The following is a 143,721-nucleotide window of genomic DNA, read 5'->3' as shown; positions in this document are numbered from 1 at the left end:
TGCGATTAATTAAAAAACTTGGAACTGAAGATATTGCAAGGAAGATTCACATTCACAGCAATCACAAAATTTCCGACATGCCAGCATGATTCTACAGTGCTGCTCAAGGGAATCCAACCATGTGGTTCAAGTACGCGGCGGGCGCTTTGCAGCCCCAGACCTGCAAGAACTGGGATTTCACTCATACGAGTTCCAAACTGCTGACATGTTTGATCAGATTTGATTGAGCAGTACTGTTGATCTGTCTTCATGCTTTATATACTACACATATGGCCAAGTCTGTGGCTGTGTCAGGGGAGATAGACTTTGGCCAAAGTTACATGCATTCTCTGAAAGATTTAAAGGAAGAATTCCTTGAAAGTTGGGAAACGGACATTCTGATTGACGTTTACTAAGATCTATTCCAAAGTCTTACTTTAGCATAGAAGACCTAGCAAGGAGTATGCATTGACCAACAGGAAAGAAGAACTGCCTAATAATTACCGCTTCTTCCGGCATACGCCGATTGGTAAGAATCGAGCAACACGGGGTCAAATTGTTTTGAGCTGTGGCCTTTTTAAAAGTTCTTTATGCTTTATGTCACATTTGCTTGTCAGAGGTGGTCAAAATATGACCAGTCTGGAGTGGACTTAAAACCTGCTCCATCACTTCACATGCTTTTTGATGGGATCAAGTGTGAGTTTATCATCGTTAACAAGATGGCCAACTACCTCTTATCTTCATTTCTTAACAGGCATTTCTTTTTAATCCAGCATTTCTTAGGGGCCGTCCGTAAATATCGAACATTTTTCACCAAACGAATTATTTTAGTTTAGACCCAACCCCTCCCCCCTCCCCCTCAGAACGTAAAAAATGTTGACATACATGCATAGACATATACAACAGAAGTTGCAAGTGTGTCATTGCTCCAACGGCTATGTACATGCATCAATGTTTTCTGAAACGAAATTGGTCAACCCCCTCCCACCCCATAACGAAATTATTTCGTTTTGTGAAAAAAGTTCGATAATTATGGACGACCCCTTATAAAGACATCATAGTTTTCAGTAAAAAAAGTCCCATCGTGCACACCATTGTTGTATCATCTGTATCATGCCTGTCATGATTGTCTGAAGCTATTGTCTGTGTTGTGGTTGACTTCACTCTTTAGTACTATTGACTGGCCTTTCGTACAATACCTATTGATGTCTAGAGACATACTGTCTAGCCTTCCCCTCGTGCGCTTATTGATACACTATCCAGCTGTCCAGTGGCTCTCCTTCTACCGCTCTTTATCTCGCTATACTCTTCTTCACACTCTATAAGTTCGTGTCTTCTTTACAATAAAATCAGTTCAGTGACTGACGAGTTCGAGATCACAACATGGTGTCAGAAGCGGCTTGATTACGAATCCAGCCGAGTAGCTTGCAATGTAGTCCTCAAACTGTACTCCTCTTTACCCGTTTTAGCCCTCTCACTCAGGCTCTCTCTAGCAATTCTGGCTCATTGCAGAAACCGTCCGTCTGCCTCATTGCAGAAACCGTCCGTCTGCCTCATTGCAGAAACCGTCCGTCTGCCTCTAAGCAGAATCCGTCCGTCTGCCATCCGTCCGTCTGCCTCTAAGCAGCCTCCCTGCCTCCGCGTTCCTACCGGTCGCAGCTCCTCGTGTAAGTCTCATTGCAGCTCCTGCATAGTCCTCAGACGACGTCGATGACCTCCTCGTTCGAGAACAACTGATCGTGGCCCTCCCGGCCGATGCCCAAGTCTTCCTCCTCCGTCAAGCGCCTCAGACCGCTACCACAACTGTCGAGCAGGCCGAAACTTACCTGCGAACGGAGAGGACAGAGATGGCGCTCCGCAAGTCTCTCCCGGGTTCACCGCCCCTCGCAAACGCGGCGGAAACCTCAGACAACACGTCGTACTGCTCGACCTCCGACACCGTTCCCTCAGTGTAGTAACGATCCATCGAGTCTGTGGTGGTGCAGCTCACCCTCGGTGTGATTGCCCAGCTACAGACAAAGACTCGCAAGAAACTTGGTCACTTCCGCGTGTGTCAACGTGCAACAGCGCCAACGTGACACAGGTCAGAAATCCGTGGGATGTGTTACTGTAAGTACCACCACAGCACCAAACAGTCATGCTGTCCGTGAGTGCGATGCTGACATGGACTCTCCATGTAACTCCATGTACTTTCTACATGTGCTTGTATTCTGTACTCGTAGAGTCGCACTGTGATCTCTGCGTCTTACTCTTTGTGCTCACACTCCTTCCACATAACGCATGGTTGTGCTCTTTCTCTGCTGGCTCTAGTATCAAAATACTCCAGTTCTATTTGGCCTCTTTGCCCTCTGTTTTCACTCTTTGCTCGAAAGGGGAGATGTTGTATCATCTGTATCATGCCTGTCATGATTGTCTGAAGCTATTGTCTGTGTTGTGGTTGACTTCACTCTTTAGTACTATTGACTGGCCTTTCGTACAATACCTATTGATGTCTAGAGACATACTGTCTAGCCTTCCCCTCGTGCGCTTATTGATACACTATCCAGAAGTCCAGTGGCTCTCCTTCTACCGCTCTCTATCTCGCTATACTCTTCTTCACACTCTATAAGTTCGTGTCTTCTTTACAATAAAATCAGTTCAGTGACTGACGAGTTCGAGATCACAACAACCATAACGGTATGAAGAAGGCATGCTAATCCAGAAAAATGTCTACCACACTAATGGTGCCAGATTAGAAAAGAACAATTGTACTATGAATTTCGCAGGTCACCACTCCAAAATCAATAACACCATTTTATACGCTTCAAAGTACTTTCATTATTTCCGTTGAATTCTGGTCTAGCAAGAACTGATAAACTATGCCCCTGGCCGGCAAAGAAAGTTAGGAAATTTCTTTTCACAACGAGGGCTGATTCCAGATTCCCCAATTTGACAAGAAGGGTAGCATTTGTTTGTCCAAGATATGGTTCAATGAGAACAGTGAAATGCTACATGGTTGGATATCCTGCTTTGCTAACTGCAAATCCCAAATTGACACCCACACAGTCAAACAAGCACATGTTACCACACTCTTCTCAAGAAGATTCATTTCTTAGAGGCATTCAATCTTGATGGCCAGGTTCTTGACTGGAGGATGCTTTCACTAGAAGAACCTCTCCCGGATTGCATGTAGCTGAACAAACAGAACGCACATGCTCAAAGAACCATAACAAACACGCGTGCACGCAATGAAAATGACAACTGAAGATAGATCTCTCGTTCAGGCACGGTATCACATGGTGTATGGATTTGTATTGAGCTGCACAGGAACCTGCTGAGAAAGAGGCAACAGTTCCATGGGGAGGGGGCAATGTGCTACTTGTCCTATTCTGCAAAGCGATGTGTGAACATCCTGGGAGAGGTTTGTCAATTCAGCTTGTTGCCTCAAATCGACTTGGGGAATTTACAGCCAGACTTTCGGCATTGCAATGGCATGGTAGAAATGTCTTCACGCGCACACGGAAACAGAAGAAAAGTGAACAAAAGAGAAGCAACTGATGAAAAGAAATCAAATCATAAAATTATAAAGGGTCATAAGCACACTCGTGAAGACAAGTCTACCACAGCCAGGATACGCACGTTTTTGAGAAGGAAGATGTGGTATGTCACCTGGGAATACTAGATATGCGGTTCACTGATCCAGAAAGTCAAGCGTTGGATAACATCATGCGTCCGACATTCAAAATGCAACTCGCTCCTCCCCCAAGGACTGTTTTCATTCCAAGCGAAGAATGTGTCTTTCCAGGGTGCAGCTATGATGGAGTATGAAGCATTTCAATTTTGATGCGAATCAACTGTCAAAAGTCAAACTTACCGGAGCGCTTTGTGGTGAAAGCCGCTGATAGGGTTTTGATGAAGTGGGCAAAGTGCAGCAGTTGTCTTCTCAACCGTGGCCGGTTTCGGCATGTAGATCTACAGGGCCTGCAATGTAAACATAAATAGGCAACCGACACAGTGAGTATTGCACCGTGAACGAGATGGCAAGCAACACATCATGCCAGTGCCAGAGGTACAGCCTACATGACTGTACACGACTGCATGTTTACTTTATTCTGAAGTTAGGCCACCCTTTCTTTTTTCGTTGTTTAACGTCCGCGCCCGCGTACCTTTTTGCCTCCGACCGGAAAAAAAAACAAGAAAGTAGTAGTACCAATAATATGCGAAGTTGTAAATACATGATTGTGTAGTTTCACAGTGTGCCGATCATGACCTTAAACTTTTATAATCTTGCCTCCCGGGCATGCCTTTGTCTTGTGTTCTTTTTCTTTTTTTGTTGGCTTTTAAATATCGTACGGTGTGTGTCCTAGTAAAAATCCAGATGTAATGAATTCATGACATGCTAACTCCATGCTATGTACCTGTTTTGTTGGATTCATCAGGCATGTGCTCCAATGTACCATCAAAGAGTGTTGTTCTATGCCTGCAAGTGCCGTTAGACCCAGAAATATTGTATATATCACATGCTTTACTGGTCAAAATGTTTGATTGGGGTTTCCAGTTTTTGGAATGGGCTTTTGTTTTTTTTCCGCCCTCCCGCGTACCTTTTCGCGAAAAAAAGGACGTTAAACAATGAATTAACAAAGGGTGGCCTTAGTTCAGAAAGGAAGGTCCGAATAGACTGCATATGGCATTCAAGACTTACGGACAATATTCGTCATGCTCATGTTGTCGTCGGCCTTCGGCCTTGTCGTAACTAGGACCCGACGCAACCAGGCTCTGGTAACTTGGTAAGCCAACCACTATGCATGCAAGACACTGGTAGCGGAAGGCGTACTTGGCCAGTTTATGTGGCGCATGCGCATGTTAGTCGACGATGGACTGATTTCAACTGCAAAGGTCTTCGAACGTGCAAGTTCAAGTCTACATGTAGCATCTGGAAGGGTAGATCTTCATGAAGCATCTGGAAGGAATATTGAAATGAACAGGACAAACCGAAACAACGCTGCGTTACAGCGAACAGCAGAAAACCGAAAATGTTCACCGCTGCATTTGGGCAGGCCAGAAAACGCAATGTACATTTGAAACAACAGCTGAACCACCGGTAGACCATTGCAAAAGAGAACATGCGCGCTATAAGCAAAACGTGTTGACCACAAATGAACAACTTCAAGCAGAAACCAACTTGTAATTGAGTGAAGGGCTTGCACGCACAAATTGTCCGATGTTGAAACAATACCATTCGCATAGCACAATCACCAGTTACAGCGATGAACTTCCGACCACATGGGCTCACCTTGCAGCTTGCTTGAGCGTTCGTCGCTGGACCTTTGCGGCCAATACTCAGCCAGCTATAGCTAGTAGTACTGCTCTTCCAACATACATGTACATGACTGTACATGGCTATTCACGGTTGTCACATACACAAACTAAGATACTGCCATGGCTGCCTGGAAAGAAAACAGCCAGGAAAGACAACACTTCTGTTCTGGAAGGAAAGACGAGGCTGTGTGAACACTGAACAGTGAAGAAAGAAGCGGGAGGAACGCTGCTTTGTTATATCGGAGCATGCGCACCAGGTCCGATTCCGAGCAGGTGCTCTACGTTGATTGGTTGGAAACAAGTAGCCATGGTCATGTGCGGCTGCTTGATCATCAGTGACCCAAATGTGTTGGTGACCTTTGAACTCCTGACCCCTTGATCATCAATAATAATAATTATTATTCTTGATTTGATGTCTACTAGACAGCCCCCCCCCCCCCTTCCCCGGGCCCTCCTAGAATGCTAGATCCTGCCGCCCCGGTGCGGATTATGATCATTCTGGTTTTCACAACTCCCTGGCCTGGTTTGGACTTTCATGTAGACTCTACACGTGTAGTCGTTTCCAACTCCAAGACTGCATGCAAGAGACGACCATCGTACTTCAGAGATGTAGATCTGCTACTACACAGACCGACTACAAAATGTAATGTACAATACAGTCATGTCATAAAAATTAATCTGCATTCCACTCAACGACAATCACAGCCATCGGTATCACCAAGATAGCTAGCGGGCTTACTGTGCTTTAGCTGTGGAGTGATTATGGCTTACTTGCCACAACTCTTTATCGTGTCTTCATGATAATGATTGCCAAGACACGATAAAGAGTTGTTAGGACGAACACCATGAGTCACAGAGCCTGAGCCAAGCGGCCTGAGGTGTGAGACCGAGGACTTGTGAAGTACGAAGAAAAAGCGGTGGAACTGGAAGATAACAAAAACGACAAAAAACTAGTATAATGCATCATGCATGGACAGAAGCTGAGGTCCAGTGAGAGGAGGTGTCAGACAGGTCACTCAAGATGCTGTCTGTCTGTCTGTCTCACTCACACTACGTATACACTACACTGTAGTCTGGCCGAGTCTCCACTCAGACTTCGGTCTCCATGCATGGTCTCAAGCCAGCATGACGATCCTCAGATCGATCCTGGGTACAGTAGTTACATGATGGTAGTAAGTAATAGTTAGTTGATCCCGAGCCCGTCTTTAGCTTTGACTAGTTTGAGACTTTGTAGGGTGTCAACAACCGACTACACTACATCGTCAGTACGACAGTAGATCTACATGACATGATTGTACCATTTCAATCATTTCAGCTGCTTCAGTGCTTGTACGGAGTCTCTGGCCTGAGCTGCTGTAGCTCTTTGTCGACACCGTCACCTAAGTCCTTTGTAGAGCCATCCGAGCGGACATGACAGATTAAAAAAATCGTTGTACTTGCTGAAGCCTCGTTAGCGGTGCCGTCGTATTAGCGGCACTCTAATTGACATTCAGTTATGGAGGTGGAAGTATTGCAGTTATTATAATAGTGATGATGTGTATTAGAAGTAGTGATTCGTTAGTTTTACGCGTTCTGTCGCACTAGCTAGAAGCCGTGTTGTGGTAAGGGCCGTGGCTAGCTCTTGTCTTGGTGGGTTCAGCCGAAAGCAGTGAGATAAAGACTTCATGTACCGAAACGGCACAACCTTGCGTTGAAATAAGGAAGGTGAGCGAACTAAAAATGTGTGACTGTAATATTAGCTCTACGAGGCTAAAAACTCATGAGCTGTTCAAGCTGCGTGAGTAACTGGAATTAGAATCTGCCTTGTCTGGGGCTCGCAGGAATGCAACAACACTCTGTTCTTCACTGATGCAGATATTATGAGCCAAGTCTCTCTTCTGCAAAAAAGAAGTGCATGTCAGTGACCCATGAAAGTGCACTTGCTGTGCCTGACAGTGACATGGATATGGCTGAGCTGATCACTCTAACCTACACTGAGCCTACAGGCCACACCTTGTAGCTATGTGACATGATTGTACTGTACTGTACTCATCTTTTGAGCACACCTACACCATGTACACTGTACGCTCTGTCTCTTTGAAACAAAATAAATGCACAGGTACTACTCAGTCCATGTATCACAAACACAATTTAGGCACTACATGCGCACACGTACGCCTTATACACACGTACACCTTATACACACCACACACACACACCTACACGCACACACACAACACACACACACACACACACACACACACACACACACACACACACACACACACACACACCACACACACACGAGGTGTGTGTGGTGTGCAAGGATACAGAACCCTCCAGTAGGCAGACTGTCGGTTCACAATGCCCCACCTACACAGCTGTGTTACTTGATCATCAATGGTTGTTGTACTGTCAATCCTCAATTTATGTGTCATATCTTCAAGTTTGTCCAATTGCAAAATATTGGTATTGGTCTTGAACTTGATTTGTGTTCTTTTCAATTTGTAAAAGGGACATATTTGCACACATGCACATGCGCACATGTATACCTGCACCCGCATGTACACTGTGCATACACATACCTAGTAGTGCATACTTGCCCTCCTACACTGGACATACGTACACATCTGAGTAAACCTACATACACTCAGACCATCTCACCTGAACCTTGGGGCTTGACTGCTTCTGTGCAAGTGCACATGCCATGGTGATGATAGTTGCTTGTCCGTCATTGAAAAATGCAAGAAGGTATGTGGCACTGAAAGTCACCAGGGCGGCCTTTGGACAATGAAGATGAGAAATGCGCTTGCATGATGGATCTTCCAATTCTCCTGAAACACTGCCATGGGCGTCAATTTCATGCAGTGTAATACCATTCAGATTGAGGGAGGGAGAGAGAGAGAGAGAGAGAGAGAGAGAGAGAGAGAGAGAGAGAGAGAGAGAGAGAGAGAGAGAGAGAGAGAGAGACGGACAGACAGACAGACAGAGACAGGCGAGCAGAGGCAGTCGGAGAGAGAGAGAGGGGCAGAGGCAGGGGGGGGGGGGGGGGGCTGGTCTGGATGCACCCTAATCCACCACTTTCTGGTATTATGTCGGGGTCTTGTGGCCAGCAGCACTCCACAAAGAATACATGTGTACAATAAAAAAATCATTAGAGGAAGACTAATCAGCCCTCATAACACTGAAACCACTAAAAAAACCGATGAGGCTGTTTGCACCAGTTTTATTCTTCTGTTGCAATGGTGATATCAGCGAATGAGAAAAAAATGTCATTTTACGACTTTATAGGCGGCAAGAACAGTGACAAAGTGACAGCGAAGAGAGCGCGAGTGGCGCTAACTGCAGAGCAGCTTATTGCCTGCAACAAGAAGCACACAGAAATGGTGATACAGCAATGAGGTATAAATACAAGGTCACACCAGTGGCGACATTCATTTTGCACGTGCACTGGCAACTTTGCAAGCAACGACCCTGGATGGTGCATGGAAAAGTGTCGTTATTCACGAGTTGTCGCTCTTTGTGACTCTGAAAGTGTGCTGTCAAATGGTCACTAGGTCTGATGATAATGTCGTTATTCACGAGTTGTCAATGTACTGAAGACCCCAGTGTAGTGCTGCGTGATTCTTGTTCCCTGAGACAATAAGCTGCTCTTTAGTTGTCGCCTCTTGCACTCTTTTTGGCGTTGATTTGTCACTTCCCTTGCCGCCTTCAAAGATGTATAAATGACATTGTTTCCTCACTTACTGACATCAGCATAAAGTGACATGATTTTGAAGGGGTAATTGTTTGAAAGGCCTCACTTCCAGTGGCTTTTATATGGCGTGTGCGGACACACAATAACACAGTCACATAGACTTTAATAGTGATACAAATACGGTGGAGCAAGTTGATAGGTATGTAGTTACTGGTCTGTTGATTTTGTTGAGTGGTGAAGGTTGTTGACATTTACTAGAAGGACATGCAGATATTCGCGGTTACACAATGCACAAGAAATATTGTGCTTCCTTTATGCTGGAAGTTAAGCAGTAGTATAGTATAGTACTTATTATTGGTATCATTTACACCATGGTATTTGTGGCCAAGTCATATTCATTGCTAGTGGTGTGCCTTCTCGTGCTTGTGTTGGCAGGAGCTAGAGCGGGTGCTGGTCTTGTGTCGATACAATGGCGAGCTCCTCATCTGGCAGTGGTGGGCACGCTGCAAAGCCATTTCAGAGTCTGAGCACTAGCGCTGGCCAGTCGCTGACATTGTTGGAGAAGTTTTGCAGTCAACAGGAACCGGCAAGTGCTGGAAGCTCCGCTCCTGGCGCAGGGGCCGGCCGGTCTAAGAAACGCAAAGCCAGCAGCTTTGATGCACCCGATGGTGGTGTGATCAGTCGCACAATCGTGGATCTTACTGAACATGAAGAAGACGAGCGTAGATTGGCGGAGAAGAGCAGGATGGATGCCAGTCTAATGAAGACTTTGGTTCGGACGAAAGAAGATGCCCATGTAAGTTATACTGGTGTGGCTATCTGAAACTGATCAAGACTAGGGCATGCATGTGGTGGATTTGACAGTAACATCCAGCATGGCGTATTCACTGCTTGTACAGTGCTATCCAGTGTCTCCAATAACATTTAGCCGGTCCAGCCGCCTTAGCCGGTTCCTGCAGGCATGAAGGGAAAGAGGGACTTGCTTATATGGCTTTATGGGCATAGTGTACCCCTGACAATGCAGCTTTGGTTACCATAGCAACTGTGAATACACCCCAGACTATGCCCTTGTATTTGCCATAACGTTATCGCATGAATTTGCCTACCTTGGTTACACAGCAACTCCCAACATTCTAGTGATCTTTTCAGTGATCATCTATATGCTTCCCTCTACTTCCTGTATGCTCTCAGTTCTTAGTTGAAACTGCTCTGTACTGTCAGCTGTTGCAAGGCGAGAATGAGAAACTCAAGGCCCAGGTAATGTTATGAAGTCAATAGGACAGCATTGTGGGATTCATAAGTTTGGTCTAGTTGAAAAATGTGAACTGTCGGGAAGAACATTGACTGTCTGAACAAGACCAGAACCAGGGACCTCCGCTCGGAAAGCAGCATTGTTACATAGATAATGCATACATTGATGATGCTTATGAAACTGCATACATAGATATTATTGAGGCTAGTGACTCTGACCATCTACTGAGTATTTCATCCATATCTCTTCTGGCGAATATTGAATGTACCTGAACAAGCATGCACTTGAATATGTCACCAGGGTAATGTTATTGAAGGGATCACGCTAGACATTTTATTCCAACTGAATCGCTCCACCGGGTTGCTTATTTCATTGTTACATCAGAGTATAATGCGTGAGGAACGATGATCATATGTATTGTCACTCTGTATCAGGTTGGACGAATAAGCGATGAGAATCGCTGGCTCAGAGATGAAGTCAACCAATTCCAAGACAAGCTGCGGACATGTGAGATATCTTTGGTGCAGGTCACAGAGGAGAGAGATCACTTCAAGCACATGGCAACGGTGTTGCAGGATGATACTGGTGGTGATTCTCTGATGACTGACGAAGACAAGGTCAGCTTGCAGTTAGTAGACTCTAGGTGATGCAATGCAGCCTGTGCAGTGCCGTTGACGCTTTATTGTTTTTTTTTCTTCTTTTTTTTCTACAAAATCCACATATCTCCAGACACTGGGGTGAATGATGGGGTGTGGTGGTGGGGACCATTGAGCTCCGCCGACCAGAGGTCTCGGCTTCATAGCTCCATGTATCGAGGAAGTTCTTTTCCATTTGTATGTGTGTGATGTTCGTATATGAAGGGTATTGCTTGGTCATTTTAGGGTCGGTTTGGTTACACTAGGCATGACAAATTGACAATACAACGTTACATGCATGGTTGATTTAATTGAAACTGTCACATGGTTATGTACTACAGACATGTGTCAAGTGTCATTCCTCACATAAATTGTGCATGTAGCATGAAATAGTCTATACAGGACTCCCAATTAACTTGCTAGAAATAATGTTTTCAAGTGCGAGTGAGTTCAATTTAGGAGGCCTGTTTTGAGGTTTGGGTTGACCTCTACAATGGGTACACCCGCTGAGTGGGTGAAGCTAATCCAAGATTGTGCGTATGAGCTCGATGCGCTGGTCATTATGACTGGCGAGTGAACCGCATGTCTACCCATCATTGAGTCACGTGATATTTACAGTTCGGCAACACACATTGTTACCTCAGGCAGGGGAAACCAGCATGTGGCTTCTGTTTTCTGTCTATCTCCACCATCTTGCCAGCAGCAGCAGGCACAGTCTTTACCATCGCCAGTCGGTGTTTCAATGGAGGATAGTGCACCGGAAGATGAACAAGATGGAGGCATTGAAGCAAGTAAGTTGCAAAAGGAGCTCCATTTTATCCTGCATACATCTGCTGATCATGATGGTACATGTTTTCAGGGCCTATGCAAGAGAGGAGCGGACAAAAACCGAAAGTATTGTTTCTCTGAATTTCATGCACATGGTGTTGTCTAGACAAGATACATAACCTCTATTTTGTGTGCCTTCAGACACCTTTGGGTAAACTGACTTTCAATTCAGTTCAAATGTAGTTTGAATATGTTCAAGATTTTGAAAGGGATTGTGGATCTCCTTCTTTCTTCGACAGTTGCCCCATGTACCTCATCCAGTGCCTTTGTATATAATTATTTTGATGTTCTTCAGTTGAGGAAAGTACAATGTCTCCAAGCAATCGGTCCAGCGTTGCATCATCCGCGTCCGATGCCATGCAAGTACCGCAACGACTGCGTACTCTACACAACCTGGTTATCCAGTATGCATCTCAGGTGAGGGTCTCAGACTCTTATCCTTTGCCAAGGTTTGAAACCTAGGCATTACATCTCATTGTGTGGTTACCTGTAGTTATTCAGGTTCTAGGGACTATGGAAGGGAGAGAAACTCACCATGGCTATGGAAGGGAGAGAAACTTGTTGGAGAACATGCACTCCACGCCGGCTTACGGCCAGTTCACTCACAACACCACAGAGCTTCCAAGGAAATTAGTTATTCTTCTAGATGGAAAATGAGAAACGTCTGTTATCACCACAAGTTGGAACTAACTCCACGCCAAGATCAAACGGAAGCTAAGCCAGAAAAAGAACCATGGCCAGCTTGCCAAAAGTAACGCGTAGCAAGCGTGCACGCAAGCACACTCCATACATAAGTCAGGATGCACACAAAAGCTACAAACTCGGAATAAGGGCAGCGCAGACCACGCCGAAACCGCAACTAGAAGATTGACCGCTGACAGGTCAATCAGTGAATGGAAAAGCATGCACCACCGCGCAGACGCGCACTCACTAACCTACAATCAATACACGGAAAATGGCATCACGCAGAAGGTATACCAAGCAGAGCATGCACAAGTAACAATACAGTTCCAGCCAGTGGCTGCCACGTTACCATAAACTACAACATCTCCCTCCCTGGTAACATCACCTTAAAAAGACAATAATAGGCAAGCACATCGAAAGAAGCAAAGAGAAACGAAAGGACATGAAAGTTCTGCGAACCATCACCAGCTACTAGTTCTCAGTCGTATCTCACTGGAGCCCTGATACCAGCTCTGTTCCGGAGCACATATCTTGGCTCTTCAGCTCTAGGCACACCTGCGACTAGCTCACCGGGCTCTAGCCGCATCGGGTAACCACCGTCATCCTCGCTCGCATCATCTGGCTGAGGCGGCTCAGGCAGGTCTACAGTAGGATTGGCTGCGGCACGCTTCAGCAGCTCTACGTTGACGATCTTCTCCACCCTGGGGTCTTCCACTTTCTGAACGACTACAGTCGACTCCGACAACACCTTCTTGACTCTCCAGCCAAGCTGAAACTTCGGGAGGCGTTTCTGCGCGCGGCTGGTCATCTTCATCATCACCACGTCACCAGGCCCGTAACAGCAACTTGCTTTGTCGGCGTCTTCTTGGGAATCAGCTGACGCCATTTCTTCATCGATCAAATCACGAATGGCAGCTGCTTGACGCTGCAGCTCAGCCGTCCATGCTGGCAAGGTGTACAGGGGCTGTTGGGCCTCTACAACAAGACCACGGGGCTGCCAACCAGTCATCGCTAGCTGAGGCGAAACTCCCGTTGCTCCATGCGGTCGGACACGATAGAAGTACAGCAGCATTGACAGGTCGGTCTTCCAGTCGTTGGACTGCGAGTGTACTTTGCGAATCAGAGTCAACAGGGTCCGGTTGAATCTCTCCACGCTTCCTTGTGACTGAGGGTGTCGCACTGCACCGTGCTTGACTTCCACTCCAAACGCCAAGTACAAGGCGTCCATGACAGCATTGACGAACTCTGTTCCGTTGTCTGATCTGACCACCTCCGGCGGACCCCATCGGCAGCACACAGACACAAACGCCTCGGCAACTGACTTAGCGTCATGGTGCTTCAAAGGTATCACCTCCACATAGCGCGTGAACATATCCGTACACACCAAGACGCAATGGAACCCAGCTCGGCTCGGTCCTAGCTCCAAGGTATCAATCGCCACAACTTGCCATGGGCGCGCCGGCACTTCGGGACGTGTCGGCGAAGCATGACCACCAGCAGCAGGGTTTGCAGCGGCACAACTGTCGCAAAGACCGACGAACTCCTGGCACTTCCTTGCCATCCCAGGAAGGTAGCACTGCTGACGCATCATCTCATGGACCACCTCCCATGATCCGTGGCCAGTGTTCTCATGGGCGATTCGGAGGGCATCTTGCTCTAGCAAGCTCGGAATCACGGGCACCTCGCATGCTTCATTGGCAGGCGGCAACTTGATTGACCGATACAGCACGCCATCCCGCACTCTCAGCTGTGGTGCCACCTTCTGAAACTGCTTCGCCCTAACTGTCTGCATACCGTTGACATCCTCCACCGTCTGCTGGATGGCAGTATCTGCTCCCTGCTGGTCCCGGATGATGTCGAAGGCAAGTGGGGCAGAACTGTGGACACCTGCACACGCACTGCTCTGGGTCGCCGCCGCAACCACCGGTGACTCGGGCATCTTGAGCCAGGATGCCGGCACACGGGTCAGACGGTCAGCCAGGTTTTTCTGTGAAGGCACCCACTCGACAGATATCTTCAACTTGTAAACCTCGACCAAGTCGTCAATCAGCTGCAATCTACGCTCTACAAGAGCTCTGTAGAGGCCATTCACCTTCACTCGCTGGATGTTGCCCAAGAGAGACTTTAGCCATCCATGCACCGTCTTCGAATCGGTCATGACTCGAACGTTGGCCACTCTGTGATCCACGACAGCAGACAAGCCACGAAGGACGGCGTCTAACTCGGCAACGTTGATGTGCCGCTTGTCTGACTTAGGCCTGAGCCAACAGTGATCCTCAATCACGGAGCCATCTTCGCTGATGACAACACCTAGCGCCAGGTTGGATGCATCGCACCATAGGGACACGCCACCAGTCGACTTGACTGTCCACTTGCCGTTGACGGGATCCTCTCGTGAAACTTGATCCTCCACCGCACGACACAACTTCTCGAGCGCAGCTGAGACAGGCTTATCCCAAACCGCAGCATCTTCACAGCTCACTCGCTTGATGTAGCTACAGCACGGTCGCAGCCACGATGCAACAGGGTAATGACTCGTCAATCGACCGCACCAGGAGAACACTTCTCGCTTCGTCGGCTGCTCTGGCAACGTCAGATCCATGCCATCACGGCGACGCCACATCACGTCTTCACTCGACGTAGCAACCGATAGTTGCATGCCAAGCACCCTTGCGCCGGCAAGTACCTCTGGTGGCTTCGTCGGTAATCCGTACCGACTCAGCGCCGCAGTCACCTCCGGAAGTTGTTCGGACGGAGCAACGACATCGTCGACATAGTTGTCTGCATCAGGAAAGTCGCACAGCGCAAACTTCACGATGGCGTCCATGACTTTCGGAGCTATGCTGAGACCAAATGCCATTCGTTCCATGACATACGTGACTCCATTGAATACCACGGTCTGATACCGAACGAGGCTGGGGTCGACGTGAACTTGTAAAAACGCCTTCTTGATATCGACGACTACCTGGTCACCGCCACGGCGTCTCCACTCCCTGATCTTCTGGTCGCATGCAGGCGCGTCGCCTCCAGGATGGGAAAGAATCGCCTCATTCAAACGACGGTAGTCTAAGCAGGGACGTACAGGCGTAGACGCCTTGTGTCCTTGACACACAGCCATTAGAGGGAGGATCGCACCTGACTTGCCGTGTCGATCTGGATCATGGGGCACCATCCAACCATGGTCGATCCACGACTGCACCTCCTTCTGGTACTGTTGCTCCTGCTCTGCAGAGAGCTTCTTCCGTGAGTACTGTGTCACTCCGGAGCCAATGCTATCAGTCGGCTCTACACCACCTCCCCAGACCCAGGCGACGGTCCACGACTTTGCACTATTGTCCCAGCGCACCTTGAAATCGGCTGAACTGAGGGTGACACCATCCGAATCTCGCTCAACAGAGATGTGCCTCGAGAGCTTCTGCTTCGGCGCTCGTTCAGCATGGCCAGCTGCGGCAGCCGCTACATCGGGCCCTTTTCCGAACCGAATAGCACTCGCCGAGCCATTCTGGTAGCGTATCTCAAGACCACCAGCCGCGCTGGCAACGTCATTGCCAAGAATCAGGTCAGCATCCACTCCCTCATGCTTTGAAACTACCAGGAAGTCCACGCACAGTTCCAGAAGCTGAACTATATCATCATGTTGCTGGACAGTCGCAGCAACAGATCCAACTGACTCCAGGGACGTGCCGTCGATGCCGACCACCCAGTCAGTTGTCGATTCCACCTGATCAGCCAGGCCCACGGCAGTTACTACACTCTCTTTCATCAGAGATCGCGTGCATCCAGTATCCACAACCGCTGCGACTGATATCCAAGAGTCATCATGGCCCTTAACACACACATCAACTTTCAGCAGCTTAGAGCTCTGCCCACCAGTTGATATTGGGATTCCGTCAGCATCAGTAGACACTCCAGCCTGACAATGCCCAGCACTCACAGCCACTGAAGCAGACTCAGTCTTGGCCTTTGGACAATTTCGCCTGATGTGGCCATACTCTTTGCAAGAGTAACACTGTGGCCCTCGTGACTTGCCAGTGGTGTGGCTGTTGCCCTTGGCCTTAGGGCAATTCCTTCTTACATGACCAGGCTCCTTACATGAATAGCACTTGACAGCTGCAGCCACGGACTTCCCTCCACTGACACTTATAGTATCATCGACGGACATAGCCCTGACACGTTTGATCATATCGGTAAGAGTCATGCTACCGCTAGAGCACTGGATTCTCACCTCTCTGGCGAAGTCTCTGGGCAAGCCCCCAACAAACTGTTCTAACAGCATCGGATCTTTGTCGTCCGCAATGTTGTGACCAGAGCTCTTCAACAGCCTCTTTAGCTCCGCCGCATACTCGTCTACTGACTCTGTGGATCCCATGGAACGCGCTTTGAACAAGCGGTAACACTCCGCAGCAGAAGGAGCAAAGGCTTCAGTCAACACCTTCTTCACCTCGTCAGGTTTCTCCTTGTCCCCGTCGGGCATGGCGTTGAATACAGTATACGCAGCCTTATCCAAGAGCAACGGCAAGTTTGCCATCTGCTCTTTGCCCGTATCCCACTTGTGGGATTTCGCCAGGATCATAAACTTTGACCAGAATACATCTAGGTCGTCACCTCGCCCTCGGTACGGACGCATAAATCCATCCAACTTCACAGACATTTTATTCTCATGAACAAACACTAAGACTTTCTATTTCCTTCCGACTCCACAAAAGTCCTACTCTGCAACACGTTGTCCCGGGTTTCGGCACCAAAAGCTGTTGGAGAACATGCACTCCACGCCGGCTTACGGCCAGTTCACTCACAACACCACAGAGCTTCCAAGGAAATTAGTTATTCTTCTAGATGGAAAATGAGAAACGTCTGTTATCACCACAAGTTGGAACTAACTCCACGCCAAGATCAAACGGAAGCTAAGCCAGAAAAAGAACCATGGCCAGCTTGCCAAAAGTAACGCGTAGCAAGCGTGCACGCAAGCACACTCCATACATAAGTCAGGATGCACACAAAAGCTACAAACTCGGAATAAGGGCAGCGCAGACCACGCCGAAACCGCAACTAGAAGATTGACCGCTGACAGGTCAATCAGTGAATGGAAAAGCATGCACCACCGCGCAGACGCGCACTCACTAACCTACAATCAATACACGGAAAATGGCATCACGCAGAAGGTATACCAAGCAGAGCATGCACAAGTAACAATACAGTTCCAGCCAGTGGCTGCCACGTTACCATAAACTACAACAAACTCACCATGGCTATGGAAGGGAGAGAAACTCACCAGGGCTATGGAAGGGAGAGAAACTCACCATGGCTATGGAAGGGAGAGAAACTCACCATGGCTATGGAAGGGAGAGAAACTCACCATGGCTATGGAAGGGAGAGAAACTCACCATGGCTATGGAAGGGAGAGAAACTCACCAGGGCTATGGAAGGGAGAGAAACTCACCAGGGCTATGGACAATGCGGTACACTGTAATACAGTGGTCGTATGCATGTTGTCTGGTATTGTTACTTAAAGTCTGTCCGCACTTTAGGATGGTGTATTTCTATTTCTGACACATTCTCTCATCTCTCTATCTCTCTCTCTCTCTCTCTCTCTCTCTCTCCTTCTCTCTCTCTCTCTCTCTCCCTCTCTCTCTCTCTCTCTCTCTCTCTCTCTCTCTCTCTCTCTCTCTCTCCCTCTCTCTCTCCCTCTCTCTCTCTCCCTCTCTCTCTCTCTCTCTCTCTCTCTCTCTCTCTCTCTCTCTCTCTCTCTCTCTCTCTCTCTCTCTCTCTCTCTCTCTCTCTCTTCTCCCTCTCTCTCTCTCACTCTCTCTCTCTCTCTCTCTCTCTCTCTCTCTCTCCCTCTTTGACTAACCCGGTCGTTCTTGTTTTGCACAGGGACGCTATGAAGTAGCTGTACCGCTCTGCAAACAAGCATTAGATGACATAGAGCGCACACAGGGCAAAGATCATCCGGACTGTGCAACTATGCTGAACATACTGGCAATGGTCTATAGGTATGTAACACATGTGCAGATTTCATGAATCGTCTGTACCTGCACCAACACCTTTCTCCAGTATATTAACCCGACTGCTGCATGGACGATAAGTGCTGCGAATAGTGATCATGCGCCCTGGCCTGAGTAGCTCGCTTGGCTAATTGAAAGTCTGCCGACCTGGGCCACATTATGTTGCTAAGGCATGCACAACCCCAGTCACAGCGCGCAAGTTGGTTGAGTTTGGCCGTCAGGAGGCCAGCGCAAGGTATCCGGGGCGCGGGTCTGATTCCAGCGAGGGGCAATGTGGTACCCCGCAGCGCAAGGGTAGCGTGATACCCTAAGCCAGCGTGCGTGCTGCATGAGTAGCGTGATACTCGCTGAGCGCTTTTGCTGTTGCCTAGCAACGCGTTTCTGTCTTTCCTGGGCCCCCAACGCATGTTGGGTGGCCCTGCGCATGACTGCACGTTGTCATAGCAACCTTGGAAACCTCAAGCCGGTTACCAACAAGCTAGGAATCAGACCAAGCCGCCGAATGCCCCCGCCGGCCCCCGGCGCTTCATTGCAATTGAATTAATATTTGTCCAGAATAGTGAGCTAGGACAGATCAAGAGGCGTGGGTGGGAGGGAGAAATTGCAAAACAGTTGGATGCACGCAGCAGCACAGCTAGCAAGAGAAAGAGCCGTGGATGGGTTTGTTCCTGTTTTTGATGGCTGTGGCCATCCGTTGGCCCAGCGGTCTCGTGTGAGTACGGTGTTTGTTCGTGCTGCCAGCTCGCGCCCGGCATTTGTTTGCGCTGGCAGCTCGGGCCCGGTGCGCGAGTGAAACCGAACCGTGACAAAAGGCTTTCGCTCTTTAGTGCTATTGACTGGCTTTTCATACGATGCCTATTGATGTCTAGAGACATGCTGTCTAGCCTTCCCCTAGTACGCTGTTGTAGTTTATGGTAACGTGGCAGCCACTGGCTGGAACTGTATTGTTACTTGTGCATGCTCTGCTTGGTATACCTTCTGCGTGATGCCATTTTCCGTGTATTGATTGTAGGTTAGTGAGTGCGCGTCTGCGCGGTGGTGCATGCTTTTCCATTCACTGATTGACCTGTCAGCGGTCAATCTTCTAGTTGCGGTTTCGGCGTGGTCTGCGCTGCCCTTATTCCGAGTTTGTAGCTTTTGTGTGCATCCTGACTTATGTATGGAGTGTGCTTGCGTGCACGCTTGCTACGCGTTACTTTTGGCAAGCTGGCCATGGTTCTTTTTCTGGCGTAGCTTCCGTTTGATCTTGGCGTGGAGTTAGTTCCAACTTGTGGTGATAACAGACGTTTCTCATTTTCCATCTAGAAGAATAACTAATTTCCTTGGAAGCTCTGTGGTGTTGTGAGTGAACTGGCCGTAAGCCGGCGTGGAGTGCATGTTCTCCAACAGCTTTTGGTGCCGAAACCCGGGACAACGTGTTGCAGAGTAGGACTTTTGTGGAGTCGGAAGGAAATAGAAAGTCTTAGTGTTTGTTCATGAGAATAAAATGTCTGTGAAGTTGGATGGATTTATGCGTCCGTACCGAGGGCGAGGTGACGACCTAGATGTATTCTGGTCAAAGTTTATGATCCTGGCGAAATCCCACAAGTGGGATACGGGCAAAGAGCAGATGGCAAACTTGCCGTTGCTCTTGGATAAGGCTGCGTATACTGTATTCAACGCCATGCCCGACTCGGACAAGGAGAAACCTGACGAGGTGAAGAAGGTGTTGACTGAAGCCTTTGCTCCTTCTGCTGCGGAGTGTTACCGCTTGTTCAAAGCGCGTTCCATGGGATCCACAGAGTCAGTAGACGAGTATGCGGCGGAGCTAAAGAGGCTGTTGAAGAGCTCTGGTCACAACATTGCGGACGACAAAGATCCGATGCTGTTAGAACAGTTTGTTGGGGGCTTGCCCAGAGACTTCGCCAGAGAGGTGAGAATCCAGTGCTCTAGCGGTAGCATGACTCTTACCGATATGATCAAACGTGTCAGGGCTATGTCCGTCGATGATACTATAAGTGTCAGTGGAGGGAAGTCCGTGGCTGCAGCTGTCAAGTGCTATTCATGTAAGGAGCCTGGTCATGTAAGAAGGAATTGCCCTAAGGCCAAGGGCAACAGCCACACCACTGGCAAGTCACGAGGGCCACAGTGTTACTCTTGCAAAGAGTATGGCCACATCAGGCGAAATTGTCCAAAGGCCAAGACTGAGTCTGCTTCAGTGGCTGTGAGTGCTGGGCATTGTCAGGCTGGAGTGTCTACTGATGCTGACGGAATCCCAATATCAACTGGTGGGCAGAGCTCTAAGCTGCTGAAAGTTGATGTGTGTGTTAAGGGCCATGATGACTCTTGGATATCAGTCGCAGCGGTTGTGGATACTGGATGCACGCGATCTCTGATGAAAGAGAGTGTAGTAACTGCCGTGGGCCTGGCTGATCAGGTGGAATCGACAACTGACTGGGTGGTCGGCATCGACGGCACGTCCCTGGAGTCAGTTGGATCTGTTGCTGCGACTGTCCAGCAACATGATGATATAGTTCAGCTTCCGGAACTGTGCGTGGACTTCCTGGTAGTTTCAAAGCATGAGGGAGTGGATGCTGACCTGATTCTTGGCAATGACGTTGCCAGCGCGGCTGGTGGTCTTGAGATACGCTACCAGAATGGCTCGGCGAGTGCTATTCGGTTCGGAAAAGGGCCCGATGTAGCGGCTGCCGCAGCTGGCCATGCTGAACGAGCGCCGAAGCAGAAGCTCTCGAGGCACATCTCTGTTGAGCGAGATTCGGATGGTGTCACCCTCAGTTCAGCCGATTTCAAGGTGCGCTGGGACAATAGTGCAAAGTCGTGGACCGTCGCCTGGGTCTGGGGAGGTGGTGTAGAGCCGACTGATAGCATTGGCTCCGGAGTGACACAGTACTCACGGAAGAAGCTCTCTGCAGAGCAGGAGCAACAGTACCAGAAGGAGGTGCAGTCGTGGATCGACCATGGTTGGATGGTGCCCCATGATCCAGATCGACACGGCAAGTCAGGTGCGATCCTCCCTCTAATGGCTGTGTGTCAAGGACACAAGGCGTCTACGCCTGTACGTCCCTGCTTAGACTACCGTCGTTTGAATGAGGCGATTCTTTCCCATCCTGGAGGCGACGCGCCTGCATGCGACCAGAAGATCAGGGAGTGGAGACGCCGTGGCGGTGACCAGGTAGTCGTCGATATCAAGAAGGCGTTTTTACAAGTTCACGTCGACCCCAGCCTCGTTCGGTATCAGACCGTGGTATTCAATGGAGTCACGTATGTCATGGAACGAATGGCATTTGGTCTCAGCATAGCTCCGAAAGTCATGGACGCCATCGTGAAGTTTGCGCTGTGCGACTTTCCTGATGCAGACAACTATGTCGACGATGTCGTTGCTCCGTCCGAACAACTTCCGGAGGTGACTGCGGCGCTGAGTCGGTACGGATTACCGACGAAGCCACCAGAGGTACTTGCCGGCGCAAGGGTGCTTGGCATGCAACTATCGGTTGCTACGTCGAGTGAAGACGTGATGTGGCGTCGCCGTGATGGCATGGATCTGACGTTGCCAGAGCAGCCGACGAAGCGAGAAGTGTTCTCCTGGTGCGGTCGATTGACGAGTCATTACCCTGTTGCATCGTGGCTGCGACCGTGCTGTAGCTACATCAAGCGAGTGAGCTGTGAAGATGCTGCGGTTTGGGATAAGCCTGTCTCAGCTGCGCTCGAGAAGTTGTGTCGTGCGGTGGAGGATCAAGTTTCACGAGAGGATCCCGTCAACGGCAAGTGGACAGTCAAGTCGACTGGTGGCGTGTCCCTATGGTGCGATGCATCCAACCTGGCGCTAGGTGTTGTCATCAGCGAAGATGGCTCCGTGATTGAGGATCACTGTTGGCTCAGGCCTAAGTCAGACAAGCGGCACATCAACGTTGCCGAGTTAGACGCCGTCCTTCGTGGCTTGTCTGCTGTCGTGGATCACAGAGTGGCCAACGTTCGAGTCATGACCGATTCGAAGACGGTGCATGGATGGCTAAAGTCTCTCTTGGGCAACATCCAGCGAGTGAAGGTGAATGGCCTCTACAGAGCTCTTGTAGAGCGTAGATTGCAGCTGATTGACGACTTGGTCGAGGTTTACAAGTTGAAGATATCTGTCGAGTGGGTGCCTTCACAGAAAAACCTGGCTGACCGTCTGACCCGTGTGCCGACATCCTGGCTCGAGATGCCCGAGTCACCGGTGGTTGCGGCGGCGACCCAGAGCAGTGCGTGTGCAGGTGTCCACAGTTCTGCCCCACTTGCCTTCGACATCATCCGGGACCAGCAGGGAGCAGATACTGCCATCCAGCAGACGGTGGAGGATGTCAACGGTATGCAGACAGTTAGGGCGAAGCAGTTTCAGAAGGTGGCACCACAGCTGAGAGTGCGGGATGGCGTGCTGTATCGGTCAATCAAGTTGCCGCCTGCCAATGAAGCATGCGAGGTGCCCGTGATTCCGAGCTTGCTAGAGCAAGATGCCCTCCGAATCGCCCATGAGAACACTGGCCACGGATCATGGGAGGTGGTCCATGAGATGATGCGTCAGCAGTGCTACCTTCCTGGGATGGCAAGGAAGTGCCAGGAGTTCGTCGGTCTTTGCGACAGTTGTGCCGCTGCAAACCCTGCTGCTGGTGGTCATGCTTCGCCGACACGTCCCGAAGTGCCGGCGCGCCCATGGCAAGTTGTGGCGATTGATACCTTGGAGCTAGGACCGAGCCGAGCTGGGTTCCATTGCGTCTTGGTGTGTACGGATATGTTCACGCGCTATGTGGAGGTGATACCTTTGAAGCACCATGACGCTAAGTCAGTTGCCGAGGCGTTTGTGTCTGTGTGCTGCCGATGGGGTCCGCCGGAGGTGGTCAGATCAGACAACGGAACAGAGTTCGTCAATGCTGTCATGGACGCCTTGTACTTGGCGTTTGGAGTGGAAGTCAAGCACGGTGCAGTGCGACACCCTCAGTCACAAGGAAGCGTGGAGAGATTCAACCGGACCCTGTTGACTCTGATTCGCAAAGTACACTCGCAGTCCAACGACTGGAAGACCGACCTGTCAATGCTGCTGTACTTCTATCGCGTCCGACCGCATGGAGCAACGGGAGTTTCGCCTCAGCTAGCGATGACTGGTTGGCAGCCCCGTGGTCTTGTTGTAGAGGCCCAACAGCCCCTGTACACCTTGCCAGCATGGACGGCTGAGCTGCAGCGTCAAGCAGCTGCCATTCGTGATTTGATCGATGAAGAAATGGCGTCAGCTGATTCCCAAGAAGACGCCGACAAAGCAAGTTGCTGTTACGGGCCTGGTGACGTGGTGATGATGAAGATGACCAGCCGCGCGCAGAAACGCCTCCCGAAGTTTCAGCTTGGCTGGAGAGTCAAGAAGGTGTTGTCGGAGTCGACTGTAGTCGTTCAGAAAGTGGAAGACCCCAGGGTGGAGAAGATCGTCAACGTAGAGCTGCTGAAGCGTGCCGCAGCCAATCCTACTGTAGACCTGCCTGAGCCGCCTCAGCCAGATGATGCGAGCGAGGATGACGGTGGTTACCCGATGCGGCTAGAGCCCGGTGAGCTAGTCGCAGGTGTGCCTAGAGCTGAAGAGCCAAGATATGTGCTCCGGAACAGAGCTGGTATCAGGGCTCCAGTGAGATACGACTGAGAACTAGTAGCTGGTGATGGTTCGCAGAACTTTCATGTCCTTTCGTTTCTCTTTGCTTCTTTCGATGTGCTTGCCTATTATTGTCTTTTTAAGGTGATGTTACCAGGGAGGGAGATGTTGTAGTTTATGGTAACGTGGCAGCCACTGGCTGGAACTGTATTGTTACTTGTGCATGCTCTGCTTGGTATACCTTCTGCGTGATGCCATTTTCCGTGTATTGATTGTAGGTTAGTGAGTGCGCGTCTGCGCGGTGGTGCATGCTTTTCCATTCACTGATTGACCTGTCAGCGGTCAATCTTCTAGTTGCGGTTTCGGCGTGGTCTGCGCTGCCCTTATTCCGAGTTTGTAGCTTTTGTGTGCATCCTGACTTATGTATGGAGTGTGCTTGCGTGCACGCTTGCTACGCGTTACTTTTGGCAAGCTGGCCATGGTTCTTTTTCTGGCGTAGCTTCCGTTTGATCTTGGCGTGGAGTTAGTTCCAACTTGTGGTGATAACAGACGTTTCTCATTTTCCATCTAGAAGAATAACTAATTTCCTTGGAAGCTCTGTGGTGTTGTGAGTGAACTGGCCGTAAGCCGGCGTGGAGTGCATGTTCTCCAACAACGCATTCACGGGGCTTTGTTGAAGTTCGTGCCGTGAACTGCCAAAGGGAACTGTTTGAATGGTGCTGGGGCGAGTGCGACATTACGGCGTCCCTGCAGCCGGCCTAATCGCGTTTGTCGCCACAACCGATTTTGTGCCTTCAGGGGCCGGAATGTTTTATATTCTTTATTGTACATGGATCATTAGGAGATGCACTTGTCTGTACTTCTTAGCCTAGGCAGTGTATCCAAGGTCACATGACAAATCACTGGTTAAGTACTATGCAGGCTCCTTCAAAATAGTACTTTATACATGTTTCCCATAGCGTATTGCATCCATAGATATGAAGCTGTCTCACTGTGCATAATATTATTTTTGTATGCGGCTTGTGTACATCGTCTCGAGAATTTTACTGCAACATTGGTATTGCCTATCACCATCATACATGTGTTTGTTTGTGTGTGTGTGTGTGCGTGTGTGCGTGCGTGCGTGTATGTGTGTGTGTGTGTGTGTGTGTGTGTGTGTGTGTGTGTGTGTGTGTGTGTGTATGTGTGTGTGTGTGTGTGTGTGTGTGTGTGTGTGGGTGTGTGTGTCCTGTTCTCAGAGATCAAAACAAATTCAAGGAAGCCAGCAACCTATTGCAGGATGCACTTCGTATTCGCGAGAAAGCTCTTGGGGATGAGCATCCAGCAGTAAGCAACCAACCTCTATAGTAATTGTCTGCATTTGTCACGGAAACGAATATGATAATTATCACACTGTGATTTGGCACTATTCCAGCATGTATGGCTAATTCACTGTCCTATAATGTCCCTGGTTTGCGTCCCAATGGTCACAACCAATGCTATCATATCCTTCCATTTTTATGAATTCTCGAAGTGGCAAACATACTACTGTGCATCCCAATTGGTAACAGGGAGTTATAGCATCTAGGGAGATAAACTGTGACAAGCCAATTGGAAAATGAAACAGTGTGGATGTTGGTCCAAGTGTTTCCTGTTACAGTTACCCGCTTCAATGGCTTCATTGAAACTTCATGTTGCATAGATCATAGATTGCAAAGCACTTCATTCTCCAGGGTCGAAACGCATATTGCTTAGGGTACAATGGTCTCCTGGTATCTCCCTATGTGCTACGTCTACGATCTGATTTGTTTGCGTGGCACTTGAGATGAATGGGGAGCATTGAAAAATAAACACCATGTCCTCATTGCAGAACTGCATGTAACATGATAAGCACGTCAGCTTCCTTGGACCCTCGCGTGAGTTTGTTGGAAGAAAGACTGTGCATCACGACCTTGAACATCTCTCTCTCTCTCTCTCTCTCTCTCTCTCTCTCTCTCTCTCTCTCTCTCTCTCTCTCTCTCTCTCTCTCTCTCACACACACACACACACACACTCTCTCTCACTCTCTCTCTCTCTCTCTCTCTCTCTCTCTCTCTCTCTCTCTCTCTCTCTCTCTTTCTCTTTCTCATCCTGACACAAGGCCTGAAGCCCCGGGCTAGTTAAGTCATCTGTGTATGTACATGTACATGTATGGAATGAGAAACTGAGAGTGTGATTGAATATTTCTGTCCTACAGGTTGCTGCCACTCTTAACAACTTAGCTGTACTATACGGAAAGAGATCAAAGTTTAGTGATGCTGAACCCTTGTGCAAACGTGCTCTGGCGATTCGTGAAAAGGTGAGCACCCTGAGTTTCGAGTGTCCCCCGAGAAAGAAATCAGATTTTTTCGGCACGCACCCTTTAGCGCTCTACAGGTGCTCTGGGCGGACCATCCTGGACGAAAAGTGGCACAACCATGGTCGTACAGGTCGCACCGTGTGTGATACCCCTGAGCTAGAGGGGTTTAATGCAGAACAGCCTGTATCGGAGGTGGTCCCTCGTTGCAGTGGGTTCCTAAAACCAGTTTCACTGTACTAGTATGATCCCTTTGGTGCGTCCATGGAGCTATAAAGCCGAGACCTCTGGCCGGCTGAGCTTAATGGGCCCCACCACCACACTCCATTATTCACCCCAGTGTCTGGAGATATGTGGATTTTGTAGAAAACAATACAGTGCCAGTCAGTCAGGTGTAGTTACATGAACGTCAAGGTGTAGTATAGCATGCAGCTATGCATGGCTTTGAAAATCTTGTCCTGTATCTTACCTTAGCCGGGTGAATGTGAATGTGTTTACTGAAAATAGCTGACTCTCATCTAGGTTATTTGTGTAGGAACCTTCCATTCTCTCATTACTCACTAGCCGCTATATCACTGCTACTCACAAACTGGCGCTACATGTATACTAGGGTAGTCCTCAATTCACCTAATATGGGAATGTGCATTTTATCTTTGCTGCAGGTTCTTGGTTCAAAGCATCCTGATGTAGCAAAGCAACTTAACAATTTAGCATTGATTTGTCAGAACCAGGGCAAGTTTGACGAGGTGAGTGAATGGATAAGCATGTTCCAAAGAATATCTATATTTCACAAACACTTGTTTACAAAGGGTGCCATGGAACTCCCATGCTCTTTAATATTATTAGCTAACATACATTCCGTCCACACACGGCACACACGATGCACACGCACACACACACACACACACACACACACACACACACACACACACACACACACACACACACACACACACACACACACACCACACACACACACCACACACACACACACACACACACACACACACACACACACACACACACACACACGCACACACGCACACATATGCATCCTCCTCTTTGATGGACGTTCCCTTGATATATTACACAGCGCGTGCATGTCAGAGAAAGAGGTGGCTAAGCAGCACTTCTGACGGTGTAGGTGAGACTTCCTGCGACAATGGCACGGAATGTGAGCTTGGTTTTTTCCGACGATGCGTTTGCATGTATCTATGTTCAACCCACGTTTGACTTACACCGTGGGTACTCCTGGATGCACATTGCACTCAAGTTGACTCAACATTAGGTGCAGGTCCGTGCTTATAATAATGAGTAGCCCCTTACACCAATTTTGGGGAAGCCACTTTGGTGACACATACATTGACATGTTCCAGTTTGGTTGACTCTGGCTTCTTCCGTTTTGCCAAGCACTTGCGACATTTCTTATCAGACGGGCGAACGGAATACTGGTCGAGCCATGCACACACAACATACACTCACGTACACACGTGTGCGCACATCCGCATGCACGCGCACATACATGCAGGAAGAGTCAAGGCAGATATCCTGTTCTGTGACATTGCTTTTTGTTTTGTTTTTTTACTTACGGGTTCACTCTTACCGGCATAAACGTGTATTGGATGTTGCTCTGCTGTATGGCTGTATGTACTTGTACTTGCAGGTTGAATCTTACTATGAACGTGCTTTGGATATCTACAAGACTACACTAGGACCTGGTGATGCAAATGTAGCCAAGACAATGAACAATCTGGTAAGTGCGGCTTCACAGCCTTTTTGCTATTCAATTGGGTGCTGCATGTTGCTGAGGATGACCAGATATTGTCGCAGCATTCACTTGCTGCTGCTGCTGCTGCTGCTGCTCCTTCTGTCATATGATCTGAGGCTGATGTGGCTACTGCTGATGTTGTTGGTGCTGCTGCAGCTGCTGCTAGTGTAGCTATGGCTAGTGCAGCTATGGCTAGTGCAGCTATGGCTAGTGTAGCTGTGGCTAGTGTAGCTGCTGCTAGTGTAGCTATGGCTAGTGTAGCTGCTGCTTCTAACGTAGCTGCTGCTGCTAACGTAGCTGCTAGCGTAGCTGCTGCTGCTAGCGTAGCTGCTGTGGCTAGTGTAGCTGCTGTGGCTAGTGCTGATGCTGCCTCTGGTGCCAATTGACGATGTGAGTGCTGCTATTTTTGTTGTCTGGAGCCACTTTGTTATCCCATTAGTGTCATGGACTTTGTTTAGTGGATTATGGATGACTCACTAGGTTTGTGGACTCATATAATTATGTGCAGATGTGTTACTTGGAGATTTATGGTTTGGGGTATTATCATCTTGGTGGATGATCATAATACCAAGGCTAGAGAGAGACCACTTGCTTTGTTGATTGTGTACGATTTTCTGTGTGCTGTTGTGCTCGTTTGTGTGTTACATGTATAATGAACACATTCCATGTATGTATTTATGCGATCATGTAGGCATCTTGCTATGTGAAGCAGGGCAAGTACAAAGCAGCAGAAAACCTCTATCGATCTGTAAGTTCTGTGTCTGGGTTGTGCAGTCTGGTGCTTCGGTGCTATCAAGCCATTTACAAGAGCTCCCGTGCATCGCTTTAGAGGGTACTGGTAACGTTAGGAGACCAAACTTGTGCGTGATACATGTACACTAAAGTATAATGTGAGTTGACTCTTCTAAAAAGTCTGAATAACTGTCCCATGTTGACAAGGCTTGGAGTCACAACAGGGCAGGAAGTCAACCCAGATTTAACAGAAACGTTTTGATCATCAGTGACAGGAATCTGGTGACCATTAGTGATTGGGGATGTGCACTGTCTTCTGGTTTTCTCGGTTCAAGTGGGAAATGGCTAGCTGATCCGGTATTTATGGACAGACATGCCTTTATGAGAGATCCTACTGTTTGTGGGTGTGATCAAACTGTGCGTATCTATTTGTACTGTGACTATACATGCGTGCGTTTCTATGCGGTTAGGTTTTGGAGCAAGCACATACCAAGGAATTTGGGCCGGGGCTAACGGAGGTAGCTCGTAAGTATATCTTGAATTATCTTCACTATGGATATCACTCTTGCATAACATACTAAACACCGTATACACCCATGATCACAAAGGATTCTCGTCTCGGAGCTGCTCGAAATCATGCCGTAATCAGGCTGTAAGTTTGCTGTGCTGTACCTGGTTTCGCTGTTTATTTCTCAGCTTAGTAGTGATAGCAGTGATGGCAGAATGAACCAAATCAAGACACATAAATATGTGTACATGTAGGTGCATGCAATGGTGACATGAGTCTCTACATTGTACAAGTAGCTCTGCAGCAGGCCCTACACTTACACTTATACGCATCTATGTGTATGTTGTCCGATGATTGGCCCACTTGAATGTAATGAAAGTCAGACCTGCAACAGATCAGAGTCTCCTGCCATTGTAAACGCTTGTGTACTTGTACATGCACAGTCACACGGTATCAGACCTGAATGGTAGAACTTACCTGAATGGTAGAACTTACCTGAATGGTAGAACTTACCTGAATGGTAGAACTTACCTGAGTGGTAGTACAATGTACAGTGTGTTGCACCTGCATGCTAAAACACTGTGCTGTGGTAAGTCCTGTCGGCAACCCTGCAGCTTTGCATGCCGGTACGGAAAATGTGTAGAGGAAGAAGTTTTCCGAAGAAAATGGATCCTTGAAAGAGATCAGGAGCGTAATTAATACTTGGCAGAAAATACCTCATGTCGTCTATGACTGTCCCCACGAATGTCCCCAAATAATGATTATATCCTGCATGATTGTCCCCTGACTAGGACTTCCATTGTCACGTTTCCTCGCCCTGTGATCATGCACAGATAATTCAGCTGTATCAAGAGCAAAAGCATCTCGCTTGACTGGTCAAAATAACATAGAAATACAGGTAAGCTGCAGGAAAACGTGAACTGTTTGACTATGACTCTTCCTTGGAACATGCACTTTCACCCAGGAGTGCATGACCCAGTAGTGTTGGTCCATTGGAGGAAGTCAGTAAAGTCGATTAAGTGATGCTAGTTTCACATACTGGCCTATGGTAGGTCGAAGGATTCTTTAATTCTTAAATGGTATGTGCATGTGGTAAGGGAGACGGCCCACATGCTGGTGTATCAGGTGGGTTCTATTGATATCAAACACTTCTAAAACAAGGCAAAGGTGGCAATTTCTCTGGTTTGTAGATAGCCAGCACACAGCAGTACATCACGGTGATGCTTATCTGTGGACTTGCTAGTCAGTTAGTTGATGTGTGCATGCGTGCGACTGATCATGTTTTTTTGGTGTTGATGTTTTTGGCTTCTGCAGAGTCAGACGTCTTCTCTTGCATCAGCGTATGCAGAGTATGGTGGCTGGCACAGAGCTATGGGCAGCACAGATAGGTATGTGTAGCTTGTTGATGATAGGTCTCTGCCGGGCTCAACTGCGTCATTGGTTAAAAGGATATCAGAGCTGCCAGCCGTTTGTGTTCTTTCGTCTTTGTGTGGAGAAGTGGCCCTAGGTGCTCTGTATGTACTTGCCATTTTGGTGAAGTTTGCGGAAATCTTTGACACGTCCCAGGTAGTCTGGACTAAGCCCTTGCCAGTCTAGTCACGCCGTTCTGCATGTTAGAGTGGCTCTGTTGACGGATCACTGCCAGCGATGAGACAAATAATGGATTGTCTACTCACTGGAGCTTGGCATTGGTTACCGGTACAGCAACACCTGGTTTAAGCGACCACCGCACGGTGCAAGCAAAAGCGGTCGTTAAAGTCAGGTGGTCTTTAGAACCAGGTCCCATACATTCGTGGCATATGGGATAGTGTATGTACATATGCATGAGTGTACTTCCATGTACTCCGGCATATTGACAGGTGTGGAGCATAGAATACTTTCGTGCAGGCAAAGCACACCTCACTGGAGTGCATGCAGCGCATCCTGCACTGTCACTTGTCACTTCTGTTGACTACATGCCTTGCTTCAGAGCGCACTTCTACCCTGTTGCAGTCAAACGTGCCAGCCAAGATGGCACTTTTGGTCGCTGTATCCGGTGCAGTTTCTGTGTAGAACTGTCCGTGCATGGAAAAACGGTCGTTAACAGCAGGTGGTCGCTAAAGCCCGGCAGAGGTCGCTTACACCATGTTTTACTGTAGTTGGATCATAGCATACAGCACTATGTTCATATGGGTGACGCTCTAAGATATTACCACTTAGCATATAGCCTGTCCGTTTATGCTTTGGTCACTCTATCCTCTCTATCTGCAGCCCAACAGTGCAAACGACCCTGAAGAACCTTGGAGCATTGTATCGTAGGCAAGGAAAGATGGATGTTGCTGACACGTTTGACGATATATCCGTCAGGTCGCGCAAAAAGGTAAACACAAGCGGCTGTATCACTAACATGGCTTCCATGGTAGCTGGGGAATCTGGTACAGAGTTTGCTGATCATGACTGTATGGTGCCTTGTGTACATGTATGTCACATTCCGTATTTGCTGTCTCAGCAATGTGGACTGGATTTTCACATTCAGAGGACATTTTAATCCCTTTTGCCAGTGGAATTTACTTTTTGCCATCAATTTGCCCGGAGGAAGGAAGTCCTCACAAGAACTGCTATATCCGTTTTTGCTGCTCCACCTTCTCTATTGTTTACTTCAGGCATTGGAAGTAGTAAAGAAATCTAAGGTCGTTGAAGTTCTGGGTAGCGAAGCAGTGACTGGCAATGGCGTGGGTGCAGCAGATGCTGAAAGTGCTCATCGTGCACGGTCCAACTCTTCTACTCCCGTTGACCATGCTGCAGATACTGAGGTAAGTAGCACACGGGGACGATATTATTGCACAATAATCTGTGAACTGGGTGTGAAGTCTTTAAAAATTCACAAAGTAGCCCGCATACCTTGGTGCATCCGATGATGCGCTCACTGATATGAATGTGACTTGGAATCCCTCTTTCCTATAGAACTGTCCCACATCTATTACATGACCTAGTACAGGACAGACATGTCGCTTCCAGCTCCACTCAGCCTCTGCATCTATACTAGGTAATAATTACGATAAGACATATGATGTCAGCCATGGTGGTTCCACTGTCCAACATACCATGATCACTTTCTACACAACCTTAGTCGCATGGCAAAGATGTGAAACCACTCTACAGTGTGCACAAAAGTCGTATTGTCACGGGTAAAATCAGTATCAATATCACTGGATGTCTGTGAATGCTTGGAATCCACAGAGTATCGGCAAAAGCAGTTTGAAGCGCCGTGGATCATTCTCGAAATTGAAAGGCAGTGTTGGCAAGGCGATCAGTAAAGTCGTCGGCGATGGAAAGTAAGTTCTCTGGATTCCATGACACAACGTTCCGTTCCTGGTCAGTGTTCTTACGTCAGGTCTGCTGATTCATGGTATCACTAGATATCTGGGAATATGTCTGCTGATTCATGGTATTACTAGATTTCTGGGAATATGTCTGCTGATCCATGGCATCACTAGATATCTCGGAATATGTCTGCTGATTCATGGCATCACTAGATATCTGGGAATATGTCTGCTGATTCATGGCATGGCATTTCAGGCTCAGATTGAATGTACATGTATTGCAATGTTTTCTTTCTGTGAAGTGGGGCACCATCGTGTACATGTCAGTGTGTGCACGTTGGAAGAACATGTGTGAAAATAATTACAATGTGTTTTTTATAAGCGGGGACGTTCGTCACGTTTTACAACAGCATGATCCAGTCCACGGAACGTGATTGGGCAAACACAGCACATGGGCATACTATTGACAACTATTTGCACCATGATACGCCAAATTCTCTCCTGAAACATGGTGGGTTGACTTGGACATTTTTCTGACTGGCTGGACTGACTGCTATCAGTTAAACCACTTTTTAATGTGCTTGTACTCGTATTATGAACTACAAAAAGGAGAGAGAGAGAGAGAGAGAGAGAGAGAGAGAGAGAGAGAGAGAGAGAGAGAGAGAGAGAGATCCAGATCCAATTAGAATGTGTTGTGGCAATGCACATGATAACGCTCTGAACACGTCAGTTTGAGCACTTTCCTTGCAGTTGCTGCAACTTTCTGTGAAGTATGCATTATGGGTCTGTGTGTGAATATCACTGATCAGGGCCGTAGAACCCGGTCTAACCAGTTGGGCCATGGCTTGACCTTATTTCGAAACACATTTACCCACCCGTGCAAAACGGGTTCAAGTTTACATTGTTCATTTCCAGTCAAGTATCCCGTTTGGCCAAGCCACCTGCAATCCTGATGCTCCAACCTGCTGATCAGCATGTACATGTACGTTCTGTTCATCAAGGAGATTGTTATTTTCTCTCTGCCTGCTGCCTATCTCATGTGTCATCTAGGGAGAAAAGACGACGTTCGTCTTCTCTACCAAGGTCTCCCTCATCAGCTAGTTCAGAAGAGCTGTTGCATAGGAATCCTGCACAAACACCCGACCAAACCGCTTCTCCTATCCTAGCTGATTCCAATTCACTGATGGTTAGTTCATACTGCATGCTGCTGTGCACGTGTGTGTGCATGGTGTGTATGAATATGCGTGCGCACGCGACTGTAACGGGCAACCCTGGGTCGCAACCCGCATCATTTGCCGGTATTACAGTCACCCATGCGGTCTTCCTAGATGCTACGACTCCTTTCGACTGTACAGCAAGAGTAGGTCTTATTTCTGTGGCAGGCATTGAAGTGTGGGCACTGGCTGTTGATAACGAGAGGTTTTGATCCGCCGTGCTTATAAGAACAACAGAACATGTAGCTCTGTGGTTCATGTAGCTTTGTGTTTTGCAAAATTCCCATGCTCAGAGTGGTGCACCTAGTCATGAATCACGACGACGTGGACGAGGGCCGCTGAAGACACCACACTCTCGAGTGAAATGAACCAGCACCAAATCAACTGATTTTATTCGTTCATGGACACACATTGACTTGTTACAAATTTGGACTTTATCATCGGCTTTGTCAAAAAAAAGAGGAAGTCAGTCTAGCATGAATAACGGAGATGGATTTCTGCAAATGAACCAGTGTTGCTTAGATTTGACCAGTTGAGCATTCAACGTGTTGCCCGATTCTGCTTTTAACAACATACACCCTCTGCTGTTGTGATTTTGAAACATTCTTTTGTGCATTGATTTTTATTGGGTGACCGTATTAGCACATGAACAGAGGGTGCCTGATTTTATATTTAAGAAAATTCTCTCTGTACATATAATACACGTAGCATTCAATTTCATCGTCACGTTTCTGTCACTGACGTTTTGCTGCAAGCAAGTTATGAAAAATGTGATTTCGTTTTCACTTTCGAATTTATAAGAAATTGATTTCTAACGGAGCTACTCAGTGTGTTTGTATTTACTGTCTTTTGATGAAGTTTTTTATTGGCTTTGCCGTAATTTATCCAATCTCAGCATTCCTACTGTAATGGTTGTTTCCTATCTTCTTATCTATTTCAACACTGACTACAGCCACTTTCTACCCTTGACTGATATTATTCATGTTATCATAAATGCCAGCAAGTTGAAAAATGTTTTCCACAGATATGTCCAAGCATATGCTTTAGATTAGTTCCCTGTGTTTGTGTCTATCTGGCACGGTATTTGCCACTGTCTTTACAGGCTACATAATACATTCTGATGACAGGGAGTCAGTACTATACAAGGTTTTACTGTAGGCGTATTTTATTTGTGTGGACACTGGTACAATGGTCTGCCATGATCCTCAATTACCTGGACTGAGGCACACAGGGTATGCTATTTTAATATAAATAAAAAAAATTAGTATTTACCCAAGTGCTAGTCTTTCCGGAGTTCTAAGTTTCCCTATAGTAGGTATATAATAATTATATTCAATGAAGAGCTTGTAAAGAAGTGTAAATGCCCTGGTATGGATCGTGGAAGGCCCCATCTGGAAAGTGAAATGCCTGATCACAATGCTGTTCCTAGCATTGAGATGAATGTCACACTACTACAGTAGATCTACTATACTGTCAGTAGTGCTACTTTTCCGACAGCCACGCGAAGAGTCACTGTACATCGTACATACACACACATACTCGCTCGTAAAACCCCACCTTCTCAGTTATGTCTTGTTGATCACCATGATCACTACTCTAGCTCTAGTCTTTGAGGCAAAGCTCAGCACCAGGCAATGTTCCATGTCGAGAGTGCTTGTGATACTGTACGTAGGCATCTTTGTCGCTTATGTCAGTTATGACCGCTCCATCGTCCAACAGCACGCTGCACAGGACTCCTAGTTACTCACCGTTGACGGGTTGGCCTTCTTTTCAACACTTGTCGCTTGACTCAACTCGTTGAAGTCCTTGGGGGCCCAGGTCGGGCTTTGCTCGAGCAGTAGATCAGCAACGTCAAAATGCGAGCTGCTCGGGTCACGCAGTCCCCACTTTACTGCTTCCTTGCAGCTTGCATGAGCGTGCTGTCTCAGCTGAGTGTCTGAGTGACTCAATACTCTGCATTGGACAAAGCATGTCTGCTACGAGGTGGCTGACCTAAGAAACGTTGGTGCATGCAATGATGCAGTACTACACTGATGACTATACTACTAGTATCTTTGGACAAAGTTTGGTGTTCTTCCTTCTTTCGATGTCGCATTGATTGAATAAACCCGTTTTGACTAGTAGTAGTATAAAGAGTAATGTTTGGGCACAAAACAACGACTTTCTGTAAGCGTGACGGAGTAAAATATTCGTCGTTGCTTCAGTACTGCAGTCGTTACTACATTGTAGCTCGACTACTGGTACGTAGATGTACACCATGGTACCAAACCACTCAGAAACTGACAGGGCTGACTAGTGGTCGACTGTTTTCCTGATTTTTTGCACTTCGGCATCGATAGAGCAGGTGACTTTACTACTGCTACTGCTGCTGCGTCTGTACTACTACTACTAATACTAGTGCCTGCATGGCAGGCAGTGCTAGCGTCCTGAACGAAAGGAAAAATATATCGGTCACGTCCTGTTTTGTATCCGTATACACGCGTAGTCTACCGAAGATCGGGCAGATACCACTGACTGTACCAGTGCTCGACTTGATGATGATAGCGGAAGCAAATCTTGACGAGTTCGGCACTTCGGCGTGACAATCGCCGTCGACCAAACCTGTGCTATGTCTATGATCAGCTGCTTGTGAAAGTCATGATAAACTAGCCTCCAGCAAACCGTGTACCGGTGATACACGGGGTACGGACCGATCGACCACGTTTGCAAGCTGGTTGTCCTAGCTACCGGTTTTCGCTAACGCACCGGGACCATTATCATCGAGCTGTTGTTTGTTGTTGCCGTTGTTCTACAAAAAAAATTCTTGCAATTTCCTTCCTTTGCTCAGTGAATGTGGCCGTGGTGGTGGTTGGTGTTCCACGACCCGATACAGCCTGTGTTGTCCGACCACTAAACTATGGATAGGGTTGTCGGTCCGGAAATGGCTGCTGGAGCTAGTGAAGTCTGAGGTTGCCGAATGTTTTTTAAAAGTCTGTCAGAACTGCACGCAGCGTGGCCTAACTCGCTGTTTGTTAGATTCCCGGAGCGGTTTCGGACTCTGAAGTCGGTGAGCGTAAATTCCCCAGTATCGTAGGAGCTGGAGCGTGATCAGTGATGGCAGAAAGCAAGACGACACTGGGCACGTTGCAAGGCGTGCAGCTACAGGACAATCAGACATCTGCAGCCAGTGTAGGTGCTCCACCACTAGCGGACAGTGTTCTACGAATGACTGCAAGTGGTGGTGACTCCAGACTGATAGGCAGTCTGAGTCCACGTGAGAAAAAATCCCCGTCTAGGTTGCTTGATGCAGATGGAAAAGTATCTACCACTGGTGCTGCTGCTGCTGCTGCTGATCCCCAAATACAGACTGTTGCAATAGCAGGAGTAGTGGAACGTCTTGGTACAATATCAGCGGAAATTAACGAGCTCTATCAACGATTAGCAATGACGTCCGCCGAGACCACCAGATCTGAGAAGACTGTGGATGGCTTGGACTCGAGGATACCTGAAGCACCATCCAACACAACAAATGTGCGGGATCTCTATGAGCAAGCAAAGCAACCGCGGCGCGGTTCCGGCGACCACCAGCGATCGAGATTTGGCAAGTCTGAAACTTTGCGACAGTACTCTCTTGTGTCTCCCCAGAGGTCAGTCGACGGCGTTTTCCGCAGTGAGGATATGGAAGGCATTGTCGAAGACCCAATGCGGCCCGCAGTCTTGCAAAGGCTTTCTTCTCATACCATGATGAACATGCGCAAATACCTCCAGCGGCCTGGAGTTGCAAAGGTATGTGCATTGCCATCATAAGCAGGTGTATCCATAGTGATGGTGGGTTTTAACCCTGACGTGACCCCATCGATTGATTTTGATTGATTGTTAATTTGCTATAGACTGGCACTAAAAGGTTTCTTCGCCGATTTTCATAAACGGGGGGGGGGGGGGGGAGGAGGGAGGGAGGGAGGGTCTGTGTTTTTGAGAAGAACCTTGGCTATCACATGCAGGTTATCAGAAGTCTCTAGGAAGTGCACTCAAACGTCTTTTATCCGGACGCCTCAGATTTGGGCATGTCTCTCTACCGGGCACCTTCAGCTTGAGTTCCTATGGCAAAACTGCTTAGAATTTGGGGTTTTTGAACATTTTTTCGTATGCGCTAGTGCTTATTTGTCACTGCCAACCGGTGTAATCCGAGTCATCAGTGGATTTTTTATCCTGAACATGCGCAATACGTACCACAAAAACTTCTTCAAAAACTGACATGATACATGGCACTTTCGTGGACATGGAAATCCGGTCGCACGTCTAGCAGCCCCTGGGTGCGGCCATGCAGCCGTGAGTAAGCATATGCCGGTTGATCTACACACATTCATTTATGCGCTGCAGCGCGCTGGTCGCATCGGATCAACTTGAGCACTGCATGCAACGTTCTGTACGCCGGCCCCGGTCATTCGACTGGATTTCCATGTCCACGACAGTAGATGAGCTGTCCTAAGATACCGGCAAATCTGAGATACGGGCAGTGCCCGGTCCCAAGGCACGCGGATAAGAGACGTTCGAGTGTACGACACCACCGTGGTGAGCATCAAAGTCGATCAGAGGGAAACTGAAAAAATGCGCTCCAATTGAAAAAATTGAATTTTTCATGATGCACTCGGCGAGGTATTTCCCTGGAATCCCACACCCTACTCCAGCATGCTGTACAGTAATTTGGTGGGCTTGAAACAAGCTTGGTTTTTGTTTGTTTGAATTCGATGTAATGAAGCAGAATGGAATGCCGGTTACTTGAGCTTCGAAGCAGGTCGGGCACAGCTGCTGTTTTGAGCGGCAATCTAGGCCACGCAGAGCAGAGGACATGCAGGTAGCTGGCTTTAGTAGGATATCAGCCGCTTCGTCTTGGAAATACCTTGTATTTTCTGGCAAGACGTTTGCTCCCCCCCCCCCCCCTCTCCTCTCTCTCTCTCTCTCTGTTGTTCCATGCATCTTGCTGATATCAAGGCCACTGACAATTTACAGTGGCACCGGGTGCCGAAGAACCCGGGAATTAGTATACGAGTAGCCTGGGATTATTCCTATTTTGGAACTTGGAGAAGCAAATGCTTTGAGTATGGATACATTGAGTGAAGTTTTACAAGAAAACATCCTGGTGTTCCAAGATGTTAGTTTCCAGCCTGTGCATTCTCTTGCAGCGTCTTCTTTGGTACCCACGATTACTATACTGATGGTAGAGTTGGCGATCACAGCATTACATGTAGTGTGGACAGCTGCAAGAAAGTTGCGCGTCTTTCATGTTGGGCAGAAAGTCTTTGGAAGAGTATGGTATTCCAACTGTGTCACTGTGTGCAAGTTGTAGATTAACATGTGTTCTGTGGAATGTGTGCACTGCTTTAATATGTGGTTGATTTAGTCCTCACTGTAGCCAAGTCCACCTCATTTGTGACAGATTCATGACTGAGTGTGTGTGTGTGTGTATGTGTGTGTGTGTGTGTGTGTGTGTGTGTGTGTGTGCGCGTGTGTGTGTGTCTTCTTCCTCTCTGTATTTGATATAGTGGTCCGTTATCGCCTCACTGCCATCTTCTATAACATTCTGCCACCCAGGAACTCACTGCTACAATAACGCCTTGCTCGTGTCTGGCCGAGGTGTTCGCAAGACAGGTGCTCCAGAAGTAGCACTGCTCTGGGCGGTTTCTTTTTCCGAGTACACTACCTTGAACTGGGAAGAAGTCGGCTTGCCACCTATTCGTGCCACAGACTGTCCGACTACATTTGTGCACAAAGGCGTACTGCATGCCGTCTTGCTGGCTGGTGATGGTAAAGATGAGGAGGCATCAGCTCAACAAGTACTAAGTATATGGAGACGGCACCTTGTCATACGACACAATGCGTCATCGTCCATGGATTCATCAATGACTGCGGAAACTGGCAGACCACTGAGCCGCGGACGCACGTTGCAGAACACCAAGAAACAAGGCTCGTCACCGTCCACTGACAAGCCACGGTACGAGTGGACGAAAGTCTGCGAGCGCAAGTGGAATGTTTACCACTTCTCTACAGTCTGGTGGCAGAGCAAACTGATCTTCGCTGGTGGCCGCAATGGTGCTGGGCGCAGCTCTGCAGTGCGTGTGTATGATCTGGACAAGGATGAATGGCAAGAGTGGCCATCATTACCGGAAGGCATCAGCGGTGCTGTGGCTGTGGTGTGCAAAGACCAGCTATTGCTTGTCGGTGGCCATACTGGCAAGGGACTGGGTCTGGCGCGTAGACAACTCCTAGCATTAGACCTTGAGTCCACGCAGTCACGTATGTGGTATTCGGCAAGTTATGCACCATTAGAACAAGGTGGCTGTGGTGCGATTGTGCTGGAAAAAGAAGTCTTACTTGTGGCTGGATGCAAGGATGCTGCTCACAAAGCCGGAGATGATGTGTTAATGCTGAGCGACGATGGGCGCCTGTGGTGTGCCTTACCGCCTTTGACCCGCCGTCGAAGTTCACCAGTTCTTGCTTTCATTGGGCACCATCTGCTGTGTTTTTGTGGTGAAAGTGGCCCATCACTACGCACTTCGGTGGAATCGTTCGACCTGTCCTATTTTGATGAACCCGTGGGTATTCAGCCTCTCATGTAATGTTGCTGCACGTATCCGGCTTGATTTCATGACAACACTGCTATGCTGATGTATACCGCCTACGGTCCTCGGACAGTACAGTGACCACCGTTGGAATTTTGACACAACCTGCCTGCTGAGCAAACCGTCACAGCTGCCTGCAAGGTCTGAATGCGTCTAGCTATAATAGTAGTGTGCTGTGGGCGGTATAGGGCTGCTTTGAGAGACTGTGCCGTCTACTGCAGCAAAGTCAACGTAGTAGCTAGTGTCAGAGCTGGCACTGCCTCGACTCTGCATCTTATCTGTACCCAACCTCATGATAGCCGTGATAAGCTGGTACGATCAATCGCACATGCGGTTACGAATGCTGTGGTAAGGTCCCATAGCGGTAGCGATACTGGCAACTGCTGTGTAGACTGATTTGTGGCCGGAATTTCTGAACTAGAAAATCGATTCTGGAAACAAACACGTTCCAGCATCTCAGTAACAAATTGTCATGTTGCGTGGTGATATCATGGCTGTGGCATTCAAACTTTTCATACATGTAGCTCCTATTAAAAAAATTGTCTCCACATACATGTAGATTATTTGTAAATGATACTGCGGAACTGCTCATCATATTAGTTCGGTGAGGGATTCCCAGTTGATATTGACCTTTCTACACTTCTATTACTATTTCATTGTCTGGTCCAATTCTACGGAATCCAATCTCAACAAGACTTAGTGTTTCATGATTTTCATTCAACTCGTGCTGCCAAGTTGCTCATAGTCTTGACGTATTCATAATTTCATAGCTTACTGATCATGTGTTTTCGGAGTTCTGTTTCAGGACTTGCCGTGACTTCATGTGTCCTCAACATTGATTAGTCTCACTCAATGCTCAGTTATCTCTCTTTTCTTTCGTCCTCCAGTCTTGTTCCTGGCTAGTGGCTAGGCTATGCTGTAGAACAGCTAATTTAGTGGGTAATTTTTTAACTTTTTCTGAATCTGGACCAATTTGCGGTTTAATATTTTAGCGATCCGAGTTTCAGAGTATAAAAAAAGGATGACCGAAGTACAATTGTGCTGAGTACTGTGCTGTACATGCAAATTTCGATTGGCGTGGCAAAACTTTAGCGAAAACCGTCTCCTTTCGCTAAAATCGCTATAATATCACTGGCGTTAAAATTAGCTGTTTTGCAGCACTTTGTACGTTCCGCGTCGGACTCTGAAGCTGCTGGTTTCAGGTAAAACGGCTGTCCACAGTCAATGTAGAGTTTGCGCCGATTGAGTCATGCTCAAGTTTTCAGTTTCTCCCCCCCCCCCCCCCCCCCCAGCCTCTGGCTAGATAAGACTGGGCCGCCGGGCCTGGCCTGGCAGCGGGGCCGGGAGTCTCCCTCCGGACCCTGGCCTGCACTGCTGGCTGCAGGCCTGGAACGTAGCTGGTCACGTCACGAATCGATCAATCAGCAGCCCTGTATAGGGCTTGAAATTGTTACGTCACAGCATAGCAACAATTTCAAAAATTCAAAAACTGGATCCACTTGGATCCAGTTTTTGTATGGATCCAAGCACATTTCAAGCCGTCTTACTCACAGCAAGGTGATGTAGTCAGTGAAACTGACCGATTTGGCTACTGGGGGCGGGGTTACAACTGGTGGCGAAGTAAAAGTCACCCCTGCATACGACATGAGTGGGTTGCTATGCACCCACATACTGAGGCAATAGCAAAGTCACACCTTAGTGGATCCAAAATAGAAATCTGATGTCAACTTACTACTCCCTGGCCGTTTTGACGTCATCACTTTCAAGTAACAGCCATGTCATCATCAGTATTCATCACCATGGAAAATATGGTCGGAACTTGAAGGAAGCGAAGGGAAAGACTTGAAAAACTTTTTGCTGGTAGATCTACAACTACATACAAGTACAAGGAGCAGCGCAGCTGAGCTGAGCCTGAGCTGATATGATCTACTCCTTGAAAGTCATCGTCCGTCAAGGCTTTTACTGTCAGGGTGAGTCTGTGACTGAGCTGAGCACATAACAATAGTCATTACAAAAACTCAAACTACACACTGTGACAGTAGTCTACATAATATGAGCTGATTGATTCAATGACTTATGTAGATCTACAGAGCAGTCACCAGTCACATCAAGAGTTTTTTTTTTTGCCACTACTGCCAAGCCTCTTATACGGGCAAAATAAACACAATAATTACGAGTGCAAGTCACATCAAGAGTACAAGTCATGTACTCTTGGTCACATGCATCTGCAGATAAGAGCTCTACTTGTACGAGCTACGTACAGCGTAGACTCTACTCAGCTACTAAGTACCGGTCCGCGGTACATGTACATCGACAATGTACCACACGCTGGGTCATGCACATGTCATGATCATGAACCATGTGAACTGACTCTGATCTATCTGATGATGAAGAACAGTACACATTAATTTTTAGTAAATTTTACTGTTTTTTTTTACTGTTGCTGAATGGCTGCTTGATAAACTCTGGAGTCTGCTTTTGTCGAGTGGCAGTCTTCTTTCCAGACCGTTTCGTTGGGTTAATCTGTAGAGCTTGTTGCACTGAAGCTGATACAGACATGGATGAAGAAGAAGATAGAAGCTTTGTCTCACGAGCAGGGTAAGCATCATCAGACTTCCGACTTTCCAAACTAACTTCGTTGTAATTTGGACTCGAGGTACATGTACAACATGGTTATTATTATAGGTATAATAGGCCTTAGAATGTCTCAGTACTCCTTGTCAGTTTTGGGCTAGATTGTGTACGTCTGACTGTTCAAAATCTGATTTAGTTGGTGGACTCGATCGCATAACTGTGCCCACATTTTTCCATGTTACAATTTTAGGTTGGAATACCGTATTATCTCTAATAATAAGCACGGTCCTTTATTTTTTCAATGTACCTCAGCCCCGTGCTATTAATGGAGACGTTCCTTTATTGGAGACTGTTCCATTATTATTTCAACCTCATTTCAGAGGCATGTTGCCATGCCAAATTCATGTCAGACACACACATTTCAGGGTTTTTTTCGCCGGTACCAAGAGTACATGAAAACCAGAGTGTGCAGCTCGGATGGGTTGCTGTCACGGCGGAATTCCGTGATTACATCATTTTAGTGATGTAGTGCGTACAAGCAGGATTCAAGCGGGTCTCTTTCTGCACAACTGCAGCTCGGTTGTACGCACTACGCCATTTCCCGCCTCAGATCTGCGCCAAATATGATGTAATCACGGAATTCCGCCGTGACAGACACCCATAGCAGAAAGGCCCCAAGCTGCACACTCTGGTTTTCATGTACTCTTGCCGGTGCAGATAATGAATTTACACAGTGTGCTTATAATGGAGACTGAGCACTTTATTTTTTGAATGCCGCCCCAAGGTGTTCTATTATTGGAGGCTGTGCTTATATTAGAGACTGTGCTTATATTAGAGACTGTGCTTATATTAGAGATAATACGGTGATTACTTTCCAGTGTGATACAACTGGTAATGAACTCGGATGGAGAGCGAAGAAAAACAATTAGCTACATCTCGGAGCTGAACGTCAGTTCGTTCAATGGCGGTACAATTCGTCGGTATTTTGCTAACAGTTGCACGTTTTGAGACCTGAATCTTCTTCTTCTTATATTATTATTATACGCATTCCCCGAGCAGTGTCAATCAAGCATTCATGCTTGATCCACACATTCCTTTATGCTGGGCAATGAAGCAAAACAGATGTAGAAATCTCCTTGAGAATGGGGCTCTACAAAACAGTAATACATGAAGTATGGAGCGTCTTAAAACCGGTGTCCTTTTGAAAACGCCATCATTATTAGACAGACTTTTCCCGTTTGCGGCTTTCCCTCAAACCAGTGAATACTTTATGACTTGGGGCTCCCCGCGTGCTAGTTTTTACGTGAAGTGTCACGTAGGGGTGAACCAATTATACCGAATATTCGAGTGCTCGCTTGTTTTTTTCGAAAATAATCGTACTCAGAATAATCAGAGTACTCGTTCATACATGCATGGTACATGCATTTACCATAGAAATCTGCAGTTTCAGAGCAGCAGTCAGTAGATATTGATATGCAAACTGTGTGGTGAACATTTGTACATGAGTAGAGAGAGCCCAAACGATCCACCAATCAATATACCTGAGAAAAAAGACTGCCACTTGGTTCAATCAGGATTGTGTCATGTGAATAAGGCCCTTGGTATGGAATTTTTAGGAGATAAAGAATACTCGAATATTCAAATAACCGACGAGGAGACAACAGTCGTAAAATAGCAATAAACTAGAGAGCTTGGAAGCTCAGGGCCCTACACTATACTTTTTTTGCCTAGCTCATCATGCATGTTATTCGAACTGATGGAAATGCTTTTTCCATTGATTGGCTTCATCATTGTATTGCAAAAAACGTTTCAATCAGGTTGAATATGAGTTAGGCGAAAGTAATTGCAGAATTTATTGGGGATTGTTATTTTCTCTCACTTCATCCACTTTTTAGCCCTCTCGCTTAGGATGAGCTTTCTTTTTTATGGTAGCTTAAGCGAATGCTATATACCTGCTTTATGCAGGTTGATGCCAACGCGAACAAGCAAAATAATAATCATCCACTTTTGGTTTGCTCCTTCTTTTCCTTTTTATCTCCTTATAATCGGATTTTCTGGCCTTTTTGTAGTAATACATTGACCTGTTGAGCCAATGAGGTAAATTTATATTCCATACAATAATATACAATACGATACAATACAATAATACAATAATGTCCTTGCCTTGATAGTGTGCTTGTACTTAACTGTTACTGACGGCCGAATGCATGGTTGCCTGTGGAGCACGTAACATAACTTTACAGTCTCCGATAATACGTATCCTGTCCGACGGCAAAAGAGGCTGCGGATTTAGTTTTTCTGCACGTTATCAGCAATGCCTACTGGTCTTCAGCAACTTGGGTCTCCTATAATACGCATCCTTTTGTAATGCTAACGTAATGCTCGGGATAGCACTCGCTACTGATCTTCAGAAACTTGGCCTGACTATCACTCACAATAAGACTGTTTAAATGTTCATCGTTCATGCTATACAACATCGTTATACCGTACAACACCGTACGGTGTTGCTGGTTTCTCCCACAATTTCCACACCGTACGGTACGACAGGTACGGGATAGCGCCAGGCATGCCGATGGCACAAACAAACAATTGTATCGTATTGTATGGAACATAATTTTATCTCATTGGCTCAACAGGTCAATGTATTACTACAAAAAGGCCAGAAAATCCGCTTATAAGGAGATAAAAAGGAAAAGAAGGAGCAAACCGAAAGTGGATGAAGCGAGAGAAAATAACAATCCCCAATAAATTCTGTAATTACTTTTGCCTAACTCGTATTCAAACTGATTGAAACGTTTTTTTTTGCAATACAATGATGAAGCCAATCAATGGAAAAAAACATTTCCATCTGTTCTAATAAAATGCACGATGAGCTAGGCAAAAAAGCATAGCGTAGGGCCCTGAGCTTCCAAGCTCTCTCGTTAAAAATTTTAAATGAAAAATTCCAGAACGTTTTCTCGTGACTATCATCAGTGGAACATCGTCACATAGTAAGAATCACTAAAACAACCAGTTATATAGCTAGAATAATATGATAAGTAGCGTGAGAATGCAGCAAACGTTCTGGAATTTTTCATTTTAATAACAATATTATTGTATTATACATGGTTATGAGTGCACACTTAGTTTTATTCATTGCTATTTTACTCGAATATTCGATCGGAGAAAATTAGAGTACTCGAACTCGGGATCTCAATGCCAACTTTCACCCCTAGAAGTGTGTGGGTCACAGTGAGGGCTGCGTCCCACCCGCCTGTGTGGATTCACAGGAAGTGTGAGTTATGAAGTCTGAGGGAAATGTTGAACGGTCTCTAGGATGACAACTACACCATAGCTCAGTGGTTAGAGCATCGCTAGCCTCAAGCGAGGGTCCCTGGTTCGAGCCCTGGTGGTGACAGTCAATTTTTTCTTCAGACTTTTCCCGTTTTCGTCTTTCCCTCAAACCAGTGAATTATTAGAGAGGTTCTGCAAATCGAGAATGGGCAGGAAGGTTCGCGACGAGCTTTACGAAAATGTGTGCGAATTTTCGCACGAACTTTGTGGTCTGCACATTTTCGTAGTTTGCATGCGCCCAAGTGCACGTACGCGGTGAACCCGTTGACCTGATCTCATGAAACGAACCACGGAAGTTCATTTCACGTTCCCTGCGGGTTTCACGTCCAAAGTTACGAAGTTTCTCACTTCATGACGTAGAACGAAAGTTAGGACGCGTTTTCGTTTTTGCAGAACCTCTCTATTGTCTCCTCATATAACATCATGGCCAACGGGCGGCCAGGTATAATATTACGTGTGAGGTTGAGTTGCCTGATAATTATTAAAAGTTGTGCAGTATTGATTTGGGTATTCGAATAATAATAGTAATAATATTCGTTAGCTTGAGGGAAAGGTGTAAAAGGGAAAAGTCTGAAGAAAAAAATTGACTGTCACCACCAGGACTGGAACCAGGGACCCTCGCTTATGGCCAGCGATGCTCTACCACTAAACTATGGTGTAGTGGTCATCCAAGCAGCGATCGTTCAACATTTTCTTCCAACTTCGAAACTCACGCTTCCTGTGTCTGTGAATCCACACAGGTTGTTTTTTTAAATTTAACTAGGAATTGCACCTGGTTGCTATGACAATGTGTGCTGTGTCAGGTGGCTGTTCCTACTCGTGAAGAGTTTTGTACACGGACACACTTCACCAGTGCTTTCCGTGCTGGACGGTCCGCGGCAATCAGCTTTAGACGGTGTCGGCACTCCACAGCTGCCCATTGCACCACTGGGACAGATCGATATAGAGCTTTATCAGCAGTGTCACCCAGTATCTTCTTGGCTATACTATTCTTATGTGGACGAGTACCGATGACAGTAAACTAGTACTAGTGAGGGCCTCTGTGGATCTATTAATGGTAAGTTATACATAACCTTGTTTGATGTGTCCTTGCATATTGGCTGCACAGCATCGAAGATAGTGACCTGGATAGTGATGAAGCTGACATGATACTAGCTGGCATATATTTCGGAGACGATACTGAGGAAGCTTCGGAAGAAACTGGTACAGCGCTGACTCGTCAACTTCCCACTCCAGTAAGTCAGAGAATGGAGGATTTGAATATATTTTTACTCGGGTGGAGAGCCAAGGATTAATTTACAGTCACAACCTTGTTAGGACAAACTTCAAGGGACCGAACAAGTTTGTTTGTCGTATCGGGAGTTCTTCTTATCCAGATCTGACAAAAAAAATTGATATGCATATCATTAAGAAAGGGTTTGCTCCCCACACCGGAGCTCGCGCTATTCCGCCGACTTTACTTGACACTTGACTGACTCACGACTGCCATCCAGAGCACACGAGAAGTCCATCGAACCTTCGACTCGGCAAACCTGCAAGAAAGCACCACTCCCTGCTCAATACACAGTGTTTCGGGGAATTCACCCCTCATCAGTTGAGCTTGAGTAGGCTGAGGAAGATTGTGCCTGAAGAGCACCACTTATATAGTGCTCTCCAGGCACAAACATCACCAGGGATACAAACTTACAGAGACGCTCCATTTCCAGCGCGACAAACACCTCGTGAACACCAGGTAGCAGCGTGAGTCAGTGTCGCTCCTGGACGGTGAGACCATGCATATCATTATGGATTGTATTTATGTGAAGGTGCATGCTGTGGCAAATGTAAAGCATTTTTTCATAACATAACCCAGCAACAGGTTCTAGTAAGTACAATGTGTAAGGAATTCATGACAACATTGCATCCGCCTTGTAACATGTTTTTCCACTACAAGAGGCCTCGACTCTAGTATCGGGAAAACCTACAGCCAGCGTACCCACGGGGACCAACAGTTCGTACTATACGCTGATTTTGTTCAAATCACGCTTGAAATTAGTTCATCTTCACGAAAGTTTTGCCGTACAGAGTTCGTTGTAAACGAATAATTTTGACTTGATATGATGCCTGGCCAACCATAGGGTTGGCCCTAGTTCGTACTAAAGGGAAGTTCGCCTTGTCAGTGTTCGTCCTAACGAGGTTTGACTGTATAAGAAGAAAAGAGGACCAAAGAGCTACAAGCTACGCTGTAATATCCACTAACACCACCAGCTACTTTACAATCAGCTCATGCGATAACATTGCACGACACTAACCAATGGTTCTGACGTTCTACACCTAACTGGCGATCAGCTCTAGCAAGTCTTGTTGGAGTGTGCATCCAAGACGTGCTAGAGCTGATCGCCAGTTAGGTGTAGAACGTCAGAACCATTGGTTAGTGTCGTGCAATGTCATCGCATGAGCTGGTGGTGTTAGTGGATATTATAGCGTAGCTTGTAGCTCTTTGGTCCTCTCTTCTTCTTATCAATATTTGTATTAGGGGTGAAACGGTTACCCTTTAAGGTTACACCGGGTACCTGGCTTAACGGGCGGGTTATCCGGTACCCTTAAGGGGCCGGTCAGATTGAAATTGATCATTCTTCTCATATACATCTGCCACCACCTTCAAATCTTCCAGTTTGAACTTGAATTTAGCCAGGTGTTTGTTGAGGTACCTCAGATCCAGAATAAGCCTTAGCTTCTTCCCATTATCCACCACTCCCAACGGGCTACACACTGACACTTGGTCTCTGCTAACCTCTTTAACCCTTTGGAGTCCATGGTTCGATTTCGAACCATGGACATTTTGTATGCATGTGGGCGCAGTCAAACTTTCGGTTCTCGGCCAAATCTTGACCAAATTCAACAATCGAAGAGTCTAGGTGGTAGAGAAAACTCTCAGCTATCGCCTTGAACACGTCCGAAGTCTCTCCGATGAAGTTCGAGGGAGCGGCGAGCGATCGAACACTTTGAATTTTCTGCGCTGCGTGCTGCGAGTCAGTAGTGCGTGAAAAAAAGGGATTTTCCCAGCTTCAGGACAGGCGGAACGTGCCAGGACTGGCGCGGCGCGAAGTCACGGCAAAGTAAGCTGCTACTCGAACATTTTTTAACAGTTTCGAGCTAGATTCAGTGAAATGGCTGCAAGAGACCGATTTCGTCTCAGATCTGGAGCTGGACTCCCGTTTGGAGCGCGTTGTGGCCGACAATGAGTAGTACTCTTGGCGAGTTTGGGCTCATTGTATTACTCTCATCAAGAGCTTTCCAACGAGCCCAATATCTTCAAAATCGGTGAAGTAAAACCGAAGTTATGTTGGAAATTGAGTGCGCATTTTCGTGACGGCCACAAATGCTGAGGAAGCAAAAAAGTTATGGACTCCAAAGGGTTAATACAACCGCGAGAAAGCATATCTGAAATGGCCTCCCCGACAAAATCTGGAAACTCATGTGTACTTTTGTGGTTGTCTGACAACCTGGGCCTTGGCAATCTAACAAATGGCAACGTGTATCCATTATTGATTACTTCAAGTACAAACTTTGATGCTCCGATTTCTTCCCAGAACTGCGCGTTTTTCTTTAGCCTGCCAATGACCACCCTGTCCCGGTCCCCTCCTAACTCCCCATCCGCGCTATGCAACATAGAATAGGTTTCAGCATCTAATTCATTGCTTTGAAATGACATATCATAGTCGTCGGCTCCACAGAGTTCAGGCATTTCGCGGCTGGCTAGATGCTTCCCGGCGGGGACACACGCGAATGTAGTGGCCTGTTTCGCCGCAATGGTGGCATGCACCGCTGGTGGGGGGAAATGGCTGCCGGGCTGTTGTGGCGCTTGGGGCCAAGTTTGCATTGTGGGCACCCCACCCCTTGGCCGACTGGGATGGAGTGCGGGGGAGAAAGGGCTGCTTGGCTTTTGGCGCCGGGAGGATTAGATGGCTTCCATTAGCCTCTTCCTTTTCTGCGGGCACCCGACAATCCCCAGCATCTCGCCACCCTCTGCAAACTTTGCGGCTGCCTCGTGCCCGTGAGCATCCACAATAACCAGCCACTCTTGCCTATCCCGCAACAAGTTCTCACCTTGCTTGGTGGCTCGCCTTGCCCTGTCCACCTTCCTCTTCCCTAGAGCAGCACGCACTTCGCCAAGCTCTTCCAGCACAGCAGCGTTTGTCTCGTACTGTCTCTCGTACGAGGGTTTTTTCCACTGCCTCGACGAGGTTGACCGGGGAAACACGGAACGGCTTCTTGACTCTTTTGCCTCTTTTGCCTTTTTTGCGATGGCGAGACTCGGGAGATGACGATGATGACGGAGACGAACAGGGGGAAGATGAGGATGATGACGATGACGATGGGGACCGACGACGACGCCGAAGGCTTGCCCGTTCCTTGGCCAGCGCCGATTCTAGGGCGCCGATCCTCAACTGCTGCTCCTGCAGCTGGGTGTTCAGTTCGGCTCCACTGTCGGAGCTGCTTGCTTCAGGTCTGCTTGCCGAGGCAGGCAAACTACCTCCCCTGGAGGACCTACTCCGGCCTCTTGGGGTGGAGGATCGTCCACGTCCAGGCATGATCAGACAGATTACACTAAAGAAACGAAGAGAAAAACATTCGGCCACGCAGCGAAAATTTGCAACTGTACAGCAGCAGTGCAAGAACAAAAAGAACACTGTCTTCAGACCAGCATGCACCTTCATGTGCATGCTGCAACTCCGCACTGTGCAGCCAGTGTGCACCGCACTCGCAGCACAGTCCGTGAACTCTGGACTGTGCACTCACGTTTCGAAAAGAACAGCATTTCTTGTTTACTTCATTGCTCTCATCCAACAAGAAATGAGGCATTTTTTCGAATTTTCCCTCAGCCAATAGTGACAGTTACTATACATTTCATGCGAGCAGGACATGCAAAGTCATGCAATTCACAGCAAGTACACTACAATGCTACAAGCACAGCATGTGCACTTACCACGCTACATACAAAACAGTCAAAATTGTCATATGTAGCAGGATCGAACAAGCAACACCACATTCAAACTGTACATAGAATTGTGCAACTGTGCAAACCAGCTAATATTACCATACTGTACCGTCGTACACGACAAACGGGTACTCGTTTGCTAACGGGTCAGCAGCTAAACAAACGGGTACCCGAGTATACCCGGATCACCCCTTTCACCCCTAATTTTTACCATATTAGAGGTCGTCCATAAATATCGAACCTTTTTCACAAAACGAAATAATTTCGTTATGGGGTGGGTGGGGGGTTGACCAATTTCGTTTCAGAAAACATTGATTCATGTACATGGCCATAGGACTGGTAGGAGCAGTTACACACTTGCAACTTTTGTTGCATGCATATGTCAAACTTTTTTACGTTCTGAGGGGGAGGGAGGGAGGGGTTGCGTCTAAACTAAAATAATTCGTTTGGTGAAAAATGTTCGATAATTACGGACGGCCCCTTAAATATTTAATTTAATTTTTTTTTTTTTTATGTAGTTGTTTGCTTGTTTTGGTCTGTCAAGGATGATACCACAGTTCAGACTGTTTGATTCTTGAAGTGTTCTCTCAGTCCCTGTTGTCTTTACCCTTGACAATGTTGTTTCTTCATCTTTTCAGGAAACTGACGAGGCAGCCGGGGCAAATTTGGCAAGAGAAGTTGATGGAGATTGTGGTGATTCAAGAGAAGAAGTTGACGATAATGTTTCTATCAATCCCAGCAACAGCACTGGCAGTAGGTCCACGTCCGCGCTCGGAACACCATCAGACTCGGTGTTTCCTTCGGACATTGATGAGTATGAAGTATTGGACGTCGCAAATTCGTCCAGTGATGGGGAGTACACGCGCCTGATGGATGCTGCATGCCGTCAGTCTTCGAGTGAGGACGACGATGATGATAGTGATACTAACTCCTTGTCAGATATTGAGCCTGGTAGTATTGTTAGCAAGGCTGGCCAGAACTCATGTGCTGCTCCACACATTGCCATGGTGCATGCAAACCGTGGCCTAGCCAGTGAAGAGGATAGTAGTGAGGAGGAGCAATCTGATACGGAGCGAACAAAACTAGCCAGGGCGCTGAGCTCACTGCGTGGTCTGGAAGAGCGGCCTGTTTTTCATGACGGTCTTCTCGTGACTACCAACAATACGGATGTAAAGGCTAGAGGTGAGTAGTTGTTAAAAGTGTTGAAACACACAGCATTAGCAATAATAGCGTATTCCATAGTGGAGGGAATGGAAAAATTGCCGCTTTATTAAATGCACGTCCTGGGAATAGGTAGGTGGTAGTGGTGTTGTGGTAGTCTTGTCACATCTCAGGCTGTGTTCACAACTGGCGCGTGTACACGTGAAACCACGCGTTTGTGCATATTTTTGCTGGCTTTTGGGGCGCCATGCGTGCGGAAACGCGCCGAAGTGGAAATTCCAACATGTTGGAATTTTCAGCGAGTATCAGGCGTGTACCAGCGTACATGCCAGTCACTTTCACTGGCGGGGTAAAAAAAAATAGTACTCGAAGGTGTCGAAACCGCTAAATACGAGTCGGATTGCTGTTTTTTTTTTGTGAAAGCCTGAGCACGCATTTGGGCACGCATGAACCGCAAGCGTATCGCGTCCACGCACCAGTTGCATAGGTAGTTAGAGATGATTTCAGAAGGCAAACGCATCTTGAGCAACCAGCCGTGCATAGGCATAGTCTAGACTACTAGTACACCAATCTTCAAAAGCAGGTGTTGTTTAAAAAAACATGTCGGAAATTTGTGCCGTATTGAAAGATGTGCAAGAACCTGGAATGACTGGTCTACGAGGCAGGTGATCTCTTGCAACTGTGACATTCACTCCTAACAGGTATTCCTGTACCTTTTCTCTAAATTACTGTCTTTCAGAACAATTTGGTTTGGTGGAATAAGGTGATTGTGTATTTGTGTTGCTGCTCTTTTGAGTGGTGTAGTTCCTCAACTGCTTTTCGCTATGTATGTGTACCTGTGTGTGGTGTGTGTGTGTGTGTGTGTGTGTGTGTGTGTGTGTGTGTGTGTGTGTGTGTGTGTGTGTGTGTGTGTGTGTGTGTGTGTGTGTGTGTGTGTGTGTGTGTGTGTGTGTGTGTGTGTGTGTGTGTGTGTGTGTGTGTGTGTGTGTGTGTGTGTGTGTGTGTGTGTGTGTGTGTGTGTGTGTGTGTGTGTGTGTGTGTGTGTGTGTGTGTGTGTGTGTGTGTGTGTGTGTGTGTGTGTGTGTGTGTGTGTGTGTGTGTGTGTGTGTGTGTGTGTGTGTGTGTGTGTGTGTGTGTGTGTGTGTGTGTGTGTGTGTGTGTGTGTGATGTGTGGTGTGTGTGTGTGTGTGTGTGTGTGTGTGTGTGTGTGTGTGTGTGTGTGTGTGTGTGTGTGTGTGTGTGGTGTGTGTGTGTGTGTTGTGTGTGTGTGTGTGTGTGTGTGTGTGTGTGTGTGTGGTGTGTGTGTGTGTGTGTGTGTGTGTGTGTGTGTGTGTGTGCCTGGCTGCATTAGATGACTTGTGGTGTATCAACAGCACTGACAGGATGGTGAGTGTTCTGTAGACTCATGGTTGACTTGGTTCCCCGTTGAGTGATTTCTAATACAGTCTCTGAAATTCAAGTAGTTCCTGGTGCTGACAATAGTGCAATGTAGTGTGTGATACATGTATCAGTGACCTCACTTGTACTGTACATATAGTTGCCGGCATAGTGCACATGTTGACACACTCCTTTTGGCTGTAACCAAACCGGGTTGCCCACTCTTCTCAACTTATGAAGATGTAGTGTGTATGAAATGATTGAAATCATCAGTGTACTGTACCTCAGATGGTCTAAGTTTGGTCACCCAAAGAAGTACACATTCATAGAGGTTGTTTTTCCTTCGTCACATGCTTTGATCACATGGCATGATTGGTTTATGCGAGGACAGAGTAGTGGCATGTCACATGTGTAACGAGTGGCAGGTCAATATCTCTGTGAAGTGCATCATACATGCAGCATGTGATGTCAGCGAACAGTATCCTCCAGACAGTCGACGGTGTGTTATACTGTGGTGTGCGCGGTATGTGTACAATTTGATACACATGCCTAATATCCTTGAAGTTATTTTTCTTATTACTTCTCTTCAGCCATGGTAAGTATTTTATAACTTGCTTTCTATCCTGTCCTCTATCCTTATTGCAGCGGTCAACGGCTGGTGGCCGGTCTCGCTACTATACCAAAAAGATGGTCTGCAGCAACTGTGATGGGGAAGGACATGGATGGAAGCAGTGTCCCAAACCTAAGGTAGTCTTGCCACCTGCTCTAGCCAAGTGTACAATCTATACTTTCCAGTACTGGAAAACGGCTGAATTTAGCCGTGGTTTACAATGGTAGTTTTTTTTGTTTTTCGCCTATACTGTAAAACGGATAACTATTGCGACGTAAAAATGTTTGCGAATTTTGCGAGAGGCCCCGAATCGCAAACTTTGAACAACGCAAACTCGCGCCATGTAAAGTTCAGTGCAAGGACTGACTCGACTGTGTAGAACGACTGTAGAACGACTCGCAAACATTTATTGTCGCAAACGTTACCCGTTTTACAGTTTTCTTCTTCTCGCCGGGTGAAAATTGTTTTTCTTGGATCAGTATTCAATAATTTGGACCAGAGACTCCGGTCACCACAATGTATCATCGCAAAGTTTTTTGGAATTGCTGGTGGTTTTCCAAGCTATTGGCTCTTGGTATCATCCATCCAATCTATCTTATTTTGTGCTGCTGCCCCCCCCCCCCCCTCTCTCTCTCTCTCTCTGTCTCTCTGTCTCTCTCTGTCTCTCTCTGTCTCTCTCTCTCTCTCTCTCTGTCTCTCTCTCTCGGTCTGTCTCTCTCTGTCTCTCTCTCTCTCTCTCTCTCTCTCTCTCTCTCTCTCTCTCTCTCTCTCTCTCTCTCTCTCTCTCTCTCTCTCTCTCTCTCTCTCTCTCTCTCTCTCTCTCTGTCTCTCTCTCTCTGTCTCTCTCTCTCTCTCTCTCTCTCTCTCTCTCTCTCTCTCTCTCTCTCTCTCTCTCTCTCTCTCTCTCTCTCTCTCTCTCTCTCTCTCTCTCTCTCTCTCTCTCTCTCTCTCTCTCTCTCTCTCTCTCTCTCTCTCTCTCTCTCTCTCTCTCGGGAAGGCAGCTGGGAAGCGACACACTGTGCACGCGCATATGTGTTTGTATGTATGTCCATGCATGTAGTTGGAGAGGGTGATGCTATGCAGTTATGTTACAGCTGTTTCAATGCTGCTTGTTGGTGATTGCGCTACTTGCATAGAAAAAGCGTCCCTGTGTGAAGTGCGGCCTCAAGGATCACCCAGAATGGAACTGTCCTGATGAAATTTGTTATCGGTGCATGCAGCCTGGTCATCGAGCAAGAGTAAGCGTCTGCTCTATAACTCACTAGCCCTATGCACGTGTGGAAATGTATCACACACGCTCACATATTATGTGAGTGTATGTGTGTGTGTGTGTGTGTGTATTTGTGTGTGTGTGTGTGTGTATTTGTGTGTGTGTGTGTATTTGTGTGTGTGGGTGGGTGGGTGTGTATTTGCAAGTGGATGCATGGTGTGTTTGTTATGCACATGTACTTCCAATGGAAGTTGTTTTCTGTTGATGGTATCCTCCAACACCTTTCTGGTTGACTTGCAGACTTTTTTAACCTGTATTTTTTATGGATTGTAGTCAACTCTTGCATTGTTTCAGACCTTCTGATGAAGCGAAATGCATGTTTCGGGTCTCTTCATTGTACAATGTAACTCCTACCATGTTCTTTGGTAGTATCGGAAACACATCACACGATTGTAGTGCGATGAAGGGCCCAACAACTTGAGCTCAAATCAACTTTTTCTGCGGTGCAACGCGTTTCCCGTACGCGAACTGAAGTATGAGTCCGGCATTAATCTGTGCTTTATGTTGTGCTTGATACAGGATTGTCGCCGTGCACGTGGGAGAGGCATGTATGAGCAATGTGAACGTTGCTTGATGCGTGGCCACAGTGCTGAGGTAATGTGGCATGGTGACTGTGTGTGTGTGTGTGTGTGTGTGTGTGTGTGTGTGTGTGTGTGTGTGTGTGTGTGTGTGTGTCCCATATGGTGCAGTGGTATGTGCAGTCGATTTCCAATCGAGAGGTTGCAGATTCAATTCCCGACGATTATGGTCGCACACGTCTTTCTTCTCTTTCTCGGACTCTTCCTGACTTTTCTTTCATTCTCCTGGGTGGTTACCAACAGCCAGTGTATGCCGGAGTATGTGGTGTGGTGTGTGTGTGTAAAAAATAAAATAAAAAAAGGAAAAAATTGAAATGAAAAATAGGGGTTCACTGGCCAGAAAAAGTCACTTCAAACAGCTGTGTGGTGGATACCAGGCTAAAAATAGTGGCGGTCAATTCATCAGCCTTGCACGCTGTTGAATGGTGTAATCCCAGCACAAGTTGCTATGTCTAACATAGCTGTTCGCTATCATCGCTTCCGCGATGGGCATGTCTGAGGTCTGAGGTGTGTGTGTATGTGTGTGTGTGTATGTGTGCGTGTGCGTGCGTGTGCGTGTGTGTGTGTGTGTGTGTGTGTGTGTGTGTGAGGTATGGGGGGGGGGGGGGGGGGGGGCTATTCTCTGACTTCCATTATAGGCATCTTTCATCTTGAAATTTTATTGAGGTGTATTTACTCGAAAATTGATGGCGCGGAACATTCAAGCTGGCAGCTTTCCCGCCAGCTCTCTATTCAGCCCTGTTCAGATTTGTCATCAAGCACCACACCATAACCATGAGATTGATTTTCTTTTATAAACTGGGTACATTTTGGTTTTTGTCAGTGGCTCTGAGTCTCGTTTAGCCTAATTGCTCTTTTGTTCTGTATTCTTCTCTTTCCTATTGCTGCCCACACAGTTCTGTTCTGATCTTTGGAGGCAGTACCATCACACAACAGTAAGCTAACTGCCCATGCACAGCTCAGTGTATGCACAGCTCTGTGTTTACTGACGTAGATTGACAGTGCATGGACCCATTAGTTTTGACCCCACCCCCGACACACACACCTTGAACGTGCCCATTGCAGTGATAGCGAAGGGACTATGTGCTAGCTTTGCAGTACGGAGCGTGGCGCTTGAGATCCCCGGGATGCCGGCAGACCTTCCCATATTCACATCGGAAGCCAGAGTTAGGATCACGGGGAGCACGGGCTGGAGGATGACGGTGAGCAATCTGCCTCCAGGCAGAACAATCTTAGGCAGCAGTAAACCAGCAGTTAGAAGGCACAGGGGGGGGGGGGGGGGGTGGATGGAGCGCAGATCATCTATGATGACGTCACGCCACCGCTTGTGTGGACCATGGCGAGGACGTGTTTCAGGGAGCTCCCCAAACGAAACTCGCTTCGGCATACAGTCGTCGATCATCCGGCCAACGTGCCCAGGCCAACGCAGCCAACAAACCAACACACACACACACACACACACACACACACACACACACACACACACACACACACACACACACACACAATATCATGGCCGCCCTGGTCAGGTATTTCCTGCCTCGGTTGTCAGTGCACTGTTCTGTTTCCCTGTGCAATTAAAAAGTCTGTCTGTACATTGTTTTAAAAAGTCTGGCTGTACATTGTTTTGTGGATGTTTCAGAGCTCAAGTGCTGACTTGACACGTGGATCATCGCGGCCTGTTAAGGATCTGTACTGTTACAATTGTGCTCGGAAAGGTCATCTCGGTCATGTGAGTCTCCTCCTCTGCTGCTACTGGTGCTGCTGTCTGCTGCTGTTTGCTGGTTATATCGCCATGACTACATAAACCAGACTGTGCAACTCAGCTCAGCGTGGCCCAAGGTGAATTTTTGACATATTTCCGTGAAATAGTTGGTCCGGCTCATCGCAATTGTCGCTTATCCCCCACGCACTTTTTGACAGGTAAAACCCAGTCCAATCACGATATCTAACTTACTTTTGCTTGGGAGGTCGTGATGGCAAGATCAATGGAGGCACCAAAGAAAAAATGATCGTGACTAGCGCTTTGAATCGCGATGTTTTCGACTTTTTTGGGAAGTGGGAATCTTGCCATTCACTGTGCATGTCTGTGTTGCCAAAAGCCAAGCGCAGCGACTGGAAGACCGGAACTGTAGCAGGGGCAACTGACATCCTGGCCTGGAGAGCGTGACAGGCACGCGTGTACTGCAGAGAAGTACTAGCTTCATGCTGAAGAAGAAAGGTGTTTTTGATGGAGCAGCTGCATTACATGAGTCTGAGTCGTGGCCAGCGTATCCAGGTATCCAGCGGAGCAGCATATGGCAGCTGTCTGGAGAGGCCTCATTCGAAGGCTTTGTTGAAACACACTGTGGTGACACACAGGTCACACTGCCCACGGTTCCTTCAAGCACCGAAGTGACAGCCACAACTGTTCCTTTCCCATTGCTGCCATACGACAGGCTGAGAACACAAGAGATAGTCTACGCCAGCAGCTAGACAACAGCAAATGTCAGCTCATGTAAGGGCGAGGCTCGAGAGATGCAGAGTTGAATGAACTCTGGACCTGTATTACTAGTGTGAGTGCAAGAACGCGCTCCTTCGCTGATTTATTTCGTGCATTTTGCTTACCTTGCTTCCTTTCTTCGACTCGCTTCACCTGATTCCATTGGTGATTTTTTTACTTGTGGCAGAGAGTATTCATGTACAGTCAAATCTGCCGTTAGCGACCTCTGCTGTAGGCGACCATCTACCGTTAGCGACCGATTTTCCGTGCACCGACGGTTTCACATACAAACTGATCTGTCCAGAGCGACCATCTGCTGTGCGCGACCAGCGACCGCGATTTCATGCACGGTGGCTGCATTCAAATCTGCTGTAAGCGACCGCGACCCAGGTTCAGTAAGGTGCGAAACTGTACTTGCCAGTGCGCTGTCAACTGCAAAGTGTGAAAATGCGCTGTCTTGAAAGTGCGATGGACTGGCGCCTGGCCTGTACTGAGGCTGTGCTGTAGCTCTCAAGTCCAGGCAGTGTCGATCTACTGCCGTGTCGCATACGCGTACTATACGGGTATGGTCGTCGTTGAATATCCAATAAAATATAAAAAATCACATTATTCTCGTCGATTTGAGTACATGGAAGCATATACCTGGTATGCCGGATTTACCATACATCTGCCGTAAGAGACCATCTGCCGTAAGCGACCGCTTTTTCTTGCACCAAGGGGCGGTCGCTTACGACAGATTTGACTGTACCATGCTTCCTCACTATGCCTGTTGGAAATTTCACAGAGCGGTAAAAAAACTCCTGTTCTTAGTGGCGATAGATAAGCGACAATTGCGATGAGCCGGACCAAGTAGTAGAATGCCGATTATCCGAACGTCAAGTATTATCCGAACGATCAATTATCTGAAATGCCTGGTTGCATTGAATTGAATTGGGCCAAAAAATATGTATATTGGCTTTAGATACAGTGTGAGCATACTGCCAGTGCTGCCTCTCATTTGCTCTGTCTCAGTGAGAGTTACTCTGTCTCAGTGAGCGTTGCTCTGTCTCAGTGAGAGTTGCTGTTGTTTTGCTGGCAAGTCTGAGAAGCTCAGAGGCGCTTATATGGTATTGTATGTGTAGTACATTGTTAGAAGTTGTTCACAAGGGGAACTTTGGCACTGTGGGAGAGCTTGTGTTACATTTATGTCGACCGTGTTGTGTGTGTGTGTTGGGGGGGGGGGAGAGACAGAGACAGAGAGGGAGGAGAGAGAGAGAGAGAGAGAGAGAGAGAGAGAGAGAGAGAGAGAGAGAGAGAGAGAGAGAGAGAGAGAGAGAGAGAGAGAGAGAGAGAGAGAGAGAGAGAGAGAGAAGGAGGGAGAGAAGGAGGGAGGGAGAGAGAGAGAGAGAGCTCATGGCTCCGTCATCTAATATCATCTTCTCTGGTCTCTTTCTGCTCACCTGTAGGAGTGCACAAGGGAGCGTTTAAATAACTTCATGCCAATGCTGCCATTTGTAGCTGTGTACGGCAAGTCACACAGTGCACCAAGCACACCGAATCGGCGCATTGCTCATACCCCCAGGCATCGACATTCCATGGATGATGGCACGTTTGGGAAAATGAAGAAAAGAAAAAGTTTCGCAAGCAGAGGGGAAGATAGCTTTACTCAGCGGCGTACGTCACATCACGAGTCAGCGTCAACAGCATCACAGAATGGTGTAAAGAACCAGCACAAGTGGTTTGACGATGATCTGAGCATAGAGCCAGCAATGGATCCACACTCATCCCCTCCTGTAGACGATAGGTCTTTTTCAAAGAAGAGTAAGAAGAGCAAACGGAAACATCACCAATCAGAAGCAGGCGAATCATTCACTTCGGAAAACGTCGCTCAATTCCTCGCTACGGACATTAGTGAGAGCACAGCGTGCGACGTTGGAAAGAAGAAGAAAAAGAAGAAGAAAAGCAAGCAGGGGGCTGAAGAGCCCTCATTACCACCGCAGACTAACAATGACCTCGACCATAGCTGGTCATCTGAGCGGCAAGTTTTCCAGCCTGCAACTGCCAGCACACCTCATCACAAGCAATCACATAAGAAGGCTAACAAGAGCTTCTCTGGGTATGAAAAGAAACAGAACAAGTCTGTCCGGAAGTCGTGGTCCGGCGATAATAATCACCACCACCAGCAGCAGCAGCAGCATGAACAACATCACAACCGTCATGATTGGTCGGCTAACCGTTCACCTAACAAGCACTGGCAAGGAAACAATGGCGGCCAGTGGGGTCCAAACCAGCATCAGAAGAACAGCAAGAAGAAGGTATGCAGTGGCGTAGTTAAGTGTCGTTCTCCTTATGAGGAGGCGACAGAAAGATGAGCTTTAAATCTTAAAACATGTGGCACTGTTGTTACTAGTCAAGGAGCTATCTCCATGTTCATTGTGCTTGCTTTACGTGTGAGAATAGAGGAATTTTGGAGCAGCCAAGTGAATTTTAATACCTCTGTTGCCAAACTGCGTATTCTTTTAACGCCTGAGCTGGGCGTCTCGTGCTATGTTGATAGGTATGGCAATCATCATTTTGGCTGCTCTCAAACCATTTCCAGAAAACGAGAGCTTGAGTGTTTTAAATCTAAGTAGTTTTGTGGGTTCAAGCCTCCCCATCACTATCATACTTGTGTCTGGTGCTCTGATGCGAATATGGGACCCTTCACGTATTGACCGTCCGTCATTATGTTGAGCATCTATGTCACTACCAATGCTATCAAGAGTACATGAGCAGATTGCAACTCTGTATCTATGCTGCATAATCATCCACAGTGAAGTTTCTGTTTGTTTTGGTCAGCGTGAGTCAAGGGGATGGCGTCATACATAGGTTCAGGGCCAATTCACTGTATCACGTAGGTGACAACGGGAAATTCACATGCGTTTTTTGCAGCTTTTTCACAGAAAATGCCTTTGTGATATGGTAGAATGACCTTTGTTACCGGTGTGGGCTACAGCAAGTGTGAGTCACTATGACCTAAAGCAAAAGATTACTTTGCCCTTTGATCATTTTTCCAGAGTTGTAAGTTACACACTTGTGTGTGTGTGTGTGTGTGTGTGTGTGTGTGTGTGTGTGTGTGTGTGTGTGTGTGCTTGTGTGTGTGTGTGTGTACGTGTGTGTGTGTGTGCTTGCGTGCGCGCGTGTCTGTGTGTACGTGCGTGCACATCCCAATGTAGAATCGGCATAGATCCTTTGAAAATGCGCCAGAGCAACCTGAGCAGCGTCATATGAATAATGATGGCACAGTTACAGCTGCCGCACGGGGCAAGAAGGCACGAGCATCAGCATCGCGTGGATTCAAGATGTCTGCTAAAGGTAGCCGAATTGTCACTGGTGATAACTAATGTTGCATAACTTACCTCTGTTCACTGGTCTCTGTAGAGACCAGTGGACAGTTTCTATAGGTTCTGGAGGGAAGTTGAAATTCACTCTGGAGCCTCACTCAGTTTTGACCTATACACACACTACGGAAGTCAGATTGTCCGTTGGTTGTTTCGTACTCGTCTGTTTCATATTGTGTGTATGTACCATCACCGCTGCACATAGCTTGGCTATCTATTGTGAGCAGTCTGCTGCTCCTGCTGCTATGTATTTTCCTGTTCTGCAGCGTACACACACCCCATCTATTTTTATATCAGCAGAGATTTTCGTGGCTATGCAATGTCCATATATGGACTGGTTGATATTTTTTTACGTTCAGGCCAATTTATGAATCTGCTCTTACAATTACTTCGAAGTAGTTAAAGGGGAAGTTAAGGCTAAAATCAAATTTTCACCAGTTGTAGTCTTCGGGGTGCTGAGTCGAATGGTCTTGGTACGAGGAAGCTGAGACGCTCCCTTCCTACTTTAATCCCAATCGAACTCGCGCACTTCCACCGAAACTGGGTGACTGCGCCCTACTAGATGGGGATTTGTATGCAAAATGTCACTAAAAGCGCCATTTCGTTCTTATAAAAGCACGGATGACCGCGATTGGCCCATATGTTGTAGTCTTCTGGCCGCTGAGTCGACTGGTTTTGGTCCGAAAAGGCTGCGATGCAGCGTTCGGCCCTTATTCCCAATCGAACATGCTTGAACAAGCGGTCACGTGCTCCTACGTACACCAGTCACCTGGTCACCGTGCCTGCAGGGTACAACTTACTAGCCTGTATGACCTTTTTTGGGTGCAGTCCTGTCACTCGAGTTGAACCTTGGTGTGAAAGTTGTCGCCTGCTGGCGCTGTGACCAGGTGACTTGGGCACGCAGGAGCACGTGACCGCTTGTTCACCATGTTCGATTGGGAATAAAGGAGGAACGCTGCATCGCAGCTTTCTCGGACCGAAACCAGTTTAATACTTGTACAGAGCCACAATCTGCACGTGCGCTGCTCCCCATCCGCATATGGTGCGCTGTATTTGAGTATGCCTCTAGCACTACTGTAGTGTAGGGTAGATACTGATCATGCCTGCAGCCCATTAGTATTACTGCATTAGCAGGCTGTGATGTCAGTCAGATGCTAGTAACAGTGAACTGGGTTTGTGGATTGTCCGACCAGCATACTATGCAGTAAGTTATCATAGCAATCTGTACATCATGGTACATAGCGAAGAGAAAGGGTACCCTGCTGCGTTGTGTCTGCACAAACCACGCAGTCATAGACAATCATTAGCAAGAGTAAATGTCATGGCAAGATAATCTGCAGCCATTCATTGTTCAAGTGTTGCAGATTCCGGTTAGAGCATCTCAATACTTCCTCAAGAGAAGCAATGATCTACACATGTGGTTATAAGCTACAGAGAAACGGTTGGCAAACCGCTGGAAAAGTGCTCAATTCACAGCAGTACAGAGCTCCAACTACAGCCATACAGGTATATGACAGCGTGTTCTGAGCTGCAGTGATGCTACTGTGTGTGCTTGTGAAATGCTTGCAGAGAAGGGATTTCGTTGATCTTCCCTGCATGAGAGTTTCAAGTACATGTAGCGATGTATACAGCCACATGTGCACTAGTACGCGAGTACAGCAGTATGATTATGTAAGTTCAATGTGCTCGCGTGTGTGTGCGTGTGTGTCTACTTGTGCGAGTACAGCATTATGGTTACCGTATTTCCTCGATTAATGGACCATGCTCGAATAATAGACCATGCTCAAATAGTAGACCCTCCTAGAGGCCTCACGGAAAAATAGTAGACCATGCCCGAATATGAGACCCGGTCTCTTATTTGAGTTCATCGCTTTGCGCATGCGCACTAAGAAAGCACGTGGTGGATCAAAAAAGGACGCGATTTTAGGTTGCGCAACTACAATTTTTGTAGTGGCTAGTGCTTTCTTTCATTATTTGAGCACGGGCCACTATATTTTCATCGGCACATCGCTGGAAATGGTGGATTTTTAACACGTCATAATATAGAACTTCTATATTATGACGTATTACAAAATTCACCATTTCCAGCGATGTGCCGATGAAAATATAGTGGACCGTGCTCGAATAATGGACCATGCCCAAATAAGAGACCGGGGGTCCAACCCTCTTCAAAAAACAAAAGACCGGGTCTATTAATCGAGGAAATACGGTATGTAAGGTCAATGTGCTCGTGTGTGTGTGTGTGTGCGTGTGTGTCTACTTGTGCGAGTACAGCATTATGATTATGTAAGTTCAAAGTGCTCGTGTGTGTGTGTGTGTGTGTGTGTGTGTGTGTGTGTGTGTGTGTGTGTCTACTTGTAGTCACCATCCGTTAGATACTACAGCTGTCCATGTGTATTGATACTACAGCTGTCCATGTGTATTGAGGTAACCCAGGCGGCTACGTGCACTAGAAATCTGTTCCTGGAGCTGATGCCATGTCAAGACGAATAGGAGAAGACAGTTGAGCTAGTTGTTCGATAACCTGAGAAGAGATGGTAATCAATGCAAACACACAGCAACAACTGATCAAGATTATGAGAATTGCAAGACTGCAGCATTGCAAAGCACACCCCAAATGTTAGCGACAGAAGTCTTAGCCGATTTAGCCAATGCGTCAAATTCGCTCAGCTGGGACTCGGGGACCACTGTTCCAAGATCGTTGCCTGTACGGTCATGTACTTCGAAGTAGCTATATAAGTGCAATGGGATTATTGGATTGCTATAATAAATCGTTGCTAATTTTCGACAACATGAAAATGTTAAAAATGTTCTTCGCTAAATTTGGAGGTTTACTGTACATGCGCTGATGAACAGAGTGAAGACAAAGACAAATAGGGGCGGTTGCAGTGTGCAGTGAAACCGGTCTAAGACGACCGCTCAAGGGACCTTCAAAACATGGTCTTTGTAACCAGGTGGCCTCCTTGTCCAGGGTCATTTGACTGAAAAAAGCATCCCTTGGTCCTGGTTGTAGTGGTCCTCTTGGACAGGTGGTCTTATCTTATCCGAGTGGTCTTATCTTATCCGAGTGGTCTTATCTTATCCGAGTGGTCGCTGCCTTGACAGCAGGTTTTACTGTATGTGAGCGATGAATCCAGTCTTTAATGTTGGTGAAGCAGGTGTGACAAGGGCGGCCGCTGGGTCGTGATCCAGCGACCATTCCAGCTGAGAAGTACAGTCAACTTTGCGTATCACGACACCTGGCGGGCATCAGAAAAGTGTCCTTATTCGGGAAGTGTCTTTATAAACCGAAGTTTCATTATATGTATTACAGATAGATGGGACTTTGCTCTGGGCATGGAAATTCTGTCGTTATACCTGCAGTCGTTATTAGCGAAGTTGACTGTAGCCAAAGAAATGATTACCGGTATGAGGCATAGCTACATGCTCTGTGATATCTTGATATGGACCAGGTCTGGTAGCCATACTTGTGGAACAGTAGCATGACGAATAGCAGGTACAAGGCATACATTTTTTTAAGCATAATGCATAATGCCATAATACTACTATTAAATATTATAATACTGGAGAAGAGAGGTCCATCACATACCTCATCAAGAGTGCAAGCAGTTTCCAATGGCTGACCATTTATACCGAGTATCTGATCTCCGGGGTGTAACATTCCCGTATCGGCGGCAGCTCCGACTGGACTGATTGCCTTGACGAATATGGGCAAATCACCTTCATCACAGCCACTGCCACCAGCTAGGCACATGCCGAGTGGCGAGCCTTCTTCAAAAGCCAGCGTGACACGCTTCTGAACCTGGTTGTAGCTGAATACGGAAGTGAACAAAGTAAAAAAAAAACCCACACGCAATGACAACCACGGATAATTGTATCTCACGGCTGGAACAATCGGATCTGTGTTGAGGGTGGTATCTGTGGAATACCTTTTTTTCTTCGGAAGTACTTTTGCACATTGGCCAACTATTAAAGGGCATTCATCGAGAAATGTAGCAAAATAAGCCCAGAAGAGGAAATCTGTATGCTCTAAAGAGCAGTGAGTCCATGCATACTGTAGTTGACATGCCATGCAAGCTACCGCTAGCTTACCTAACGGATGTAACCCATAATGGCCAATGCAAAGAGAGTCCAGCGCCGGGAGTGTTTGGGTCGCCCTGGATCAGATGAAAGCGCACACTGTCGCTGAACGACGCAGACTTGAGCAGTGCAACTGCTTCTTGATGACTACGGCCAGCTAGGCTGGTTCCTCTGATGGACAGCAGAATGTCACCGCGTTGCATTTGCCCGGTGCGTGCTGCAGGTCCACCGTCGGTTAGCTTGGTAACGAAGACGGGCAAGTCCTTGAAGTCACCGTGTACCGTACCAACACCGCCTGACACAGTCATTCCCAGTGAGGTCTCGGTACCACCCTGCACATGTATGCATACAGCCAGCAGAGAAGGGCACTTGACAAAAGAGGGCAGGCCTGAGGAAACACATTGACCTGACAGCGCAGCTCCACAGGCATAGCTAGCTGTACAGCTCTACGACATTACAGATGTCTCACACGAAAGATGTTCAATACGTGCATCGTAGGCATGTTCTTGAGTCCTATGGTTGAAGTCAAGCTATGCGCATGTGAATAGTCAATAGAGGATATCTGTGCTGCAGTGCTTAGCTGGGGACCATCTCTGATACATATACATGTACATACCTTTGTGACAATAACTATCTTCTCTGTTCCTGGGGACTGGATGCTATTGACATGAGTACCATCCACTTCATCATCTATACAATTATATTGGTATGTATGCACACATACACACATACACACATACACAATAGCGAGAGTTCCCAGATTAGTGAGATTGCCTAGAGTGCTCAACACCACAACTGCACAAGATTGGAGCATTACCACAACTAGGCAGAACAGAACAGAGACAACCCGGCTAGGTCATTGTTGTAACCCTGCGTTTCATGCACATAGCAAAGCTAAGGCAATCCTCAGACAACTGATAACCTGTACATCATCTGGGTCCAAATCTATACCCAGGCAGGTAGTAAAGCGCGCAAAGGTAGTTAAGCACGACATTGGTGTGACATTTCAAGTTAGTGAGACATGGTGCGGGTGGTGTCAGTTTTTACATGGGAGGTGAAAAGGAGGGAGAGAAGGAGAGGTGAAATTCAAGTTACAGTGAGGGCATGCAGGTGCTAGCGACGGCATAAAGGAGACACCAGAGCTGTAGCGCGAGAGGTAGAACTTATTCTGGTGTCGACATTTTGATACTAAGGCCACAACAAAAAGATTTCGTGTTTCCGGTCGGCCGACCGGGTCCGTTTTTTCAAAAATTATGGAATTTGTTTTGGTAGCTTTAGTAGCTTTAGTAGCTAGTAGTACTATATGTAGTGTGCGTGCAATTTTGTGCAGGCATGTTTTTGTGTCAATGTCAGTACTATGCGTCTATTGATGCTGACCCATTGGTATTGCATACAATTCTCAGAAATCTCTGAACTATGCAATACATCTACTGCGTCCCGCGGTGGTATTCTACTCCATATTCCATGTGTAAATATGTATATATTGTGTATCACCAGTGTCTGATCCAAACTTTCTCAATTTGGCTCATGTCTATGAATACAGCAGGGAAATAAACTTTCAAACCAAAAAATAATAATTTTCCGACCGACCGGGCGTATTTTTTCGGGGGGTGCCGACCGGAAACACGAAATCTTTTTGTTGTGGCCTAATTATTCTGATTTTTGTTGAGGAGCGTGGCTGTGTCAGCGCGGATGATATTGACCTTTTCTGCTAAGCACAGGACGCACATTTTCGTGATGTTGCTGTTGGTCTTTGCTCTGTCGACGATGGACCACCTAATGTCGTACTCTTCACCCTGGTCCTGCAGTGCCCACAGGTGCTTCGACAGCTGCGTGCTTTTGCGGTACTTTTCGTACCTCATAGTCGTGAGGTGGTTGCCATAGCGTGTTTTGAATGGTGTCTCGCAAAGCCTGAAGTACCGCTTCTCCTCTCCTGAGCTCCGAGTCGTGATGGCTGCGGTCGAAGCACTTGTGGGCACTGCAGGACCAGGGTGCAGAGTATGACATTAAGTGGTCCATCGTTGACAGAGCAAAGACCTACACGCTCTTGCTGGTACTTGCAGTGTACACTGGTGTGCATAACAAGCACATTTACCTCCTTGTAGACTGTGTGGCTGAGAGACACTCTTGACTTGCCTCGATACTAACAACTCCACATTGATCCCAGACACCTGGATGGGCATCACATACAGCAGCACGCAACGCTGAGTCAGCCATCTTCATCATATAGAAGTTTGGAGAATGATAGGATTGGCTCTGGATAACTTGCATTCAATTTCCTCACCGCCTGACCAAACAGGCTGGTAAGCCATCAAGGCTTGTTTCAAGCAACTCACTTGCTTTGCAGTTTGCACTCAAGCAATACCGGTACTCCCAATTTGCTATATGCCGATGATCATAACGTGTAACTGGCATCCACAACAAGCCAACGGACTACCTTAACTTCCAAGGAGGTCCGTTGCACAACAGGTAGAGATACAAGAAGGCAAGCACCTTACCTGCATAAGATGGTCAACTTCTTCCTGTGACCAATTCTGCACATCCTGGCGGTTGATTTCGACGAGCCGATCGCCGACATTCAGATGTTCCACACTGCAGCCTGGCAGCTGGAAAGCACACATGGCACATGACAATGTTTGATTGACGGAGTAGGCAAAACGTCATGGGTTGTATGAAGACATTACAAGTACTTGCTTGTCAATACATGTAGTAGTATTTCCTGTTTTCCTCACATAAAATAACTACTGAGTAACTACAGAGCGATTACTCAAGACACATGCACACCATATGATATAGGCCACCAAGCCGTGCTTTATCATGCATCTACTTCTTGTGCAATGTATGAGTCTGGTATGCTTACGATTTGTTGAACGACAATCCCACTTGTACTGGCAGTGCAAGAACACGAATGCAGCAGGACACCACACACAGTACACAGCAGGACACCACACACCACACACAGTACACAGCACAAGAAACACAACAGTACACTATGAGTATACATGCCATGCACTGTGTTACTAACATACTCATGATCCAGTATGACATCAACACCGCGCATGATTGATGTGGCATAAAATTTAATAAGAAAACATGGAATCCTTTATTGGCACAGCAGAGCAAGGCATACCCCCCCCCCCCCCCCCTGATCAAGAATACAACAGACTATTACAATAGCTATGACTAGCCACAGTCATATCACATAATTATGGCACATTGTGTGATAAGCCCGTAAGAAAAGAACAATGTGTGCTGACAGCTGCCTGTACAACTTACTGTTTGTAGTCAAAGCGAACACCCCAGCCCAGGCCATGGTCGTCAGCTACTGATCTACACAAGGGTATGCGATGGTGCTCCACTGAATAAGAAGACAACCCCACAGCGTACAGATACATGTATGTGCATCAATGTCGGCACAGACTGGATGTACTCATTGATATGCTGGTGTGCAAGTCTTAGTGAATGAAGTAAAGGCAAGTAGCTAGGCCAGAAGCACCAATGGTTAAACATATATGCAGAGAGAGAGAGAGAGACAGAGAGAGGGAGACAGAGAGAGACAGAGAGAGGGGGAGAGAGAGAGAGAGAGAGAGAGAGAGAGAGAGAGAGAGAGAGAGAGAGGGGGGGGAGAGAGAGAGAGAGAGAGAGAGAGAGAGAGAGAGAGGGGGGGAGCCCGGGGAGAGACAGAGAGAGAGAGAGAGAGAGAGAGAGAGAGAGAGAGGGGGGGGGGGGGGAGGGAGAGACAGAGACAGAGAGACAGAGAGAGAGAGTGAGAGAGAGAGAGACAGAGAGAGAGAGAGTGAGAGTGAGAGAGAGTGAGAGAGAGTACGGCATCACACTCAGTGACTGTAAGCTGCATGGTAAAACCCCATACTCAGTCTGCGAGGCTGTGCTGACGGAGCTAGTATTACCTTGCTCTGCTTGAAACAGGCTTGGCGATAGTTTACCACGCAGGATACATAATGTCACGGTTGGCGTCTGAGTTACCAGAACAGCTCTAGCCTGCTGGAATGTGGCATTGCGCAATGAGTGTCCATTTGCCTGAACACACAAAAAAAGATAAGATACAAAAAGTGTTGAATGTAGTATGAGTGCCAGTCTCTCTGCATAGCAGAACAATCACACATCACTGGTTGGTGTAGCAGCTAATCTGGCCGCTGGTCTAGTGTTGGCATGACCAGTTTTCACTCACGGCAATCAGTTGTGTTTTGGTAGTGGCCAGGGTATTGCATAGCACGGCTATAGGTAGTTGTCATTAGCTAGTCTGTCAGTGGCCACAGGACTGGCTATAGCACCTTCAGTTGGACAAACCTCTTCTAAAGGGAATTTTAGACACCTGCACAGTAGTCTTGCAACTGGGGTCCAGAGAGAGGGCCAGAGGTGATGCATGCAGCATTCTCCTGGTCCCATTTCAATCCAGTGACAACGTAGATCACTCCACTGTGGCCATGAAAGACAGCTGCTATCCAATCAGACATGGTAGTACTGAGTACACCAGAGATAATGACGTAAGCCACGCTGCAGTACACTGTACTGTAGATACAGCTACAACTGTGACAGCTGCAGCACTACACGTACTACAGCCACGGTCATGGTCATAGTACTGTACTACTGTTGCAAAAGAAGGATCCACGAGCGGGATCCGAACCCAGCACCCCTGTCTTTCCGGGACAGTGCCCTACCGATTAGGCCACCGGGGATCACACACACTCATGGGTCCTTCTTGCTACACTGCTCCCCCGCCCCAACAGGCTGTGTCCTCACACCGAACCTACTCGCGGGGGGTACGATGGGTCGTGGGTTCGAGCCATTGCCAGGCGCCAATGGTGCAAAAGAAGGATCCACGAGCGGGATTTGAACCCAGCACCCCTGTCTTTCCGGGACAGTGCCCTACCGATTAGGCTACCGGGGATCACACACACTCATGGGTCCTTCTTGCTACAGTACTATCCGTGTTGCCAAGTTACCTTGGCAACACGGATACTATGACTACCATGGCTGTACCACGTGTGCTAAGCATTCCAGTCCAAACATTACCTGTAAGATTTGATCACCGACTGCAAGACGCCCATCACGTGCTATCACACCTGTGCGAGTGATTCCATTGATAAATATTCCTTCCTGCAAGAGCAAGCAATGAACACATGCAGACACACACATACACACCAACACAGCAATGCTATGTGCATATAGACCTGACACTGAGTAAGGCAAACACTACTTCACCTGCTGTACATGTACTAACAGTTAGGAAGAGAGATGTTCATGCAAGAAAACTTTGCCTATGCAGCCTATGCCCTTCTGCAGTGTGCACGCCAAGTAGTATCCACGGGCAAATATGCTATATCATGCTATATCATGCTATATCATGCTATATCATGCTATATCATGCTATATGGTTGAAGACACAGCAAGTCACACCTATGCCCAGGCCCAGTGAAACACAGTAGTAGGTTTGCCTTGCACTGGTGCACTGGTGAGCGATAGTCGAGAGGGAGAGATATATGAGTGAGATTGCCATGCAAGAAAGGCCAGTACAGTGACATAGAGAAGCAAAACTGTGACAAGGTGACCGCGTGGGGGGGGGGGGGGGGGGGGGGTGGAGGGAGGCAGATGCACGCCAGTTGGTTTCAAAGATTATATAATTATTTACTATTTCGGTTCATATTCGCTCAAGATGCAGCACCAGGCAAGATGCAGCACCAGGCAAGATGCAGCAGCAGGCAAGATGCAGCAGCAGGCAAGATGCAGCAGCAGGCAAGATGCAGCAGCAGGCCATGAACGCTGAGTAGCTTAGTACACATGGGTACAAGTACTAGCAGTCACAGAGTACTAGTATTCTTACCAGTCTTGTGTCAGCACCACCGACAATACTCATGCCAAGCTCGGCACTTCCTTTTGGTACTTCGATTGTAACTGCTTCTCCAGACACGATAGCCTTCTTGGTCTCTGCTTGCCCCAACATAAATATCCAGACGGTGCAATGAACACAGAAGCAAACACTTGAATCACCTAGGGAATAGACCAGGTGTGTACACTTTGGGTAAGTATCTTGAGAACAGCAACTAATGAACATATGGCGATATACAGTGGAGATTGGATATAACGACACTCCTTCGGGAGAAAACAAAATGTCGCTATATTCGATCTGTCACTAAACCCGATCTTCATATGTAGTATGCAATATGTATCTCAAAATTACAGAAATGTATTGCAGATATGCATGTGCATTATAATGTATATGGATTTCAGATGTGTATGTACATGTACAGTGCTGGCAACTGAAATCCGACCTCCCTAGCGTCTCGTACGAGTCGCTAACGCGGCTAGCGCACCGCTAGGGGGGGGGGGGGTCGGATTTCAGTTGCCAGCACTGTACATCATATGTGTCTTACATGCATAGTTCAAGCCAAACGTCATGCATAGCAATAGCAACTATACCGCTGCACTGCGGCTACAACGTGCAATGACTAACACCCGTGGAGTGACCCAGAGGGCCGGGCATGTGCCACAGACATGTCCCATGCATGCCACTCCGCCCGAAACAAGAGGAAAGTCGTTCTATTCTATGCATTTTCAGGTCTTCAAGCACCAACGAAGTGTCAGTAAATTCGATCTGTCGTTATTTTCGAGGTTGTTATACCCGATCTATAATGTACAGAAAGGACTTGCTAAACGACTTAGGCAACAGAATTTTGTCGCTAAGCTCGATTTGTCGTCATATCCAATCTCCACTGTACAGTCAGACCTCGCTTATCCGGTCCTCGTTTATCCGGATCTCTCGCCATCCGGAAGAAAATCGCTGGTTACCGATGTGCAGCATATGTTATGCATACAACATAACCGGACCTCGCGATCCGCATACCGGTGCATGATTTTGTGTACAAACTGGTTAAAATGTGTACAAAAAGCTTCGTCGTATCCGGTTGCATGTGGCTTGCAGAAGCTAGAATCAGGGAGTTGTACAAGCAAATGAGGTCCTTGACCTGCTGAGTGCATGCGGACAGCACTCAGTTGCATGCACCTGTCATTTTTCTCGCTTGTTTTACATACTGTGCACGCTGGTTGTACTGCATAGGACCCGTCTACGGTCTAGTCTACATGTACATGTATGTATGTACGATGTCACTGCTTTTGACATGCATATACAGTATGTGTGTTCAGCTTTCCGGTTCCCTCGCCTATCCGGATATTTTTGTGGAAAACAGATGTGTGCGGTTAAGCGAGGTCTGACTGTATTGCCGTGTGATTATTGCCGTGTGATTATTGCCGTGTGATTAAATAGAGTCAAATCATGCTACTAGTATATCGTACAAGGGCACGGACACTGTGTGTTCATTCCTATCCTGATACAAACAACTCAACATGATATTGGTAAGGCCAGGCGCGTATACAGGGTCGGTGGGAGGGGGATTACATGGGTCTGTTGTAGTAAATAGAGAGGTTCCGGGGTACGATTTTCCGTGCCAAAATTGGTATGGGCGCTACGGATCTTTTTGAGGCGTGCTTCATACGATTTTTCGGCATGGAGAAACCGTGTGGACTGGCTTTCATACGAACCCTGTTTCGTATGGAGATTTTGCGTCGAGTGCAGACAGATTTTTCGCGTACAAATTTGGTCCGAGAAACATCGATTTTCCGCAGGAAGTTTCGATTTCGGTACATATTTTCAAAATAAAAAGGTATAGTGCGGGGAATATGACGTGTTTACGATCGTAACCTAGGCAATGACGGCAAACACATAAGTTCCGCACTCCGGAACATTTCACAGCTCGAAAACGACATATGAAAAATCCGTACCACCTCTACGGATTTTGGCACGAAAAATCGTACTCCGGAACCTCTCTAATAGCTAAGTCACGTCAACCAACTCTCGGGCGCGTCGTGTGTTTCAGCGCATGCGTAGTGCATGAAGACGTCAAGTACATGAAGTCGTAGAATCTGCGACTTGACGACTCGTTGACAGCACGGCGACGCGCAGCGCAGGGCAACAAAAGACAGAAAAACGGAAAAAAATCGTTCAGTCGGCTGACAGAAAGGGGGGGGGGTTCATCCGAACCCTGTGGAATCCCCCCTGGGTACACGCCTGAAGGCATCAGTGGAGATTGAGACCAAACTGCCAAAGATCCCATTATGGACATTGATCATGTGCTACTACTGTTCACTGTTCAACACAATCATGTTCAGACATTGTAGGGAGTGTCTACTCTACACACTGGCTTGCAAAGCAGAGCATGCCGTCAATAACAGCAGTAACGTTTGTCACTGACCTGTAGCTGCCAAGCACGGCCACAGGTGTCTTTCCAACATACACCGCGGCCCCACAAACTCGCATCCGCAGATCTCCGCCCGTGGACACGGAACCAGCATGCCTGGGCATCTAGATCGCAAGTGCTCCTCCAGTTCAGCACGCTTCACTTCTTCCTGACAGTTCTCACGCATTGGACAATGCACAGGCAATTTGTCCAGCAGTCTCCTGACCAGCATTGCTGACGGGCGCAGTTCAGACCTGGACAAAGGTTTCCTGTCGACTGGGCATGATTTTCTCAATCTCTGGTAGGGACGGATGCATGAGAAGCAGAATGTATGCCCACAAGGCGTATCCACGGGTTCTAACAGGCCAACAAGGCAAATCTGGCAAAGCAGCTCGCTGTCGACTTCGCCAACATAACGATACGTGTGCGGTGCATCGAGAGGGTGAACAACTCCACACTGAATACAAATGCCCGTTGGTCCGCTAACGGGTCCCATCTTCCCTAGGACAAACTTTACAAATGTTGGTTACAACTAGTGGCTGAGAGTGAAACAAACGTATCAACAAACATGCCATGTAGACGTACGTGACAAAGTAACCTAGGCCTAGCCCTGTGCAGGGACTCCTACAAGACTCAACATCAATCATACATCGATAAGAAACAGCAGCATGAGACAGATTATAATAATTATTTTTTTCGCTCTACTGCACTGACAAGTGACATCATGATCAGGTTTACGATCACGTCGCACAAGAACCGTTGAAAGCAGGGAGTCGTAAAATACCGTGGTATTTTACGACTCCCTGGTTGAAATGCACAGTCTAGCCAGTCTGAGCCAGATGATCAGTCAGTGCAGTTTACTGTGTAGAAGTCACTCCATGATCCACTAATTTTCGGGTATAGGGCCAGGCATGGGCCACCCTCGAGCCTCACTCACCCTCGGCCTCAGGGTGAAAATAATAATAAAACCAATACAAAGACTAGCTTGAGGACATCTGCTGTGACTCGAGGTGCTGTAGAAAAGTGAGAAGAAGATTGGAAGAAATGTGCCAGATAGGACTAGGAGGTGTGTACAAAATTATGTACAATTGTATGTGTGGAGCGAGTGGAGGGTAGGAGTACAAGATGCTGGGAGACTGAACGGAGAGAAATGCAGCATGTTGATGTTGTCCTGGACTGTGCGACGTTGCACACAATAACGTGTGTGCACTCAGTGACTGGTAGCTGGTTGCATCGCACTTCAAAATCAAGTAGCACGTTAGTTGAACTACACGTGTCACTGTACTAGTAATACTGGTCTTCACCCTATGATGATTTGTATAATTATAGCTCTAGCTCGACATCATTCGCACTATCACAAGTCATAATTATTGATACGCAATTCACATTCTCAGTTCATTTTGTGACAAGCACCCCCCCCCCCCCCCCCCCCTCCCCCCCGACGTCAATTTACACCAGCCTTTCACATTCTGAAACTCGGATGTTGGTCAAAGTAATGGATGTAAAAAGGAAAGAGAGACATGGCCCGATATGATAGGAATTAGGAGTTGTGAGTAGTTGGCCACCACTCTAACTACTACTACTAGTACACTGTAGTTACAATACCTGATGTACTTCTTTTGGAAGTAGTACGGTGAGAAAGTCAGAACGTGAGACAACTAACTAGGCACAAAAGTGAGAGGGTACTGACTCACTACTACTGAGACATTCAACAACATGACACCTACAATGTACATGTACATTGTACAAACAAAGCTGGTCTAGGTAGCTCCAGGTACAGACTACAGTAGGTGTGGTGTGTGTGTGTGCACATTGTACAATACATGTACATTGTACATGTACATGTCAATACAAGTCATGTACATGTACATGTACATGTAGATCTAAGTCTAACACATCTCCAAAGTGCAAACCGGAAACAGAGTCAGGTCGTTGAATGTCTCAGTACTCTGTCAGTTTTGTGCCTGGTTGTCTCACTCAGTACTCTGTCAGTTTTGTGCCTGGTTGTCTCACTCAGTACTCTGTCAGTTTTGTGCCTGGTTGTCTCACTTTCGGACAGTATTGTATCTAGTTTCAGTGGTGGACATTTATTCATAACTCGTATCCGTAATGTGTCCCTTCCTTTTTACTAATTTCACATCCCCATTCGAATTTCCCTTTCTGGGGGAAAGCATGCCGGCTTTCGTTGGCATCAATGTGGTATTGTGGCTACTTCTTTATCAGAACATCTGCAGTTTTGTCTAGCGTTATTCCTACATTTACATTTACATGACATTGTTGTACAAGTACAATTTTAAAGGGGAAGTTAAGGCAAAAATTAAAATTTCACCAGTTGTAGTCTTCGGGGTGCTGAGTCGAATGGTCGTGGTCCGAGGAAGCTGAGACGCTCCCTTCCTACTTGAATCCCAATCGAACTCGCGCACTTCCACCGAAACTGGGTGACTGCGCCCTACGAGATGGGGATTTGTATGCAAAATGTCACTAAAAGCGCCATTTCGTTCTTATAAAAGCACGGATGACCGCGATTGGCTCATATGTTGTACTCTTTTGGACGCTGAGTCGACTGGTTTTGGTCCGAAAAGGCTGCGATGCAGCGTTCTTCCTTTATTCCCAATCGAACATGGTTGAACAAGTGGTCACGTGCTCCTGGGTGCCCAAATCACCTGGTCACCACGCCAGCAGGTGACAACTTTCACACCAAGGTTCAACTCGAGTTCAACTCGAGTGACAGGACTGCACCCAAAAAAGGTCAAACAGGCTAGTAAGTTGTACCCTGCAGGCACGGTGACCAGCTGACTGGCGTACGCAGGAGCACGTGACCGCTTGTTCAACCATGTTCGATTGGGAATAAAGGCGGAACGCTGCATCGCAGCCTTTTCGGACCAAAACCAGTCGACTCAGCGTCCAAAAGACTACAACATATGGGCCAATCGCGGTCATCCGTGCTTTTATAAGAACGAAATGGCGCTTTTAGTGACATTTTGCATACAAATCCCCATCTCGTAGGGCGCAGTCACCCAGTTTCGGTGGAAGTGCGCGAGTTCGATTGGGATTCAAGTAGGAAGGGAGCGTCTCAGCTTCCTCGGACCACGACCATTCGACTCAGCACCCCGAAGACTACAACTGGTGAAATTTTAATTTTTGCCTTAACTTCCCCTTTAATGTACTACATGCGGTTCAGTCATGTATACATTGACTTTGTACATGACTGTATGTCTGCAGATGCGGTGTGCCCATTCCGCTCTAGCAAGTAACTATGGCTGCATTTCTAGCAAGTAGCATACGTCGTCACTATCCTGGACCCTGTCTAGACCAAGCATGTGTAAGTGTCATTGTAGACATGGTCTGTACCAGGCAGTACCAGGTGCCGCAACTCAATCTGAGCTGAATGATTATGTAGTACCAGGTACTGATGTGTTCAGGAAGTAGACTAGAATGCCAAAGCAAAGGCAAAGGTCAGGACATAGGTGGAAAAGTAGACGTGTTTATGCAGTTTTGTACCCAGTGTGGTTGCAGGCTGATCAAAATGTCAAAGCGTGACAAACATGTACTGTAGTACAGAGTACAGTAAGAAGCTGTAGTGTTGTAAGACCCAAGCAAGATTATCTCCTATCCCATCTCCTATCCAGCCGGTGGTTTCCGTGTCACATGTGCACAGCTGCAAGTTAGTTACTTAGTCAATACAATTGTTTCGTGTAATTAGTGCAAACGTAAGTGGAGTTCCCAAGCGGCCAAGGTAACCATCCTCATCCAAGCCATATCCCCCCACTATGCTACGGTAACAATAAGTGGTTATGATGGCCATCTGAAAGCCTCTTCACTGCTACTTCAAACTAGCAAGATGTTGACCTGACCTGGGAATGATTCCCTTATACATGTACATGTACATGCCTTTGTAATGTGTACAGCACAGGGCCTAGGGACACAATATCCAGCTGAAGAATGTCCGATGGTCAATGATGTACCTTCCTGGCACTCCAGTCTACACCTTGCTGCACTCGATCGGTATCATAGAGTATAATGTCATGATTGTATGATGGGTCCCAAATCAAAATGTCACAACGCAATGCCCAGAATGTCACGCTGCTGTAGTGTTTGTAATCTCCGGAAATGAGACTCCGCACTCCATAAACCGGCGGTATGGTCTACGGCCGTAGCGGTTTACGGCCGTATACCTTCTACGGCGGTAGTCTGCGTAGACCGTCTACAGCCTAGCCCGGGCATGCATAGCGTGGACGTGGTGATAAACCGTTCAACGCGCGTGGTGTCACGTACACAAATGTACATACCCCATGCCCACTCGACTCATGCACCATGTCACGGCATGTGCACGGCGATGACCGATGTGCAGGCTCCCCGTCGCCGGCACATCGGTCACCGAAGCTGCAGATCTGCACTACAAGTAGGACTCGGCTGTACATGGTCTGGGTCTCTGAAGACGACCAAGTGAGTTTGACCGCGGAGTGTGGGTCTACAGGCAAGGTTAGGTACAGGTCGCAGCTGCTAGCTGGTGCACTTCAATCTCCAGAATCAGAATAGAGAATGCCGATGTTCCTGATTGAAGTTCTGTGCCCGCGGCAAGAATGTAGTCATTTTTTAGAGCTCAAGAATCGCGCTAATCATGGCCATCATTGCGTTCGTCGTATTCAGGGCCAGCACAGTTCGTCTCTCTCGTGGAATTTCTGCTAGATGAAAAATTTCAACTGACGCTGTGGCCCGGTGTCATGCCGAAATCGAGGAGTTGCTGTTGCAAGCCGTACCTCCTTTCTTGGAAGCATTTCGATTCCTCGTGACCATTGGACAAGTAGAGAGCGCAAGGTATGACGGAAGTGGCAGCATTGTGTGCAGTTGTTGTCACACACTGCCACTGGCATGCACTAGGCCGAATAGTGTCATCATCGCCAAGCCACAATAATTATTTTCCACTGCCACACTACGGCAATTCAGTGCATGGGGCGCTAGCAGTTATGTACGCAGCACTCCTCCTGTCCGCCGAGCTACTTGATACCGGTATTTGTAGTAGAAAAGCTGGAGTGGCGCTGTCGCTGAACGCGGACTATCCTAGTCTGAGCTTCCTCGGCCAGAGTGGGTATCCTGCTGAGGAGCTGCAGCATGCTAACACTAACCAACACTCACAGATACAGCCAGGGAGGCGGCAAGTCATGGACCGTCTCCATCTTGATAGTTCAAGTACTGGCGAACAAGCTCATCCAAGAGTATCATATCCACATCCATACGACCATGGAAGAGAAGAGGCTGCCCCCACTACTAACCATGTCCAAGGAAGTATGGCTGATAGGTTTAGGGTGACGACGGCCTCTACAGATCCTGCTGGCAGTGTGACGGCAGATGCGGGACAAGGCGATGGATCAATGACTGGTGAAAGCTATGATCAACCACGCTTTGCAGGTCAACCTGGGTACCATCCAGAAGTTTCTTTCTTTGGTTTGGATGACCCTGATGACCCTGATGGCACATCAGAATCAAACACGGGTGAGTGGCTAAGTACATGATTGTCTAAAGGCACACAAAGGCATACATGCATGTAACAAAGAACAGAGTTTCGCCGGGCAATCATGTAATCACGTCATGCTTTCATTGTTTAGGTACAATGAACCCAATGGAAAGAAGTGATAGGTGCCTCAAAGTAGCAGACTGACACACAATTCACCTACCTTGACGCTTAGAGTAGAGAACTGAGGGCTGCCACTAACCATTACTGGCATTAGGCAAGCCAATGAGTGCACAGTCGGCTAGCACCTATGAAATGGGACTAACTGCGATATTAGTCACACAGCTAATTTGCATGTGCGCTTTTCCGGAGTTGTGGCGAAGTGTTTTCATGATCCCCTAGGTCACCTAGCACAGGTACTGATGTTTTACTAACCTTGTCGGCCAGGATGGAATAGATGTCAGCTGACACTGTATGTGTGATCACTGCTGCATGGAACTGAAGCAGCCAGCAATTATAGCCAGATTGGATAGCTGGAGCTCCCACTTGTTGGACATTCCTTATATGAAGTGCTGCTGATGGGCCAACATGCAGTGCCAGAGTTTCCTAAGGGCTCTGGAGAGCTGGTGATAGAGAAAACAAAATGATTGGATTATTGAGTGACAGACCTACTGCATGTCTGTGTTGAGGTCAAGGGCTGGCTGACTGTGCCTCCTTTTACTTTTTAGGCCAACTACATTACATTATCTGCATGGCTTTGAAATTTCAATCTAAACTTTGCCTAATACTAGTAGTGCACAGAGAGCAAACCAACTTAGGTGTTACCCCTAACATAACGAACCATTTTCGAAACAAAATTGTTCAACTGGGGGCTTCAGCTGCTATTCTTTTCATCATTGAGTTGAAAGGTACTGTGGAAAAAGGAAATACGTAATGGTCTGCATGCATGTACATGTATGTTTGTTAGGGGAGTGTGTATGTGTGTGTGTGGGGGGGGGGGGGGGGGGGGAGGGATTCACTGCCCAGAAAAAGCCACTTCAATCAGCTGTGTGGTATAGACCAGGACTGATGCTAGTTCTCACTGGCAAAAGAGGCACTGGGTACTGGTATCTAGTTCATACTTGAATATAGTAACTCATTCCAGTACAGTACTGTCTGTGCTCTAGCGGCATTTAGTCTCCCCACCAGTACACCTATACACAATAACGTTCTGCGCATTGTTTGTACAATCCATGGATAAACACAGGGTCACTTGATTGAATCATATCTGCCATGGAGACTGCTATAATTATGCCTGTCACGGCAAGTGTAAAGTGTGTCGTATTGTCAGCTATTGCCTTGGAGTGGCCTCTGAGCCGCAAGTTGTATTCAATTCATTGTATATTCACCTACTTGAAGTTAAAGAGCCATGTTTATTACGCACACAGGGTTACATCATGCTTGATAGAAGAATCCATCATTATCTATTTTATGGGACCTGATTAGTACTGTAGGCATTGGAGGGTACATGTGTGATTATTCCCTGGAGTACTACTACTACTACAAGTAGTACTAGTATATCAGCCAGTCAAGTGCACATAGCAATGCGTCTGACTACCTACTACCCATGTACCCAGTCCTATCTCCTCAATGACCTTGCCCTTGGTACCAGCACTGAAATTCCAGTCTCCTGACACTCTATCAGATTCCTGGCTGGAGTTTTCCTGAGAGTGAAAGCCCCGGCAAGCATGCAATCACTCCTCAGAACGTGTCAAGGCCAGCAAAATCATGACAACAATAATTGTACCGACTACTTCACGTGCACGTTTTGTTGAAAATGGCTCAAACAAGAGAGCAGGGGCAGCAAAAGGGTGTTAGCAATAATATCAAGTGTGTCGGTATTGTGTAACGATTCTGTGCTTTGGCAATGTGATCTAATCATGCTTGATACTGGCCAGGGGTCACAGCATGGGGTCAGCATCTTGACTTATTTGTAGATGGGTGACTCTTTTATGACTGGGTCAAAATTACTATATTCGAGGTGTAGCAGGAAGTGGAGATAAATTATTTGATGACATATACCTATGTAGCATTGTCTATTGTTACTAGCCATCTAGAACGTCTTTGTTCGATTTATCCCGAAGAAGAGTGAGCAATTACTTGGAGTGGTATGAGTACAAACTTGAACATGTTGCCCTAGCCCCGCAATCTTGTTACAGAAATACCCAGTCCAATTTTTGTTCTCCCTTTCTTTCACTCCTTCTATACTCCCGTCTCTCTCAGTGGTACCACCAGGAAATTTCAGCTTGTCAGATTTTCACTGCTGGAAAGGGAAACACGGTGCCTGATCAATCCTTTTTCATGGATGACATTTGATCTAGAAGCCTCTTGCTGGACAGGTTTTCAGTTTTTAGTTGGACAACGTCTATGTAGAAAAGCATAGAGAACGCATTGAGCCAGCTACAGAAAGCACACATCATGCCTGTTTGTTCACTGTGTATCAGTGCAGGCGAGGTGACAACTTGTTGTGCTAGACCAGTTGCTCCAGTGTTCATTGTTCACCTATACTTAGCAGGGGCAGCAGGAGCAGTAGGGGCCGGAGGGACATAGTTGGTCTCCAGTATAAAAGCAGCTTCTATGTGTGGATGCTGAGCACGTATCCAGTCACAGCGTTAAGCAAGTCTGCTGCTGGATTACCTGGAGAATCTGAGTGGAGATCCATTGCTGCAGTTGTGGATAAGCTCTGCATACAGCAGCCAGGCTCCTAATCCCAGCAATGGCGCGTCTCTTCACCATGTGCTTCATTGGTTGCATATCCATCAGCCTACATCTAATAAAAGGTACTAGCCTGATTTCTCCAGCCTCTTGCCTCGGGAATTGCAGGAAGAAAACCATTTTTTAGGATGTACGACTCGCACTCAGATATGTAGAGTAAGTTGGCTGTTACTAACATGCGAAATGTCTGATGAATATCTTTGGTCTTTCTTGCTGTAGCTGGCCAAGCATCTCCTCCGACACGGAGAAACGTGGGTGGTGGAGGGACAGGTGCAGATACTGACGAGCGGCAAACAACGCCACAGCCGCGGGAAGATGGTGTCAACGCGGGAATCAGCACACCAGCAGACTCGCCATCGTCTACCAGCACCACACGTATTCCTACAGCCCAGGCCCCAGTCAGGCCAGTCAGTACTACCAGGGCTAAGTCTCTGAGATATGAACTAACAGTCAAAGCTCCAACGGGTACACGCCTCATCACCGGAACTCAGGCAGATATTATTTGCGAGGTGAGTTGATGATAATTCTGGAGTAGCAGCTATACAACATACCATATTTTCTGCAGTATAAGTCGCACTGGAGTATAAGTCGCACTGGAGTATAAGTCGCACTGGAGTATAAGTCGCACTGGAGTATAAGTCGCACCCAGACTTTTTGACACGAAATACAGACATTTACGCTATTTATCACCGTTAAATTGACCATCGAAGTATAAGCTGCACCCCTTTGGGGGGGGGGTGAGTTAGTGGTGTTTAAACTTGGAAGTGTGCCTTATACTCTGGAAAATATGGTACCTGAGCTGCATTGCTGTTATCTTTGCTGCTATGGCTGACTATCGCCCCCACCCCCCCCCCCCCCCCCCAACCCCACCACACACACACATTGGGTACTATTTCCTGGCCATGAGAAGGCGGAATAAATATATTATACCAACACAGTGCGAAAGGCGAAGCTTTGTCCAGATGTTACCCGCTTTAGCATGGCTGTTCCTGCCGGACATGTCTAGGTTGGATGGAGGATAGTTTACTACGGTGTGTGCACTTCGAATAGACTTCTGAAAAACGGTCATGATCATACATGACACACGGTGTACTGTACTACAGTAAAACCTGGCAAGGCGACCACCTGTACAAGAAGACCACCTGTACAAGAAGACCAAAGGATGCTATTTCCAGTCAAATGACCCTGGATAAGGAGACCACCTAGTAACATAGACCACGTTTTGAAGGTCCCTTGAGCGGTCGTCTTAGACAGGTTTGACTGTACTTGAAATACAAAACAAGAGACATGACTGGAGAAACAAGAGACCAGACTGCATGTTGTAGACAACACACCACTGGACTGAACTAGACTGGATTTTACTAGACAGAACTGAGCTAGACAGAACTGAGCTAGACAGAACTAGACTAGACTGGACTAGACTGAACTAGACTGGACTAGACTAGGCTACAATGAACTAGACTAGACTGGACTGAACTAGACTGGACAAGACTGAACTAGACTGAACTGGACTGAACTAGACTGAGCTAGACTGAACTAGACTGGACAAGACTGGACTAGACTAGGCTACAATGAACAAGACTGGACAAGACTAGACTGAACTGATTACAAGAATGAAAGCAGACTGACCGATGTACACATGCTCACCAATCACAGATATACACATAACAAACATGTACCCCTTTCTAACACAAGCCACGGTTCCAGGGTTCCAGGGTTCTAGCCAAAGGGGGGGGGGGGGGGTAGGGGGCGCAGCACCCTCCTACTTTGTTTGTGCCCCCCCCCCCCCCCCGTGAAAAAGTGCCGCCCCCTACTCATTTTCCGATTTTCGTGTTTTTCATGCCACGAAAATGCAGTCGAAAGTCGCTATTAGATGGTTCATAAAGGCACATTTGTCTGGGGCGAAGTCGGAGATTCGCCCCATACGTTGCATTTAGCGTGGCAAGACAATATTGGAAAGTGGAAAATGGGATACGGGGTAACTGTTTCCCATGCCCCCCCCCCCCCCCTACTATTTTGACCTGGCTAGAACCCTGCAAGCTAAACACAGACAACTCCCAATCACACTGGCTGCTATCCACATGCCCTCACACATGTCAATATAGCTCAGGCGCGTAGCACCGCCGTTGGAGGTGGTCCGGCCGGAGGGGGTCCGGAGGCTCTTGCCCGGGAAATTTTGAAATTAGAGTGCAAAATCCTGCCGCATGATTCTGGGCACTTTTAGCATTGTGTTAAAAAAAAGGTGGTCCGGCCAAAGCCGGACCGGCCGGACCGGCTGCTACGCCCCTGTAGCTATTATCCGCGTATAATGCCTTCACACATTACATACTTACTTACTTGCTTACACTTACACACAGTGATAACCATCGCTGAAGCAATGATAGCAAACAACATAATTATGCTCAGGGAGTTAGAAATAGCAACATGTGCGGGGTTAGACCAGTACAGCATGAATATAATAATATAGTTTAGTTGCCTGGATTTTCTCAACAACATGACTTATAATACTAGAGCAACATATTCGGCAACTACATCCATGATGTTGCCTGTGTAGGGTGCCACGTTATGTATAGGAAGCCATGTTATGTATAGAGAACCATGTTATGTATTGGGAGAATAGGTGCCGGGATTGGTAAGCCAAATGAATATTATGTATACACCGTGTACAGAGAGTAGACAAGAGCCTGGAATACCTGCCAAGTACCATGTACAGTTTGCCACCAGATGTTGTTTAGGTGTGGGGATGAGATGTTTACGATATGTGCGTACACTACGTAGAAATTCCATTTCCCTACAATCCTTATCTTAAATGGGGACTGTCTAATCCTTGACTTTGATTTTGCGTTTCTCATTTTGTTGCAATCACTACTTATCCATGCCGGTTCCTTTTTTCTTCTCCTCCCCTTCTCCCTTCCTTGCCGTGGTTGGCTAACACCCTCTCTCTTTGTATTGGCCGGTGTTCTCACTGTGCTATGAGATGCTGCAATAAATAAATAAATAAATAAATAAATAAATCCCCAGCATGTGTGTAGCCCGAGATAGGCATGCAGGCATGTGTACCTCTAAAATTCAATTCCAATTAAAAAAAATTGTTTCAAGAATATTTCAACCGCATACCGGTACACCCCAGGACCAGCTACGGCCGTACTCAGATGGCTTCCGCTGCTTAGCCAGTGTAGCCGCTGCTTAGCCAGTGTAGCCGCTGCTTAGCCAGTGTAGCCGATGGACTGGTTCTGTTGAACACGGCATAGTTAGTGTATTATGAGCCAGACATTATAACAGCTTGTCAACTGAAGTGGTGATGTCAGAATAATGTCAGAACTGAAGTAGTGGTGTCATGTGATTATGATGTGCAGGTGGAACTGCAAGAAAGTATGGGACTACTGGGCTTCCAGTGGACGCATCACCAAACAGGAGAGGAACCCGGTGTGCATGGTGACGTAAGACCCATCGAGGAGCATCACATTCACGATCCCACACCAGTCACAAGACCACCCAACAATACACTTGTCTTCCTTCAATCTAAGGTACAGATAATTAGTATCAACTCTGGAATTCTTTGGTCTTGGCATTGCTTTTAATTTAGTCTTGTGTTGTGCCAGTTGCAAATGAGTATCAGTGTTTTGTCTTATAAAAGACACTGGTTTCCACGGAAAGGGTGGGTCGACTTTTTTGAATTTTACTTGAAATATCAACCCACCGAATTCATGTTTCTTTTACGACACGAAAATCTTGTGGATGCACATGCGCACAGAACAGAATATGAAAGAACTACGTTTTGATGGCTTGCGTGAAAGTCAGTCCGGCTGATTTTTCTGCATTCGTAGAACCCCCTAACCTCGTGGATTTCGGTGCAAACATCGTTCCTGAGGTGGTGGAAGGTTCGTAGATCAGACCAACTTCAGAGTGGTTTCAAAGACCGAAAAATCCTTACTTTGCCGACACGTGAGCAGGATACATGTGATATGAGCGCATTTGTTTTTTTCATTTTATTTTATTTTGTAGCAACCAAACGAGCAGAGCATGAAATATGAACAGTTGTTTGTGTTGGTCCATTCCTTGGCTGCAGATTCAAATAGTGAATGTTCAACGCCACAACGCTGGTCACTACATATGTCAGATGCACATGGTGGAGAACCACACAGCAATTGTTGTCGGTGAGCGTTCCATCGACTTGCATGTGGAAGGTAAGGTACCGGCTCTGTACCTTTCAGGAGTGTTTGTAAATTTTGTATTTTTTTGTCTCCTCTTTTCTTTTGATGTGCACAGAGGTAATGCACTATTTTGTTGTGGTGTGCACGGGTAGTCGGGTACCCGTGCTACCCGTGAGGACCTTGGGTAGACGGGTACAGAATAGTACCCAAGAACCCGAAGTCGCAGGTGACATCATGTGCAGTACACGTGAACAAATTCATGTGATACTCCGCATGTCTACCCAGTATGTAAGGGAAGGGGTGCATTATGGTGTTACCATGGAAACATTACCCGGTCGGGTACCCATGCTACCCGTGGAAAACTACCCGAACCCGATACCCGAAGAAAATGCTACCCGACCCAGCACTACTAGTATTTTGTGACGAGTGGAGTGTTTCATAGAAAGATGCGTACATTTGTTTTTGTATAAGCTGGTGGGATGTGTATGTGTTTTGTACTAGCTGGTGGAAGTCTAAAACAAGATATTACGATGGTGATTGACAAATGTGTTCCTGGCTTTTTTTTGACTGCTGTGCCGCCACCTAAATTTTGTGAATTCAATTTCACTTCACTGCAACAGTAAAGGAAATTTGTTGAACAGAACAAGACTTAATTAGGGTTGCTTGTTCCTTGTCTGCATTTTGTTTGTTGATCCTGTGCCGTGTGTATGTTATGGCTACAGATCACTGGCTTAGGCAGCCTGTATTCTGGCGCAAGCTGAAGAACACGACTGTACTCGAGGGATCGCGCATCAATCTAGTCTGCGATGTATTGGGAGGTCTGCTGTTGAAAACCAGAATGCGCTTTCCCAGTGGTGACCGGATCAGAAAGGAACATGGCCTCACTCAGGTAACGTCATATTTCTCAAAGGAAAATGTTTGCTCCTCACTTTCCTTCGGAATTATCGCCAAAGTCGTTATCACCATTTCTCAGCATTGTTAGTTTTAGCAACAAGCTCATCCATCTGTGGTTTTTGCGGACATGTAAATTGTATGTAGTTTGTGCATGTCGAATATCGAAGCTTTTGTCCCTCAATCCACTCGATCAAATCTGACTGTAACTTAGTGTAGACGATCCAGTCATTTTTCCGCGCCGTCATCTTGGCCTCTGTGGCAAATGAGTCTGATGAGCACCTCTGACGGAAACTTCTGCCGAGGTGGCAAAGCTGGTGCTGTTTCAGGACTACGTACTTGTATATGTAGTCTAGGGCCGATTGCGGATCGGAGATGATTGAAGATGAAATGACGGCCAAACTCCAAAGTCGTCACCATCCTGTCATTTGGCTGATAGCCAGGTCGATGTCTGGACCTGTGTTGAAAATTGATCCCAATCCGCGGATCAGGAATGATCTGCTCTAATACTTCTTCAAGAGTTACATGTACCATAGTCACGGTCTGGGAGTTTCGACACAAAATGCCCTGCCGTCGTATTGACAGAAAGTTTTGTCCCGCCCAGCACGGACGCACACACCGCTGGCATTGTTAGAACATGTTCTATTTCGTCCATGGTTGGTCTGAGCAAGGCTCAGTCGAAGCAAAATTGAGATGTGAGAATGTTTGCAGCCTATGCCTGAGATCTGTGTTCCTTGCTGTTTCCATGCGCGGGGCACCGGTGGGAATCATGATGACATAAGGATCGCTGAATCATGATGACATAAGGATCGCTGAGTCATGACGACATAAGGATCGCTGAGTCATGACGACATAAGGATCGCTGAATCATTATGACATAAGGATCGCTGAATCATTATGACATAAGGATCGCTGAATCATTATGACATAAGGATCGCTGAATCATTATGACATAAGGATCGCTGAATCATTAAGACATAAGGATCGCTGAATCATGACGACATAAGGATCGCTGAATCATGACGACATAAGGATCGCTGAATCATGACGACATAAGGATCGCTGAATCATGACGACATAAGGATCGCTGAATCATGACGACATAAGGATCGCTGAATCATGACGACATAAGGATCGCTGAATCATGACGACATAAGGATCGCTGAATCATGACGACATAAGGATCGCTGAATCATGACGACATAAGGATCGCTGAATCATGACGACATAAGGATCGCTGAATCATGACGACATAAGGATCGCTGAATCATGACGACATAAGGATCGCTTGTGTACACAGCCATGTATAGTACATGCACACAAAAATTTGCGGTCGGGTGAAAAAAGACAGTCGGTCGGGTGAAAAAAGACAGTCGGTCGGGTGAAAAAAGACAGTCGGTCGGGTGAAAAAAGACAGTCGGTCGGGTGAAAAAAGACAGTCGGTCGGGTGAAAAAAGACAGTCGGTCGGGTGAAAAAGACAGTCGGTTGGGTGACCCGAAACAACGAATTAATTCTGGGTGGCCTAATAGTGAAGAGTTATAGAGGTTATGAAAATGTTGTCATTGTGGCAAAGTAGCGGAACCGCTTATGGGCGCTAAGTATACCGCTTGTAGGAGCCAAGTATACAATGAGAATCGGCGGTTTTGCTTCATCTAGTTCATCGCTGTGCCTCGGCTCTGCCAAAGCTCCGCTAAACTAATAACTTATTTCCATAACCTCTAATGCCCAGTACAGTGTACTGAACCTCCCTGGGTAACAGATACCTCTCGACTAAGGACACCTTACCAACCAGAACGTATGTGTGTTCAATCTCGATTGGTTCCATTCAAGTTGTTGTGCATTGTGCAAACAGGTTTCGACTGACTGATAGACGGTGTCTACTGTTCACTCTGTGTGTGTGTGTGTGTGGGGGGGGGGGTGTATATGTGTGTGTGTGTATGTGTGTGTGCGTGTGTACGCTGCGGCGTGTCTATGTGAGTATGTGCATGCATGCACGGTCCGTGTGTTTATGTACGTGTGTGAGTGTGAGGTCTCCCGCATGTGTCGATGCATCTGTGCTTGCCTGTGTGTGTGTGTGTGCACGCACATGTGTGCATGTGGGTGTTTCAGGCAGTTTTTGTAGGTATTCACGGTGGAGTATTCCGGGCCATACATCGTCTGACCTACAGTATCCAAGACGTATCGCAGAGGCGTGATGCCGGAGTGTACACATGTCAAGCGAGTAACAAGCACCCAGCAGCTCCTGGCAGAGTCTTTAGTAGTGCGTTGCTCACAGTTGAAGGTGAAGAGAGAAGTTTGCATGCTTACTCAATAATCCACCTCCAATTTAAATGGCCATGGGCTCCAAGTTATGTTCAGCCATCTAAACAGTATTGTTTTTATCGTAGTGAATGCAGGGACGCCATGCTGAATAGGGAAAGTGCACACAACTCTTTGCGTACATCTGGAAGTCTTTAAAAGGATGCAAACAGAGGCTACACCATCAACTGGTTGCACATCAAGTGATAGGCCGTTTTTTTTAAAGACTTAAATATGTTGATAGTGAGTTGCGAAGTGGGGGTGGGGGGGGGGGGGGGTGGCGGGCTATAGTTCAGCTTAGTAATACCTTCCCCTACCCCTCCCCTACCCCTTCCCACCCCCTGCCCCTCCCCTACCTCTCCCCTTCCCCTTGCAACTACCACTCGCCATCCCCTTCCCCGTGCTTTGTTCTGTGAGAAATTGTATTTTATTTAATACTTTTGTATGCACAGTATCAGTTTAAATTAGACTGGTGTCTACATCACAAAATCTCCATCCAGGCCATGGGTTTGTTATTGGTCATGTATTGCAGAGAGGATCATACCAAACCTAGTTTTGGCTCACAATGCCGCTATGGAAGAGAGGTCGGTGCTTCTGGGAACTAACACAAGCCTACTGTGCAAGTCATATTACACACGGTAAGTCACCGTGCAGTGATGTGTGTGTGTGTGTGTGTGTGTGTGTGTATGCGTAGATGTGTATGTGTGTGTGTGTGTGTGTGTGTGTGTGTGTGTGTGTGTGTGTGTATGTGTGTGTGTGTGTGTGGAGGGGGGGGGGGGGGGGGAGGGTGCGAGCGTGTGTGCAAATGTGTGCGTGTGTGGACGTATGTATTTGTGTGTATGTGTTTGTGTGTGTTTGTGTATGTGTGTGTATGTGTTTGTGTGTGTATTATTATGTATTCTAATAAAAGCCATAGGAAAAGATAAACCTGTTCATCTGTTTCACTCCTGGACTAACCCTAAATGCAACAATTTACATGGAATGCTACCTTGCTAAAATTAAAATCAGTCGTATGAGTCCGGCATTCGGCAATTGTTCATAGGAAGCACAGTTTGGAAGCACAGTGTCCAAAATGCTATAATTTGCAAGTTGCATTTGATTGTATCGGCGCACGACACCATCGCCAATTTTCATGTGAAGTGCACCCGCTTTGCATGCTTGTGTTCTCGCGTACGATAATTATGGAATGTTGAACCAATTCACGTCTTCCGCAACTTCCCGATTTGTAAGGTAGTATATGCAGGACCGCCGGAAGCAGTTTTCAATTGGTCCGGTCGTACGGTCTCCTACCGTAGTCTTTCATACTCTGTGTGCAATATGGCGGGTACATGCCCTCGTCAGCAGTAAACATTCGTTTATAGCTACACAGTACACTCATACCTCGGTTATCCGGACTCCGAAGTTACGGGCACTTCGGTCTACCGGGCACTATTTGGGCGAGTTTCAGGGGAAATATTACTACTCTTTTGTCACTTTTCGTAGAAATATTGACGTCATATGCCATATCGATGGCCTTTTCCCCATCAAGATGTATATGATTCGGAGTTACGAACATTTCAAAGTTACGGGCAGTGCAAGGTCCCGGACTGCCCGGATAAACGAGGTATGAGTGTATACTGACCAACCGGACCGGTTCCGGCTGGCCTGACATGTACATGTACTGTTGTGTTCCTGTTCGTGGCATTCACAATTTATCGACGTCAATCGGCGTCATGCATGTCCCGCCCCGTCCCGCCATGCCCCAGCGAAAGTGAACTAGAAAAAATCCACGGTTTGCACGAGACTCGGCTAGAAACCGAGTTTCCGCATCCGTAGGAACACCACCACCCTTCAAGGATCAAGGCGCGTATGCAGCTCCTAAAGAGGTGGGAGGTGAGTACAGCAGACACACCAAAGTGAACTAGGCTTTAGTGTTAACATACTACTTTAGTGTTAACATACTACTTTAGTGTTAATATACTACTTTAGTGTTAATATACTACTTTAGTGTTAACATACTACTTTAGTGTTAACATACTACTTTTTTTAATTGATTCCCTTCCGTTATGTTGGTAGCTCCTTCCATTAGAGACCATTATCCCGCTGACAACTCAATTGACTTGCTCTCTCTCTCTCTCTCTCTTTACAACTACAGCTGGCAGCCACGTGTCAATATCTCTTGGCTACGTGATGGCAAGTATCTTCCATCCAACATGCATGTGTTGTTGTCGCGACAGCGTCATCACGCCTTCGATGGAACGGGACAATATTCGTACACGGAGCTGAGAAGCGAACTATCAATTGAACAGTTCTCCGGCACTGATGCTGGTTCATACACGTGCATGGTTTCGTCAGCTCAGGGTTCCATGCAAGAGACGGTCAAGATCCGAGCCAAAAGTAAGCTACAGTTGTCATATCTATTTGTATCTTAGTTTCCACCAATATTGCACTGGCGTTTATTTAGCCATTAAGGTTTATTGGAGATGAGAATGGGAAATAGTGTGGCTAGTAGGCCGTCGCGAGTTCCCTTCGGAACGGACACGATAATTTCCTTTACTTACTTACGTAGTGCTAACTAGTGCTATAGATCATTATTCAACATCTCTGTGTGCTGGATGCACAGGGCAGATAAAGTTTGGAAGTAGCTACTACACGAAAGCCAACATTTTTGAATTGGCACTGGATTGATTGCCCTATCTCCTTTGCTAAGCTATATACCTGTTCTGCACCAAATATCCTTTCCTGTTGTTACGGAATCATGGCCATTCCGTTCCTCGGGACGCAGGAGACAAAGGTCAAGTACTCGCTTGTTTACAATCATTATTATCCTAGTTACGACATGACGGGAAAACAGGGGGCAGCAACTGTGACTCCAAGGCATGAACAAGAAGAGCGAAAAGACAAGACTGAAGACTCACAAATCACACATGCTCGTATCATACATGCGCGTGAGACAAGAGACAGTGTGGGGGAATGTTATCATACAGGAGAAAAATACATTGTTCTACAACATTGTTGTCTGATGGTTTTAGTTGTCAAACCATGAAACTCCTAGTTACAACGAATAAGCCCTTACTTCCTTTGTGTACCTCTTGTGTACTGTGCTCGGCCCAGCACAAGCATTGAGCACTCTAACATGTTATGGTGCACTGCCTCTGTGTATTGTAATGATTATGAATTTTGAGGGTGGTAAAATGGGGAAAGGTCTGAAGGTAAAATGACTGTCACCACCAGGACCCGAACCAGGGACCTTCGCTAAAGCCAGGACCCGAACCAGGGACCTTCGCTAAAGCCAGGACCCGAACCAGGGACCTTCGCTAAAGGCCAGCGATGCTCAACCACTCGGCTATGGTAAGCCGTCATCCCAGCAAAAGCCGTTCAGCGGCATTTCCTTCAGACTTCGAAACTCGTGCTTCTTGTTACACTACCCGTACACAGGGTGAGTGCTTATTTTGAATCTAAACATTTACTTTTCAATTTTTCAAGAGACCATCATCAGGAAAATCCATCTAAGCAAAGATACCTAGCTATGGATAATAATGAAGTGATTTACATGTATGGGCATTGGGAATCATGACTGAGGTGATGTGTGTATAATAAGATGAAGTGCGAGAGCTTCAAGGAAGTGTTAAAACTGATAACAGGGATGGGTAAAGCCACTAAAGGGAACCATCGAAATAAAGAGGCAAGTGATATCAAACGTGGAGATTTGGTGGATTTGGAATTTTAACGGTATTTCTGTCCAACCAAATCACTCCATTGACTTTTGAATACAATGCCTAACCTCTAACAGTATTGTTATGATGATAATACCCCTATAACGATATAAATGGGCTGACCACTCAACATTTTCTTATTTACAGCAATATCTAGCTGGGAATATGTAGAGTCCACTATCCAGGTAGGGCAAGTTTAACTTGATAAGTCGCTGAGACATGGCAACAACTTGAAAAAGCACTGGCGGCACCAGCAACGTCTTGCTGTGTACATAATGTGTTGACGCTATGAAGAGTGTAACAAATGGATAACAATCGTGCTTAATGACGTACATGTATGAAATGAACCAGTTGCCCTTATAACGCTATCATCCTTTTAACGCTATTTCGTGGTCTGAAGCGAATATCGCAATACGGGTAGGTCAACTGTAAAAGCCTTGCTGCACAATCCAACTTTGAATGCCGACAGAGCCACCTCACAAAAAGGTTTCTTCATGCGACTATGATTTACCCTTATTTTTGTCCCTTTAGCTGTGCCATCAATTCAATTTGAGCAGACGAGAGATGTTCGGCTGAGTGCAGAGAATGAACCCTTGTTCAACCTCACTTTCACAGCCGGGCCATCGGTTAGTATCATCGGTGTATTTGTGAACGGCAGTCAGCTGGCCTGCCAACAGCCTGCTGACAATTGCATATTTTCGGCAGAGAATTTGTCTGATCCTGCAAATCATATTCACATAAGCTTTCAGTTGAAGCGAGTGCGTGTCAACAGCAGTGGAAAGTATGAACTACAGATCAGTACAAGCCTGGGACTGATCCGCTATATTGTCTTTATACGGATTTTTACATAGTTACTAAGCTGTTGAGATTTTTTTGAGGATTTCAAGAGGCTTTGTTCATTTTTGTTTGCCATGCTTGTGTTGAGTTGTGGGATGATCCATGACAGCATCAAAGTGAACCCACCAACACAACCTCTGGTCAGGATATGTTCTAAGTTACCTTGGTGATATCAGCACTATAATTAAAACCGAGAACGGTGCAAAGCCTACAAACAAATTATCAAAAAGAAGCGCTGATGTTGGTCGCCCCTGTGCAGTGATTATGGCTGTAACTTGGGTCTGTTATCGCTGCTTCGCATCATGGACTTGATACTTGATGATATAATTATCATGCTTGTGAACAGATAATATTATTCCAAGCAATGTCACGTGATTTCCAATGACTGTGGGTTAGTACTGAGCAGGAAGGACACTGTGAAAGTGTGACTGCTGAGTTCAACGCAGGGGAAATGTTTGAAATGCTGAATCCCATGCGGTTGGATTGCATGAGATTGCATGAGCTGATTTCTTAAAACAACCCACTCAGTGAGGATGTACATATACATGTTCGTCTATTGGCAGGATATACATGTTCACGCAGAGCCGTTATCAGTGACTGATATATGCGGTCCTTTCAGGCATGACCTGAGCAAACCAACAACATTTTGAAAGCGGCAGGACATGGATTTTTGGGGCACAGCATTAAAAGTACCGATGGTCAAATAGCCTCGGTTAGATGAGGCTGCATCCATTCCATTTGAGCCCTGTTTCGGAGTTGGAATAGCGTATGCCCAAGCTGATAGCTCTACATACAGTTTTGCTGCTTTCCTCCCCCAATCGTTGAACAAATTGAATGGACTTATGTTTCCGTGTCGCATGTGATTTCAAGCAAAGCTTCCCCGACAGCGACAATGATAACACCGGTTTTCTGATCCTATTTGCATAAACCTCCGTGCAATTCCCTTCCGAAACGTGCAAATTTACACTGTATGGGTGCCAACATCACCAACTCAAAATGAACAATCCCACAAGCAGCGCAAAGGGCACCCGCATATTCACCTATCCACCACACCCTTAACGTCTGTAAATTAGTTAGTACTTATTTTCGAAGCCGTCTGGAAATTTGGGCTTTGGGCTTTGGGTAATGGGCTTTGGGCTTTGGGTAATGAAACAAGTGCGTAGGTGTTCCCGAAACTATGCAAAATATGTTATTTTAGTAGCGTCTGGCCTGGCACTAGCCATGGTCCACACCGCTTTATTTCGTATCTTTGTGTGTGTGTGTGTGTGTGTGTGTGTGTGTGTGTGTGTGTGTGTGTGTGTGTAACGTTAGGCGGGCAGGGCGGGTGATCACGAGCCACAGGACTAATTACCAGACTATTGCGGTGGTGTCCCCTCTTTATTGGATTTTCAGAACATGTACTTACGGGGCTGCTCTGTCGAATTGTTGTACAATGCTGCCGCTGCTGCTTTTTTTTGTTTGTGTCACTCCCTTGCGCGTACTGCTGCACCGTCGTACAGGTCTGTGAGCACTGTAACCTAACATACTCCTATCGGACAGGGTCCGAACTCCGGACTGTCCTTATTACACCCACAGCTCACATGCCCATTGCGTCGGCACAATTGGGCCATCTTGGTTTTGATTAGGAAGAGTTGAACAAATTGATTGTGAAGTTATAGGAAAGTTGGTTTCTCCCCGCACTGGGGCTTGCATCAGCTGACTTCAATTGATTGACTCACCACCACCATCCAGAGCACATGAGAAGTCCATCGAATCTTCTACTCGACAAAACTGCCAGAAAGCACCATTCCCTGCTCAATACACAGTGCTTCGGGGAATTCACTGCTCATCAGTTGAGCTTTTAAAGTAAGCTGAGGAAGATTGTGCCTGAAGAATTGATTAAACTGAGGAAGATTGTGCCTGAAGAGTTGATTAAACTGAGGAAGATTGTGCCTGAAGAGCACCACTTATATACGGTAGTTCTCGCTAGGCCAAACTACCACCAGAGATACAAAAATGACACTGCAGCACAACAATCACCTCGTGAACACCAGATAGCAGCATGAATTAGTGTCGCTCATGGATGGGTAGAAGAGACGTTGAGGACCCTCGGTCATTCGCAACACTTTCACCTCTCCCAAACAGCTAGTCGCAAGCCCGCGCGCTGGGCACAACAATGGGAAATAGTGGTAGAGACTTCAGTGATAAATTTACAGGAAAGTTGACCAACTTTCCTACGAAATTATCACCAAAGTTTCTACCACTATTTTTAGTAGATTAGGGAGTTGTTCTGAAATTCCCAGCATGCCGTTAAAAACGAACCCAAGACTGATTTTGCAGTGCTGCATTCATACCATCCACACTTAATTTGCTGGTCCTCTGTAGCACACACTCTTAGCCATTCCATGCACATACATGCACGCATACCCACATACGCATGCATCATCGTGACCCATGCACAGACACATACACCATAGAAAGTATCTAGCTGAGCTGTAGAGCAACACACATCAGTTTGGTTTGCTCAAGAATAATCCTGAATACAATCAGAGATGACATTTCCAACGACAGTTACATAACCATAAGACAGTAAGAAGACAACAATACAGATTGAGACTGCAGCTAAAGTCAGCCCATAATAATTCTAGCTAGCAATTTGAACATAGCCTATGCTAAACCGCAACATGGTGAACAATCTGCGGCTATAAAGAAAGATCCTATCAAGCTATTCTTTTCCCACCAGACTCTGGGATAACCTATCTGAAGTAAATATCTAGACTAAGAATGTACAAAATACCGTGGCTGAGCACGGTGTGCACTATAAGCACAGCTAACTGTTGCAAGCTATCTCAGCGCTACTGTGTTCTATCCAGCCTAAAATTGTGCAGTGCAAAAGTAGTGCCATAGTGGGTGATCTGGCGACCACGATATTGATTCTACAGCCTTGCACCGCAACACCTAGTGGCTACAAACAAAAAGATTGATTCTACAGCCGTGCACCGCAATATCTATTGACTACAAACAAAAAGACAAGTTGGATCCTAGAAAGTCATCTTCTGTTTGCAGACTATCTAAGCCACCAGCAAGAGTAGCAGCAGCAGCGGATAGTCTAGAGTCGGATGATTTGTTCAGGTGGTCGGTGTTAGTCTGGTAATCATAGGTCTAGATGGATGGGTGTTTGGTGTGTGTGTGTGTGTGTGTGTGTGTGTGTGTGTGTGTGTGTGTGTGCGTGTGCGTGTTCCTCCGTGACTTTGTGACCAGTCATATAGTGTGCTATTCCTACAGGTCATGTCTATCTCCATCACTACGCATGGCAATAATATCAGTTCAGTGTTGTCCCTTTGCCAATGTTATTCTCCGTGGATGGATCATCCTTTGTCACGGTATTCTCCATCTCGCTACTCATTTCGAGGAGCAGAGAAGCCATGCTCTCAGCATTGTTCATCTTGGCCACTTGGAGAGGGAGAGGAGACATCACGCTTGGCTTGTTCTATTTCCTCGCCATCCTCAGCATCTTCAGTAGGCACAGCATGACCAGCATCGTCGTCCTCAGGATGACCGGCATCATCATCATCATCATCATCATCATCATCATCATCATCATCATCATCATCATCATCATGGCCGTCATACTCAACATCATCTTCATCGTTAGAGATGCCATCATCGTTTGACGATGTCATTTTCTCCGCCTTATCCGTTCTTGATGGTGCTTCCACATCTGGGTGATTTCTGCGCCGGTGCCGTCTGCAATGGCTGGGGTCCCTGAACGTTTGTCCGCAAAGATCACATGCGTACGGCTTTTCGCCATTGTGAGTCAGCATGTGCCTGTTCAATTCGCAGCTGGCTACAAAACTCTTGTCACACACCGGACACTGATTGGGCCTTTCTCCCGTGTGGCTGCGTCGATGCTTGCTGAAATGCGAATGGTCACTGAATCCTCGTCCGCACGTCTCGCAGGTCATTGGTTTTTCACCGGTGTGAATACGCCTATGTGTAGTCAGCATACTAGACTGGCTGAAGGCTTTGCCACACACATCACACTTGTACGGCCGCTCGCCGGTGTGTACACGCATGTGCTCCTTCAAAGTAGATCTTTGCCGGAAAGTCTTGCTACACGATGCGCATGGAAACGGCCGTTCACCGGTATGCACTCTCTTATGCTTGGTAAGTGTGTTTTGATGTGTAAAAGACCGATTACAGCTATCACACTTGTAGGGCTTGGCCGTAGTTACTGCCTCTTGACGGGCCGCATACAATACCTTGTTGTTTTGCGCTGCATGAAGAAGTTCATGGGATGCCAGGTTCCCACGCTTTGTGAACTTCTTCCCGCAAATTTCGCAGGAGAGCTGCTTTTGCTTTCCATGGCAAGGGTGTCTCTGGTGTGCAACAGGGTCATCAAAGAACTGGTTACACTTTGCACATCGGTATTGGCGACCACCGTTGTTGTTGCTGTTGCTGTCTACGCCTTCAGCTTGCAGTTGCAATGCATTCTGCAGGAGGTACATTGAAGCTACAATGGGCTTAGGGCAGACAATGGTATCATGACCAGGTATCTCATTGTGCTGGCTGTGGCTGGTGTTACGGTAGTGTGGCTGAGACATTCCAACTGAGGTCGCTGCTGCAACTAATGTGGGTAACGTTGACAATGGCTGGCCATTCGTCATTTCATCAATAGCCAACAGAGAAGAGTCCACGTTTATTACCCTAATTCTTTCAGAAGTCACCAGTAGCCCCATTGTCTGTGCGGCTTGGGCACTGGGGGAAGTAGCTTGGGCACCGGTGGAGCTAGCTTGGGCACTGGCGGAGCTAGCTTGGGCACTGGTGGAGGTTGCTTGGCCACTGGTGGAGGTTGCTTGTGAGCTGGTGGCGGTGGCTTGGGTACCGATGGAGGTTGTTTTGGCACTGGTGGAGCTAGCCTGGGCAGCAGCACTATGAGAGTTGACTTGCGCAGGATCGCTAGCTGGAGTCGAATGAACAAGCACGCCCGTTGTCTTGGCAGCACTGGGTATGCTTTTGAATGCTGATAAATCTGCAACTAGCACCATTGGGCTGTAGATTTTGGGCTCAGTAATTGCAGACGTGACACTACTACTACTACTACTACTACTACGACCCTGACAAGGTGGCAATGGGAGGTCGTCAAGGTTCGATGATGACTCCGGTTGCCTCCTTCGCCTTCCTCCAAACAGAGCCGACGAAATGGCGGTTCGCGGCGTCTGCTGCTGGTGTTGGTCAGAGAATTGTGCTGTATTACTTTTCAAGGATGAAGATCTACTCTTGTTAGCCTTGTGCTCCTGCGCCTTGTGCCTTTCTGATAAACTGCTCATAGACCGTGACTCCACATCATCCAATAACCTGTCATACGCTGATACTGATGACGGTGATGACGGTGATGACGTTGATGGTGATGCGACGGTAGCAGCAGCAGCAGCAGGAGTAGAAGGAATGCCACTGCTGAACGAAGAACCCAATGAAGGACCAGGCAGGTCAAGGACCTGTGTTGATTCACACGCTTGCGTCGCCTTTTTACTCCTTTTCTGGTTTCGCTTAGGAATCGTCCTATTGCTGCATTGGCGTTTTCTCTTTTTGGCAGAAAGGACAGTGCTGGTGGTGCTCGAAATCGAATCACTGGCATCACTGGGATGGTGTGGAGATGGTTCATCACCACTGGGATGGTGTGACGATGGTTCATCAGAGAAGCCATTCACATTGATCTTGCTGTTGCGTTTTTTGTCTAGGTAGCAAATAGTGCAGTGCGTACACGCACGTACGCACGCACGCACACGCACGCACACACACACACACACACACACACACACACGTGTTTATTTGAGTAAGTTAACTTATAGTTTTAACTTACAGTTCTAACTTACGAGGGAAGCACCTCGTATGCAAAGAGTGCTCGAAATGCCGTGGAGGCATACCGCAGAACAGTCAAACAGTGGTCAGACAGTGGTCAGACAGTGGTCAAACAGTGGTCAAACAGTGGTCAAACAGTGGTCAAACAGTGGTCAAACAGTGGTCAAACAGTGGTCAGACAGTGGTCAAACAGTGGTCAGACAGTGGTCAGACAGTGGTCAGACAGTGGTCAGACAGTGGTCAGACAGTGGTCAGACAGTGGTCAGACAGTGGTCAAACAGTGGTCAAACAGTGGTCAAACAGTGGTCAGACAGGCTCTGTGCCGGTTGTAACTCAGAATGCCATGCACAACTGTGCAATCATGTGTCTGCTGAAATTTCTTCATTTAAAATTCGCTGGAATTGCCAGAAAGTAATTGACATAAAATTAAGAACTCAGATGGTGAGCCAAGGAAAACAATTGTAACATGGAAATTGTGGGCACAAGTAATGCGATCGAGTCCACCAACTAAACCAGATTTCGAACAGTCAGACGTGCACAATCTAGCACAAAACTGACAGGGAGTATTGAGACATTCCACGGCTTGAAAGTCAGCTTGAGCACTGCTCGATAGCGCTAACCAACGGCCTTCCAACTGGGAAGGTTCATGGATATTAGTGCCAATTCCAAAGAAGGGAAGGCGAGCGCCATCGAGCCGAGCACAAGCTACATTCCAAGGCTTCATTGAATGCTGGCTTGGGATGATGACGGCATAACTTGTGCATAACTTGGGCATAACTTTTGCCCACAATTTCCCACGTGACATAAAATTAATCTTCAAGCTTTGCTGGCATGCACGCTTCTCACTGAAATTCGTTGTAGCCCAGTGGCCCAGTAGCCCAGTGGCCCAGTGACATTTCTATGTAAACATTTAGCGGTCGCATTTCAGTTGCTACCGTTATCTGACGTCTTATTGATCTTACTCAGTCAGTGCTTAGGTACTCGGATCAGCAGTTCATGGTTGTACATGCACTTCTACTACTACTACTACAGAGCGTATCGGTTATAGTGTGGTCGTGGAAAAGAATAGACTGCCTACAAGAATGAACTCTCCTATTTTCATAATCATAACATGGGTTTCATGTGTATATTTATTCTTACAAGCAATGTTATCGTGTAATAGAACAATTATATCGGTCCTAAGAATGGACTTTGTGTAGCAAAACATGCCAGATTAGTACAAAGTGTATCGCCTGTAGTAATAACATCTGCCCGATACAGTTCTGAACCGACTCGAATTGCATCATAATGCTGCAAGTGCATCTGTTGTGGTCATATAACTCATGTTGCTCAGCCACATGGTGAACCTATGGGCCAGTATTGGACTACTTTGGAAGTATGAGCAACCGCATACACAGTAGCACTACGTTGCATGTATGATGATCTTCCTGGCTATGCGCACATGCATATGATACGTCACACTATTAAATTTTTATCGTGTGTAAGAAACATGGGAAATAAGAATGGAAAGTCGTTTTTCAAACACCCACGCTATAACCGATACCTACTGTACTACTACTACCACTGTGGCGCGGACGTTGAAATCCGTCAAGAAGTGAAGCGGCCACGGGGTGCTGGCCTTGCGGCCACGGGGTGCTGGCCTTGCGGCCACGGGGTGCTGGCCTTGCGGCCACGGGGTGCTGGCCTTGCGGCCACGGGGTGCTGGCCTTGCGGCCACGGGGTGCTGGCCTTGCGGCCACGGGGTGCTGGCCTTGCGGCCACGAGCACTGCTGGTCCATTTTTACAGCATGTACGTAAACTATAGTGCATGTACACGCTGAAAGCAGTAAGGGTGTCGGCCCCACTCATCCCATCGGATTTCAATGACCACGACAGTAGGAAGTAAGACTACAGACTAGTACAGAACGCTCTCTCTCTCTCTCTCTCTCTCTCTCTCTCTCTCTCTCTTTCTCTCTCTCTCTCTCTCCCTCTCCGTCTCTCCATCTCTCAGCCTGTGTGTGTCTCTCCCTGTGTCTCTCTCTATGTCACTCTTTCTCTCTGTCTCTCTCTCTCTCTGTCTCTGTCTCTCTCTCTCTCTCTCTCTCTCTCTCTCTCTCTCTCTCTCTCTCTCTCTCTCTGTCTCTCTCTCTCTCTCTCTCTCTCTCTCTCTCTCTCTCTCTCTCTCTCTCTCTCTCTCTCTCTCTCTCTCTCTTTCTGCGTGAATGGTGCAAGTGCTGAGCACATGGCAGCATCACCTTGGCGTGCCCCCCCCCCCCCCTTCAGGACTGGTCACAGCTAGTAATGCAGTGAGTGTGCTGAGTCTGCAGTGATAGGGCCAGCGGTATCACTGACTGGCATAGTAGACGTCGTACAGCACACAAAGCAACACGGGTCACATAATCATTACGCGGTTTAGCAAGCACCAACTCAGTACCTGTACTAAGGCTAAGGCTAAACCCTCTGTAATATGATCTGGACAGAAGATGTCAGAACCATTCCAACTGTCACACGATTCATTTTACATGTACAAAGTAAATACACAATGTTACGGGAGTGCGACACACACACACACATTATATATACACCACACACACACACACACGCACACACACACACATATATGCACACACACGCGCACATACACATACACACACACATAGGCATGCGCACATATTCATGCATGCACGCACACGCACATGCAAACACCCGTACACGTACAAGCGCAGCGCAACCTGTTCACATAAATCTAAACAAATCGACTCACTCTTTTGAAGAGAACTGCTCTTTCCTTCGCTTGACTTATTCTCCGCAACAAGAGAAGCAGACGACGCAGTTTTCTCCACGCCAACGGTTGGTGTTTCAGGCTTGATTTTCGCGTCAGCCTGGTCATCGTCCGGGTTTGGTCCTGCCACGGTCTTGTCGCCATCATCAGCATTCTGGCACTGCGAAACCAGCAGCTTTCTTGTGCTATTAATCATGCTCTTCCAGGATCCAGCACTGTTACACAGAATATGAGAAACCGTACTACAACTTAGAAGTTGCTTTCTTCGGACAGCGCGCGCACTGGCCTACAGTACAGTAACGTAACGTCGGTGTGTTCCGGACAAGTGAGCAATCACACAAAAAATGGACTACTGAAGTGCTACGCATACATCCATGCACAAAACTAAGCGCAATAGCCAGCGATCAGGGGAGATTGGTAATTTGTACACACGAAGTTTCCAATCCAGCCACCGCAGACAGTCCGTGTCAGTCAGTACGTATATTCAGGCGCAGCTCTTGATTTCAGATTTCAACAAAACGAGAACTAACCCAAACTCACCCTGCGCTCGAGTCTTTATAGGCTACACTCCTGCTGCTGCTGTTTGACTTTGCGAAGTTGCCTACGACGCCACGTATATCTCCAGCGATGAGCAATTAGAACATTCAAACTACACACAGAAGTAGATCCTGGTCGTCGCAATTAAAAACGCAATGCTACCGCTTGCTCTAAGTAGTATCTCTGTTCTCCGGTGGACAATGGCGTGCAAGAAATACGGTTCTGAAGCAGTGGGGAATTACGACAGGGTACTACGCCATGACGCCACTGAACTTTGATGACACACTGAGCTGCAGCGACCAAGGCCCCTTTGAAATAGAACGGCTACTGGACTTGCAGCGAACTGCTAGCGCGGAGCGCGGAGTTCTGAACAGAAGTACTGATTACTGTGCGTAGTACACACTACGCAGCACAGTGTGTTCACTTCACTCCCTGTCGTTCCGGCTGGCGCTAGTGTGCACAAAGTGAGCTTGGAGGTCGATTGGCCACCACCATGCATTTTGTGGCAGCAACTCACTTTACACGCACGCATGCCACTCGATCGCCAGCTCATGTACATGACTCATGAGCCTGATGATGAGGTGCATAGGTGCCACAGACTAGTGCCTGTACAGGCTGTAGTGGCTCAACCAGGCAGGCCGTAGTCCCACGCTATTTCAGTATTTGGCCGCAGTACTCACGATTGGTGTGCGACGAGTGTCCCAGGTCGTGTTGAGTGACTGCTGTGCCACGGCTGTCCGCGGCTGACCAGATTACAATATGGCGTCGTTCCACCGGGTTTTAGAGAAGTTTTGGAAACTCGATGCGAATCGGTAAATTCTTGTGAATAGTAACAAAACCAAGTTGGTTTTCAGTATGATTCGACACAAAAAACGCAAACAGTTGAAGATCGTTTGAAAATTTGAAAGAGGAGCATGATCTGGTGCTCCAAATGTTTTTCTTTGGAGCGTTGGAAATACAAAACACGAAGACAGACATTGCTGTCACCACGCTGTCTTCTTACCTGTTTACGAGGAGACTGGACCTTGGTCCTCGGCTTTCCTCTTCTGTGGACGAGGAGCCAGCGTACTGGCTTCTTTGGTGGTTGTTAGCAGATGCTGCTCGGCGACAACTTTCAGCCTGGCGAGGTCTCCTGGTATGTTTTTATAGATGGCGTTGAGGGTGTTGAGACTGGCGTGCAAGCTCTCTGCCCCTTGCTCCGCGAGCAGGCCCAGACCAACGCCAAGTTTCCTGATGAGCGGCACCGTATGATTCTCTAACAGGTGAAGTTTCGGCGTGATGTTTCCAAGTCGCCGTGCCACAACGTGTCGTCTGCACATACTCAAGAAGCGCCGAACTTCAGACTCTAGCTTATCCATCTCGTCTGCTGAAACTGCCTGGCTGTGACTGAAGATAGCTCGACAAGAAGCGTAGCTGTTCATCAGATTCTCGTGTAAAGATGCTATTGTTTGGGCCTCCTCCGCCAGGACTGGACACCTGGACGTGATGACTGGTACGTGAGCATGGCTGATGGCAGCGGCCACGGTGGGCTTCAAGGCTTGGTGGACGTGATTGCCGATGAAAGCACCACCGTGGTACACTTGACGTTCAATCTTGTGGTGTTGGAGAACAGGCTCCACAGAGGCTACGCATGGGCCACTGAAGTCCTTACTGCGGCATAGCTTGGCAATTTCGTCCTTCAAGGCGTCGACAGTCGAAGTGTGTTGCTGGGTCTTCGTAACTGCTGCCTGACATGTTTGCTGTAGAGTAGTCACCAATGCCAGTAACGCCTGTTCCGCTTGGTTCTGGATGTGGAGAGCTACAAATTGCATCTGTTGTTGGACCATTTGCTGTTCGTTGACGGCTTGGTCAAGTTGCAACTGTGCGCAGCGGAGTTTCTCGTGGAGGGCACACAACTTGGTGAACGTACCAGCATCGTTGGTGTCAGCATTGCATTTCGAAGCAAGCTTCGAGTCCAGTTCCTGCAGGTCCTTCAGAAGGGCTTCAAACATCCATGTGTAGATGCCCAAGTCGAGATGCAGCACCGGGATGATTGCATTTTCAACGGGCACTGGCAATATGCACGGACGAATGACATTGTTATAGTGCTTTGCCTGTGATATCTGCGAGCCAGCTTCAGAAAATCTGCCATAATCATCAGCCAATGTAGTCAGTGTGCGTGCCTGTCTATGCGCATCTGTTCTATCATCATTTGGATTGGCCATCTCCTTCTTCGGACACAAACAGTGCAAGCATGGACGCAGTCCGCCAGAACCTGACAGCCCGTAGTTCATAGTCTGAAATTCGTAGTCGCCGAACATGTACACTCTCAGCTGCCTGCCGTTCCATACCGTGCTTTGCAAATGCTCAATCTGTGGAGCATACTGTCCAAGAGCAGTCTTCAAATTGGCCGGAGTGTCTTTCTCCTCGAATATGCACAGTGGAATGGTGTTGTGCGTTGCGTTCGGTGCTAGTACGTTGGCGATCTGCAAACTTAACTTAAAGTTGCCTCCTCCGTGATCACCGCCAATCTTGAGCCATACTTCGGACTGTGGAATCGTGCCTGAATGCCATGTCAAGCTGTCACTCTCATTGAGGATGTCGAGGAAATGCATGACAACAGCGACAAGGTCCGGAAAAAATACAGTGGCAGCCATGGAGACATCGCCATTCCGCTTCGACATCGGCAGCTCTGTAGCGGTGTAGCTGGGCAGCGTCTTCGCGATGAACTCTCGTATAGAACGCTCAGACTCCAACTTTACTCCGAAGACCTTGAGCCACTGCCGCAGCTTCCTCAATTGGCTCCATGGCAGTCGGAGGTCTGCCTTGATGGCCAGCGCGGTGCCAGGCGAAGGTGAACTACACTTCAAGCCAGCTTCCTGCAAGAGCTCCTGCTGTGCAGCTGATGAGAGCCGCTTCAGCCCAGCAATCATTTGCACTCGAGCTCCATCCGATCCACCACAAACGGACTCAGCAATTCGGGTCAGCTCAGCAGCGCGGCGTTTGAGTGTTGAGGCAGACGCATCGGTTGACGGTATACTGCACTCTGGTGTAAGCTGGTAAACTTGCGGTTTGCCCCTGCCTCCCTCGCCAGTTTTCACCTCCAGCCTGCCACCCTCTGCCCTAGCCGTGACCAGGCGTGCAGTGAGGTTGGTTGCCACATTGCCCTTCAACTTCGACGGAGAAGCACTTAGAACCTCAGCCACTGTTGACGATGGGCGCACTGAGCGGATAGGTGTCGTACTCGGCGGCGGGCTACGTGCTGTGCTACATGATGGCGTCTCTGCGGGATTGAACGGGCACATGTTGACATGACGTTGCAAGTCATGCAGCGGCACGACTTCAGGACATCCACGTAGCGATGGCTCGTGGAAGTCGCAGTGTATGGACTGGCTGCTGACAACCCTGACTAGACTAATGCTGGGCGTGCGCATCGATGATGCAGCCATGTCAGCGCTACAAGACTTGCATGTGTTATTCGTGCTGAGCCATTCGCTTATGCACTCTGCACAACTCAGCTCATTGCAGCATGCTGTTTCCAGGATACCGTCTGCGGCATTCTTACAAATGATGCAAATTTGCACCGCATTTCTGTCCAAAAATCTGTCCCTGTCAAGCGGCAATATTGCACGATGTTGTCGCGCTGCTCTTGATTGTATGCATTCTGCACTGATATCTAGACCACTTACACTGCTGCCGGCTGCGTGTGCAGGTGATCCATCATCACTCTGGTGGCTGGGTGCTGTCAGGAGTGCGGCACCTCGCAATGCTGTTTTTGGTTTTGCATGGTGCGCGCTTGCGCCCCTTTTTTTCTGGCTTGCACACACAGAGCAGTTTGTGCGATGGTGTGGCTCCCATTTGGTGACAGGTCCACAGCCACCTCCACAATGGTCTGCCTTTCTACTGGCTCTCTTTAGGGCTCGCTCGCACAGAATACAGATGTATGGTGGGTGGATGTCTGGGCAATCTTTCGAGATATCAATGCCATGTACAGATTTCAGCAGATCACTATATTTTTCCACACTATATCTAGTAGACTGCTTGAAACAGGAAAACTTTCTGCCACCGACTCGGCAGACTTCTTGCAGCAGCGATTTATGCTCATCCATGATCACTCTACGTCCTCACAACAACTGGAGAGTAACACAATTGCAGTTACGATCCAGTAAGTGTGGGAAATACCAAAAGTGTGGGAATATTGCAAACGCAAGTCACACGGAATTGATGCACGTCACGGAACGAAATTTTCTACAGCACCAGAACGGACACTTACCTACCCGATTCCAAATTATCTAAACGATACTCAAATCTGGGGATACTATTTGGGGCACAAACGTTGGCTCAAATTCTGCACGACGAACGTCCCAGGAGAGGAAAACAAACGTCCTCCAGAGACAAGGAAACAAATCGAAGCAGCGGTCGCGCGGCATGTACGCGGAGCTGAGGGAAAGGCAAAGCCGAAAAATCGAAAACTCAGGGCAAACCAAGCTGATTGGAGACGAAAAGTGGCGAAGTCTGTGGAATACTTAGCTGTCTAAAGCAATTCCTGGACGAAAATCATGAATTTTTACGCGTTCTCGGCCGCCATATTAAATGGGCCAAAATCGCGCAAAAAAACAGCCGTGGTGCCTCGACTCGATCCACTCTCTACGACGAATCTAGTACTAGTAGTAGATCTACTAGCTGAGTCAAGTGCTCAGCATCATGTCAGTCATCACCACTCTCCAGTACTCCTGCCCCAGCCTCTGGTATGCGTTGCCAGTAGATCTACTACCCATAGTCTAGCCAACACTAGCGATAGTAGATCTAATAGTAATACTAGTGACTAGTGGCCACGTAACGACTTACGTAGTCGTTTGTAGTGTGTAGATTCTACAGCCAGTAGATCTACACTACAGCCAGTACAGGCTGTTCTCGCAGCTTGCTGGGCCATGGGGATCCCACTGCATGCATGCACTTGGTCGGCGCGGGCTTTGTGGTGACTCTGACTGACACGAGTTACGTGAGTAAAATAATAGTACAAGTGCATGGTGTGATTTTCACGGGTCCCACACACAAAATAATGTTGCGCACAACGCTCGTACCCGCAGTTACTTATAACCCGCGGGCGGCGGCCGTGCCAGGTATACTAGTATGTACCAGGGAGTCATAGACCCTTGAGTGCTACTAGTACACACGTAGAGTTTATATGACTGTACATGTACGACTGCAAGTGCGAGATCTCCGTGTGAACCTACCCGCCGGTACCATGATTGTACCAGTTCGTGTGCGATTGTAACTACTTTACCCAAAAATACGCTCTTTTTGCGAAGGCATTGGACCGATCTGATTGATCGGTAAATAATTTAAAATAATTATAAAATCGTCATCTTCATGGCTTTTGGTTCATGTATGTTTATTATATTAGAGCTGCAATTTTTGTATTCTATTATTTCTTCTAGTAAGTTCTACATCATCAGTACATGTACATGTACATGTATAATTGAGGTTCATGTAATTAGTTACCGTTCAACACGATCATTTCACTAATATTTTTAAATATTAGTGAAATGATCCTGTTGAACCTCAATAATAAAATAAGAATAACAACCTTTGTTTGCCAATGGAATATACATGTACGTGTACTACGTGTACAATGTACATGTATATGTTGTGTAGTCAAAGGGTTTTTGAGAACCTTTTCACGCTAGCTAGTGTACTGTACTGATATGTGTGCACGATAGGCCTTGGCGGATAATGCTCGAAAAGGTGGCAGATTCTGCTTTTTTTGCACCGAAATTGGCAGAACCATACAAACCTTATGGCGGGCAATTCCTCGAATTCTGCTCCATTTCTTTATCCACATACCAAACATGCATGAAACTTACCAGAAAAAGTACCGAATTCTGCCAATTTTTCTGCCGGCATTATCCGCCAAGGCCTAGTGCACGATTGTATACAATCATCATGCTACTGACTATGTAGTACTAGTACGGGTAGTAGTAGTAGTAGTAGTAGTAGTAGTAGTAGTAGTAGTAGTAGTAGTAGTAGTAGTAGTAGTAGTAGTAGTAGTAGTAGTAGTAGTAGTAGTAGTAGTCAGTACAGACTCAGTACCACTACCAGGGTCGGGGAGGAGCTGCAGCTACCCGGAGCCGTGTTGTGTGTAGATCTACCTACTATTGTACTACTATTCTAGTAAAGGCTATTCAGTATAATTCACTGATCTGATTCTGTACACCAGGTACAGGTATACACGCAGACTCGCAGACACTTCGACTACCGGTACTACTGAGTACTAGTACTACCGGTACTTAGTACAGAGTGTAGTCAACCCACGTCCGCGCGCTCGGTCGACGTCGTGTATCGACGATGCACTTCTTCCATGACCATAATTGCCAGTCAGAGAGTCCGGCCGACCGTATCATACTTCATAGACAGGCGTGTGTGCTTTTGACTACAACAAACTGTCAGTGTACATGACTGTACGACTCGTACATCCTACCCACGAGCTGAGTGAGTGGGAATGCAACGCTATGCCGCATGCCGTCACGTTACAGGTTACGGGGGAACCAACTACAGTCATCAGGACAAAGGATCATAATCGGTCTACTCATTGCATGCTCGTTCTAACTACAATCATGTACTGTACTTCCAAGCAGAGAGTTATGTACACTGCACTCAAACAAGAGATTCAAGTCAAGAACTGAGTGCAGCCCGCTGAACTCTCGCACCGACCCGGAGCGGAGTACTCGAGTCTAGGCCTTGACGGATTATGCTAGCATAATATTTCGCATAATTCCTACCAAAATCGAATAATCGCATAATTCGAGGCAAATTGCATACGAATCGCATAAAATTGTAATAATCCGCCTGTTCGCATCAAATAATTCCATACAGTTGTACTACAAGTACGAGTACAAGTAGATGCACTAGGAAGTTGTAGGTTTACGACTCCCTTGATAACATGTCCAGTCCACTACAATCAGTGATGGTCGTAGCTAGGTCGGACAGTGCGTTGACCCCGTTGAACTTTTGCTACTACAGTACAACGCCCTCTACAAAAAAATTCACCTGTTATTTTGCACAGAACCATTATGCATTAGGGCCTGGTCAGACTGCGGCAAAATCGAAATAATCCTGGGATTATAATCCGAATCTCCATAGTAACTTGCCGCCAGAGCGGCAAAAGCGAGAGTTGACGCTCCAAAAAAAAAGCAAGAACGGGCCACGCTTTTCCGCTCCAAACAGGATTTGACGCTGATACGCCATTGACGCTGATAATCACTGATTTTTTCATCTCGATATCGAGGAGCTAATTGGCCACGGACAACAACAAAACTCATAAGGATGGTTGCAAGGATTGCACTGAAGGTGTTGGCGATCCCAAGGTGAAGGAATTTGACGTCGTTCGTGGAGATTACCACTTGACGCTCAAAATGAAGTTTGAATTTTCATTCTCCCCACATGTGTAGTGTGATCGCGATTCAAATTCTGGACGCTGTTCTGTTTTCGTCAGGCAACCAAAAGTTGCCGCAGTCTGACCAGGCCCTTAGCAGCATATGTGAGCATAATGCGGCATATTATGATAACTTTTAGCATAAAAATAGCATAATTCTGCAATTTTTTCAGCAATGCGAAAAGTATAATTTCACGAAAATATTAGCATAATCCGTCAAGGCCTATGAGTATGGCCTAGCGGAGTCTCTCTCTGCGTGACCATGGTGACAGTGTGTCAGTGATGATAAAACCTCTTCTACGGGCAAACAAACACAATTATTATTGTTTCCTATGATGGATGATTGGAACGCAACTCACATACTGAACACAATTGCACGAATTGTGACGAAAGGTAGAAAGTGGTAGAGAGTGGTGAGGACCCCACTCGAATACAATGTACAGGAGTGAGAACTGAGATAGAAGGAGGGAGGCCGTACATGTGCATGTAACAATATTAATAGTGTATAATTATTATTATCATAGAAAGGAAAGGAAATGCGCTGTGACATTACAATAATTACATGAAGGCTAGTTTGTGTGTTTCTGAACATTCAAGCGATGCCAACGCGAATCCCGCGAATTATTATTATTATTACATGTCTGTCACCTACATGTACATGTAGCAATTTGTGTGATTGACTCGACTAGTCTGCTAGAACTGAGTCGACAGTGCTTTTACACGTACACCGTGATTCGTGGAATCGACATTTTTATTTAACAGCATGCTGTCCGCAGATCGAGTACTCAATTTTAACGATAATTATTATTATCACAGAACTGACAGGGATGAGACATTCAACGACCTGTACTATCATGTACTTATGTACATGACTACATGTTGCTCCATACTTAGGTCACAAAGATGCAAGTCCAGTTTTGCCGGACCCCTCTCTTAGCTGACCCTCTATCTACATGTACTTTCATAATGACGTAGTGTACATCGTACATGTGACAGTCAGTTTGAGTAGTGATATACAAACTGGAGTTGCCGGTGAGGTGCTGACTGCTCAGCCCACCAAGGCCCAGGGAAGCCAGCGACACAAAAAGAGTTCACAATGGCGGGAAAAGCTTTGTTCTGTTGGTACTCCCAGTCCTAGGTTCAACTGGGCCAATCATCAGACAACATACTGTGACATAGTGGGTCAGGGCTGATTAGATGGTGCCTAGGGCCGAAGGGCACACTGTGCAATGTTCCTGGCTGCAACCATAAACCCGTTTTCAGAGACTCTACAAACCAGTGTATGGGTGGCGTGCAGGCAGGAACATTGTTCTCAACTCAGTGTTTCCTTCGCCCTGTGAGCTGTTAATGTTAATACCTGCTGCTGTTGTCCTCAAGTGTGCATAGGTAACAGCGTCTTCGCCGTCCTACTAAGTATTCCGATGTACTCCGTGTGGTGTACACCAGGTGTGCATTGGGGGGTCGATTCACATGGCTTCGCCAGTTGTGTGGATTAGACAGTTATCTGGCGCTTGTCTTGATCTGTTTCAATCAGAATCAGATCCGCTACATCACACGTCATCAGTTTGCTATAAAGAGAAAATCTGTGGGTGCACATCCAGTGCATTTGCAGATTTGCGTGCTTCTCTTGCGACGGGCGTATTACATGGTACATGCTGTGTGTGAGTCAGTCAGTCAGTCCAGTCAAATTCAAGTCGACAGGAAAAGCGCAAGCTCCCACCTAGAAAGCGACACATTATTCTCTTAAAGTATCGCCGAAGTCGCAACAATTTCTTCTTCACACTGCTGTCCCCAGCGCGGGCTTGCGAATTACATGACTGCATGTACAAGTAGATGGTTGGGAAGTGCCGGGGTGAATTTCTGAGAGTGAGTGAGGACGGTGAAAATTCAGGCTACACTCACATGTAGATTCCTGCAAGACAGAAGTGGAACAGGATGTTTTCCGAGTTATTTTCAAGCAACATTTCTGCTATATCTATGTGAACTGTTCAATTATATGGTTGGGAAGTAACAACAATGCGAATAACCAACGGTCCTCAGCGTCACCTCAATGAGCGAGACTCAATCACGCTGCTGTCTGGAGTTCGCGAGGTAGTTGCCGCGCTGGAAATGGTATGTCACTGTAAGTTGGTATTCGTAGTGATGTCTTGGCTCGGAGAGCACTATTGCAGTGCTCTCGGAGAACACTTTTCATTAGCCTACAACTCAAGCTCCCCGTTAGGAGCTGCATCTGCCACCCTGCTATCACGGCCTTCACAGGCATGGTGCTGGCCTTGCACAAGCGAAACTTCCTAAACTGGTTCTGTTTCTCAATACAATTGTGTAGCCGGTTGAAACGTGGACGGACGAACTTTTAAGTTAAAATTTACAAAGCTAAACTGGTGAGGGATGAACTCCCCGAAACACTGTGTATTGAGCAGGGTGTGGTGCTTTCTTGCAGGTTTGTCGAGTGGAAGGTTCGAAGGACTTCTCGTGTGCTCTGGATGGCAGTCATGAGTCAGTGAAGCGAGAGTTCAAGTTGGCGGGTACGAGCTCCTACATAGCCCGTAGGGAGCAACACACAATTCCGGAGATAATTCCCAAAGTATCGCCGAAGTCTCAGTCACCGCTGCTTCACATTGTTGTTCCCAGCGCCGGCTTGCGAATTTTATGGTTTGAAAGCAACAGCGTTGTGAATGGCCAACGGTCCTCAACGTTTGTTCAGCATCTACTTAGCGACACTGACGTACGCTGCTGCCTGGAGTTCGCGAGGTGTTTGTCGCGCTGGAAACTGAGTGTCACTGTAAGTTGGTATGGCTAGTGATGTTTTGTCACTGTAAGTTGGTATCCCTAGTGATGTTTTGGCTCAGAGAACACTACATAATGCAGTGCTCTCGGAGCAGAAATTTCGTTAGCCTACTCAAGCTCAACTGATGGCGGCGGGGTGAATTTCCCGAAATACTGTGTATTGAGTAGGGAGTGGTGCGTCCTTGCAGGTTTGCCGAGTGGAAGGTTCGATGGACTTCTCGTGTGCTCTGAATGGCACGGTCGTGAGCCAGTCAAGTGAGAATTCAAGTCGGCAGGAAAAGCGCGAGCTCCCACGTAGGGAGCGACACACAATCCCCCAAGTACAAAAAGTACATGTGTCGCCGAAGTCGCAGCACCTCTTCTTCACATTGTCTTGTGTTTTAATAAATTTGAGAGTACATAATATACACTCCTCACAGCACTGTCCATTTTTAAACCCATCCTATGGCCTAGCCAGTTTGCCCACTTCATGAATGCATTCCTGATGATGGTTATTTTATGACCGAAACGTTGAAACACCTTTTCCTTAAAATTATAATTAATTTTAATGAATTTGTGAAAAGCAGTGATTGAGTGTGAGTCGGTGTTGCTCACAACCCACATAATATAATCACTGTTTTGAGAAACCTCGGCTACGCCTTCGCAATCGGAAGTGTCACAGGTGAGAGGTGAGCACGGAAGGGTAAAAGGGGAACTATGCCACGGCCATGGTGTATAAATTCTGCCAGGACGATGAGCTATTAAAAGAGTCAAAGTTTTAACAGAAATATAACCTATCACGTGGTTGTGATCACGTGGGCTGTGAAATACTAGTAGAGTAAACAGCACATTGAGCGAGATACTTACTAGTATGCAGAATGAAGGCTGGCTACCGATGTGATTTTGGGAGGGAGACAATTCCATAGGGAACTGAATTTGAGCGGGCCACACGCTTGAACAGAGCAAATACATTGTAAGTCTGTGGTCACACCTCAGTCTCATCATGAGACACGACCTGCCTCAGTGCTGACGTCGTGATGTCGACCTCATGTCGACCTTATGGCACTACATGTACGTTGTTATGGACAGCAGCAGCAGCCAGGAATCATCCCATTGCACACGTCCTTGATCGGCCGTGCTTGTAATTGTGTCAGTATTGTGCATGTAATAATTTCGATTGTATGGGAATCATAGTTACTAGAGAAACATGCATCATGCAACTTTGACACGTCCTACTATGTACATGTACGTGCATGTACCTATCAACGATCTATCACTATCAGTACCGGGGAGTAGGATAGATACCCTGATAACGTGTGAACGTTAGAACGGTATGTACTTGCACACTATAATCATCGGCTTTCCTTCGTGTTCTGTCTTCTCTGTCCCCCGTCTCTCTCTCTCTCTCCTCTCTCTCTTCTCCTCTCCTCTCTCTCTCTCTCTCTCTCTCTCTCTCTCTCTCTCTCTCCTCTCTCTCTCTCTCTCTCTCTCTCTCTCTCCTCTCTCTCTCTCTCTCTCTCTCCTCTCTCTCTCTCTCTCTCTCTCTCTCTCTCTCTCTCTCTCTCTCTCTCTCTCTCTCTCTCTCTCTCTCTCTCTCTCTCTCTCTCTCTCTCTCTCTCTCTCTCTCTCTCTCTCTCTCTCTCTCTCTCTCTCTCTCTCTCTCTCTCTCTCTCTCTCTCTCTCTCTCTCTCTCTCTCTCTCTCTCTCTCTCTCTCTCTCTCTCTCTCTCTCTCTCTCTCTCTCTCTCTCTCTCTCTCTCTCTCTCTCTCTCTCTCTCTCTCTCTCTCTCTCTCTCTCTCTCTCTCTCTCTCTCTCTCTCTCTCTCTCTCTCTCTCTCTCTCTCCTCTCTCTCTCTCTCTCTCTCTCTCTCTCTCTCTCTCTCTCTCTCTCTCTCTCTCTCTCTCTCTCTCTCTCTCTCTCTCTCTCTCTCTCTCTCTCTCTCTCTCTCTCTCTCTCTCTCTCTCTCTCTCTCTCTCTCTCTCTCTCTCTCTCTCTCTCTCTCTCTCTCTCTCTCTCTCTCTCTCTCTCTCTCTCTCTCTCTCTCTCTCTCTCTCTCTCTCTCTCTCTCTCTCTCTCTCTCTCTCTCTCTCTCTCTCTCTCTCTCTCAATCCTTTTTTGAGAAACATGAAAATAATAAAATTATATACTTAGGGGAATTGTGTGTTAGTGAGAATTCAAGTCGGCAGGAATAGCGCAAGCTCCCACGTAGGGAGCAACACACAATTCCCCCAAGTATCGCCGAAGTCTCATCAACCTCTTCTTCACATTGTTGTCCCCGGCGCGGCTTGCCAATTAGCTGGTTTGGAGGCAATAACGTTGTGAATGGCCAACGGTCCTCAGCGTTTGTTCAGCAACTCCATGAGCGCCACTGACTCACACTGCTATCTGGTGTTCACGAGGTGTTTGTTGGGCTGGAAACGGAGCGTCTCTGTAAGTTTGTATCCCTGGTGATGTTTGTGCCTGGAGAGCACTATATAAGTGGTGCTCTTCAGGCACAATCTTCCTCAGCCTACTCAAGCTCAACTGATGAGGGGTAAATTCCCCGAAACACTGTGTATTGAGCAGGGAGTGGTGCTTTCTTGCAGGTTTGCAGAGTGGAAGGTTCCACGGACTTCTCGTATGCTCTGGATGGCGGCCGTAAGTCAGTCAAGTGAGCGTTCAAGATGGCAGGAATAGCGCAAGGTCCCACGTAGGGAGCAACACACAATTCCCCAAGTATCGCCGAAGTCGCACCAACCTCTAAGTACTATTATACTTAGCATGGGAATTGTGTGTCGCTTCCTACGCGGGAGCTTGGGCTTTTCCTGCGGATTTGAATTGACCATGTAGCGCTCTTGAAAACACCGCCATTCCGACAACAGGCTCTCAGCTGCATCAAATAGATAAATAAATAACTTTGCCAATATTTCGCCCATTGGGCATCATCAGGGCAGAAGGGGAGGCAAACACACGAAATATAAAGACGGATAATGCAGGCAGATGAATGTTCTAGAACTAACACATCGTGGTGACACCATTGGCAAGGCATTCTGAAGATATGTAGCGCTCTTCTAGCCTAAACAGCACTCGAGATAGTAACAGTGACACTCCGGTTCCAGCTCGACAAACACCTCACGACCTCCAGACAGCAGCAGCGTGTGTCAGTATCGCTCATAGAGATGCTGAACAACGCTGAGGATCAAGACTTCATCCCAATGATCACGAGAAATAATGGTTTTCACCTCTCACTATCTGTTTCACTGAAGACGCGATCATGTCTTTTACATGTACATGTAGTCGAGGTGGTGAAGCTGGTAAGAGATATTGCTGCGGCTTCAGAGACAGATTGCCTATGTGGTATGTGTTTGTACATCCCCTTCCTGCAAGTAACATGTTAGTTAGACAATGTGCAGCCGTTCTCCCTTTTTGTCCCAAACCAAAGCTCTTGCTGCAGCATTATATACAGCATTTTATGTAAGGTAGTTTTTGGAGCAATATGGTTAGTATTATACAAACTTTTTCGGAGCATTATCTACTGGGCCCTGATCTCGTTGCATGCATTATCATCGACTAATTCTCACCGGTAAAACAATTCAAATATACAGTATTGTGCACTGGTTTCTGCGTTATGTACAGACATGTTATCTGCTCGGCGAGTCTTTGAAAAAAGAACAAACACAAAAAAACAAGGGAAGAAGGCGAAAATAGGGAGGTTTAGTTCCCACGTATCGGAAACGCGTACGTGGGTGATCCACGTAAAGTAGATGAAGGGCACCCACGTTGCAATGTTGTGTTTAGTCACACGGAACAAACAAAAGCATAAAGCGAAAGGCCCAAACCTGGTCAAAGACGAAGCTACCCGGGCCTAAGAAGCTCATCCAATATTTTGATTTCGTGCTTCGGAAACTTCTTCAGCTGAGCACCCTCACAGCTCGCACAATGCGCTCCATTCTGATTTTCACCCACGTTCTGGCGGAACGTGGGTGAGCCTCCATACACGGTATGTCTTGAATCAGAAAACGCCTAGCGCCTGTACGTGGGTCACTGAGTATCACGTGGTACACACACGTAAAGTACCCACGGATTACGTGGGACTAAACCTCCCTATTGGCCCCTGCAGTCGGCGAACAAAGCGTTGGGTGTTTGGCCCCTTCTTTCACCTCCCTGAATCAGTTTTCAACAAGTAGAAATCGCTCGAGGATACCATCCTGAAGCTGTGTGCTGGATGATAAGTATGTCCTTTTCAAAGTGCAACAGTCGTTGGCACGGTTGCTAAAGTGGATTTGGAGATTTGCAGTGTATGAACTGTGGCCAGTCGTGTTTTGGGCGAAACTGAACGGTACGAAGTTGTCGAATTGGGCCTAATTTATTTGCCCTTGGCCTGAGCTAGGCACCGGCGGATTATGCCGGCATAATTATTGGCATAATTTGGTGGTTGAAATTTTGGAGCATAATTTGGCATCCTTTCGGAGGTAGGAGCATAACTGCATGATTGTATCACAGTTCTAGTACATGTATGTAGGCGACTCGTGTACAATGCACCTGATCAGTGCTGGTGGTCTGCATGGTGTTAGGCCTCGACCAAAATATGCTTGCGCATATTTCCGCATATTTTGTGAGACAGTTCATAAATGGCATATTGAGCGACAAAGGGAATATTGGAATGAAGCCAGCATATAATTCAAATACCGTACTGGCAATATATGTTGCCGTGTAACGCGTAACGCAGGGGGGTGCGGCGTAACGCGCGACCAGGCTAGTGCGACACATTTTCGTTGAGTTCGTAACGCGCGTCCTGTGGGGTGCGGCGACCCTGAGCCAGCCGCTATCGGAGTAAAAAAACAAAAAAACATGCATGTGTTTTGAAGACCACACGGGACCATAATCCGCGTCTTCTTTCCTAAAAAACAATTTTTTTGATTGTCGGATATCCGTGTGAACGGCCGAAAACGGAACAAACGACGTTACGTGACGGAAAACGAGGCCAGCACCATGCGCCAGCAGCCCGTTTCTATTTTTTTTAGTCCTTGTCGTCCTTGAGCCTCTTGTACGGGCAAAATAACACATCATTTTGTGAAGAATCAACACATCAAACGAATCATGAAGAAAAGCTATTCGATATGCGCAATTGTACATGTATGCACCCCTGCATGCCGGCAACTAAAATAAAATAAAAAATAAACCCGACCGACCGACCCTGGTACGGCCGTACGGATGAGTGAAGTGACCCGAAACAACGAATTAATTCTATTTGTAGGTGGCCCTACGTCGTTTGTTTGAAACTCCGAGTGCCTCTGATTTGCCGCCATAATTATTGTCAATATTGACGAGTCGAGTAGCATGCCAGCAATGCATGCCACGGAGCCGAAAGCTGTTTATGCACATAATTATATGTACCCACGGCATGGAACACCAAGCATCGTTCGTTGTAACCATGGTAACTAAGATAGCTCTATTCGAACCGTTCGGAACTAATAATGAGCACTCTACCGAGCCGGACAACGAACGATGCTTGGTGCTCTGTGCCGTGTGTAAGATAGCTCTATTCGAACCGTTCGGAACGAATATTGAGCACTCTACCGAGCCGGACAACGGACGATGCTTGGTGATCTCCATGGTCTCTGCCGTGTGTTAGATCGCTCTATTCGAACCGTTCGGAACGAATGTTGAGCACTCTACCGAGCCGTAGGACTCTCATTTGCACAATGTACTGTACAAGGTGGAAGCGGAGCAAGGTCGGAAATGCATTCGAAAATTCGGCATGTTTGTTCAGAAAACGCTCACTTTGCCGAAAGTATTTCGGAAGAATTTGCTTGTAAAAGAGCGCTTGTGCGTGATTTATCAGTTCAAAGAGGTTTCTTATCTCGGCATGGCTTCGCAGGCGTCTTCGGCGACATCAGCATCGTCAGCTACCTCTGATTGCTCCTCTCGAGACATTGTCTGTCTACTCCCTTTCGCCTGGAGTGTTCTCACTATCATCTGTGTGGCTGAAAAGACAAGGCGATACGCATAAATACTGTAATAAAGTACACTGTATTTATATAATTGTTTTCCTTGGAAAATATTTTTAAAAATACGCATAAAATTTGACTTGGCTATGGTCCATGAGTTGGTTCTTCTGAGACAACTGAGGAGGCAGATTTGGCCTTTGAGTCTTTGGGCGATCAAAGACAAAGGTTCGGGGAAAAAGGAGCACGGGACTGGACATTGCTGATATCATGATGCTGGAGCTCACGAAATGAAAACGCATGATGTTCGACTTGCAAAACAAACGTTCATTCGAAAATTCGACATTTTTAATGTTCGACAAAATGACCGTCGATTCGGAATGCAAACCCTCACTATTTTCGCTCCGGTCTCGAGAATTTCTCGTACGATCCCATATTGGCTTAGTACTAGTAGTAGAGTCTACATAGGGCATGTTCGTTTGGTAGGATCGGGATCCCGATCCACCAGATCCACTGGATTCGCAGCCTTTCGATTGGTCGAATCCGGATCCGGATCCTTCGGATTTGGATCCGGTCAACCCACCTCGGGGAGCAGGGTTGACCGGATCCAACGGATCCAAATGTGACCTTTGTGCGTATATGGCGGGTAAAACTCGTTTTTGTACACATTGTGGTACGCACACGTGGATCGAGATACAGCTTGCTGACTTTTTGTACAACTGGCGCTGTGAGTACGACTTTTTATTACTTCGTCCACATGGCAACAGTCAAGGCTCAAAAAAGTGTCCAGTTGACTCTGAAGGATCCGACGGATCTGAGATCTGGATCCCGATCCCGATCCTTACCAATCGAACATGCCCTCAGTAAATCTACTACGAGTCGAGTTGTTGACCAGGCATAGTGCAGAAAGAGGAAATCGCAAAATTAAAGGGGAAGTATACCCTAAAATCAAATTTTCACCAGTTGTAGTCTTCGGGGTGCTGAGTCGAATGGTCTTGGTCCGAGGAAGCTGAGACGCTCCCTTCCTACTTGAATCCCAATCGAACTCGCGCACTTCCACCGAAACTGGGTGACTGCGCCCTACTAGATGGGGATTTGTATGCAAAATGTCACTAAAAGCGCCATTTCGTTCTTATAAAAGCACGGATGACCGCGATTGGCCCATATGTTGTAGTCTTTTGGACGCTGAGTCGACTGATTTTGGTCCGAAAAGGCTGCGATGCAGCGTTCCTCCTTTATTCCCAATCGAACATGGTTGAACAAGCGGTCACGTGCTCCTGCGTACGCCAGTCACCTGGTCACCGTGCCTGCAGGGTACAACTTACTAGCCTGTTTGACCTTTTTTGGGTGCAGTCCTGTCACTCGAGTTGAACTCGAGTTGAACCTTGGTGTGAAAGTTCTCGCCTGCTGGCGCGGTGACCAGGTGATTTGGGCACCCAGGAGCACGTGACCGCTTGTTCAACCATGTTCGATTGGGAATAAAGGAGGAACGCTGCATCGCAGCCTTTTCGGACCAAAACCAGTCGACTCAGCGTCCAAAAGACTACAACATATGGGCCAATCGCGGTCATCCGTGCTTTTATAAGAACGAAATGGCGCTTTTAGTGACATTTTGCATACAAATCCCCATCTAGTAGGGCGCAGTCACCCAGTTTCGGTGGAAGTGCGCGAGTTCGATTGGGATTCAAGTAGGAAGGGAGCGTCGCAGCTTCCTCGGACCAAGACCATTCGACTCAGCACCCAGAAGACTACAACTGGTGAAAATTTGATTTTAGGGTATACTTCCCCTTTAATGATGAGTGCACCTACTGTGACCTAGTACCTGTCGACACGGCCGGCCCGTGATAGTTTTTTGGCCGTAGTTTCTTTCTTCCTAGCGACGTTACGCACCCCTTCCCCCCCCCCCCCCCCCCACACACACACAACATTGCGTGATGTTTTGCAGTGTGCACGCCTGTTTCGTGGGCATTCGGCTTTGACGGGGAATTTCTTTCTCCACGCTCTCGCTGGTTGAATCCTTGCTGTTCGGAGCTCAGTGTAAGGAGGTAAGTGTCAGGGTTAGTTTCTTGCAAGTGAGCCATGTCGATGAAATAATGTTTGACCGCCATTGGAGAGAAAGTTTTTACCATCACCAATGGCCGTAGACGCTTGTCATGACATGAGGCTACATGTACATGTTCAGAAAGTTGTACGTGTAGGAGTAAGATGCATTCTAGCTCCAACTTTGGCTGATTTTGTCTTGTTTTATACGGGTTCGCCATGCCCATGTCAACCAGGTCTAAAGAAAGCGGAGATCTAGTACGACCCCGATTGCCCAAAGTGGTTCTCCGAGCACTGGTATGGACGGTTCTGTTGACGTCACGCCTTTATTTGGCGAAAACGGCTCTTCTGGATGCCAAATTGATGTGGCCTCGTCTAACTTGCCTGCTAACCGTAAGTACTCATGCATGTGTCATGACCATGGATGTTGCGGTGGCGAATCTTTCATGGGGATCATGAGTAAATTGATCAAGGAATTGGCTGCCATGAAAGAAGCTGTTGTTGACAACAATTCCCTGAGAATCGAAGTGGCGGCACTCAGGGAGGAAGTTCAGAAATTGCGTACGAGTATATGTACCCCAACAGGCCAGTCCACGTCCTCCACGACCACATCAGTGATCAACCCACGCACATCTGACTGAGGGCCTGCTACACGCAACTCGTATTCAAATGCTTGCAGCTCAGGGGTTACAACTGACACAAGTACACCATGCGAACCAACATGTGCTCCCGTACCGGTCGAACCTGAGTGGGAGGATGTTGAACGGAGAAAACCGCGAAACCCTGCACGCACGTTGGCAAATAGGACTACCGCTGCTAGCCGTGACGCAGCACACAAGCCAGGCCAGTCCACTGTCACCTCGTATTATCAGCACAAACCTAAAGCTCCTGCAAGTTTTCGTGGAGCCCCTCGGAGAAAATGCCGCGCAATCAAGAGTCACCTTGGCAATGTCCACATGGGATGTAGTGCTGATTCCATAGTAGGTTGGTGCGAGAAAAAGACCTGCCAGTCATGAAGTGCAGTGTGTCAGAATCCCGGTACTTCGGACTGGCGTACGCACATGTTGTGATCCCAGCAGATCAAATCGACAAAGCCCTGCAGGAAGACTTCTGGCCAGCGGAGGTGCGTGCACGAGAGTGGAGATTCGCCTTGGATAAGATAGCTTCAGCTTCAGCCACATCATGAATGCCGACACCCCACTAAACCCTAATGCAATCCCATTCCATCCTAGACCACACACCCCTAATTTAGCCCCTTTATCGAACAGCAACAACGGCCTTAGTCTTAATCTTAGAGTAGGGTTCCTCAATGTGTGCACCTTTTTAATAAAAAGCGTGAAGTTGAGGATTTCATACTATCTCAAAACATTGACGTCATGATACTGGCGGAAACCTTTCTATCTATCTCTACCGCACACAGCTTGCTCAGCATACCTAACCATCCACTTTTCCGGAGGGATCGTCCCAGTCATGGAGGTGGCCTAGCAGCCTATGTCCACAATCGCTTTCAAGCACAAGTGGTGGGAGACCACACCAACATAGAACTTTTGCTACTGGAGATCAGAAGTCATCGAAACCGGATTCTCCTAGGAGGAGTGTATCGACCTCCAGGCACGCCAGTACAATTTTGGCAGGACTTGTCCAACGCAGTTGACACAGCAGCGGCGTCAATGCCATCGTCCCCACTGATTTTAACGGGTGACTGCAATGTCGACGTAAGCCGGCGCCAAGCCCCTCAGCTCGACAATTTACATCGCTTCTGCGACCAGTTCAATATCAGCAACGAGGTGCAGGACACTACCCGCATTGCCCCCCACGGCAGCAGAACAACACTGGATCTCGCCCTAGCTGTGGATGGAGCGATAACCTCCTGCACGGTTCTCCCTTGTACCATCAGCGACCACTTTGCGGTCGTAATTGACCTACCTTTCAAGTGCACTGTGGAACCTCCTGCTGTCAAGTGTGGTCGTAACCTAGCAAGGATCGATATGAACCGATTCGCTCATGACTTGCATCATTGCGACCTGGAGAATGTTTCAACCGCTCAGACTGTGGATGCCATGTGGTATTCTTGGACTGAGAAGATTGTTTCCGTTTTGGACGAGCACGCTCCTGTCCGAACGTATCGGCCTAAATCTTCCTCCCGCACGTCCTGTCCTTGGAAATTACCTGCCCTCCACGACGCTATTCTACTTCGCAACGCAGCACATCGTCGCTGGCGAGCCTCGCCGACTGACATGGATCTGCGAACTGTATTCACATCAGCACGAGCCGAGGCTAAGCGAATGTCCCGACGCCTCAGGGCCCAGTACTACAAGAATCTTCTCACACGGAGTCAGGTAAATGCGCGCCTCACTTGGAAGACAATAAACGAGCTCAGCGGCCGGACCAAAACTTCCACTCCACCCTCTGTCAGTATAGAAGCACTCAGCGAGCAATTCAGTGGAGTAGTCTCCGATCCAAGTAGACCTGTGCAGCTATCCTTACCTTGTGGTCCGTCACCACGGGAACCTTTGCGGGAATTCCAGGCCACTAGTGTTGAGGAGGTATTCACCTTTCTCGTGAGACTCGATGCTCGTAAAGCTGAGGGCAGCGACAGTATTCCGGCATTCATCCTGAAGCATTGTGAAGCAGCCCTCGCCCCGTCGCTATCCATATTAATTAATGCATCCCTTTCGTCTGGCATTGTGCCTGTCTCCCTGAAGATTGCAAATGTTCGACCCCTATTTAAGTCTGGTGACAAGAACGCATCGCGCAATTACCGTCCCATATCTTTGCTGCCAATAGCATCGAAGATCTTGGAGAAGATAGTCCACAAACGCCTGTGTGACTTATTACAAACCCATTCACTTTTGCCCGCCAATCAGTTTGCGTACCGGCCACAACACTCCACGGAAGATGCCTTGACCTTGGCCATGGACCGCTATCTGTCGTCAGCAGACCACCAGCTACATACTGGCGTAGCACTAGTGGACATGAGCAAGGCATTCGATAAAGTACGGCACCAGCTCATGATCCAAGATTTGTTTGCTTTGGGTGTATCTTCGACTGCATTGCGTTGGTTTGCGAGCTACTTCACGGACCGTCGACAGAGAGTAGTTCTGGCGAGTGGGCAGTGCTCGGGCCTAACTGCATGCGAGTGTGGAGTCCCTCAGGGTAGTGTACTGGGTCCTTTGCTGTTTTCACTATATACCATGGACGTCCATAGCGTCACCAGCCCAGCACACTCCCAGCTGTTTGCGGATAACATCCTTCTCGACACCGCAAGCAGATCCGTAGCAACCCTAAATCAAGTCTTATCAGTTGCTGTGTCAAACTTGGCTGACTACCTGCACGGGAAAGGCCTGGTTTTAAACCCTGACAAGACGCAGGTCTTAGCCATTGAGGCATCACGCCGTAGTACCCTGGAACTCAACGTTAACTGCAACGGGACGCCTCTCACCCAGACCACCACTGCTCGCTTTCTGGGCCTACAGATCGATTCCTGTCTTCGGTGGGACGCGCAGGTCTCCAGCATAGTACGTAAAACTTCCCAGAAGCTAACCACCCTGAGAACCATCCGCCCGTCGCGATCTGAACGCCAGTCGCTCCTCTTCTATTCTGCCCTTATACTTCCTGACATGCTTTATGGATCAAACGCGTTCTTCTCTGCCCTCACGGCTCAGCAGCGGCACCAGCTCACTGTCCTCGACAAGCGATGTGTTCGCTGCGTAGCCAATCTGCCCTTCCCGTCCCATACCACTCCTATATACACTCGCCTTTCCCTGACCCCTGTAATTGAACGTGCCAAATGCAAACTTCGTTTCCTTATGCACCGTGTCCACACCAGCAGCATCAGCCCTCTTCTGAAAGATAGAGTAGCCCTCCAACCTCCCAGTAACACCCGTGGCAATGACAATTGCAAATACGTTGTTCCGCTAACTCGGCGAACATCTGGCGACAGCCGACCATTGGTTTCCGCGCTGAAGCTTTGGAACACCCTGCCACAGGAACTCACGTCCACTCGTCGTCCAACCCCGTTTAAAAGATTGCTGAAAGTGTTTTTCTACGGTTAATATGGCCGAATAGCACCTCCCTCTGGCATAGGTCCTCATCTTCCTATTTCTCTCTGATTGTTACTTTGTTCGAACTTGACTTGTAAGTATATAATAAATGTAGAGCCGAAGGATTTATTGCAATTACATACCAGTATAAAAACTGAGGTCCGCCGAGGTTTTTTATAACTGGTATGTAATTGCAATAAATCCTGAGGCTACTACATTTATTATACATATGTTGACCTTCACTTTCCCTAAAAAGGAGTAGTTTATAAACAGTATTTATTGGCCCTAGTGGTATTTTATAAACAGTATTTATTGGGTCAAAAGCCAATAAATACTGTTTATAAAATACCACTAAGGCCAATAAAATTAATACTGTTTATAAAATACTCCTTTTTAGGGAAAAGTGGAGTGCTACATGGAAAAGTACAGTGGTATTTATTGAGTCAAAGCAAATTTATATGAATTTGCTACTGTTGATGGTGTGGTCACTAATGAGTGTGGGTATTTATCAAAGGTCAATATATTTGATAAATATGGTGGTAAAGACACACCTGGCAGTATGGCGGTAAACACACGCCTGCCCACACACGCTCTCAATATATTTACCGGTATAAATACTTTTGACTGTTTTCTCATTTTCGCAAGTGAAGCTTTATCGAGCCACACTTTTTATTCTATCGCCATCATAATATTGGGCATCAATGGCCGTTTGGTTTGCGATGTAAAATAAAACTTCACACAAACAAACAAACATGTGACCTATACATACTAGGCTATGGTGCAACTGTAAGGCAAAATCCGAGTGCGAATTTCGCTACAAAATAGTCTGATTGAATCTCAACTGGCAAGTAGAGTGGTATTACTGTGTAAGGAGTGATTTGACAGCCCATTCTGGTAAACTGGCATGAAAACCTGCTCTTTTTCCAGATTTTCCTTACAATGTACATTGCACGGTCATAGGGTACAATCATGTACTTAGCCCTTGGCGGATTAGGGGTCGTCTGGGGTTACCGATTGTTTTTACAAAACGAAAAGTTTTAGTAATTTTCAGCCCCCACCCACCCACCCACCTTTTCTGCAGGTAAAACGAATTTCAATAAAATATTGATGTCAATTTTCGACATCCAGCAATAACTGGGCATTCTCCATCAGCATTCAATAATTATTTTCAAAACGAAACTCCATCAAACCCACCCACCCACAAACGAAAACATTTCGTTTTGAAAATATTATTGGTAACCTTGGACGGCCCCTTATGCTCCGTGAATTGCTGAATTATGCTTCTCATTATGCCCAAATTTTGCCAGTGATTACGCTACATTATACTGGAATTATGCCAATGATGGTGCTATGCTGTACCCTTGCAATCTTGTTGCACTTTGCAACGTTACAACGACTCTGGCTCCATGACGGCACGGTTTATAAGGGGTAACATTCACCAGGTTATTTCCTGTAACATGCCTAAATATGTCTGGAGCATTACTCTTCAGCCAGCATCGTAAGGGTATGCCGACCGTCTGGTCTCAGAAGTCCTTTTACGCCAGGGCATATTTTTAGACAAAGTCCGAAGATTATGCCAGCATAATAGAAATTATGCCAGCTTAGAATCAACTCGTAAAAACTCCAAGTCAATCTCCCATTGACACAAACCTCGTTTATTCAACATAATCATATCCTATCCAATAAAAACAGTTCATAAAAACAGTTCATAAAAACAGTTTATAAAAACAGCTTTTTAGGATCGGACCCAGTCCGCATAACCAAGAGAGCTAGCTCCCTCGGCTGCTGTTGGAATATGCAAGAATGGGCCTTCCAGATAAGGTCTAACAAGGAGAAGTGGCTAAAGTTATGAAATGAACACCGGTAATCATGGAGACAGACCACACTCTCATTGTAGATGTCGTGTCCGTGTGTTGCTATCTGTATTATATTCCGTCTGCTCCTACATGTATCTTTGTCAAGTGTTTGCCGTGGCGTCGATGTGTCTCGCCTATGAATAGCGTTGGGAAACATATCACTATTCATGCTTTCCTGGCTGGCTGCTCGCTCCCTTCGCTCCTTCAGCTTGCACGCTACTATAATTATAGCAGTATATAGCTCGATGCTTTGCGTCGATCCGTAGTTGTTGTTCTTGTTGCTTCTCGGTTGCTTGGAACTTGGTCCTAGAGTGAAGCTTTGGTCTTCTTGTGTGGTGAGGGTGAGGAATGGGTATCTGGACTCCTGGTATATTTCCGTAAAGAACCTGGAATTGTAGAATCCTGATCGTATGTCTGGCCCACTCCCCGGTCATGACATTTGGCGACCACGCCAGGATGTCCAGTGCCACTAACATTCCGAACCCTCGGCAGCGAGAGGGAGCGCTGCCAATAGCTATCGCTACCACACGGTCACCACAGCCCGTCCTGGGTACGACGATAAACTGCACCCTGGCGACCGCGGTTGGTCACCATCACCAACGCGCCCGTCCCGGAGCATGACGTTAAACTACTGGACGTAGCCAGAGCTGGAGAGGAGGTACATCGAGGAAGTCAAGATCAAGGCAACACGCAAACGGGAGCCGCGGATTTCAAGTGAAGTTAGTTCGGGTCAGTTACCAGTTCCTGGACACGTTTCTGGTCTTGTTACCCGTCTAGTCTTGATTTGTCTTATTCGTTCATAATGATAGTAACACAGAAGCAATCCCTGCAGGCTGACCAATAGCTTGTTCGAACGTAGTTGTAACGGCATAACTTATTTTTCTAACACTGCTGTGGCTGAGAGTCTGTGCAAGACTGGCGCATATGTTTTCTTTGGTTCTTGGGTCGGAAGAGGTTGGTTCCTCCTTTTCAAGTTTTCAAGAGTTTTATTGTTTTGCTTTTTTTTTCAGTGCCGGTACTTTTCTTCTGTTACGAGGACGTAACATGTTCGTAGGCGGGGGATATGTCGTGTCCGTGTGTTGCTATCTGTATTGTATTCCGTCTGCTCCTACATGTATCTTTGTCAAGTGTTTGCCGTGGCGTCGATGTGTCTCGCCTATGAATAGCGTTGGGAAACATATCACTATTCATGCTTTGCTGGCTGGCTGCTCGCTCCCTTCGCTCCTTCAGCTTGCACGCTACTATAATTATAGCAGTATATAGCTCGAAGCTTTGCGTCGATCCGTAGTTGTTCTTGTTGCTTCTCGGTTGCTTGGAACTTGGTCCTAGAGTGAAGCTTTGGTCTTCTTGTGTGGTGAGGGTGAGGAATGGGTATCTGGACTCCTGGTATATTTCCGTAAAGAACCTGGAATTGTAGAATCCTGATCGTATGTCTGGCCCACTCCCCGGTCATGACATAGATACTGGTTATAAATAGACCGAATAAGGAAAATGATCTGATAGCCTATGAAGAGTAAAAGAAATTGAACCAATGACAACAAATACTCGTCCAGCACACGAGTTGTCATAGCAACACAAATAACAGCTGTCCACTAATTTTGTTGTTGGAGATTGAGTAGGAGTTTTTACTGGTTGATTCTAAATACAATAAATGCCCCGGCCTTGGGTTTATGACCAATAAAAACTAATAAAAAAACCTCGGGAGACCTCGGTTTTTATAATAGTTTTTATTGGTCATAAACCCTCGGCCTCCTCATTTATTGTATACATAATAGAAATAGGGCTGAAGCAATTATACCGATAACTCGCATATCGATCGTTAAGAGTGCAATCGATAATCGTTAGTGTTCAAAACGAGTGCTAACGATTTTTATGCATTCATATGAGTGGCAGTATTCTAGCCCTTGCACTCCATCCGATAGTGAATACGAGTACAATCATGTAATTTCAAGTGCAAGAAAATTGAGTTGTGGCTTTGAAAGAGATCGGGAGGGAAGACTTTGTCTTTTTGTTTCACTTCTGGGAGAGGTCGGAGATAAGAGCAGTTGCCAGAGGGTGATGACAAGATTCAGATAACAACAGTGCGGTGCCACAAATCTCTAACATAGCAAAGGTATCATGGAATTTCTTCCTAAACTGGTGTTCGAGGTACACGGGTAGAGCCAACAAGAATCGATAAAACCAATATATCGATCGTTAATGATATTGGCTGATCGTTTCAGCCCTAAATAGAAATTATGCCAGCATAATCCGTCAAGGGCTACGTGTACTTGTGACAAACGTCTAAGTTATGCCAACTGTGCTACTCCGACCTAGGCACTTTGCAAACTTCACTGCAAAGGCGTAGTGTGTGCTGTCCCCATGAAAAATCGCGGAGGAATTTCTCCGAGAATGTGGACTGCAAAATATTCGGAATGTGAAAAACACGCTGAGAGTGAAATGAAGGAAACAATCATTATTGCAGCAAAATGCTGTGGGCTGCGCCGGAGTCTCAACATAGAGAAAATGAATGTGGTGTATGTGCAGCCTCTGATGAATGTGGTGTATGCGCAGCCTCTGTTGAGCTCCAAGCATGACCTGATACAGGCATAATGATTCCCTGCCGCACTCATGGACTTGGGAATTTGTCTTGCACCTGACGCCTAGCAGGGAGCCCTACGCTAACTAGTTAGACAATGTTACGGAGATGCAAGGGGCTCCTTGCTGCACAAGCAATGCTAACTTTTTCAACTCAGATGGAGAGTGAAGGATTAAAAAAAAGAAAAGGACTAAAGGTATACAATTTGAAACTCGGGTATTGAGCCAATAATAAAAGCAGAATTGAAAAATTGGTTTCCATATGTCCTTTTCCTTTCTACAAAAGGTATAAGCAATTTATCGGCAGTTTTCCAACACTTATACTTTGAAGTACAACCAAGATCGTGACTGGTGGGTCAAACTGTGCATCAGCACATTCCGCAACATGGTGAACAATCTGCGGCTATAAAGAAAGATCCTATCAAGCTATTCTTTTCCCACCAGACTCTGGGATAACCTATCTGAAGTAAATACCTAGAGTAAGAATGTACACTGAATACCGTGGCTGAGCACGGTGTGCACTATAAGCACAGCTAACTGTTACAAGCTATCTCGGCGGCGCTACTGTGTTCTATCCAGCCTAAAATTGTGCAGTGCGAAAGTAGTGCCATAGTGGGTGATCTGGCGACCACGATATTGATTCTACACCCTTGCACCGCAACACCTAGTGACTACAAACAAAAAGATTGATTCTACAGCCTTGCACCGCAATATCTACTGACTACAAACAAAAAGACAAGTTGGATCCTAGAAAGTCATCTTCTGTTTGCAGATTATCTTAGCCACCAGCAAGAGTAGCAGTAGCAGCAGCGGATAGTCTAGAGTCTGATGATTTGTTCAGGTGGTCGGTGTTAGTCTGGTAATCATAGGTCTAAATGGATGGGTGTTTGGTGTGTGTATGTGTTTGGTGTGCGTGTGTGCGTGTGTGTGTGTGTGTGTGTGTGTGTGTGTGTGTGTGTGTGTGTGTGTGGGTGTGTGTGCGTGTTCCTCCGTGACTTTGTGACCAGTCATATAGTGTGCTATTCCTACAGGTCATGTCTATCTTCATCACTACGCATGGCAATAATATCAGTTCAGTGTTGTCCCTTTGCCAATGTTATTCTCCGTGGATGGACCATGCTTTGTCACGGTATTCTCCATCTCGCTACTCACTTCGAGGAGCAGAGAAGCCATGCTCTCAGCATTGTTCATCTTGGCCACTTGGACAGGGAGAGGAGACGTCATGCTTGGCTTGTTCTATTTCCTCGCCATCCTCAGCATCTTCAGTAGGCACAGCATGACCAGCATCGTCGTCCTCAGGATGACCGGCATCATCATCATCATCCTCATCCTGGCCGTCATACTCAACATCATCTTCATCGTTAGAGATGCCATCATCGTTTGACGATGTCATTTTCTCCGCCTTATCCGTTCTTGATGGTGCTTCCACATCTGGGTGATTTCTGCGCCGGTGCCGTCTGCAATGGCTGGGGTCCCTGAACGTTTGTCCGCAAAGATCACATGCGTACGGCTTTTCGCCATTGTGAGTCAGCATGTGCCTGGTCAATTCGCAGCTGGCTACAAAACTCTTGTCACACACCGGACACTGATTGGGCCTCTCTCCCGTGTGGCTGCGTCGATGCTTGCTGAAATGCGAATGGTCACTGAATCCTCGTCCGCACGTCTCGCAGGTCATTGGTTTTTCACCGGTGTGAATACGCCTATGTGTAGTCAGCATACTAGACTGGCTGAAGGCTTTGCCACACACATCACACTTGTACGGCCGCTCGCCGGTGTGTACACGCATGTGCTCCTTCAAAGTAGATCTTTGCCGGAAAGTCTTGCTACACGATGCGCATGAAAACGGCCGTTCACCGGTATGCACTCTCTTATGCTTGGTTAGTGTATTCTGATGAGTAAAAGACCGATTACAGCTATCACACTTGTAGGGCTTGGCCGTAGTTACTGCCTCTTGCCGGGCGGCATACAATACCTTGTTGTTTTGCGCTGCATGAAGAAGTTCATGGGATGCCAGGTTCCCACGCTTTGTGAACTTCTTCCCGCAAATTTCGCAGGAGAGCTGCTTTTGCTTTCCATGGCAAGGGTGTCTCTGGTGTGCAACAGGGTCATCAAAGAACTGGTTACACTTTGCACATCGGTATTGACGACCGCCGTTGTTGTTGCTGTCTACGCCTTCAGCTTGCAGTTGCAATGTATTCTGCAGGAAGTACATTGAAGCTACAATGGGCTTAGGGCAGACAATGGTATCATGACCAGGTATCTCATTGTGCTGGCTGTGGCTGGTGTTACGGTAGTGTGGCTGAGACATTCCAACTGAGGTCGCTGCTGCAACTAATGTGGGTAACGTTGACAATGGCTGGCCATTCGTCATTTCATCAATAGCCAACAGAGAAGAGTCCACGTTTACTACACTAATTCTTTCAGAAGTCACCAGTAGCCCCATTGTCTGTGCGGCTTGGGCACTGGGGGAAGTAGCTTGGGCACCGGTGGAGCTAGCTCGGGCACTGGCGGAGCTAGCTTGGGCACTGGTGGAGCTAGCTTGGGCAATGGTGGAGCTAGCTTGGGTACTGGTGGAGGTTGCTTGGCCACTGGTGGAGGTTGCTTGTGAGCTGGTGGTGGTGGCTTGGGCACCGATGGAGGTTGTTTTGGCACTGGTGGAGCTAGCCTGGGCAGCAGTACTATGAGAGTTGACTTGCGCAGGATCACTAGCTGGAGTCGAATGAACAAGCACGCCTGTTGTCTTGGCAGCACTGGGCATGCTTTTGAATGCTGATAAATCTGCAACCAGCACCATTGGGCTGTAGATTTTGGGCTCAGTAATTGCAGACGTGACACTACTACTACTACTACTACTACTACTACTACGAACCTGATAAGGTGGCGATGGGAGATCGTCAAGGTTCGATGATGACTCCGGTTGCCTCCTTCGCCTTCCTCCAAACAGAGCCGACGAAATGGCGGTTCGCGGAGTCTGCTGCTGGTGTTGGTCAGAGAATTGTGCTGTATTACTTTTCAAGGATGAAGATCTACTCTTGTTAGCCTTGTGCTCCTGCGCCTTGTGCCTTTCTGATAAACTGCTCATAGACCGTGACTCCACATCATCCAATAACCTGTCATACGCTGATACTGATGACGGTGATGACGGTGATGACGTTGATGGTGATGCCACGGTAGCAGCAGCAGGAGTAGAAGGAATGCCACTGCTAAACGAAGAACCCAATGAAGGACCAGGCAGGTCAAGGACCTGTGTTGATTCACACGCTTGCGTCGCCTTTTTACTCCTTTTCTGGTTTCGCTTAGGAGTCGTCCTATTGCTGCATTGGCGTTTTCTCTTTTTGGCAGAAAGGACAGTGCTGGTGGTGCTCGAAATCGAATCACTGGCATCACTGGGATGGAGTGGAGATGGTTCATCACCATTGGGATGGTGTGACGATGGTTCATCAGAGAAGCCATTCACATTGATCTTGCTGTTGCGTTTTTTGTCTAGGTAGCAAATAGTGCAGTGCGTACACGCACGTACGCACGCACGCACGCACACACACACACACACACACACACACACACACACACACACACACACACACACACATACAAGTGTTTATTTGAGTAAGTTAACTTATACTATAGTTTAAACCTTTTGAGCCTGGGCCCATTGAAAACCTCTGCCACGCAGTAAAACATTTAATTCACTCTATGTGAGCAAACTTGATTTCAAACGATTCTTTCATGTCTCCTGAACACAGAACTGGTTTTTTGTTTTGGAAATGCGACAAAGATTACAAAAGTTATGACCGTTTTCAGAAAGGTAGTTTTACGCGAAATTGGTATTTTGAAATGTATGCACGCGCATGTAACTCCAGTTCAAACTTACGGAGCGACTCGCATTTTTTTATTGTATTCGTACATCCTAGGAGTCCTCTGTGCAGCGGTACAGCTCGACGCCACGTCACGGAAGAAACGCGGCATCGATGTAGTTCCGTACTGACTCGTGACGTTCTAGAACGTCACGCCTGTTACAGTGGCAGTGGTCATGACGTGTCAGAACGTCACGCGTGCTCAAAAGGTTAACTTACAGTTCTAACTTACGAGGGAAGCACCTCGTATGCAAAGAGTGCTGGAAATGCCGTGGAGGCATACCGCAGAACAGTCAAACAGTGGTCAAACAGTGGTCAAACAGTGGTCAGACAGTGGTCAAACAGTGGTCAAACAGTGGTCAGACAGTGGTCAGACAGTGGTCAGACAGTGGTCAGACAGTGGTCAGACAGTGGTCAGACAGTGGTCAGACAGTGGTCAGACAGTGGTCAAACAGTGGTCAGACAGTGGTCAGACAGTGGTCAGACAGTGGTCAGACAGTGGTCAGACAGTGGTCAGACAGTGGTCAGACAGTGGTCAGACAGTGGTCAGACAGTGGTCAAACAGTGGTCAGACAGTGGTCAGACAGTGGTCAGACAGTGGTCAGACAGTGGTCAGACAGTGGTCAGACAGTGGTCAGACAGTGGTCAGACAGTGGTCAGACAGTGGTCAGACAGTGGTCAGACAGTGGTCAGACAGTGGTCAGACAGTGGTCAGACAGTGGTCAGACAGTGGTCAGACAGTGGTCAGACAGTGGTCAGACAGTGGTCAGACAGTGGTCAAACAGTGGTCAGACAGTGGTCAGACAGTGGTCAGACAGTGGTCAGACAGTGGTCAGACAGTGGTCAGACAGTGGTCAGACAGTGGTCAAACAGTGGTCAGACAGTGGTCAGACAGTGGTCAGACAGTGGTCAAACAGTGGTCAGACAGTGGTCAGACAGTGGTCAGACAGTGGTCAGACAGTGGTCAAACAGTGGTCAAACAGTGGTCAGACAGGCTCTGTGCCGGTTGTAACTCAGAATGCCATGCACAACTGTGCAATCATGTGTCTGCTGAAATTTCTTCATTTAAAATTCGCTGGAATTGCCAGTGTATCTCCGTTTAAAGTATTTAAATAACCGACGAGGAGACAACAGTCACACGAAAACGTTGTGACATGGAAATTGTGGGTACAAGTTATGCGATCGAGTCCACCAACTAAACCAGATTTCGAACAGTCAGACGTGCACAATCTAGCACAAAACTGACAGGGAGTATTGAGACATTCCACGGCTTGAAAGTCAGCTTGAGCACTGCTCGATAGCGCTAACCAACGGCCTTCCAACTGGGAAGGTTCATGGATATTAGTGCCAATTCCAAAGAAGGGAAGGCGAGCGCCATCGAGCCGAGCGCAAGCTACATTCCAAGGCTTCATGGAATGCTGGCCTGGGATGATGACGGCATAACTTGTGCATAACTTGGGCATAACTTGTGCCCACAATTTCCCATGTTACATAAAATTAATCTTCAAGCTTTGCTGGCATGCACGCTTCTCACTGAAATTCGTTTTAGCCCAGTAGCCCAGTGGCCCAGTAGCCCAGTGGCATTTCTATGTAAACATTCAGCGGTCGCATTTCAGTTGCTACCGTTATCTGACGTCTTATTGATCTTACTCGGTCAGTGCTTAGGTACTCGGCCACGAGCACTGCTGGTCCATTTTTTTACAGTATGTACGTAAACTACATGTACGTGCGCTGAAAGCAGTAAGGGTGCCGGCCCCACTCATCCCATCGGATTTCAATGACAACGCAGGGGCGTAGGAGGGGTTTTGGAAGTGGTACGACCAAAGGTTGGTGGGCCGAAGGCCGTGTTGGAGGGGGGTCCAGGGGACCTCCCCCGGAAAATTTTGTAAAAAAGACACAAAATCCTGCGTTCTGGGAACTTCTGGCGCAGTGTGCAGTCGAGTCGAGTACAGTACTCAGCACGACTGAAGATGCATAACAGATCTACGAGTACGAGTCTAGAAAAAGGTCAAAGTCTGATGCGCATATGCATACCGATGGATCCTGACTTTTTTATTACGGTTTTGCACGTTCCGGACGAACCACACTTTTCGAAAAGTGGTACGAGGTGATTTGTAATAATTTCACATGAAAGTAAAAAAGGCTATCTTTCCGTTGCCCTGGCGAGTATTGAAGTGTGCATAGTCTCATTCTGTCACTATGTATGTCCTCTATCCACGTATGGACTTCTTGATCGAACGCCACAAACATGAGAGACACAGTGTGGGGTTGCTTTGCATGCATTTTTTCACCCAGAAAAAGTGTGTACAAAATTTTACAAGTCAGTAAAATAGGGTCTAACATCAACAAATATGACCTAAATGTGTCAATAAGCTTGCAATGGGAAATCAAGATACATCTGAAGCAAGTCACATGCAGAGAAAGCAGACTGGTTTCGCAGGTTGCCCAACGTATTGGTTTCTGTACGTCGTCAACTGCGGTTCAAAACGATAGGGTATCTTTGACCGCCTGCCGGCATTGTAGACCATGAGCACGCAGACCTTATCTTGCTGCTCCATTTCTTTCAATTTGCAGTGCATCCTCATGCGTGAAATAACCACACTAAGCAAAGATACCATCCATGATGTGCGCCAGGCGTCCCACAACAGGGTGCCTTCGTGCATCTGGGCCACAGTGCATTTAACCGGCACATACTGACAATGTCGGGGCTTCCATACTCTCCAAGACAAGTGCAGTGACTCCTTCACCTGATTCATATACTTCTGTGTTGGAAGAAGGCTGCAGACCACCCTCAACGGGTGCTCCGCCGTCAACACCCAACATACATTCATGCCGCATTTCCTGCATTTGCAGGCTTTGCCATCGTGAATCTCTACCAGCACTTTTGAGGTAGCAAGCTGAGTTTCATACGTAGGTCTACTGAACAGCTAATTATTTACCTGTATGCCATAAGCATCAGCAGCTTCGGACTTGGATTTGAATCACCTTTCATGATAGGTTAGTGAAAGACACATTTTGTCAAAATTGCAGTTTCTGACCTTCACCTTTTTGGCTAATCTCTTCTTCAGCCCTGCTACTTTGACGGTGTGACAGACTCAATGCTGGCATCGGTGACCAGCCTAGGGTTTCCACCTGCCGTAGAATACGCTCGCTGGCTCTTGGACGTCCTTCAAGCATCCATTGAGGGATATTTTACCTCTTTGACCACAAATTCACGAATTTCAATCCATGATTGATATCTCACAAGGCCGCGGAAGAAAAAAATTCCGCTAAACGCTGCCGATGCTTACAAACTACAATACAATGGCAACTGACTTGTCTGTCGAACTAACAAAAACACTTCATGGGAAGAATGCAATCGCCCTCAACAATGATATTTGACTCGATTTGTAAAATAATATGCCATGTAAATTTTTTACAAATCACCTCGTACAGCCATGGTCGTACCAGTCGTAGCGGGTGCTACGCCCCTGCAACGACAGTAGGAAGTAAGACTACAGACTAGTACAGAACGCTCTCTCTCTCTCTCTCTCTCTCTCTCTCTCTCTCTCTCTCTCTCTCTCTCTCTCTCTCTCTCTCTCTCTCTCTCTCCGTCTCTCCATCTCTCAGCCTGTGTGTCTCTCTCTCTATGTCTCTCTCTCACTCTATCTATCTCTCTCTCTTTCTCTCTCTCTCTCTCTCTCTCTCTCTCTCTCTCTCTCTCTCTCTCTCTCTCTCTCTTTCTACGTGAATGGTGCAAGTCCTGAGCACATGGCAGCATCACCTTGGCCTGGCCCAGCCCCCCCCCCCCCCCCCCTTTCAGGACTGGTCACAGCTAATGCAATGAGTGTGCTGAGTCTGCAGTACAAGTGATAGGGCCAGCGGTACCAGGGCTAGGCTGGTATAGTAGAAGTCGTACAGCACACAAAGCAACAGGTCATATTACGCGGTTTAGCAAGCACCAACTCAGTACGTACCTGTACTAAGGCTAACAGTAAGGCTAAACCCCCTGTAATATGATCTGGACAGAAGATGTCAGAACCATCCCAACTGTCACATGATTGATTTTACATGTACAAAGTAAATACACAATGCTACATGAGTGCGACACACACACACACACACACACACACACACACACACACACACACACACACACACACACACATATACACCACACACACACACACACCACACACACATATGCACACACACGCGCACGCGCACATACACACACACATAGGCATGCGCACATACTCATGCATGCACGCACACACACACATGCAAACACCCGTACACGTACAAGCGCAGCGCAACCTGTTCACATAAATCTAAACAAATCGACTCACTCTTTTGAAGAGAACTGCTCTTTCCTTCGCTTGACTTATTCTCCGCAACAAGAGAAGCAGACGACGCAGATTTCTCCACGCCAACGGTTGGTGTTTCAGGCTTGGTTTTCGCGTCAGCCTGGTCATCGTCCGGGTTTGGTCCTGCCACGGTCTTGTCGCCATCATCAGCATTCTGGCACTGCGAAGCCAGCAGCTTTCTTGTGCTATTTTCCATGGTCTTCAAGGATCCAGCACTGTTACACAGAATATGAGAAACCGTACTACAAGTAACTAGTTGCTTTCTTCGGACAGCGCGCACGCTGACCTACAGTAACGTAATGTCGTTGTGTTCCGGACAAGTGAACAATCACATAAACCATGGACTACTGAAGTGCTACGCATACATCCATGCACAAAACTAAGCGCAATAGCCAGCGATCAGGGGAGATTGGTAATTTGTACACACGAAGTTTCCAATCCAGCCACCGCAGACAGTCCGTGTCAGTCAGTACGTATCATTACCACAGTAACTCAGGCGCAGCTCTTGATTTCAGATTTCAACAAAACCAGAACTAACCCAAACTCACCCTGCGCTCGAGTCTTTATAGGCTACACTCCTGCTGCTGCTGCTGTTTGACTTTGCGAAGTTGCCTACGACGCCACGTATATCTCCAGCGATGAGCAATTAGAACATTCAAACTACACACAGAAGTAGATCCTGGTCATCGCAATTAAAAACGCAATGCTACCGCTTGCTCTAAGTAGTATCTCTGTTCTCCGGTGGACAATGGCGTGCAAGAAATACGGTTCTGAAGCAGTGGGGAATTACGACAGGGTACTACGCCATGACGCCACTGCTTTGACGACACACTGAGCTGCAGCGACTAAGGCCCTTTGAAATAGAACGGCTACTGGACTTGCAGCGAACTGCTAGCGCGGAGCGCGGAGTTCTGAACAGAAGTACTGATTACTGTGCGTAGTACACACTACGCAGCACAGTGTGTTCACTTCACTCCCTGTCGTTCCGGCTGGCGCTAGTGTGCACAAAGTGAGCTTGGAGGTCGATTGGCCACCACCATGCATTTTGTGGCTGCAACTCACTTTACACGCACGCATGCCACTGGTACTGGCCAGCTCATGTACATGACTCATGAGCCTGATGATGAGGTGCATAGGTGCCACAGACTACCTGTACAGGCTGTAGTGGCTCACCCAGGCAGGCCGTATAGTAGTCCCACGCTATTTCAGTATTTGGCCGCAGTACTCACGATTGGTGTGCATGCGACGAGTGTCCCAGGTCGTGTTGAGTGCCATGTGCGTGCCTCGACTCGATCCACTCTCGATCTCTACGACGACTCTACTATGACTGTACTAGCTGATTCAAGTGCTCTGCATCATGTCACTGACAGTCATCACTACTCTCCAGTACTGAGTAGTACTCCTGCCCCAGCCTCTGCCTCTGGTATGCGTTGCCTGCCCTACTACCACTAGTCGTTGTACTGTCTTGTAGTATGTTGTTGTAGATTCTACAGTCTACACTGTAGGCTGTAGTCAGTACAGGCTGTTCTCGCAGCTTGCTGGGGATCCCACTGCAGTCTGCATGCACTTGGTCGGCGCGGGCTTTGTGGTGACTCTGACTGTCACGTCACTGAGTTACGTGAGTAAATATTGTAGTACAAGTGCATGGTGTGATTTTCACGGGTCCCACACACAAAATAATGCTGCGCACAACGCTCGTACCCGCAGTTACTTATCGCGGGCGGTGGCCGTGCCAGGTATACATGTATGTACTGTACTGGAGTGCTACTACACACGTCACGGTAGTAGTAGAGTAGAGTTTTAATACATGACTGTACATGTACGACTGCAAGTGCGAGATCTCCGTGTGAACCTACCCGCCGGTACCATGATTGTACCAGTTCGTGTGCGACTGTAACTACTTTACCCAAAAATACGCTTTTTTGCGAAGGCATTGGACCGATCCGATTGATTATTATTATTACACGCATTCCCGCGTTGAAGTGTAGCAGCAGTATGCTGCGTCCACAGCTTCGCTTATGCAGAATGGCTTGGGTGAGAGGAGAGGGGAGAGAAAGCAACAAGGCAACCAACATCTATGAAATTGGTCACAATAACATGAAGAGAACCAACCTACATATGCATGATTGCACAAGAATGGAGACGACCAAATATAATGGCTATAATCATCCGATTGATGGGTAAATAATTTAAAATAATTATAAAATCGTCATCTTCATGGCTTTTGCCGTTTTGGTTCATGTATGTTTATTGTTTTAGAGCTGCAATTTTTGTATTCTATTATTTCTTCTACATCATCAGTACATGTACAAGTACATGATTGTATAATTGAGGTTCAAGTTACCGTTCAACACGATCATTTCACTAATATTTTTCGATATTAGTGAAATGATCCTGTTGAACCTCAATAATAAAATAAGAATAACAACCTTTGTTTGCCAATGGAATATACCGGTACATGTACGTGTCTTCTTTCCTTTCAGTTGCATCTTCCTCTCTGCTATGTTTTATTTTCTCTTTTCGTTCGTCCCTCTTGATATTTGTACTTTGTACTGTTGAGGCAACGAACTGAAATAATAAAAACCAAACCAAACCAAACCAAATGTGTACAATGTAAATTGTACATGTACATGTATATGTACATGTTGTGTAGTCAAAGGTAGGCCTTGACGGATTATGCTAATATTTTCGTGAAGTTATGCTTTTCGCATTGCTGAAAAAATTGCAGAATTATGCTATTTTTATGCTAAAAGTTCTCATATTATGCCGCATTATGCTCACATATGCTGCTAATGCATAATGGTTCTGCGCAAAATAACAGGGGAATTTTTTTGTAGAGGGTGTTGTACTGTAGTAGCAAAAGTTCAACGGGGTCAACGCACCGTCCGACCTGGCTACGACCATCAGTGATTGTAGTGGACTGGACATGTTATCAAGGGATTCGTAAACCTACAACTTCCTAGTGCATCTACTTGTACTTTTACTTGTAGAACATGTCCAACTGTATGGAATTTGATGCGAACAGGCGGATTATTACAATTTTATGCGATTCGTATGCAATTTGCCTCGAATTATGCGATTATTCGATTTTGGTAGGAATTATGCAAAAAATTATGCTACCATAATCCGTCAAGGCCTAGTCAAAGGGTTTTTGAGAACCTCTTCAACCTGCGATAAAATGATCAGCTGTAGCACCTACTCCACTTTTATGTTTATGTATCTATGTCATTCGGATCTTCCCAAGTTGTACAATGTACTGTTGAGATACCGAATTCAAATAAATCAATACCATACCAACCTTTTCACGCTAGCGAGTGTACTGTACTGATATGGGTGCATGATTGTATACAATCATCATGCTACAGACTACTAGTACTGGTACTCACATCCTTTATTGCTGAACCCACAAATAATTGTGATACAGATTATAAACCATTCGAGGAAGAATAGAAAGCCATACTAGTACGGGTAGTAGTAGTAGTAGTAGTAGTAGTAGTAGTAGTAGTAGTAGTAGTAGTAGTAGTAGTAGTAGTAGTAGTAGTAGTAGTAGTAGTAGTAGTAGTAGTAGTAGTAGTAGTAGTAGTAGTAGTAGTAGTAGTAGTAGTAGTAGTAGTAGTAGTAGTAGTAGTAGTAGTAGTAGTAGTAGTAGTAGTAGTAGTAGTAGTAGTAGTAGTAGTAGTAGTAGTAGTAGTAGTAGTAGTAGTAGTAGTAGTAGTAGTAGTAGTAGTAGTAGTAGTAGTAGTAGTAGTAGTAGTAGTAGTAGTAGTAGTAGTAGTAGTAGTAGTAGTAGTAGTAGTAGTAGTAGTAGTAGTAGTAGTAGTAGTAGTAGTAGTAGTAGTAGTAGTAGTAGTAGTAGTAGTAGTAGTAGTAGTAGTAGTAGTAGTAGTAGTAGTAGTAGTAGTAGTAGTAGTAGTAGTAGTAGTAGTAGTCAGTACAGACTCAGTACCACTACCAGGCTAGGGTCGGGGAGGAGCTGCAGCTACCCGGAGTCGTGTTGTGTGTAGATCTACCTACTTATACATACATGTACTATTGTACTACTATTCTATTCACTGATCTGATTCTGTACACCAGGTATACACGCAGACTCGCAGACACTTCGACTACCGGTACTACTAGTACTAGTACTACAGTACTTAGTACACAGAGTGTAGTCAACCCACGTCCGCGCGCTCGGTCGACGTCGTGTATCGACGATGCACTTCTTCCATATTCCATGACCATAAGGCATAATTGCCCGTCAGAGAGTCCGGCCGACCGTAGCATACTTCATAGACAGGCGTGTGTGCTTTTGACTACAACTATTACTTACAAGTTACACAAACAGTGTACATGACTAGACTGTACGACTAGCTGGTACATCCTACCGACGAGCTGAGTGAGTGGGAATGCAACGCTATGCGCGTGCGCGATATGCCGTCACGTTACGTAGATCTACGTGGGAACCAACTTAGGGCAACTACAGTCAGTACAAAGGATCACAATCATAATTATCGGTCTACTCATTGCATGCTCGTTCCAACTACTCAGTACTTCCAAGCAGAGAGTTATGCACAATACATGAAGGGCTTCATTGCAAAACGAGATAAATCCATTTTGACCAATTTTCAGGAGGAGCGATTTTCTGTGATCAACAACTGGGTGGGTTTGGGTCAAATCTAACTTAGCAGATGAGAAGAGTAGGGTGATGTATGCAAATACAGACTTTCTCAAAAATCAGGAGCCATCCATTTTCTCAAGCAAGGTGATTCTTCATTATTTTCGGGCAAAACCAGACCACGTCGCCGGACTAATCAGTATTATGAGATTAGAAAATGCAAGTGCAACGACTTCACTGAGTTGAGAACTCTGAAGGAGCTCACCGGCAACAGCACTGCCAGCAGCAGCGTCGTCCCTCCCTGACGCCTCCAGCATACTGCCCTTTTCGGTTTCGAAAGCGAAAAAACAACAGCTACGAAGAAGATGATACAAAAAGAACGAAATGACAACGTAGATGTAGCTGCTACAAAGCAACAACACGAAAACACTGTACTTTGAACTCTGACATCGACATTTTGCACAGACTCAGTTTGTAGTCGCGATGTTTGCCACGTGCTGCGCCAGCACTCGCTGGCTTGTCACAGGTCACGCTGGCCCGCGCGACAGGATATGTCGCACTTTGCTCGAACACATCGGTGGTGTTTATCGCGTTTTGCAGTAGAACGTCAACTTCAACGTT

At 47.1% G+C, this 143,721-nt stretch overlaps 7 protein-coding genes across 8 annotated transcripts; 4 read left to right on the top strand and 3 right to left on the bottom strand.

The window, feature by feature from the left end:
- Window positions 1–6,541: 6,541 nt before the first annotated feature.
- On the top strand, window positions 6,542–34,842 carry LOC135822326 (kinesin light chain-like). Of its 2 annotated transcripts, none has more exons than XM_065335068.1 (20): window positions 6,542–6,981; window positions 9,389–9,749; window positions 10,145–10,210; window positions 10,640–10,822; window positions 11,541–11,631; window positions 11,964–12,085; window positions 18,227–18,345; window positions 25,204–25,291; window positions 26,181–26,282; window positions 26,942–27,025; window positions 27,943–28,032; window positions 28,739–28,795; window positions 29,250–29,304; window positions 30,121–30,185; window positions 30,602–30,675; window positions 31,538–31,646; window positions 31,930–32,079; window positions 32,507–32,601; window positions 33,640–33,775; window positions 34,097–34,842. In XM_065335068.1, the coding sequence occupies exons 2-20, from the start codon at window positions 9,423–9,425 to the stop codon at window positions 34,169–34,171; spliced, it is 2,088 nt and encodes a 695-aa protein (XP_065191140.1). In that variant the 5' UTR covers window positions 6,542–6,981; window positions 9,389–9,422; the 3' UTR covers window positions 34,172–34,842. The 2 variants fall into 2 exon arrangements, with proteins under 2 accessions (XP_065191140.1, XP_065191142.1); XM_065335070.1 differs by having other exon boundaries at window positions 6,543–6,981; window positions 11,544–11,631.
- Window positions 34,843–35,987: 1,145 nt separating this feature from the next.
- Window positions 35,988–41,438, top strand: LOC135822325 (uncharacterized). The gene is made up of 2 exons (XM_065335067.1): window positions 35,988–37,568; window positions 39,326–41,438. Exons 1-2 carry the CDS (start codon window positions 36,897–36,899, stop codon window positions 40,397–40,399), a joined length of 1,746 nt encoding a protein of 581 aa, XP_065191139.1. The 5' UTR covers window positions 35,988–36,896; the 3' UTR covers window positions 40,400–41,438.
- A 1,380-nt stretch (window positions 41,439–42,818) lies between these two features.
- On the top strand, window positions 42,819–62,561 carry LOC135822324 (zinc finger CCHC domain-containing protein 7-like). The gene is made up of 11 exons (XM_065335066.1): window positions 42,819–43,000; window positions 47,418–47,544; window positions 51,929–52,472; window positions 53,803–53,837; window positions 54,474–54,575; window positions 55,575–55,676; window positions 56,228–56,302; window positions 57,183–57,221; window positions 57,929–58,018; window positions 60,214–61,062; window positions 61,963–62,561. The coding sequence occupies exons 1-11, from the start codon at window positions 42,960–42,962 to the stop codon at window positions 62,128–62,130; spliced, it is 2,172 nt and encodes a 723-aa protein (XP_065191138.1). The 5' UTR covers window positions 42,819–42,959; the 3' UTR covers window positions 62,131–62,561.
- Window positions 62,562–63,427: 866 nt separating this feature from the next.
- Window positions 63,428–75,078, bottom strand: LOC135822322 (ligand of Numb protein X 2-like). The gene is made up of 12 exons (XM_065335065.1): window positions 74,475–75,078; window positions 72,050–72,153; window positions 71,242–71,325; window positions 70,116–70,245; window positions 69,484–69,565; window positions 69,068–69,095; window positions 68,706–68,813; window positions 68,303–68,378; window positions 66,824–66,897; window positions 66,220–66,539; window positions 65,717–65,939; window positions 63,428–64,651 (listed from the first exon to the last, which is right to left on the bottom strand). Exons 1-12 carry the CDS (start codon window positions 74,953–74,955, stop codon window positions 64,577–64,579), a joined length of 1,785 nt encoding a protein of 594 aa, XP_065191137.1. The 5' UTR covers window positions 74,956–75,078; the 3' UTR covers window positions 63,428–64,576.
- Window positions 75,079–78,959: 3,881 nt separating this feature from the next.
- LOC135823300 (uncharacterized) lies at window positions 78,960–94,896 on the top strand. The gene is made up of 9 exons (XM_065336162.1): window positions 78,960–79,952; window positions 82,885–83,174; window positions 86,022–86,192; window positions 86,735–86,852; window positions 87,542–87,708; window positions 89,821–89,992; window positions 90,542–90,647; window positions 92,144–92,385; window positions 94,236–94,896. Exons 1-9 carry the CDS (start codon window positions 79,280–79,282, stop codon window positions 94,553–94,555), a joined length of 2,259 nt encoding a protein of 752 aa, XP_065192234.1. The 5' UTR covers window positions 78,960–79,279; the 3' UTR covers window positions 94,556–94,896.
- Window positions 94,897–97,003: 2,107 nt separating this feature from the next.
- On the bottom strand, window positions 97,004–104,169 carry LOC135822328 (fez family zinc finger protein erm-like). The gene is made up of 3 exons (XM_065335072.1): window positions 103,684–104,169; window positions 103,126–103,358; window positions 97,004–100,257 (listed from the first exon to the last, which is right to left on the bottom strand). Exons 2-3 carry the CDS (start codon window positions 103,337–103,339, stop codon window positions 97,952–97,954), a joined length of 2,520 nt encoding a protein of 839 aa, XP_065191144.1. The 5' UTR covers window positions 103,340–103,358; window positions 103,684–104,169; the 3' UTR covers window positions 97,004–97,951.
- A 25,951-nt stretch (window positions 104,170–130,120) lies between these two features.
- LOC135822329 (fez family zinc finger protein erm-like) lies at window positions 130,121–139,534 on the bottom strand. Its single transcript, XM_065335073.1, has 3 exons — window positions 139,052–139,534; window positions 138,486–138,718; window positions 130,121–133,786 (listed from the first exon to the last, which is right to left on the bottom strand). The coding sequence occupies exons 2-3, from the start codon at window positions 138,697–138,699 to the stop codon at window positions 131,481–131,483; spliced, it is 2,520 nt and encodes an 839-aa protein (XP_065191145.1). The 5' UTR covers window positions 138,700–138,718; window positions 139,052–139,534; the 3' UTR covers window positions 130,121–131,480.
- Between the last annotated feature and the right edge of the window lie 4,187 nt (window positions 139,535–143,721).

The sequence above is a fragment of the Sycon ciliatum genome, chromosome 8, assembly GCF_964019385.1.
Source record: "Sycon ciliatum chromosome 8, ocSycCili1.1, whole genome shotgun sequence".
Lineage (NCBI taxonomy): Eukaryota > Metazoa > Porifera > Calcarea > Leucosolenida > Sycettidae > Sycon > Sycon ciliatum.
This window is presented reverse-complemented; position numbering and strand designations above follow the sequence as displayed.

Coding starts and splice junctions, on each gene's coding strand:
- LOC135822326 (XM_065335068.1), top strand. CDS start 9,423: ATGGCGAGCTCCTCATCTGGCAGTGGTGGGCACGCTGCAAAGCCATTT. Junction 10,211..10,639: donor ATGAGAAACTCAAGGCCCAG/GTAATGTTATGA, acceptor ACTCTGTATCAG/GTTGGACGAATAAGCGATGA. Junction 29,305..30,120: donor GGGGCTAACGGAGGTAGCTC/GTAAGTATATCT, acceptor GATCATGCACAG/ATAATTCAGCTGTATCAAGA.
- LOC135822325 (XM_065335067.1), top strand. CDS start 36,897: ATGGCAGAAAGCAAGACGACACTGGGCACGTTGCAAGGCGTGCAGCTA. Junction 37,569..39,325: donor AGCGGCCTGGAGTTGCAAAG/GTATGTGCATTG, acceptor TATTTGATATAG/TGGTCCGTTATCGCCTCACT.
- LOC135822324 (XM_065335066.1), top strand. CDS start 42,960: ATGGATGAAGAAGAAGATAGAAGCTTTGTCTCACGAGCAGG. Junction 43,001..47,417: donor AGCTTTGTCTCACGAGCAGG/GTAAGCATCATC, acceptor TTGGCTGCACAG/CATCGAAGATAGTGACCTGG. Junction 61,063..61,962: donor AGAAGAACAGCAAGAAGAAG/GTATGCAGTGGC, acceptor ATCCCAATGTAG/AATCGGCATAGATCCTTTGA.
- LOC135822322 (XM_065335065.1), bottom strand. CDS start 74,955: ATGGGACCCGTTAGCGGACCAACGGGCATTTGTATTCAGTGTGGAGTT. Junction 68,814..69,067: donor GGATTGTCGTTCAACAAATC/GTAAGCATACCA, acceptor TGTGCTTTCCAG/CTGCCAGGCTGCAGTGTGGA. Junction 68,379..68,705: donor AAGTTGACCATCTTATGCAG/GTAAGGTGCTTG, acceptor ATGCCCATCCAG/GTGTCTGGGATCAATGTGGA.
- LOC135823300 (XM_065336162.1), top strand. CDS start 79,280: ATGACGGAAGTGGCAGCATTGTGTGCAGTTGTTGTCACACACTGCCAC. Junction 86,853..87,541: donor CATCGACTTGCATGTGGAAG/GTAAGGTACCGG, acceptor TTATGGCTACAG/ATCACTGGCTTAGGCAGCCT. Junction 92,386..94,235: donor GGTCAAGATCCGAGCCAAAA/GTAAGCTACAGT, acceptor TTGTCCCTTTAG/CTGTGCCATCAATTCAATTT.
- LOC135822328 (XM_065335072.1), bottom strand. CDS start 103,339: ATGATTAATAGCACAAGAAAGCTGCTGGTTTCGCAGTGCCAGAATGCT. Junction 100,258..103,125: donor GAGCAGTTCTCTTCAAAAGA/GTGAGTCGATTT, acceptor TTTGCTACCTAG/ACAAAAAACGCAACAGCAAG.
- LOC135822329 (XM_065335073.1), bottom strand. CDS start 138,699: ATGGAAAATAGCACAAGAAAGCTGCTGGCTTCGCAGTGCCAGAATGCT. Junction 133,787..138,485: donor GAGCAGTTCTCTTCAAAAGA/GTGAGTCGATTT, acceptor TTTGCTACCTAG/ACAAAAAACGCAACAGCAAG.